General features: G+C 38.5%; 1 protein-coding gene and 1 non-coding gene across 2 annotated transcripts; one reads left to right on the plus strand and one right to left on the minus strand.

The window, feature by feature from the left end:
- Window positions 1–1,124: 1,124 nt before the first annotated feature.
- On the minus strand, window positions 1,125–105,818 carry WRN (WRN RecQ like helicase). The gene is made up of 36 exons (XM_040994217.1): window positions 105,613–105,818; window positions 96,633–96,740; window positions 95,248–95,360; window positions 90,249–90,394; window positions 89,339–89,487; window positions 88,473–88,622; window positions 87,242–87,308; window positions 82,755–82,869; window positions 80,006–80,414; window positions 78,142–78,222; window positions 75,704–75,839; window positions 74,277–74,352; window positions 70,798–70,865; window positions 70,405–70,513; window positions 69,772–69,840; window positions 67,007–67,089; window positions 63,087–63,193; window positions 51,346–51,533; window positions 49,415–49,589; window positions 43,369–43,550; window positions 36,792–36,893; window positions 36,436–36,528; window positions 32,839–32,980; window positions 29,268–29,438; window positions 29,087–29,184; window positions 28,519–28,591; window positions 27,481–27,554; window positions 25,386–25,461; window positions 25,044–25,156; window positions 21,537–21,651; window positions 18,664–18,795; window positions 16,275–16,437; window positions 7,294–7,511; window positions 4,485–4,616; window positions 2,890–3,021; window positions 1,125–2,289 (listed from the first exon to the last, which is right to left on the minus strand). The coding sequence occupies exons 2-36, from the start codon at window positions 96,726–96,728 to the stop codon at window positions 2,179–2,181; spliced, it is 4,464 nt and encodes a 1,487-aa protein (XP_040850151.1). The 5' UTR covers window positions 96,729–96,740; window positions 105,613–105,818; the 3' UTR covers window positions 1,125–2,178.
- LOC121165587 lies at window positions 67,127–67,188 on the plus strand. Its single transcript, XR_005885289.1, has one exon. It is a non-coding gene; the product is annotated as a U7 small nuclear RNA (small nuclear RNA).
- Window positions 105,819–112,404: the final 6,586 nt, after the last annotated feature.

Here is a 112,404-nt window from a genome sequence, read left to right on the forward strand (position 1 = left end):
CATCAGTGACAGTCACAACCAAGTTTTACTACAATGAGAGGCAAGGCAACTGACCCACTGGCTGGACCGACACTCCTTCGCAGAGTGTGGCCCCGAAGAGCACATTCACAGGGTTTTTATAGGGGCAGTTTACAACAGCTTCAAAGGGGCACTTTACATTAGCTTGTAAGGTGAGGGAGCAAAGGCCACACATTCCCTGCCTATTTCAGCAGGGCAGCCACTGCCTGGCTCTTCTCTGGCCCAGCAGTTAAGGTAGCTAGATTCCAGACTTGAAGCCACCTGTGAGATAACCACGCTGGCCTTGGAGTCATCTGTGGGTTAACCAGGCTTGGGCCCTGATTCATGGGGATTGAGGCCCAATGGTAGTGAAGGTCACGGAGGCCATTTGGCCTGTGAGCTTGCAGTTTCTCAGCCAAGCAAGCAAAGCAGAAGTTACAAAAACAAACAGTATTGCAGTTAGCAATGAGCCATGATTACTCCATTTTGATTTCAATTCTACAGGGTCACAAATCCTCCAAATTTTACTAGAATGTTTCAAGTTCTATCTTGGTAACAAATCTCACCAATTTTCCTTGAAGTGAGAGGCGGGCTTAGTTCTGTTTTGTGGAAATGTCTGCCAAATGTTCAAGTCTATTTATCTGCCATCTGCAGCTTTCTGTCAGTGGTTCTTTCCAGTACAAATGGTAGTCCACAAAGAAGAGCAGAGCATCCATTTTCGCCCCATAAATGTTTTCCTTTCCTGTCTTAGAGCACTTGCAGGCTTGCCTCTACATCTTACCGCACATTGATGTTTGTGTTACAATGACACACAGATAGACATGCAAACGTGGAAGACACGACTGCAGGACCACAGGCCACAGACCAAACAGGAGCTACCTGCAAGTAACAGGATGTAAACAAACAAACAAACAGAAGCACATGGAGGACTTCCAAGGATGAAGCCAAGTATGACTGAATACTTCCATCGTTATGTTGTTCATCTAACAATGAGAAAAAATATGCACACAAAGAGATCTAAGAGGAGACACAAAGGAAGCTGTTCATTGGAACTATGAGAAAATTACCTTTTTTTTTCATTTCTATAGATTTTCTAATTCTACAACAAACGTGCTTCTGCGTTTTTTTTTTTTTTACTAAAATAGTCATTTTATTTATGAAAAAAAAAAAACAGTCAAGCCTGTAAGATGTATTTACAAAACATTTGGAAAACTGCTTAAAGTTCTATAAACACAGTTTAACCAAGGGTATGACAGAGTCTGAGTTTTAGACATTTTAAGCTATTTGCATGACCTATTAGAGAATTAAATTCTGACATTTTCTACAAACAAAGACACTTCAAAAATAAGTCGCTTCTCAGCTTTTTGGCTAAGATCAAGTATAAAAATAAAATAATTCACAAAGTGAAATTTAAAATATATACATATTTATAGTATTCAGTATGAAGGACATTGTTTCATTGTTTGAAAATAATAGAAATACCTTATAAAATACAAAGTACATAATTAGGGAGTCTCAGCGTTTGTGAGAAAATGTTAATAATGTGCATTTTTCAAGATAAACTTTTTGAAGCACCCTCACAACTCAGTAGTGCAACTTGGAATCACTCTCTATTTTCTTCCCCACTTACATGGAGCCAAAGTGTTTCACTGTCATTGTTCTGGTCAGTTAATACTGTCTAACACTTCTAACACACTGTCACTTCAAAAGGCAATAAAGAAAATTTATAAAATATCTCTTATAGTTACAAGACAGAATTGTGATAAAAGTATTTTATAAGAGTAATAATCACACAACTGCTAGTCTGTTAGCTCTTGCAAACCACAGCTCATCATATCACCCATATATATATACACATATATATATACACACGCATATATATAAATATATATATATATATACACACATATATTGCAATAAGTAAAGATATTAGAAAACAGGACAATAACAGTTCCTAGAGAGCTGAAAGAAAACCTAATATTCCATGCCACACTGATCACTGTTCTCAAAAGATCCAACACAGAAAGCTGAGCCAACACTTCATGTGAATTGCTGATGTAAAATCACAGTCTTTCCATTTGGCATTAGAATACTTTCTGAACTAACCACTATCCCTCACTGTGTTAAGAAATGAAATACAGTTCTTCTCTTACGAGTAAGCTTGCTCTGGAAATTTCCAACTTAACTAAAAAGACCTTCCTTTTTCGCTTTGGCCACAGGTTTCTTGCTGGCATCAGGTGGGGATTTGGTAAACCAACCAGGTAATACTCTCTTGGAAATTTCAGATGAAGTCTATGGGAAACACAAAAAAGAAGAAATATTTGTATAAAAAATACTATTCATTGCAAAAATATAGGCTCCTGAATATATATTCAACCTTTCTTTTTCCTTCACCACACAAAACAGAATAGTGAAATCTATAGAATTTATTTCTAGATGAAAAAGTAAACAAAAGTTAGCCAAAATCATTATATCATTTCTTTAGGCAAATACTTGCCATCCAATTACCTATTCTTGGACATCCAAGTATAGTCATTTGGGAAATAAAAAAACTGCACATGGTTTCAGATCTGTGTCCTACTGTGTGTTTACTTTGGGTTGACTAAAATGGTGAAGTTAATATTCCAAGGAGGTTATCTATCTAGGGATGTATACACACACACACATGCACTCACACTCAGATAGATAATTATATCAGACATGTGAGGAAGGATATAAGAATATCACTTCTATTGCCTGTAGTGGCAGCTGGAAGACTGAGCCAATGAGCAGCAGCCCCTTGCAAGGGTACCAAGAAACTGCAGACACAATCAGAAAGCACGAGCCCAGGGCCGCTGTTGGGTCTGGTGGTGAAGACCCCGATGAAGACCCCCGAGGCCCACACTCAAGTACCTGGGTTCCATGCCCATCCCTGGCTCCTGGCTCCAGTTTCCTGCTCATGCAGTCCTTGGGTGGCAGTGGTGAAGGTTTCGGTAGCTGGGTTCCAGCCACCCACCTGGGAGGCCTGGATTGAGTTCCTGGCTCCTAAGTTCATGATTTGGGTCGGGAGGGGGGAATTGAAATAAGGCAAAAGAAGAAAACAGTCAGACATCTGAACAGTAATGATGCAGAAGGAAGAAACTCTATGCCTTATAGCCCAATATGGTTGATACAGGCAAGGGTGTAGCTAGCAGGAAGGAGCTCTGTCCCTTCCTTACCACCAGGCCTAATTTAATTTCTTCATCTCCCCCACCTTTTTTTTTTTTTTTTTTTTGGTACTGTAGGAAACTGCAGTTTTCATGAAACTGCCACCCAGACTTGGCACCAACAAAGAATAACCAACAAGTCCACCAGATGAATCCCTACAATGATCTGGGTAACTGTAATTTCACTGTAACATATTTACCATGGTTTACATTGCCACTCCCATCATGCACCTGACATCAAGGAAATGGGTGCTGTTCAAACACTACTCTAAACCTGGCCTCCAGCGAATATTAAGACATCATCCCTAATGCCTCCAGGTTATACAAAGGGATGATGCCACACCTCACTGGGCACAGCTCACTGGTAAGCAAGCTTGCATCCCCTATCCATTTATGTGGTAACAAATCCTATTCCTCTGATAACCTTAATCTACATCATGTCCTTCAATTCTTTCCTGCAGTACAGATAAGAACCTAGATCCAGGCACCCCATAACACCATGGAATATGCAAGAGCTTTAAGAGTGGACAGAACTAGCTTTTGATTCTCACTGAGCCTCTTAACTAAATGTATGACCTGATGCATGCCACTTAAGCTTCAATGTCTTCACACAGAAAACACAAACAATGGTATTCCAAATCACTGAGCCGGAGTTACTTCAGAATTAGTGAGGTTTATGCAAAATATTTTTTCTTGGCACTCACTAATTGGAAGCTAATATCAGGCTTTTGTTTTCTATACTATTTGATAGACTATGATCACTAGCACTTACACTAGAATCACCACAATCATATATTTCATTGAGAAAAAGGCTCATATTAAAGATACTGTAATTCCCAATAAGCATCTGAACTTGAATTACATGCTCTAAGTCACATAAACAATCCCTCCTCGTGTCTATTTTCTTGATCGCTAGAAGACTAAAATTCCCAGCCACACAATAAAAATTTAAGGGATGATTCATATCTTCTTGATAGTTCAAGATCTATTACCAAACTTTTATCATTAATTTGAAAATAAGGAAAACATTAAGTCTTCACTAATTATGAGTGCACCCATCTAAGGGACTTCTGAGAGTTTGTGCAAAATGTGTACCTATGTATGACTTTCAAAAATGTGCAGCAAAATGTTTTTAATTCCATATTCCCATAAACTTTTGAAGTTATCTTTATAATAAGCAAGCTGAAAAATGTGCAAGTTATAATCACATTTAATTCCATCTTAACTGAGAAAAATCTAAATATATTAATTAGCAAGCTTGATGTATGTATCATGAAGACTACTTTCTTAAATTAATTTTACCTGTATATGAGAATCTGCAAATAAATCTTCCATTTCTGAATTGTAGGATGGCTGAGTCCAAGATGTTGGTCTGACTGAATTCCTGTGGCTTTCACTTTTCAGGGACAAATTATCAGGATGTTTTTCATCAACCTTAAAAATGTTTATAAAATACAAAATACTTATACCATATGCTATTATCCCCACCTTCAAAATTGGCCAACAAAATTAAGTACTAACATAAAAGAATCCTATACATCAAAATTAGAAAACTCAAAACTGTAGTGAAAAATAGGAAAGAATTAAAAATAAAAGAAAAAACAAAAAACATTAGCAAAAACCAAGCTGTATGAGAACTAATAACAAATACAACATGTTACAATAGATTTCTATTAGTCCCAAGAGAAAAAGAAGGCAAAAAAGAAGAAAACAAGTTATTACTAAGGAGATCAAAACATAAAAAAAATTCACAGATTGTGATAAACACATAGTTGGATAAATATCAATCTTACATACTGATATAAATCCTAAAGAGGAAATGGGACAAAATACTAAAAAATCCTAGAAGCTAAAAAATCCCTGTACATTTAAACCAACTAAATAATTAATGTATAATGAATCAGAACTACCAAACCAAGACGTAATCTTCCTCCATTAAACAAAGTGTGACTGAGTTTTATATGTTGTTGGACTGTAGATTTACAGAGAGTGCAGACTAAGTGAAAGATCTTCCATTTGCTTGTTCATTCCCCAAATGGCTGCCACTGGCAAAGCTGAGCCAACCTAAAGCCAGCAAACAGGAGCTTCATCCTGGTCTCCCACGTGGGTGCAGGATCCCAAGGACTTGGGCCATACTCTCATGTCCTCCCAGGCCATACACAGGGAGATGGGTTGAAAGTGGAGCTGTTGGGACTAGAACTGGAGCCCATATGGGAATGTTGGTGCCACAGCTAAGGATTAACTTGCTCCACCTCCGTGCCAGACCCTGAGCTTCTATCTTAATAGCAAACATAATAGAAATAAACATACAATATATCAACTAATAAAAACAAACTATTCTAAAGATGTCATTCTTTCAGTAGAAGCTCACAGTTATAAGATGACACAGCCTAAGGGGCTATAAACTAAGTAAGATGAGGGTTAGCACAGAAGATTCCGAGGTTGGTATCTGACCATCAGCAGCACTCAGCACAGCTTTTTCTGCGGGCAAGCTGATGAAGAAGCCTTGGATTGCTCATTCCACTCCTGATTTACTTCCCAGCCCCTCAAACCCTTATTCTACAGCGTGGGGCACAAGGGCTAGAATATGCCTACATCTTAGACTCTAATGAGCTCCCTCCCTCCTCCCACTCCCCACAAAATATATATATATATCTTCTATTCTTGCTGGCATCTGATGTTATTTCCATAACAGAAAAGTAAAATACTAATGTCTGACAAAAATAAGATTTGACTATAATTGCTTTTCAATAGTCGAGAAAAACAACAGGTTACTAGTAGAAGTTGGATAAAATAAGATGGTGTTCGGCATTTAGCAGAGATTATGGAAATAAATGGCTGTGCATAGAAGCTAAATTTCATTAACTCCACCCAAAATACATTTCCCTCAATGTCCCTTTTATAGTAAACTACTTCGATCATAAAATATATAAACTTTTCCAAGTAATTAAACTTCATTAGGTTATTGTGGTATAACTACATAAAAACTGAAGCACAAAAGTTTTCTAAAACTCAGTTCTTCCTTATTTTTAAACTATTAAGAAGTTTAATTGTTGAAAATCTGATAAAAATTAACTTAGAACTAATAAGGAATCCCTAATTCCCTAACACTAAAATATTAACAACCATTTACTACCACAAAGAATGTATCTCCTAGGAGTTAAATTAATATTTTAGCTAAGTATTAGTTTTCAAAAGGCGTTACCGTAGAGTAATGCATTTCTATAGCTGAAAGATAATGAAGGTCACATTTTCAAATTTGTATAATCATTCAAGAGTGTCACCTTGTCAGAGTATTATTCTCTCACAGCTATTTATTTTTATCATATCACACAGAGAGTGATCTTATTGCTGTTATTTTTTAAATTTAAGAGGCAGACAGAGAGAGGGCTCCCTTCTGCTGGTTTGCCGCCCGCATGCTCGGAGCAGCGATGACCTGGTCAGGTCAAGGCTGGAAGCACACAGTGCTGGTCTCCCACGTGCATGACAGGGACAGGCCACTGGCACCTTCTGGTGTCCGCACACAGGAACAGGATCGTAGGCTACATCTACTCTGGAAGTCATTATTTATTCGATTTTAACAAAATACGCCATCTAAAATAATAGTGAGTTCACAGCTTTCTCTGGCTACACAAAAAGTGTACTGGGATACACTGAGGACTCATACCGATCCTGGCACCATACACACTCAGTGTAACAGTACCAGTGCATAGCAAACCACAGGATGATTAATACTCCCAGTTTGGGGTAGGTGGCACTTACAATAAAGTTTGCTTTCATTTCCATTGACTACCTAAACTGTCACATGCTTAGATCCATTAACCACACCTCCGAAAGAGAAGAATTTTTAGGCTATACAGTAGATATAGAGTGCAGGTAAAAATGAAGTTGACATTTTATACAATAAGTTAATTCAAGACTATGTTCCTTTTACTGTAATTTAAAAATCACTTTTGTCAGATCATTGTTATGAAAAGCAGAGAAAATACAGCACACAAATGAAAAAGCAAGCTTGCATTCCAATTGATAAACATTAAGCAACCAGCATTCCATATCAGACTCTACAAGTTGAACAGACTAACACTTTAAAAATTATACATGTAAGTAGCACCTCAGCATTAGTCAGTACATCTTCCCTGCTCCTCTTGGAATTTACACAGGTCTCTGCAGGGGAGGGGAAGCTTCTCTTTTTGTTGGAATCACCGGGAGTTTCCTGGCCTGCTGCTCTGCTGTTGTGATCATTTTCAAGGATCTCAATTGCCATGTGGATAAGGTATGTGGCAATGTCCTCAGGAACCAGCATTCTAATCAACTTCATTTTACTTGTATCTATAAAAAAGAAAAAGAAAATTTTAAATGAAGAATGTAGAACCTTTTAGAAAATCTATGAGCTGAAATGGAGAGATATTTTGTAGAATGGAAAGAGGATTGCCAAGACCGTTTTCCTCTTTCAAGTACTTTTAGCCCTACAAAATCCAGATGGAATAAAAGTAAGTGCCCCCAGCACCCCTATATCACCTCTACGATCCAGAGGCAGGCCAGTCCTGCCAACTCGGAATAAATCACACTCCAAACTCCTTCCATGGGCTGGCCAAGAGAATCCAAACCACCACCCACAGACCTGATTCTAAGGAGACCTTATCAAATGCCAAATGTCAATTCTAACTTAATGCTTCCTTAAAATATTTTACTCTCGAAAGAGAAGCTAATCGTACTGGTAAATGAGATTCTAATTGAAGGGCACTTTCAATGAATATTGTGGCATTATAAAAGACATCAGCTATTACAATGCATATTAACTAGATGAGTTTTCTGGGAGAAATGTCTTATTTCTAGGATCGAGGAATTTTCAGTTGTTGTAACTCAACAGAACTAATTCAGGCTATGTCAATCTCTTTGGATCATCTACAAATTATAGCAATTTCCTGCAAATAGGTCACTAATTATGGTTTAAGTGCTTCCTCCCAATGTCACATTTATCTGCAATGTTCAGAATAATGTAGCTGAGCAGCTTAGCACCTCCTTATCTTCACATAATTCATATAAAATGTATCAAACACTGTGATACCCATGTCAAATTATCAAAATAAAATGCAAGGGTGATTTTATATTATTATAGTTTTAAGGTTATAATTCTACTTCCCCGCAGGGGTCTTAACTTATTACTCTAAGACTTACATAAAACAATAGCTTACAAAAATAAAAAGGCAGGATGATGAGGTTTCACAGCTGACAGAAACCCTGGACAGTGATTTATCTAATAATTATGTTCACAGAGATGGAGACACAGAGAAAGAGGGATCAAGATCTCCCCTGAAATGGCTGCGGCAGCTGGGGCTGGGCCAGGCCAAAGCCAGGAGCCTGGGACTCCATCAGGGTTCCTATGCAGGTGGTAGGGACCCACATACTTGGGCCATCCTTTCCTATCTTTCTAGGCTCATTATCAGGGAGCTGGATCAGAAGAGGAGCAGCAAGGACTCAAACCAGAGTCTAGATGGGAAACTTGCATCACTGGCAATAGCTTAACCCACTGCGCCAGCTTACCCTATTGCACCAACTCCTCTGATCCATTCATCAAAGCCTGATTAAGCTAAGCAAAATGTCAGATCTAAGTTTCCTTCCTATGTAATAAATTCAACAATGCAACTGATGTATCTAGCAACTAAACTACAATTCCTTTTGTCCTTGGGTCATTATCCTGTCATAATACCACTAAACTTCCACGTTTTCTACTTCATTATTTCTTACTGGCTGAGTTTTCCACTGTGTATATGAATCAGAATTTACTTCAAGTCCCCTTTCATTCATCTTTAAATTTTCTTTGAAAAAAAAAATGTCCTGATGACCCTCACATTACACAGAGCTTTTTCTACTTACTGATTCCTCGATAGGGGTCTGCTAGCTTAAACACACAGCTGCAAAATTCTTCTTCTTCGGTTTACATAATTCCAATCAATTCACAATTACAAACCTGAATTTAATTCAGTTACTGGAAACACTTTAAGTGTGTTCAAACAACTTGGCTAGTATACTGTGTGACACTGTGAAATTATGAATGCAAAAGACACATCAAATATTTCTCACTCAATATTAGAAGATACACTGTAAGTTTAAAATATTTACCTGATTTCAAAGATTCATCACAGGAAACAAAAAAATATGCAGAACACCTCATTAACAATGAGTGTGCCTTAGAGGAGTAGTTGTTTGGCCCAGAAGCTGGGACACTAATTAAGATGCTTGTGTTCCACACTGGAGCTCCTGGGTTCTGGTCCCAGCTCTGGCTTCCAAATCCAGTTTCCTGCTGATGTAGATGCTGGGGGAACCAGGCGATGGCTCAGTTAGTTAGTTGAGTCACTGTGACCCACATGGGAGACCTAGATTCATCCCTTGCTCTGGACTCTGGCCCAGCCCTCCCCAGCTGATGTGACATTTTCAGGGATAAACCAATAGATGACAGTGTTGTTTCTCCTTGGTTGCACTCTGTGCCAAAATACTTTTAAATAAGTTTATAATGACACATATTGAAATTATACTGATTTTAATATGTTGGTTAATTAATTTCAAAAAACTATTCACATTTGTTTGCTTCTCTTTTAAAGATTTACTTACTTTGAGAATCAGAGTTATAGGGAGGGAGAGACATGGATATAGAGAGATCTTCCAATTGCTGATGACCATAATTGCCAGCACTGGGCCAGACTGAAGCCAGGACTAGGAAATTCATCCAGCTCTCCCACATGGGTGCAGGGGCCCAAACACTTGGATCATCTTCAGCTGCTCTCTCAGGCCATTAGCATAGAGCCAGATCAGAAGAGGAGCAGCAGGAATTGAACCAACACTCATACGGGATGCTGGCCCTGCAGATGGAAGCTTCACATGCTAGGCCTCAATATCAGCCCCCTTCTAAATTATTTTTAAGGCAGAGTAATAGAGGCAAAGATAGGGATCCATCTTCTATCTGTCAGCTCACCTCACAAAGCCAACAGCAGCTAGGATTGGGCTGGACCATGCCGAAGTCAAGACCCTGGAAACTCCATACTAGTCTCCCAGATGGGTGGCAGAGAATCAAACAAGTAGGCTATCATCCGATATTTTCCTGGGCACATTCGCAGGAAGCTGGATCAGAAGGACAGCAGTGTGGACTTCTACTGGCTCTCCGATATGGAGCGTCCATGACACAAGTGGCAGCTTAACATGCTGTACCACAATGGTTCCCCCAGAATCTAAACCATAGATGAGTAAGCTAGTTTTCTTAATTTCTTTGTACTATAAATGAAATATTTACAAACCAATGTTTTTTGAAAAAACCCAATCTATACACAAGCTTGAAGTCTCAGAGTATTATGGGCTAAACAAATTATTTTTTAAAAGAAACTTCTTTTATTCCAATTTGATTGAATCATTTCTCTTTTTAAAGTTTATTTAGTGTATTTAGAACATGGAATGATACTGAGAGACTGTTCATCCACTAGTTCACTCGCTAAACGCCTATTAACAGTCAAGAGCTGGGCCAGGCCAAAGATAGGGGCCAGGAACTCCATCCAGGTCTCCCATGTGGGGAGCACTGCCTCCCAGGGTGCATGTCAGCAGGAAACTGAATTGGAGGCAGAGGCAGGACTCCATTTGGTATTGAATGCAGGCATGCCCAGCAATGGCTTAACCCACTGTGAAACAGCACTAGTTCCAGAACCAATTATTTCTAAAATTTCTAAATCAGTATACTTTTTCATAAAATTATAATGTGTATAATTAGAAAATCCACATATTCTCTTACTCATTCCCATAAGTTTTCTAATCTTAAAGTCATTTTGTACTACACCTGAACTGTATCAGTTAGTAGCATCTTATTCTGCTCCAACCTTCCATGTAAAAAAGTACTGAAAATACCTACTGGAGAATTAAAAAAAAAAGTGTTGGCTACACTCCCAACATAATTTTAAGAGATCACATTACCACTAGTTTGGTGAAAGGTCCCTTGGAAGGTCTTAATTTTCCAGTTACATGCACATAAAGAATGGGAGGATGAAATTATTCTACTACCTCGGCACCTCATTAAAGGTCTTGTTTAATTTGTTATTGAGCACAGGAAGATTCACAACTCCATAAAAGATTTCTGTGAGCACAGAAAAACTAAAGGAACTATAAACATTGAGCACCCTTTAAAGAATTTTAAGAACAAAACCTATTTATCAAATGAAACAATATGAAAATGAAAGATGCATTTTCTCAGTTCACAAATACTCTTCTTTTGGTAAGAGCTACCTTATACTAAAACAGAAAAGTTTTCAGTTTAAGATTAAGCAAAATTTAATTTCAAATCTGTTCATTAAAATTATAAATTATGTAATAAATCTATAAATAAAAATTAAAAGAAAACATCTGAATTATCAATCTACCATGCATATCTTCATTTCTTGCTATCATTTCAAACTCAACAATGTTCCCTCCAGTAAATTATATTTTATTATGAAATACATAAAAAAGCAAAACCTCATATAAGTAAGTGGTACCCTATAGACTATAACCGTACTATCAAAATAAGAAAAAAAATTACAGCTTAAGGTTATGACCTAAGTTTTCTAGATTTTGGCATCAGAACTAGATTATAAAAATACATATTTCATTTTATATGCGCAAGTGACACTGACTACATGCAGATGAAATAAGTGTTGAATAATTAAATTCCAAAATGCCCTATATTATCCTTTATGATTTTAACATTTAACTCTGAACAAAAATTTATTTAATCCTACATTCTGTATATGGAGATATTACTGATCTGAATCATAAATAAGTACCTAATATTTGTCTCATTTCCTGGCATTTGTTGAATAGGGTTGTTCAATTATAAAAATTTTCCATGTTAATATATTTTGCTTGATTTTAACATTTCTTAGTATAAACAGTTATCAAGCATTAGAAATCTAAATTTTTAGACTCAGAATGTAAATATATGGTAGAGAGTATTTAACAATATTATTCATATATAAATGTTAAACTGAATATAAACCATTATTTCACTCTCAAATCAGAGGTTTTCAAACCCAAATCCTCTATCAGAATTAGAAATGCACATTTATTTCTTTTAAATTAACTGGCAGTACAGCATTAACAAAAATAAAATTTTTAAATGTTCAGTATGGAAAAAAAACCTTTCGTTTTTAACCATAGACACAATACTAAAATTCCTTCCTCTGAAATGAGGTGTGAGAAGGAATGGAAAAATTTACCAATTTTCAATTTATTTTCCAAATATAAATTTCTATAAATTTGATTATATTGTTTAGAAAACAAATTAACAGTACCTTAATTGTTTCCGATAGCAAAATATAACAGATCATATCAATATTTTTCATTTCAAAGAATGCTAAATACTCCTCTCCATTTTCCCATTACAACAACAGATTATGATTAGAACATCCACTTTGTATCCATTCAAAATTTTTTTAATACACATGTAAAGATTATAACCTGTGTTTTTAATGCTGTTTCTATAAAAATACAGACTTGACACCTTATTAATGCCCCATATTCTTAAGTAGCTATTAAAAAGGATACAATACAAAGGCAATAAAATCTAGGGGGTATATATTTTTTAGATGCCATAGATTTTATCATCAATCATTACCATTAAAATATTCACTACCCTCATTTACCAATGACTTACTATACGCTGGGGTTTTTGTATCTAAATGATTTTTCTCAATTCTATTAAGAGAAGTAAAATTACCCTTCCCTGTTTTGCAAAAGAAAAGGTAAGGCTTGGGGAGACACAGAACTTTGTCAAAAGACACACACTAAAAATGGGGGAGCCAGAATGAAACAGGCCTTCTGCTGCCCCAGATGTCGCTTTTTACCAACTGAGCAATAACAGAACTTAACAAAGGTGGACACAACCACAGTGGTTCAGCAGACAAGAAGGATGAAAGCTGTACAAACTTACAACATGGCCTGCAACTCAACACCCCATCAGAAGATGAACATTTTTCTGAGAACTGAAAGACAACCTATTTATAAGAAAAAGAGTTCCCAGAGTATGAAAATCAAGAAAGCATTTGAGCCCTTCCTAAAACACTGCCTTCTTGGAAAAAACGTGTTTATACAAGCCAGAATTCTAACCCTACAATGTGATTGCTTGTGGCCTTCTTGTCTTGCTTTGTAGCAAAATGAAAACTGGAAAGATTGGACTATGACCTGAAGACACAGGTGCATCCTCACAGGACACAAGGCTGTGTTATCCTACGTATCTGGCTGCAATCCAGGACTAGACCCTCAGGGTCTATCTAGAAGCCTAATGTTGTCTCGGCATAGACACCAAGTACACAAAATGCTGTGTGTTCACTTTCAATTATGAACTCACAGCTATCACACACTCAGATTAGCATGACCAGTGTATCCTTTCCCTGTAGACCGATCCACCTGTGAAATCAGTTGACAACCAGAGAGCCAAGAAGTGAAATTGGCATATCAACAGGCTCTGAAAACATCCAAAGTCTCATTGGCCCACTCTCCCAACCTGGTGCCCAAGATTAGCACCACCTTGCATGGGCTTCTCTTTCTCTGGGCTTCCACCAGGGGCCAAAGTGCTGGTGGAAATGTCTGTTCTTTGGACACTGAAGTCTAGAAATAGCGCTGACAATTTTTGTTATGCTCAGTCAAGTAGAGTACGGAATGTGCTTTGAGAGAGCGGCCTTATTTCCATATTCTTGGCATGAGCTGTACAGTTGCTCCTAGGTGGAAAAGAATCTGATGTAATAAAAAGTACTTGCTCATGTTGCAGCTTTGTGGTAAGGCTTTTTGTATAGCTACTGCTTGGTTCCAATGGTGCAAAAAATAATCAGTTCTGTTGAGTTGCAACACATGAAGTTTGTATAGTATACTGTGGGTGGGTGGCAGGAGGGAACTCCTCTGATGGGCAGGCAGTCAGCCAACAAGTGAAGAGGTTGCTTGAGACGACTGCATCTTGTATCAGAGTGCTAGGCTCAAAGACTGTTTCGCTCCCAATTCCATTTTCCTGCTAACGCCCACCCTGGCAAGTACCAGGTGATGGCTCAAACACCTGGACTCCTTCCACACACATGACCCAAGACTAGGTTTCTGGTTCCTGGGATCAGCCTCACCCAGCCCTGGCTATTGCAGGCATTTGGAGAGTGAATAGACTATGGTGGGGTGGGGAGGGACGGGGCGGTGAGTAAGACTCGAGCGGGAGGTATCTGTCCCTCAGCGTTTAAAATAAATATATTTTAAATTAAGGGTCCTAAAAAACAATAATAACCTAAAAATTTCTCCAGGTGGGGTCAAGCATTGTAGTGAAGCAAGTTAAGCTGCCATTTGTATCCTATAGCAAGGCACTAGTTCAAGACATGGCTGCTCCATAAGATTTATTTATTTATTTATTTATTTATTTTACTTCATTTTATTGGAAAAGCAGATATACAGAGAGGAGACACTAAGAGGAAGATCTTCCATCCAATGGTTCATTCCCCAAGTGGCCACAATGGTTGGAATTGAGCTAATCCAAAGCCAGGAGCCAGGAGCTTCTTCCCGGTCTCCCACACAGGTGCAAGGTCCCAAGGCTTTGGGCTGTCCTGGACTGCTTTCCCAGGCCACAAATAGGGAGCTGGATGGCAAGTGGGGCCGCTGGGATTAGAATCGGCGCCCATATGGGCTCCTGGTGCATTCAAGGTGAGGACTTTAGCCGTTAGGCCACCGTGCTGGGCCCAGACTTATTTATTTTTGTTGGAAAGACAGATTTACAGAGAGAAGGAAAGACAGAAAGATTTTCTATCTGCTGGCTCATTCCCCAAACGTCTGCAATGGTCAGAGCTGAGCCAATCTGAAGCCAGGAGCCAGGTGCATCTTCCAGGTCTCCCATGAAGGTACAGGTTCCCAAGGCCTTGGGCATTTCCTCTGCTTTTCCAGGCCATAAGCAGGGAGCTGGAGGGGAGCAGAGAGCTGGAAGGGAAGTGGAGCAGCAGGGACATGTGCCTACAGGAAGGTTAGCCAATGGAGCCATCACACCAGCCCCTAAAGGTTTATCTGTGGTAAAGTTGGAGTTACAGAAAGAGAGGAAGAAATAGAGTGAGGTATTCCATCTGCTGGTTTATCCCTGAAATGGCTGTGATGGCCAAAGATGGGCTGGTCCTAAGCTGGTAGCCAGGAACTTCTTCTAGGTCTCCATGCAGGTGCAGGACCCAAGGACTTGAGACAGCCTTATGCTGCTTTCCCAGGCCATAAGCTGTGAACTGGATCAGGAAGTAGAGCATCTTAGACACAAACCAGTGCTCATGTGGGATGCTGGTACTGGCAAGCAGAGAATTATCCTCTTAAGCCACCACATTGGCCCCAGCTGTTTCACTTCTGATCCAGCTCCCTGCTATTCCACTTGAAAATGCAGCAAATGAGAGCCCAAGCAGTGGGTATTTGCCACTCATATGGGAACTCACATGGAGTCCAAAGTCCCTAGTTTCAGGTCAGACTAGCCCTAGCCACAGTAGCCATTTGGGGGAGTAAATCAGCAGACGGAAGATCTGTCAATTTGCCTTTTACTTAAATGAATAAATACATCTGTGTAACATTTCCCGCAGGACAAGCATGAGGCTTGTTCTCTGAAGTGCTTTGAAGTTTCTGCAGCAGAGCATCATGTAAAGAGGGCTCACAGAATGTGGTCTGTCCCTTCCATGTCACAGTGACTCATATCCTTGACTTTGCAGATAACAAAGGCTACTCAGGTGAAGCCAATGACAAAGAATCAGAAAACTAAGGGTCCGTAAGCTCTTAAGAATCAAAGTGGAGAAAAGTGTGTTTTTCAAAGTGCTTACTGGGAAATTAGAAAGGGTAACAGCAGTTTTGGGACGGGTAGGGAAGTTGCAGTCTGTAGCTAAAAAGGTGATGTCTCAGTGTATTCTCTGAGTGATCACGGAAAAGAAGACTTTTTCTAAAGCAATAACCAGTAATACAGAAGTCAGCTTGTCACAGCAGCACGGTGTCAGGGCTTGTGGGTGGAAGCCACTGGGGAGCTGCTGGTCAACTTCACCTGTGGTCTGTGACCCCAGTCATTAGGACTGTGCGACAGCTCATGCTTCTCACCTGAGTTGACGGGAGGGTTTCGGATAACATCTGCAATAATCTTCTGAACCTCTGGGGTCAGGCCTGCCCGCTCCAGGTCCAGAGGGCAGCCAGCTCTCATGGCTTGGGACAAGTGCATGCCAACTGACGTGAGAGGCAGAAGCCTGTTCTCAGCTACGTTCTCCTAGACAAAGAACAGTGAGGAGGCCAGTGAGGTTTTGGAAGTTTCCACTGCCCTGCACGGAAAGATGATGCCCAATATCCCTGCAGGCAGTAAACGCTGAGAAATCAATCACAACTCAACCTTCATTTCCAATGTGTATCTCAACTGTTTTTTTTTTTTTTACCACCACACTCAACGGCTGACCTTCACTCAGAAACACCCAGCTTGACCTAACAATTTAGTCCTTTCCTTCTCAAATTATTCACTTTAAAAAGATGTTACAGTGACAAACAGAGGTCATTTTGTGTAAGCAGAAGCTGTCATAATCTTTTGAAAATAAACTATAATGGAATATCCCATATATTTAAAGTAACACATGGTGCTTTGGGGACACAAATTTCCAAGATAGATGTGACCGTGTTTAGCAATATCATAAGGTTCCAGATGCATTCTCTACCAAGAGACTTTGCATTTGATCTATTCATAACATGATGTATAATTTTAAAAGAGCTGTTACCATTTTCCTATCATAGAATGCAACATGACCCATGTTACTGAATTTAGGACAATGTTATTTATTTATATAGCTTCTTTATACAAATGTGGTTCCAAATACATTCAAGACATATTAGGCAAAACACTGATACTCTTCTAATACTTTTTTAAAGTCTGATTTTAGACACTATTTTGTGTGATTATTGATGCCTGCACAGGGTACAGCATTTAAAGCATTATTTTTAATCTTCAGAGGTAGGTTTTAAATTACTTTCATTAAGTATCCTTTTCTACCAGGAAATGTGCACCATGTGTGCATAATATCATGGTTATTTGATACCAGGCATCAGATTACCTGAAGCTAATTGTATGATTGCTCCTCATTAATTAGTCCTTAGGCATGTTTAATTTTGTGGTTAACTCGTAAGACCCTCTCAGACTCCTGGGAGGTACAGATAATTAACCACCACGTTATACAGTAAACTATAACCAAATAACACCAAAAGACATAAATGATGATAATCCATTCTCAAACCTTTACCCAAGAATACATAAAACTTCTTATCATGGCTGAGTTACAGAATGCACTACTTATTCAGAAAATTTGGTATGAACTTCATTTCTGCTATATATGGGTATTTAAAAATGTTCATTACAAAATAGAATTATAAGGTGCAATTTCTAACATAAAATTTTCTGAAATTCATGGTGCTTTCTAGTATGCATTTTCCACCAAATTACATACCTACGAACATATTTAACAAGCAACGTCAGTCATTGTATACCTGAAATTGAGCTTAACATTCCTACTTACCATGCATCTTACTCAAAAAAATTTGTTTCTTGGGTAATGGCCTTTGTAATTTTAATTAAGGAACATTTATTACAGGTGAGAAGTAATGGGCAGTTTAGTTTAGTTTAGTTTAGTTTACTGGACCTTAACGAGAATGAAATATGTACAGTGCAACCTAGTGGCTGGAAACCCAGAGAAAAGAAAAAACAGGTTTTGGATCTTAGAACACATTTCAAATCAGTTTAATGTTTGAGAGGACAAATTAAACTCAGGTGGAAGTTCCACCTGAGTTTATCCATTAAGAGAATTACTATTTTGTATACCAAAAAGCCCAACAGCCTTAAGAATTTCTAAGGGCATAGAAGAACCAAATATGGCAAATTTTTTTTTTACTGTAATTATTTTTTAAAAAGAGCATCAGGCATAAAACAGAACAGTGTCAGAGGATACAGAGTAAAGAACAAGTCTTTTAAGATGTATTTCCAGCCTTCTAGATAGCCTTTCAGAGACGCCGTGTGCACTTTCTATACAAGGATATGTAATATGTATATACACATATATGCTACACCAGCAAGCACATACACAGACATACACACAAGTACACTTAGTCGCTGGCTCTTTACCCCCCCTGCTTTATATCTTTCTTTTGAAAACTTAATATGTCTTGCAATGTGTGTCAAGAGTACACACACTAATAGTTCTCTAACTCATTTAAAAAAAAAAATTAAAATATTGTGGCTGCAAGGTCCCTGGGCTGTAAGTGTGTTTAACCAAACCCAACCTATACTATTGTTACTTTAACTGACAGAGGTAGAACTTAACAGAAATGAGACTTTATTCCACTTTAAAATTGAAGATAAAAGGGGACTTACTGGAAGGTTAGAAGACCTTAGTCCCAAGTCACAGCTTAAACAGTTTAATCAACAAAAAACTTCCTGTAAGATTTAAGTAACACTTACCACAGACATCTTCTTTTCCTGGAACAAGGAGTAAGTAATGGCCACAGACTGGGAAAGCGAGCATTTTTTATCTTTCACTAACAGGCTTTCCTTCTGTTCTTCCTGAGGTTTTGCATTCAGAAAGAGGTTTGTCTACAGAATTTTAAAAGCAATGCAAATGATCAACACTAACATCAATGCAGTGAGAGACAATATAAATATGCTCAGTAGCCACTAGCAGAAGAAATCAGACAAATAAAACCTCTAAGTGGTGGTCAAGCATTTCCTTTTCATAGGGAGGTCAAGAGGAAGCTTCAGGGTCAAGTGTTGTGTAGTGGGTTAAGCCATGACCTGCAATGCTGGCAACCTCTATGGCCGCTGGTTTGAGATCTGGCTGTTTTACTTGCAGCTCCCTGCTAATAGCCTTGGAAAAGCAGTGGAAGATGACCAAAATATTTGAGCCCCTCCTGGTTCATAGCTTTTGGCTTCAGCCCTGGCTAGTCTGGGTTATTGCAGTTATCTGGAGGGAAGATATGCATGTGTGTATGTATGTATGCATGTGTGTGTGTGTGTGTGTGTGCTTCCCTCTCTCCTTGCAGCTCTTTCAAATTTGAGTTTTTACATATTAATCTTAAATGGTAAAATAAAGCTAGAGAGTCTAACTTTAATAAAATATTTCTAATAATGAACACCCCCTTTTCTTCTTTTTAATCACTAAGAAATACAAATGATACAAATATCATTTGTTTCTAAATCACTCCTCTATTCCCCTGGAAGTGCATACAGAATAAGAACCACTATTCACATTTATATATCATAAGCACAAATTCTATTAACGCAACAAAAGGAAATATATCACAACATATTCACATTTATACCTACACATCCTAACCACAATTCTTAAATTGAGAGATAGATTTTATGTTTTAAATCTCTATTTATTGGAAAGAAAGTGTTACAAAAAGACAGAGATAGACAAAAAGGGATCTTCCACCCACTGGTTCATTCCCCAGATGACTGTGATGATCAGGGCCAGGCCAAAGCCTGCTACCCCATCTGGGTCTCCCACATGGATGGTATGAGCCACAGTGCTTAGGACATCTGCTGGCCTCCCTGGCTCAACAGCAGGGAGCTGTAGCAGAAGCAGAATAGGAGGGGCAACAACTGGTGTCCACTGGGATGCTGGTCAGTACAGTGCTAATCCTGACCACAGATGTTTTTAGCCACACACAAAGGGTAGTCTGAAACAGCATGTACCTATCATAATAAAACATTTAACACAGCAATTTAATAATTTAAACAGCCTAGTCTCTGGTTGGTCCATATTGGTATCATTTTCATAAAGCTGTTTATCATTGTGACTCACCTATCTCATATGATGAAAAATAGTTATGAGCTTTTCTGTGGGAAATAAATTTACTTTTGTTTCTATAGTCTATCATTTATGAATTTCAATAAAAATGGTTTCTAGTTCAATATTGGCTTATGATTAGTGAGAAACACATATCTATCTGACTGCTATATATGTGATGCCTAATTTTAGCAGTCATATTATTTGAACCAGGAATACAAAACTTGTGTTCTAAATCTTTCTTGGGATTTTATCTTTCAAATGTTGGAATCTCTGAGCGAAGCTCTCCAATCAACATAAAAGAGAATTTTCACCAAGTTCTGAGCATATCCAGTGGGGTTTTGGCGCTCTGAGCTTAGAGGTCCAAAAACAGGGTGAAGTGCTATCTGTTTCCGATTGCTGGGAAGCTTTAGCACTCTAGAGTTTGCAGGGTTTAGAAAGCAAGCCTCAAGGCAGAACAGTCTCCACACTGGCATGTGCTGTGGCAAAGCGTGGGGCTGAGTGTCCTCCCTGCAATCATAAAGGTCTGATGTAACACAACAGCTGCATTCAGGGGAGGCGATTTGCACTGTTACCTCTGTAAAATTGACTGTGTCCATATACTTTTAGTGAGGCATACAACTAAAAAGTGTCACTGGGCCCAGCTAGTGCATCCTGTCCTACGGAATTCTTTTGTGAAAAACCAATACACCTGAAAGCTTTTTAGCAAGCTTAGGCTACAGCAAAGGAACTTCTGATAGTGACTTACGCAGGCTTTATTATAGCAAAGTAAGGTTGAAACATTTTCTCTGTCAATGATTTAGAATTCAAATCCAGTTAGTCCAAGGGGCTTCCAAGTCTGAATCGTGGGTGGTTTTGTCTGCTTTTGTACCCCTTTATCTGTTTCTATAATTCAACAGTCTCTGCTCACAGTCTTTTATCTATATAGATTATTATTTGATTAGATGTCTGCTTACTACAATCATGTTCTTAAGACTATTACTTTGGAATAGACCAAGTTTTAGATGTTCCCAAACCCTTCAGTTGCACATTTACGAATGATATCATCATCCTGTCCCATAAATTCTAAAATCTTTGGGGATTTGCCAGGATAATTCAGAGAGGAGACGAGGCAGGCACATTTCAAACATGATTTTCATAAAATATATTTCTATAAAGTGATTTCCACATCTTTTTTTTACACAGCGCTATTATTAGGTTTAATACCCACCCATATTCACACAGTTGTAATTTTTTATTTATATGACTTAATTTACATTTTACATCAAAATTTTAGGTAAATAAAATGAAAGATCTAAAGAAAGTATCGAATAGAAAGACCTAGTTTAATAAAGATTGTAGTTTATTAATTTATTTCTTTAATAAATGGCTTCAACTTTAGAATCATCCAGGCATAATTCCTAGCCACAAAAATTAGCAACCATTTTCTCTACTCAGAAGGTTCCAGAAAATTTCACTTCCTGTTCTTTTGAGTATTTATCTTTTGCCTCATTGCTGATCTCCTCTTTTTTTCTCGGAGCTTCTGAAAACCACAGCATTTTACCTGAACACCATTTGCTTGGCAGAAATGTCTGATGACTTCCAGCAGAGGCACCAACATAGCCGCTTTGCCTTCAGAAACACCATCAATCCTTTTGACATTTTCAACTGTAGTTGGTCTGTCATTTAACAACAACAAAGGCTGGTAAGAAGACAGGAAAAGTAACACTCCAGCAGTACTATCTTCGGCTTCTTATTAATACTCAGTAAATGTGTATTTATGTCCAATAAGCAACAATAATTTATAGCACAGGCAGTCACACACATTATCGTTTCTTTCCATCATTTAGATTTGCTGTTCTCTAGATATGGAATCAATCTAAGCGTCCACTGATGGATGAGAGGATAAAGAAAATGTGGTATATAGACACAGTACAATATTATTTAGCCACAAACAAGCACGACTTCCTGGCATTTGCAGCAAAATGGACAGCATTGGAGGGAATTATGTTAAGTAAACAGAGGCAGAAATTGAAATCACAGGTTGTCTTTCATACATGGAGGAAGGAAAAAAGGAAGGAAGGAAGGCAAAAAAAAGTTGTTTTGAACATAAAATAGTGATTACTAGATGCTGGGAAGACTGAGAGAAGGGTAAAGAGAGGGAGGGTAGATAATGGCTACCAAGACAGTTACCAGTAGAAGTAACAGCCCCAGTCCTTCACAGTATGGTAGGCAATTAGATTTCACAACACTGTACTAAAAACTGTGCAAAGAAAGGGAAGAGAAGCACTGGTAGAAGACAAATGAAAAGTAAAAAAGTGGGCTGGCACAGTGGTGCAGCAGACTAATCCATCACCCTACGGCACCAGCATTCTGTATGGGCCCCCATTTGTGTCCCTGATGCTCCACTTCCAATGCAGTTCTATGTTTGTGGCTTGGGAAAGCAGTGAAGGACGAGTCAAGTACTTGGGACCTTACACCCATGTGGAAGATTCAGAAAAAGCTCTTGGTTCCTGGCTTTGGATAAGCACCTCTCTGGCCATTGCAGCCACTGGGGTAGTGAACCAGCGGACAGAAGCTCTCTCTGCCTCACCTCTCTCTGTAGCACTGCCATTCTATCAGGCTCTGAGAATAACTACAGAGATTGTAAGAAACTCAGAAGAAAGTCTTTCTCTCTCTCTCTCTCTCTACTAAGTTTTCACCTGTAATAGTAAACTCACCAAGTTTACTTTTGGGCTCAATATTTCTTAATGTTACTTAATCCAAGAGATTGAATGATATCCTCTTTCTAAAAACATGCCAAGCTAATGATTGTTCTTTTTTTTCCTTATGAACCTGTGGTGAATAATCAAGTGTAGTCTTAACAGTATTTATTTAACAGGGCCCGGCGGCGTGGCCTAGTGGCTAAAGTCCTCACCTTGAACGCCCCGGGATCCCATATGGGCGCTGGTTCTGATCCCGGCAGCTCCACTTCCCATCCAGCTCCCTGCTTGCGGCCTAGGAAAGCAGTCAAGGACGGCCCAAAGCCTTGGGACCCTGCACCCGTGTGGGAGACCTGGAAGAAGTTCCTGGATCCTGGCTTCAGATCAGCACAGCACCGGACGTTGCGCTCACTTGGGGAGTGAATCATCGGACGGAAGACCTCCCTTTCTGTCTCTCCTCTCTGTATATCTGACTTTCCAATAAATAAATAGATACATTTAAAAAAAACAGTATTATATAATTACTTAACAAAGTAATTATAAAATAGAAGAACTGTGCAGCATCACTGGAAAGTTCTGCATTACTTTTACCTGGCAAAATGTAATGACAAGCAATTTTTATTAGGAAAAAAAAGCATAAAAAAGTAAAATGACCAAAGAACTATTTTTGGAAATAATTCCTTCTATATATTTACTACCACCTAATGTTTATAAGGCATTTTGCTAAGTAATTTGAGACACAAGGAGATGAGGAATAAATATCCTTGATCACATAGTTTAAAATATAAAATACATGTCTAACACTAGTTACAAAGAAATAAAGTGCTGTGTGAAAAGTGCCACAGAAACATTATTAGAATCACCTAAATGTCTTTTACAAATTCAAGAGAAAGAAATCAGTTTGCTGATAAGATCATGGGAAGTTTCACTAAGAAAAGAAAACAAACCAAATCTTGACAGATTGAGTAACATGAGTTTTGAGGAATCAAAGAAATTATAAGGCAGAGATGACCTTATAAATAAATATATGGAAATTAAAAGGGAGAGTTCAAAAAACAGTAAAAAAAAATTCAGGTAAAAAAAAATCAGGTAAGATAAATCATCTCAAATTCTTGTGAATTATGCTGCTATAATCTTAGGGATACAGGTTGCTATCTCAAAAGCAGATTTCATTTTATAAAGGAAAGACTGTAATTTTTTAGTTGACCATCAGAGAGAGGGGGAATGAAAGAGATCTCTCCACTGGTCATTCCCCAGATGGACAAAACAATGTCTGGGCTGAAATCAGGGACAAGGAGGAACTCTACCCTAGCCTCCCAGATGGAGCCCCGTACTTGGGCCATCATCCACTGCCTTGCCATGCAGAGAGCTGAATTCAGACATGGGATTCCAGAGCTGCAAGCAGCAGCTTAATTTGCTATGCCACAGTACTAGCTATGGAGGATTTTGATTTCCTTTTCTCCCTCTTCTTTTCATTTTTATTAGAAAGTCAGATTTTACAGAGAGAAAGAGAGAAGAAGATCTTTCATTTGCTGATTCACTCCCTAGAGCTGAGCTGAAGCCAGGAGTCCAGAGCCTCTTCCAGGTATCCCAAGCGGGTGCAGGGTCCCAAGGCTTTGGGACACCCTAAACTGTTTTCCCAAGCCACAAGTAGGGAGTTAGATGGGAAGCAGGGCCACCGGGATATGAACCAGCATCCATATGGGATCCCAAAACATGCAAGGTAAGGACTTTAGCCACTAGGCTACCACGCCAGGCCCAGACTTTGATTTAGAAGCTAAGAAATGAAGATAGTGAAAAAGTCCTTAAGCAGAAGTGGAACATGGCAAAGGAAGACTAATTTTGCACTCAGGCAGCAGATGGGACAGAGGGACTACAGACTGAGCTGTTTAACAGGCTGTTGTTACAAGCCAAGGGTAAATAGTTTGACTTAAGGTGGTGTCTAAAACAATGAAGGCAGCCAGGACACCTATATAAGGGACAGGTAAATGGAAAGATCTCAAAATTCCTGAAGTCAGAGGAATACAGAAGCATAAAGGTTAGAGGACTGAAAACAACAATAGAGCTTTCAAAAATGAATTACTAAGAACAAAAAGATTCCATTTTGGCATTTGGATGAAATGCATGTAGGCAGAGGGAGTAGATAATGAGTGCAATTTTCTATGTTGAATCCGGCTGCTGAAAATCTAGCTTTGTTTCACGCAGAAACAAGGAACTAAATCTTTGCAGAGATTAACCTAGCCACATGGTGGGTATGGGAGTCATTCACAGATGGGCCAGCTGATATCACAGTTATACTGTCATGTAACGTATTTCACAAATCTACTTAAAAGAGAAGAATGAATCAAAACATCAAGTGGACAGTTTACCTCATTTTGGCCATATCTATTAGTATCTTATTTGTTGCCAGAATAGCTGGAGGAACATCCCTTTGATTGGCATGTTTCTGTCTTGCTTCCACCAATTTGCGATATAATACAGTCTGAAAACAAAACAAAACAACAGTTTAAAAGATGCCCCTAGAAAATCCAGGCTTTATTTTCAGACCTTCAGATACTACATTTTTTCTTATGATGAAAAAAAAAAAAAACCAACAAAAAAATGAGCTCCATCTCAGATTCTTAAAGAGCAATTTAAAGGCCACAGAATGGTAAGCACGCACAGGGCAGTGAGCATCCTCACACAAGCCAACCTTCCTGAAAAAGCCTTACCTGAGTCTCCTGCTCCTGGGCTGAAGGAACAGGTTCCGAACAACTGTAAGATTTTCCTGATGACTGCATCATGATGCTAAAATATTTAAAATACATAACAAGCATATTTACTCCTTCTTCTTGTTTACTTTTTATTTCATCATCAAAAATAGGACGCCTTTTAAAGTCAGCACGAGCATTTATTCTTTAAAATACCAGTGAGTCAGTTATGGAAGACAGCCTAGATTTCAAGTGTGTTGAATCAAATGCTACAGTCTTTACAATGGCAAGGTTAAAAGGCCACTTACGCACACAAGGTAAGTGTACTTAAGAATGACTGTTCCCCTCTTCCTTCTCACTCAAAAGCTCTGAAAGAAAATAGTCTTCAAGATATTTTCTAGCACCAATGGTGATAGAAGTTTATGATTCCTGCTGTGATGTCACAGGTTTTTGGTTGGTAGGGAGCATTGCAAGGGACTTAATGAAATTACTCAGAATTTTCTTTTTTTTTTTATTGTTAATAACATTGTATTATGTGATACAGTTTTATAGGCACTGGGATTCCCCCCACCCCTCCCAAAACCAAACAAGTATAAGGCAGAAGTAATTTAGCTTTTGACTTTTTAAAAGGGAGAGAAACATTGAGTTAGCAAATAGCCTCTCATGAATATTGCCAGATGGCAAACTACACGGAAAATCAACTCCTGTAAGAAGCATTTCTCCATGACATAAAAAGTTATGAAAACCAAATTGTGGGCCCAGCGCCATAGTCTAGCAGCTAAAGTCCTTGCCTTGCACACACTGGGATCCCGTATGAGTGCTGATTCTAATCCCAGCAGCCCTGCTTCCCAATCCAGCTCCCTGCTTGTGTCCTGGGAAAGCAGTCAAGGATGGCCCAAAGCCTTGGGACTCTGCACCCATGTGGGAGACCTGGAAGAAGTTCCAGGCTCCTGGCTTCAGATTGGCTCAGCTCCTGCTGCTGTGGCCTCTTGGGGAATGAATTAACACAGAGAAGATTTTCCTGTCTCTCCTCTTCTATGTATATCTGACTTTCCAATAAAAAATACAATAAAATCTTAAAAAAAAAGAAAACCAAACTGTATAGAATAGCTCATATAAAAGATGCCAAATTTAAACATGTTCCTGCTTTTTGAGGACAGGTGGGTAAACACATTAGGAATCAAGAAAAGTTCCTCAATCTTCCTGTTGCCAGAATTCACAATCTTGGAGGGAGCAGGCTATTCTGACTCCTATAAAACTCCCCCGCCTTTCATTTTGCTACTACTCCCTCCCCACAAGGGAATCTCCAGCCGTACCATTGAGTCCCATAGTCACAACACACCCTCTTTTCCTTCAGGTTTTTATAGGTGGGCCGCTCCTCTGCTGAGATTTCCATACAAGCCACCTCGCTAACTTGAGCTCAGCCTCCAAGGATCACTTGTGTGAAGCCCTGCTCTAGCCTCCCCAGTTCGGTGTGGCTTGTGCTCCCTTCCTCAGATGTCCTGCTAGATGACAGCCGCTGGGGGGCACCAGTGCCTACGTCTGATTCTCCACTGAATCCCAACACTACCACAGTCATCAGAACTAAGGAGCAGCCTAGTGAAAACTGACCAAATGTTGTTAACACTTGCTGGAAATGCTGTTTTGCATATTCCCCAAAACTTTTCATTTATCTAAAACATAGTAATCATTCCACCCAACCAAACAAAACTGAGTTGTGAAACTGATTTTAAGGGAGATATTTTCTCAAATCCAAAGCAATGCCCCTTTATGCGAGCAAACCATTATGAAGTGTGTAACAGTCTTAGAGCATTCTGACTTACAAGAGCTAAGTCATGGACTGCTTTAAGAACTAAAAAAGATATTACTCTGAAAGTGGTGATCATTTAACACAGAGCCTGGCAAACTTAAGATGGGTTAACTATCAAATTAATCTCAGGTTAATATCAATACTATCATTTCACAGGTCTACCGTAATAATGTTACTGGAGTCTTATGTTTTAACTTAAGCTTCCTTTCTCCAATGAAATAGCCCAATTATTTGCTAGTCTTTTGTCTTTAGGAAAGAAACAAAAAGAGCTGACAAAATGACCACAGAAAAAATTTAACACTCTACCTCTTTGGAGGAACACTGCTCCCAGAAGAGATTTTATCCGCTGCTTTGTAAGAATACTTCTTCTCCAAGTTATACTGGTTTTAAACACAGAAAGATTCATTTTTAAAAATAAGTTTCTAAAAAGACTTTCAAATATGAAGAAAATACAAAATCTTATAACAATTGTCCTCCCCAACCAAGTCCTCTAATAAATCATCTGAAAATGGCTCCGGAACAATCAATGGTAATACTCTAAAGGCAGCTAGAAGACACACTGTCAGGTCCAGTGTGGTAGCCTAGTGGCTAAAGTCCTCGCCTTGCATGCCCGGAATACCATATGGGTGCCGGTTCTAATCCAGGCAGTCCCACTTTCCATCCAGCTCCCTGCTTGTGACCTGAGAAAGCAGTCAAGGATGGCCCAAAAGCTTGGGACCCTGCACCACTTGGGTGACCCCAGAAGAGGCTCCATGCTCCTGGTTTTGGATTGGCTCAGCTCCAGCCATTGTAGCCGCTTGGGCATCAATCAAAGGATGGATCTTCTCTCTGTCTCTCCTCTGTATATGTGACTTTCCATTATAAAAAAAAAAAGAAAGAAAATATACTCTCAGCATTCCACTTTTCCCAAAACTACAGAAAAGTCAATGATCAGAAGAATGTTCTAAAACACAGTAACGGTTATCTAATGTAAGACAAGAAGTGGTGACCGTGTGCACATGTGCGCATGTGTGTGTCAGAGACAGAATATATGCATGAATAAATCAGGCTGTTTCCTGTCAACTGCAGAAATTATAATATATAAAAATTCCAAGCCAAATGAATTATAAAACAGGCATAAGAGATCTAAAATCAGCTACCTTCTCGCAAATAGTTCTAATTCTTCCATTACCTTCCCCTCCCAGAAATCATGTATTGTATAGTTTAGTCTGCTTATGACTAAATGCCATTAATCTTATACATGTTATTTTTCTTAACTGAAATGGAATTGGAATATAAAATATTAAAACAGGAGGCATATCAATAAAGAATAAGATAAGTAAAAACCACCTCTTTAAAACAAACCTTCTCTGTTGTCTGCTCAGTTGGCACTCGATCAGAGGAATGCTGTTCATGGCCTGAAGACATAGTTTTAGAACTGGAAAACAGTGAAATTAAATTATCTCAAATATTAAGATGCTCTTATCCAATTCATGAAACATTTCTCAGACACACAAAGGCGATCCCATTACCCTTTTAGAACTGATAACTTTTTATGCTGATTTTTTTTCCCGGAAAAGGAAGAAGTGTGAAATACTTAAACATCATCAATAACATGCAAAGAGCCTATAAGGAGGACAACATATGTACACACAAGAAGGAAATACAATTCTTGAGCTGTGATCTCAGTGCTATGTCTGCCCATCAGTGGGAAGGACTGGTCAGGTACTCTCTGCTAACCAGGAGAGCGTTCAGGGATCTTATTCCCACAGCCCCTGGTCTCCAAGCTGACTAAAGTTAAGAACGCAGGGACAAACAGGTAACTCTTTTTACCTATGTGATGCTTGCAAATCAGCATAATGGAAACCATTTATATAGCAACACGACTCCAGAAGTTAAAAAAACAAAACAAACAAAACACTGAGAAAAGAACCTTGGCAGGTGACACGTCCTGGGACACAGCTTTTCAGGGACAGGAAGGACTAGCCTCTGAGGAGATTCTGCCTTGGCATGATCAAGCCAGACTCTGCCCTGTGGGAAGCAAGAAGAACCTGTTCAGATACACTGAGAGGAGTTCAGTCCAAAGCACAGACTTACCTTTTCACATGGCTTACCTTTTCTGTGAGGGTGCAAATATTGATAAATTTGCTGGAGCCAGGAACTTCTACCAAGAATCCCTCATTGATAAGCTGATGGGAAAAAGCCTTCCACCAACTCTCTGTCTGATCCTTGCCAATGCCAAAGAAACGGTGACTGCGGTATTTATCTGCCACACGCTGAGAACTCTGAAATTAGGAATAAAATCAATGTGTAAAGATGCTTAAACAGACCAAGCAAAAACACAAATTTATCTATTGATTCTCTGGATCAATACATTTTAGCTTCAAACATTTGCAAAAGTTTTACGTACATCCTGCTTAGGCTGAACAGTCAACTCATAAATCAATGTCACTAAAACATGGTTTCTTCTCTGTTGTGAACAACTGTGTATTACAAAATTCAGATGCACTTCCCAATGTTTATGGTTGCATATGTGCTTGGAATTCTTAACCTTTATTACTTAGACCTTGGATTAACATATTCAAATGGCATTTGAAAACAGTAACCATCACCATCAGTACAAGACTGGAGCCAGGAGTATTAAAGGCAATGCAACTCAATGGCTAATCACTGGTGAGCCCCATAAAGCCATGCAACCACTAATGGCTTCCAGTGCTGGGCTACTTTTACTATGCTTTTGTTTATCATTCACTGTAACATATATTTAACCATTTATGAGTCATCTGCTTTACTAAGAAATACCAGGGAAAACAAGTGCATGCTAACTAGCTGGTGGTTTTGAAGTAGATTTTTTTATAGTAAAGAAAAAATTCCTCTGGTAGACTCTTTCTCGCCAAAGGTTCTGGGAATCTAATGTACAAGACCCTCCCGAACCTTCATTCACTATACCTTCCCATTCGGTTTGCACTCTCACCCACCGCTTGCATGTGTACAGTAGTAGTAGGGCTCTGTAGCTCATTTTCCTGTTCAAGGTATTCACAGTGAATATAGCATACCGTAATTCAAGGATCATTCTAATCTATATCTACTATAGCTTCTTTTTCTGCAGAATCTGGGAAGTCACAAACACTACTCCCAAACTCACCCTCGCCCAGGATTCTAAATGCAATTTAAGCTCTGCTAATCAGATGAATATTTGTACAACATGCACAGCATGGAGTGACCAAAGGCTACTCCATGACTACTGTCTGCTTGGATAAGCAAGGGTCAGCAGACAGCCCAGCACATATCTACCAGCTGTGTAGGCATCAAAAAACACTCATTTATTGATAGCGATTACAGCAGGCAAGAGGCCTCAGCACAAGCACTGAGGGTGAAACAGCTAAGGGATACATTCCCCTTCCTCTTTTAACCTCTGCCTTCAAACCAATAAATGTCTTAAAAAACAAAAATAACATTGGCTTTCAATGTTTGTAGTTAACAACCCTTTATTAAATCTTAAAAGTGAAAACAGCACCCATGTGGAAGACCCAGAAGAAGCTCCTGGCTCCTGGCTTCAGATCGGCTCAGCTCCAGCCACTGTGGCCACCTGGGGAGTGAAATCAGTGGACAGAAGTTCTTCCTCTCTGTTTCTCCTTCTCTCTGAATGTCTGACTTTCCAATTAAAAAAATCTTTTAAAAAAAGTTTTATTAAAAAGTGTTCCCTGGTTCTAGAGCCATGATAATGTTTCACACGTCAGTAACATGACCAGGAAAAATGTTCCACTTATTTTCCTGGGAGAGCAAATTCATGACTGTGGTTTTGTCTTGTACTCTATAAAATTAGGGTCACTGAATATCTTATCACATATTCACATGAGGCATTTCAGGACTTTAGATGTTCGCACTACTTAAATAGCCACAAACCTCGGTGGCACTTCTGCTACTTAACTTCCAAACAGATGTGCTTTGCAAACTTTTTAACCCACTTACAAACTTCTGGATAGGCTGCATATTAGTTTTATACTAGTTTTTAACTCCTTATATGAGAGGTAAGAATTGTGTGCTACTGAAGTTTTATTTGTTGTACTCACTATCTCTTCAACTAAGACTCCAACAGTTTTCAATTTGTTACACATCATTTTGCCAATCAAAATTGTCTACAAAGGTGCTAAATTTTCCTAAAGTGGTTAAAGGGAACAATTCATTAAATCCTCAAAGGAATTAGAATTACACATTTTACAGTAACATCCCAACAGATCCAAGGTCACTGGGAAGCAAGGGAACACTTGTCTTAGGTTCAGTGAGGTTAGTGTCTGTAAGTTTTCATTAACTGGTACTTTTTAAAAAGTTTCACACTTTCATCTAGCAAGGGTAGTATAAAATTTCACACAGGATCAACTTCTTAATTTGGGGACTCCCAGAAGAGATTGCTGGTATACGCAGTCGGACTTGGTTTTCAAATAATAGCTGAAATCTGATCCCTCTTGTGACCAGTTCAAGTTTGTCTAGGAGCCCACTTAATACCTATTTGTTGATACTGGATATGCTTGGGCTAGACTAAACTAAAAACAGGTAATTTTTATAAACCACATAGTCAAAAACCCAAGTTTCAAAGCTGATAAAAGAAATCTTTAAACATATCATTTAGAGCCTAACCTGTCTTTTGAACTTACATTTGTTTTTTAACAAAAAAATATGGCATAAGGTGTAGCAGCTGAAACCAAGTTCTTTAGGCAACACTTCTATTGAACTGCTAGTCAAGCTGCAATTGAAAAGCAAAATTGGAACCCCATTCAAATCCTAAAGACATCAGCACCTGAAAAGTTAGCCTAGGTGTTACACGCTTCACTGAAAATATTTCACAACTAGTATGATATACTCCTCCCTAAACAAATTAAAAACTTGGAAAAATAAGCATTCATATTAAGCATGTGAGTATTTAACATATTTGTTAAATTACTTGTTAAATTCTGCATAAAAAGGAGATTTCTAATCTCTATTTTACATATTTTTATGAATGTACGCATTCACATAGTAGCCTCTATCTCCATTCTTGATTTACTCAACCCACAGACTAAGTTTCATTTTATGGACTTCTAAATCAAGAATAACACAAACAAAAGGAATACAGAAAAAGCCTGATGATTACAAGGGGCACGTCTTTTTCATATTTGCACCTATAGTTGTTAGCATAATGCTGGTGCACAGAATATTTTTTAAAAAGAGAGCGTTAAATTGAACTATTAATTCACTGGTAAAGCAAAACAATAATAATTTTCTTAGAAGTCCAGGATCCTGAGATAGGAAACAGAAATCAAGGGAAGAGATAATACACTGCCAAGTCATATTACTTAACTTAGACATTTACAAATGAAAACTGAAGTTTTTCTAAGGAATTTAACACTTTCCAAGACACCAAAATATCTAATTTTGTCCAGCAGTCCCTTGACACAGTGAGAGTTAACTTTCCTTAATTATTCTAAGACAGCCCGGCCTAGGGAGTCACCCAAGGGCAATGTGATAACCCACTAGGGTGCCTCCAGACTGAGCTGCCAGAGTGGAGGTGACACACACAGGCTGGTTCTAAGCAATGTTTGCAGTGTTCAACATAAATTTAATATGACTCTGAATTATAATAGCTGCAGTCGGAACAGAGTAAACTTCTGAAAGAAAGTGTAGTATGAGTCACAAGGATATACTCACAGATCCTCGGAGAAATAAAATTGGGACTCCAATTCCAAATCTTTGCCCTAGGATGGACACAGCAGATAACAGCTGGAATGCTTGTGGACCAAAGTCCTGTGAGGTATCATCCGAGTCATCAACAGAATGACAACCTCCCAATCTAAGTACAAACAATGATATAATAAGGACATTTAGATGGCACATGTGCCATTAGAAATAAAAAGACATAGCATAATAATTAGCCAAGTAACAACATCCTGTAACTACTTCAGAAACTACAAATAAAATTCATTAGCACCAAAAGCATGTGGAGACTGTCATACAGGAAAATTAAGCCATGAGGCATATGACATTATGTTGATGATGATTTTTTTTAAGACTTATTTATTTTATTGGAAAGGCAGATGTACAGAGAGGAGGAGAGACAGAGAGGAAGATCTTCCGTCCAATGATTCACTTCCCAAGCAGCTGCAACAGCCAATGCTGTGCAGATCTAAAGCCAGGAGTCAGGAACTTCTTCCGGGTATCCCATGTGAGTGCAGGGTCCCAAGGCTTTGGGCCATCCTCGACTGCTTTCCCAGGCCACAGCCAGGGATCTGGATGGGAAGTGGAGCTACCAGGATTAGAACTGGCGCCCATATGGGATCCTGGCACATTCAAGGCGAGGACCTGAACCATGATGAGGTCATGTTGATGATTCTTAATCCTAGCCACGCTTCATAGGAGCATGTTGGAAGAAGAGGAAAAGCATCAAGCAAGCCAACTCGGAGGATTACAGCTTGGAAGGTACCGCTGAATGGATTCTACAAATGCCAAACTTCCACACTAGTTTATGTTTGGAAAAACAAATTGGTCCCAAAACACTTTAACTTAAAAACAGAAAATTTCCTGTGCAATAAATTGACAATTTAAACTCCAATGGCCATAAAACATAATCAAAGATTGTAAATTTTTCAATTATAGAGACTAGGAAGGCAAATTCTCTAAGTTATCCATTTAGGGACACTTGAAATTATCTGACACAAATGAGAATATTTTAAATACGCTGAGATCAAAAGGATTCCTTAAAGAAAAATCAGGCAATGCAGTTCAGCCACTTAATTGCTTCCCTTAATTATACCCATATTTGGATTAACATAAGAATACATTCACTATCCCAGATATATTAACATGTTGAGGGAAACAGAAATTGCTTAAGGTTATTCTTGTGATCCCATCAATAGTTTGCTTAGCTGATTGGTATTTTTTTAAAGATTTATTTATTTTTATTGGAAAGTCAGATATACAGAGAGGAGGAGAGATAGAGAGGTAGGTCCTCCATCTGATGGTTCACTCCCCAAGTGGTTGCAATGGCCGGAGCTGAGTCAATCCGGAGACAGGAGCCAGGAGCTTCCTCTGGGTCTCCCACGTGGGTGCAGGGACCCAAAGCTTTGGGATTTGCTTTCTCAGGCTACTAGCAGAGAGCTGGATGGGAAGTGGAGCAGCCAGGATACAAACCGGAGCCAAAATGGGATCCTGGCACATGCAAGGCAAGCACTTTAGCTATTAGGCTACTGAGCTGGGCCCCAATGTGAGTTTTGTTAGGATGATGTTATCAAAGATTTGTTCCATTTCATCTAACTTATTGAATTTACATCCACTGAATTGTTCAAAGCGTTCCCTCGTGTCCCTTTCGATGTCTGCGGTCTGTGGTGAATTCTCCCTTCCTTCCTGATACTGTAATCAGCATTTCCGTTCTGTCAGTCTTGCTGGAAGTTTATATCAATTTTATTGACCTTTACATTAAGTGGGTTGCAATATTTTTGTATTTCTCTGTTGTCTCTTTATTGATTATGCTCTTTATTATTTCCTTCTTCCTGTTAGCTCTTGGTTTCTTTTGTCTTTACTTGCTTGTTTCTTACACTCAATGTTTAATTACTGATTTGAAATCTTTCTTCTTTTATAAGTATTTAATGCTATAATCTTCCTTCCATTAATGCATTAGTTCCATCCCATACATAATGTATTTTCATTTCATTCAATTCAAAATATTTCCTGTTTTGCCTTGAGACTTCCTCTACAACCACAGATTATTCAGAAGTATGTTATCTAATTTCCAAGGTTTGGAGGCCTTCATGTTACCTTTCTGCTATTGCTTTCTAATTTTAATTATGTTACATTAAAAAAAATACTTTGTACAAATCTTTAAAATATATAAGGTTATTTGAGCCAGAATATGATCCCTGTTTGTGACTGTTTGATCTACATTAGAAAATAATGTGCACTCTGTTGCTGATGAGGGAGTGTTCAATGAAAGTCATTTGGATGCGAGACGCTGAAAGTCCTGCTCACTCTTTGTACCAATTTACTAATTATTGTCTACCAACTCTATTGACTACTAAATGACAACCACAGTTGCAGATTTCTCCACTTCTCCATTCAGTTCTGTTGGTCTATTTGTAAAGTATGTGCACTATTTACTAAGTATGTACATATAGGATAGTGTCTTCTCAGTTGTGTTGTTAATTTCATATGTCAAGTTGACTAGGCTATGGTGCTCAACAGTTTTGCTAAACACTGACTAGGTATTAGTGCAAAAAAATATCTAGTGAAAGGGCCCAGTATGATAGCCCAGTGGCTAAATCCTCAGTTTGCAAGTGCTGGGATCTCCTATGACTGCTAGTTTGTGTGCTAGCTGCTCCACGTCCCATCCAGTTCCCTGCTTGTGACCTGGGAAAGCAGTGGAGGACGGCCCAAAGCCTTGGGACCCTGCACCCACGTGGGTGACCCAGAAGAAGCTCCTGGCTCCTGGCTTTAGATCAGCTCAGCTCTTACTCTTGTGACCACCTGAGGAGTGAACCAGATGTTTCTCTATACCTTCTCCTGTCTGTATATCTGCCTTTCCATAAAAATAAACAAACCTTTAAAAAAATATGTCGAGTGTATGTGATCAACATTTACAGTCAGTTGATCATAAGTAAAGAGACTCAACAAATAAAACATCAACTTCTACCCAAGTATCCAGCCTGTCAACCTGAGGATTTCGGACTTGCCAGCTCCCATCATTCTGTTAGCCCACTCATTAAAATTAGTCCCCAACTCTTCTTTCCCTTGCTCCATTTTCAGCCCCATTTTATATCATCAGCGGTCCTGTTTGTCTGCAGAACCCAGATGGATACACTGATGAACTGCCTCTTTGGCATCATGTAACATCCTTATTTATCCATGGTAATAGTCTATGCTCTGAGGTCTCTATAGCCTCATCTTAAAATAACAGATCCAACTTGCTTTTGGTCAGGGTTTTTATGATATACGGAACATTTCATTTTTTAAAAATCTACCTATATAATTATACTTGTAGAGAATTTCTTAAAGTCAGCATGTAGGATAGGGTCACTTTTTTATGAGGTCATTTACATGTAATATAAACATCAATAACTTTAGATTTATGTCTACCATTTTATTACTTTATAAATGAAAACATTCTGATATAGTTTGCCTTGTCTTGCACTAAAACAAATGAATTACTTTAAAACACTAGAGTACATCTCATTCAACAAAGATTCAATTAAACATTAAATGAAAATAAATAAATACACACTTCTAGAATGTACACCTGTAAGAACAAACCTTTACCTGGATCTGCAGTTATCACAGCACTTTTCACTTCCCATTATACCAAACGATGCTCTTCGCAGTTGCTTGTCCTCAAAATGAGACAAGATAATCCTATTCGAGAAAAGAACAGAACATGTACACGTTAAATTCACTGCCAGAAATAATGAGGTAAAATCATCATCGATTGATTCACCTGGAACTACATTATTTGACTTCTGTTTACTAGACATAAAGAAGCTTTGCCTTTAAACTCAGTTTACACATAACATAAATTAAATAGTTTCTAAAATATGATAAATTACTTAGCAAAACATTTATCTTAAAAGGGTATCATCCATAAATCCATGTTATTAATGATATAAAATAATACATACTGACGCCTACATCTGCTGGAATGAAGGTATTTTTCCATCTTCGCCAACATCTGTAATTTGTATAATCTAAACTTCTCATCACGTATCTCCATAAGCAGGTGCCTGTCAATTAAAAATATCCATAGGACTATGTAAAGCTGATTTAGCAACTTTGCTACTATTTATTGTCATTCCAAAAACACAGAGGAAATGTTTCAGGGCATTGGTCTAGGCAAAGATATTATAAAAGTGACCCCCCATTCTATGAAGCCAACATCACCTTAATCCCAAAACCGGACAGAGAACCATCAGAGAAGGAAAACTACAGACCTATTTCTCTGATGAACATTGATGCTAAAATTCTCAACAAAATCCTAGCCAATAGAATTCAAAAAATCATCAGACAGATCATTCATCCGGATCAAGTAGGATTCATCCCTGGAATGCAGGGATGGTTCAATATTCGGAAATCCATAAATGTTATAAACCATATCCAAAAACTGCAAAACAAGAACCACATAATAGTTTCAATAGATGCAGAAAAAGCCTTCGACAAAATCCAACACCTCTTCATGCTAAAAACTCTAGCCAAAGTAGGCATAGACGGGAAAATCCACAACATAATCAAAGCAATTTATGAAAAACCCAACGCCAGTATCATACTGAATGGAGAAAAGCTAGAACCCTTCCCACTGCGATCTGGAACAAGACAAGGGTGCCCGCTATCACCACTGCTATTCAACATAGTCCTAGAGGTACTTGCAGAGGCCATAAGACAAGAAAAAGAAATCAAAGGCATACGTATAGGAAACGAAGAAGTCAAGCTTTCACTATATGCAGATGACATAATCCTATACATAGAAAAACCAGGAGACTCAATACAGAAGCTGCTAGAACTTATACGAGAGTTTGGCAGAGTGGCGGGGTACAAAATTAACGAACGAAAATCAACAGCCATAGTGTACGCAAATAACACCAAGATGGAAGAAAATCTAACCAACAGGATACCATTCAAAATAGCTGAGAGAAGTATGAAGTATTTGGGAATAAATCTAACCAAAAGCGTAGGAGACCTATTCGAAGAAAACTACAAACTATTTAAAAAGGAAATTGAACAAAACCTCAAAAGATGGAACAACATCCCGTGCTCCTGGATAGGCAAAATCAATATCATTAAAATGTCTATACTGCCACAAGCAATATACATTTTCAATGCAATTCCAATCAAATTGCCCAAAACATTCTTCACGGAACTGGATACAATGATTCAAAAGTTCATCTGGAAACACAAAAAACCACGAATAGCTAGAACCATCCTGAAAAATAAGAAGTTAGCAGGGGGAATCACAATCCCGGACCTCTGGACATACTATAGAGCAGTGGTTATCAAAACAGCCTGGTACTGGCACAAAGACAGAAAGGAAGATCAATGGAATAGAATAGAAGCTCCAAAAGGGAACCCACACAAATACAACCAATTAATCTTTGACAAAAAGACCAATGACAACTCAAGCAAGTGGGAAGGCCTCTTTAGTAAATGTTGTTGGGACAACTGGCTGATAGCCTGTAGAAACAAAAAGATAGACCCACATCTATCACCATACACCAAGATCCAATCTACATGGATAAAAGACCTAAACCTACATCCAGAAACCTTCAAACTCTTGCAAGAAAATGTAGGAAATACCCTGCAACACCTAGGAGTAGGTCCCAACTTTCTAAGAAGGACACCAAAAGCAATAGCAGTTGAGAACAGAATAAACAAATGGGACCTCATCAAACTAAGAAGCTTCTGTACAGCAAGGGAAACAATCAACAAAGTAAAAAAGCAACCCACAGAGTGGGAGAAGATCTTTGCACACGATATAGGCGATAGGGGGCTAATTTCCAGGATATACAAAGAACTTCAAAACAACCAAAAAACCAAAACGAACAAGCCACTCAAGAAATGGGCACGGGAAATGGGCAAACATTTCACAAAGGAACAAATCCAAATGGCAAACAAACATATGAAAAAATGTTCCAGCTCCCTAGCAATAAGGGAAATCCAAATTAAAACATCGATGAGGTACCACCTAACACCAGCAAGATTGGCCCACATAAACAAGAACACCAACAACGCCTGCTGGCGAGGATGCGGGGAAAAGGGAACCCTACTCCACTGCTGGTGGAGCTGCAAATTGGTACAGCCTCTATGGAAATCAGTCTGGAGAACACTCAAACAACTCAAAATCTGCATACCATATGACCCAGCAATAGCACTCCTAGGAATATATCCAAAACACCTGTTTTACGACAAACCAACATGCATCCCTATGTTCATTGCAGCACAATCAGTAATTGCAAAAACATGGAAGCAACCAAAATGCCCATCAGCAGAAGATTGGATAAGAAAGCTTTGGTTCATCTACTCCATGGAATACTACTCAGCTATTAAAAAAAACAAAATGCAGTTCTTTGTGGCTAAATGGGCACAACTGGAAACTATAATGCTAAGGGAAATGAGTGAATCCCAAAAGATTAGATACCACATGTTTGCCTTGATTTAATGTGTAATTTTTGTTTGGTTGTTTGTTATTTTTTGAACCTGTCATTGATACTGTCTCAACCCAGATGTCTCGAAGAATGGAACTTGCATTATTTTTAACATATTGTTTACCCAATACTATGTCAATTAATTCCATAATGTTGTATAATGATACTGAGGCCTTGTTGGGGCTTTTAACTGACCGGATCTTTACTCTGTTAGACCTATCTTCAGACCATAGAAGGTCTCCCCAAGAGGCCACTGAACTTATCTGGACAATAGGACACGGAACTTTATGCTAGGCATGTGTTTGCAAGCAATGAATCTCAACTGAACTTGATCTATGGTTATGCAACAAGGTGGAGGAATCCACCATGGGGGGAGGGGTGTGGGAGGGGTGGGGGGAATCCCCAGCGCCTATGGAGCTGTACTACATAATACAATGTAAGCAACAATAATAATATAAAAAAAAAAGTGACCCCCAAAACAAATAACAAAAGCAAAAATTGACAAACAATATTATATCAAACTAAAAATTCAATATTAGCAAAGATAACAATTGATTTTACAGACAACCTACAGAATGGAAAAAAAGTCTGAAACCATGTACCCAATAAGGAATTAAAAACCAGAGAACATAAGAACTCAAACAACTCAATAGTTGTTTTTTTTTTAAGTCTGGTTTTCAAGTGAGCAAATTAGGCTGACATGGCATAGTGAACTAGGCTATCATCTTTAATGTTGGCTTCCCATATCAGAGCACCAGTTAGAAGCACAGCTGCTACGCTTTTGATAAAGTTCCAGCTAATGCATCTAGGAAGGCACTGGAGAATGGCATAAGTACTTAGGCCCCTGTCACCACTATGAGAGACCTGAATGAAGCTCCAGGATCCTAGATGACTCCCAGCCATCGTGGCCATTTCAGAAGTGAGCTAACAAACAGATCAATCTCTCTCTACATGCCCTGCAGGCCCCACCCCATGTCACTCTCTCCTTCAAATAAATAAATAAATAAGATTTAATAAATAGTAAGATGGACAAATGACATGAACAGATATTTCTTAAAAGGGGATATGCAAATGTCAACAAGTACATGAAAAACATTCAGCATCACTAATCATCAGGGAAGTGCAAATCCAAAGCAGAATGAGAGATACCATCTCACTCCAGTTAGGACAATTACTATCAAAAAGAGGAACAGTATCAAATGGAAATGAAGATGTGGAGAAATAAGAATTCTCATACACTATTGGTGAAGATGTAAACCAGTTCAAATGTTGCAGGAGACAGTGCAGACGTTCCTTTAAAGCACTACTATACAGTGACCCGCAATCCCACTGTTGAGTACGTATCCGAAAGAACCAAAGTATGTCAGACACATCTTCTCTCGTGTATTTATTGAAGCACTATTCACAAGAGCCAAGGAATGGAATCAATCTAGATTTCTATCAATGGTTAGGATAAAAAAATGTGTTATACATATAAAATAGAACATTACACGGCTACAAAAAGAAATTCTGTCACTTGCGGCATTATGAGTGAAACCACAGGACATATGTTGAGTGAAGTGAGTTAGAAAAAGAAAAAGATCTCATTTTTATGTGGAAGCTAAAATGTTGATCCCAAAGACGAGAATGAGATCATGGTCATCAGAGGTTGGAAAAGAACAAAGGAAGGAAAGATGGACCAAAATGGTTATTGACAGGTTAAAGCGAGCTGAATAACTGTGACTGTCAGCAATTAACTGCATGCTTCCAAACAGGTAATAGAGACCATTCGGCACAAGGAGATGATAGATGTTTGAGGTGATTCACAAGTTATTCTGATGGGATCATGACACACTGTATGTAACTATTAAATGTCATACTGTATCATAAGATACGTACAATTATTGTATTTCAACTTAAGATAATATGCTTTAAAAAACTAAATTTAAAAAAGTTACTTCTGTCACTCAGACACATCTCTCATATTCCTTGTGAATCAATGTTACCCACAAGAGATAAGGAAATTTTTTTTGTTTTGAAAATTACTTTTGAAAGAATCCTACTTATGCTCAGAAATCAGTTCTTTAACTGCCTTTAAAAAGTTATGATGAACCCTAAAGTTCTCAAAAATGTTGATTTATGACATAAAACTGAATTGATCAAACTGTTAAATAAAACTAAAAATGTTTATTCATTTTTTAAGAAGTCAATGCTGTTATAACTCATCCTGACTCTGTTCATTTCCCATCTTCTGTGAAGAAATCCCATGAATACCAAATACCAGATGATGACAATCTCCTAAATGGCCTTGTACCTTTCAAGAATAAGTAAAAGTCTAGACTGAATAGGTGTCAGGTATTTCAAAAGCACACAATGATTTACTGGTAATATCCAAGTGATAATACTTATCCTCAGCAAGATGGACCTCGCCCACTAACACACTGACTATCTAGCTTTCTGACTGAGCAAAATAAATCTGTACAACTCTGAAGTTCTGGAAAAGCAAAGTGCACAAATGATCAGTTACTTTAAAAGCTTTCTTGTATTTTGATACCACCAATCACCAGGCTTTTCCAGATCATCACCTGACTCCAACCACCGTCTGGTTCTACTGCTGACTCTAGTTCCTAGATCAAGTATAATCACAGTAGGGGCCCACATAACTGGCTAATCCTCCGCCTTGCAGTGCCAGCATCACATATGGGCATGGAACTACATTTAATCCCATCCATGTCAATAACAAATTTGAGAAAATAAAATAGTAAATCTCTAATAGCAAATCAAATTAATACTTATTCTTCTTGTGGGACTATAAAAATAATTAAAATGCACTATTCCACAGCATATATACAATTCAAAAGCTTCTTGAAATGTCTGAAAACAATGTCTTTAACAGGACTCAGTTGGAGCCAGTGAAAGATTTATGGAGGTAATACTGTTTTGTAAATTATTCCATTGAAAGAAAATATTTGAAGAGTTATTTGGTTGGGCATGTAAGACAATACAACAAGTAAGTATAGGCATTGGGACATTGCTTATGACATGGCTTCACCAATAACAAATACTTACATAATTACTGCATGATGATTGGACAGTCTCTGAGTCTCAAAATTGGAACTGAAATTTTGAATTACAGTGATCTTCAAAGCTGAGACCTAGAGATTCTCACTTATTCTTGGCCGTTTCGTTGAGGTTTTTTTTTTTTTTTGGTTTGTTTGTTTGTTTTTCCCTAGATGAGATGTTACTACAATCACACAAATCCATCCTCAATCCTTACTCAGTTTATTTTTCACTGAATGATTGAAGTCTAATTTCCCTTAGGACAGGTCAGAGCAATCTGATACTATTTGATTGCTAATTACTAGTATTTCCTATTAAATCTAAATGATATAACTATTTAAAATATCTTTTAAGACCCAGATAAATAGAAACTATATTGATGAGCCCAAAAAAACACAATATAAAATATAAGCTGCTGATGTCCTTAGTACCTTTTACAACTGTGAATTAAATCATAACTGGGATGAATCAACTTATGTTTGATGTATTCCAATTTTAACAGTAGATACGCAACTGTATTCTATCCAATCAGTTTAAATTGATATTAACATTGGTGTCAAAAGAAAAAAGAGGATTATTCTGCACAAGGGGATGATTTCATTTTGTCTATATTACAAAAGCTACTTCTACTTCAACAAGGAAGAGTTCAAAAATACATATCAAATGTTTTTGCCAATTATATAAATCTCCCTTTTTTTTTTTTGCCAATTTCAACTTAACTCTCACTTCCTTAAAAAGGTATTACCAGACCATATATACTCAGTAAACACAACATATCATTACACACTCTCACTACTGAATGAGACAATACAACAAGTATTGTTGTATTGTATCTTCATAGAAGTTAACACAATTGTAATTTCTTTCACAGCAGTAAAATTCAAACATATCTACAGGATCTTCTTAGAGTCCTCTGTTTGTTTCTTACTTTAAATGCACTCACAAATCACTTGAAATTTTGGACACTGACTTGAACACCTTCTTAGAAGGGAATATGTAAGTTGGAAGCAATAAACGTTTTTACCTATTCAAGTTCATGTCTCCCGCGGCCCACAGTAGGTGACAAGAACTCTGAAGTCCATCCCGGCCAGCTCTACCAATTTCCTGGTAATAGGATTCCATTTCCTTGGGAGTACCGTAATGAATGACTTTGCGAATATCAGCTTTATTAATGCCCATTCCAAAAGCAATGGTAGCTATGACACACTGAAAATGAAAAGCACCAATTTGGGATACATATTTAGTGGAACCAAAACCTTATATTAATACCCCCTAGCAAGAACACCTTGGTCATTAACTAGTTAAAGTAAATTGGATTGAACATAATTTCCATCAATTGCAGGTTAAAAAAAATTACCATCCAATTTACAGATTTAGGATTGTTGATCACAAACTGGGACTTACGTTCTCTTTGTACAAAAATTTTAAAAGTAGCAAATATGTGCTGGCACAATGGCACAGCACATTAATCTTCCACTTGCAGTCCTGCCATCCCATATGGGCACTGGTTCAAGTCCTGGTTGTTTCCACTACTGATCTAGCTTTGGGCTGATGTGCTTAGAAAAGTAGTGGAGAAAGCAGAGCAGAAACAAAATGGCAGAATGAGGTAAGGACATGTTTAAACAGACAGAGAATCATTAGCCAAAGTGAAGCAGAGGTTGTGGTCCTAGGAAATAGGAGAGGATAGGCCAACAGCAGAGGAACACCTGGAGAACCATGGATATGAGGAAGCAGCAGAGCTGTGTTGCAGTGACCAGATACCTCTTTGGTGGTTGGCGGTCAGCTACCGGAGCTCCAGGTAAAAAGGCAAGTTGAACAGGAGCTCAGGAAGTGAATCCAGGCTTAGACCTGCCCATCCCACTGATTTGCCTGACTTGACCATGAGAAGCAGAGTGGCAGAGCCCAAGCAGGCAGGTGCAGGAGCAGGGTGAGCTTCACAGCTCAGACCCCTCACCAGTGCCACATGGGACACCATTTTATGTACTGAGCAAAACTGTGGGGCTGGAGGGACAACAGAGAGCTGTATATGCCCTGAGCCAAGAGCAAGCTCATTTTTGGCTCAATGCATTCACTGTACTGGTCCCATGGGGAAAACAGTAATACAGGCTCCACTCAAAATAGGTCCAGGTGGCCTCCACACCTAATGGACAGTATGCCCAGACTTCCACCAGTGCCACATCAGGCATCATTCTATGTACTATGGAAAAGCCTGTGAGGCTGAAAGAACAACAACAAGTAGCACAGGTGCTGAACTGAGAGAAAACACATTTCCAGCTCAACACAGTACACTGGTCTCACAGTGAAAACAGTACAGGATCCACCCAAAATGGGCCCAGGTGGCTCTCAGATCCAACAATCAGCAGATTCCAGCAAGTAAAATACCATTGGCAAATCAGCGATTTAGGACAGCTGGCACATCCCTAATGCTGGGCACTGCTCAAGTTGGGAGTGGAGAAAGGCTATGCAGGCAAAAGTACAGTCACAGCAAAGGAACATAGGTGGTACAAAGCGGTGAGACTAGAGCCGGGGCTGTGGAGACCACAGTGAAAATCTAGCACAAGAGCCCAGGACTAAACTCACTGGAGGGAGTGTAGCACACAAGTGACTGCAAATGAAGAACTGGGTACCAAATGCAATCAATAAAATCGACCTGTAGATCAGCTTAGAAACTGGCCTTAAGGAGAGGAATCTGCTAACCAGAATAGCAACGACCAAAAGCAAAAGAAGAGACAGAGGCACAATGAATATTACTGATGCCTCCCCAACAAAGAAACAAAAGCATTTGTGAACCTCAGAGTCAAAGAAATGGTGGATAAAGAATTTTTAAAATGTGGTACAAAGCTTTGTAACAACACGAAGCACACACAGGAGTTAAATGAATTTAAGGAATATAACAACACAGGAGATAACAACTCAAACAAAATCAAGCCAAATTATTAGAAATGAAAGATATAATGCAGCAAATGAAAAATTCAGTGAAAAGCTTCAATAATAGAATGAGCAAGGCAGAAGAATCTCAGAATTGGAAGACATTTCTTTCAACAATGCAGAAAAATTAAAAAATCTGGAAGAGAAACTCAGTCAAGCTAAGAAAAGTATACAAGAATCAAGGGACACTGTTAAAAAGCTGAATGTAAGAGTTATGGGAGCTCCAGAAGGCACAGAAAGAGAAGTTGGGTTTAAAATGTATTCAATGAAATGATAAAGAAAAAGTTCCCCAATTTGAAGAATTAGGGAATAGAATACAGGAAGGGCACAGAACTCACAACAGAGTTGACCAAAAGAGATATTTGCCACAATGACATGATAATCAAGCTCTCTTCAACTGAACAAAGGGAAATATCCTTAAATATGCACATGAAAAAAATCAATTAACATATAGAGGAACCCCAATTAGACTCACTGCTGACTTCTCACAGGAAAGTCTACAGACCAGAAGAAAATGGAGCGATATATTCCAGATTCTAACAGCAAAAAACTGTCATCCAAAAATTACTTAGAATCAAAGCTTTCCTTTGTCTTTGAAAATGAAATGAAATTCTTCCACAGCAAAATAAAGCTCAAAAAAATTGCCTCTTCCAGACCTACCGTATAAATGAGAATTAAAAGATGTTCTCTTGACGGAGAAAAGGAACAGCACTCACCAAAACCAAAGGAGAACGTGGAGAACATCCAAATAAAACAACAGAAGAAGACTAAATTAAACAGTGAACAACCCATTGCTAAAATGACAGGACTAAATTACTACCTATCAATATTAACCCTCAATGTAAATGGATTAAACTCATCAACCAAACGTCATACATTAGCACACTGGATCCAAACACAAAACCCATCTATCTGTTGCCTACAGGAGACACATCTCACCAACAAAGATATGCAGAAACTGAAAGTGAAAGGATGGAAAAAGATATTCCAGGCTAATGGAAAACAAAAATGAGCTGGTGTAGCCATTAAAAATTAAATATTAAAAGAGATGAACAAGAACACCACATAATGATCAAAGGATTCCACTCAGCAGGAGATCCCCTTACTAGTTTCATTTCTAATTTTACTTGGTTTTCCTCTCTTCCTTTTGTTTGCTAGTCTAGCTAAAAACTTGTTCTGTTCATCTTAACAAATTGCTCGTTACAATTTGTAGTTTTTTAGTTTCAATTCCATTTATTTTTGCTGTGATTTTTATCTTTTCTTGCTTTCTTTTCATCTTTTTAAATAAGTCCTTGAGATACATTATTAGATCTTTTTTTTTTAGATATTTTGATGCTAAGCCCCTGATGTTATAAATGCCCCTGAAAAATAACCTGGCTTTGGATTGGCTCAGCTCCAGCTATTGCAGCCACTTTAGGAGTGAACTACAGACAGAAAATCTTTCTCTCCTACTCTCTGTAAATCTGTCTTTCCAATAAAAATAAATGAATATTAAAGAAAAAAGAAGCTCCTTGCTCTAAGTTTCAGATCAGATCAGCTCCAGCTACTGTGGCTGTTTGAGAAGTGAACTAGAGAATGGAAGTTTCTCTCTGTCTCACTCTCTTTCTCTGTAGCTCTGACTTCCCAAGCAAAATAAATAAATCTTAAACGAAAAAAAGTGCATAGAGTGGTTCCTACAAATACTTACAGATGACTTATCAAAGTGGCTCTTCTAATACATTAAATAAAACTTACATATAATTATGAGGCTTCCAGTATCCTTATCTAATGGCATCTCAGCATTTTCTAAGACTATTCTTCCTGTATCTATTATGTATGAATATAATGAGATAAGTTACATGACTTAAATAAGTGTGGAGGGAAAAATTGGTGGTAAGCATATAGAAAACAAAAAAAAAAAATGGAAAAAAGCAAAAAGTCTTGCTAATGAGATCAGAAAGAAAAATAACTATGATATACCACACTGACTAGAGATAAAAAGTACTTACAAAGTAATAAGCATATAAATTCTATATATTGATCTAACCAATATGCTATCTAACTGCGATATGGGGAGGAAAGGAAGTAAAGAAACCATATAGAGAAAAGAAAAGTAACACTTGTACTTTCATCTTCCTAACTGGAGAGTCCACAGACAAATCCTAAAACTAACAAACAGACAAAAGATCAAGTAAGAGAGCATAAGCAAATTATGGCAAAGTATGATGGTAAGCAACAGATGACTTAGCTACAAGAACCACGCTTGGGAAACAGGTGGGGAAGGCACAGAGGGCTGAAGCCTTTTATTGTAAACAACAGAATGGTTTTTAAGTTTACCTGATAAAAATTGAAGTGCCCACTTATGAAGCAAAACAAGAAGGTATGTGCTAAAAAGGATCAGAATGTACAAAGTAAGAAAGGAGAAGGAAGAGGGGGAAAGGTAGGAGGAAAAGCAATTAATATTTTCCAATAGAATAATTCAAGCAAATTTTGTAAATTCTCACTTCCCCTTTCTCCCTCTCCAGCCTCCCGCTCCCACTCTATTTTCTTCCATATTATTATAGTAGTGTAGGACAGACACTAATTCTAATATTTTTATATTCCATACTGCTGCTAGTTACAGGGTTACAACTTAAGATCCTGGGCCCCTGTCACCAGTTTCAGATTCCTGTTCCAGCCCTAGCTTTTATGCGCACTGAAGAGAGAACCCAAAGAAACATCTCTATCAATCTCTCTCTGTGCCTCTCTCTGACTTCCAAATATAAATTGTTACTGATGTAATGTTGGGGCTTTCAATTGATAGGGATGATACTCTTTCGGCTGTACCTTCAGACCAGAAACTGTCTCCCCATGAAACTGATGAACTTATCTGCACAATAAGATGCTGGACTCTATGTTTTGTAGATGCTTGCAAGGAAAAAAAATCTCAACTGAATTTGATCTGTGGTGATGAAACAAGATGGAAGAATCCACCATGGGGGGGGTGGAGCGGGCTTTGGGGAGGGGAGGGGGGAATCCAAGTGCCTGTAAAACTGTGTCTCATGATGCAATGTAATAAAAAAAAAAGTAAAAAAAAATTTACTATGTTTTCAGACAGTTGTACACTACAGCATGACTATACACAGGTGAATATTACAGGCAGTACACACAAACCACACTGATCGGAACAACATGGACTTATGCTTGGTAACACCTATGTAGCACAGGGAGGGCTGGACAGTGAGGAATACGCCAGAGCCCAAGTTAAATTCATCTTACTGTGACAGGAGGACTACTGCACAGGCTTACCATGACAGAGTGAATACATGTCAACAATACTCATATAACCCAGTTTAAATCGTTCCAGACACTCTAGGACACCTGCTGAACCAGGCCATCCTTCACAGGATTCTGAGCTGAACTTACACATCAACTTCCCTTCTTCACTTTTTCTCCTTCAGAGCAACCCTCCTTGGTGTGCCATCTAACATTCCTAACATACCCTTTAACTTGCTCAAAGACTCGGAATAGTCTATCCCAGCACTTTCCAGACTGTTCCATAGCCTGGATTATTTTAGAGATTGAAAAGCTCTCAGATTCCCTTTATACTCATGTCAACTAAAACTACAATTACTCTACTTATATTTTTTCTAATATATACAATTTCATTAAAATTAAAAATGTTCAGGCTAGAGTCAGGCATCTTGGCAAGCAGGTGCATTTCCTGGCGCTGGCTCCTAGATGCAGCTTCTTGCAGACCTGGGAAACAGCAGTGACGGCTCAAGCAACTGGACTCCACCCACCCACGCGGAAGACCTCAATCGTGTTCCCGCATCCCAGCTTTGCCCAGGTCCAGATCCAGCTGCTGCAGACATTCAGAGAGTGAACCAGAGAATGGGAATTTTTTCTTTCTTCTGGTCTTACAAATAACAATAATTAAAAAAAAATTCCAAGGCTAAAGTAATCATATGGGACAATGATTGCATCTAATTGCATCTTCCTGGACAAGGGCTACCATTTATACTAGTCTGGGACAGTTGATTTACATACATCTCTCTCGCACTACACACTACACACTTTGTACTTGACACAAAGACATTACTCAATAAAGACTTGGCAAATAAATATTTAAGAAAGGTATTTCTACCATGGGGGAAGGCAGTAACGATGATCAAGCCTCACACCTGAATTTCGTCTCTCATGAAACTATGGTGAACTTCTTTCCTCTTTTTATTGCTCATGCCTGCATGGTATGTTTCACAGGCTATATTCAGTTTCTGAAGCTCAGTTGTGACTTGTTCTGTCATTTTCCTGGAAGGACAGTAGATGATGGTTGGACCTTCAAATTCCCAGTCACAACTACAGAAAAAAAAAAAAAAGAATGAAATTACACACACATGTATTAGACATACACTTCAGATCAGTTTATTAAATTTACCCTTTTTACTCTCTAATGGTAAGACTAAAAGGGGAAAGTGTGTGTGCATATATATTTATACCCATATCAGGTTTAAGCTCTGGCTGTGCTCCAGATTCCAGCTTACAGCTTCCTGGGAATGCAGAACCCGGGAGGCAACCTGGGCCTGTGGGTCTCTGCCATTCACGTGGCAGACCCAGACAGAGGTCCAGCCTGCTGACTTCAGCTTGGTGCAGCCCCTGCTGCCACAGGCATTTGGCAAATGAATCAAGGGATGAAGACTCAATCTGAGCATCCCTGTCATTTGGCTTTTCAAATAAGTAAAACTACATAACTAAGCCTTTTAACACATATATCCTAAGATGTAGTAATAGACATTTTTTCTGATTGTATTCCCTAAAACAAGAATTGATTTTGTCAATAATTCCATAATTCTGTTAACTGTTATGTTCAATACTATGTACTGTCTTTGTCTTAAAAATCTGCAGCTGACGTTTTTCAGTTTAAGACTGAGAATTTGCGTGATTTAGCATCTACTGATGGTAAATTATTATTATGAGAACACTTACTAAAACTAAGTTTTGTTGGAAAAAAAGACAAGATCTATTGTGTAGTTCTGAGAGAGCTTCAGGTATGGCATCTAGATAAACTGAACTGTGCTCTTTATTCATAGAAATCTGAGACAATAAATCGATAAATGTAGTTAAAAAAAAAAAAGAATTAATGTTTGTCTTCAAAAACAGACCTCTTCAGGTCTGGCGCTGTAGCCTACCAGCTAAAGCCCTTGTCTTGCACACACCAGGATCCCATATGGGCGTCAGCTCTAATCCCAGCAGCTCCACTTCCCATCCAGCTGCCTGTTTGTGGCCCAGAAAAGCAGTCGGGAAAGCTTTGGGACCCTGCACCCACGTGGGAGACCTGGAAGAGGCTCCAGGCTCCTTACTTTGGATCAGCTTAGCTCTGGCTGTTGAGGCCGCCTGGGGAGTGAATCATCAGACGGAAGATATTCCTCTCTGTTTCTCCTCTTCTCTGTTTATCTGACATTCCAATAAAGCTTAAAAAAAAAAAACTTAAAAAGCATAGACCTTTTTGGGTCCAGTGGCGTGGCCTAGCAGCTAAAGTCCTCGCATTGAATGCGCTGGGATCCCATATGGGTGCCAGTTCTAATCCTGGCAGCTTCACTTCCCATCCAGCTCCCTGCTTGTGGCCTGGGAAAGCAGTTGAAGTCAGCCCAAAGCTTTGGGACCCTGCACCCATGTGGGATACCCAGAAGAAGTTCCTGGTTCCCAGCTTCGGATCGGTATAGCATCGGCCATTGCACTCACTTGGGGAGTGAATCAACAGATGGAAGACCTTCCTCTCTGTCTCTCCTCCTCTCTGTATATCTGACTTTCTGACTTTCCAATAAATAAAGAAATCTTTAAAAAAAAAAAATAGACCTTTTTCTCAGTCATCAAATTGATTACACTGACATCACATCTGACTTGAACCACAGCTGGACACAATTTGAAATATGCTCACAAGCACTAGAAGGAAATAGTAAAAAAAAAAAAAAAGTGTTTTATATATGTGTGTGTGTGTGTGTGTGTGTGTGTGTGTGTGTGTGTGTGAGAGAGAGAGAGAGAGAGAGAGAGAATAATTAAAATACCTTTCCTAAAAAGAAGACAGTTTCAAATTCTTCAATCTTTAAATCCTTACCTGGTCTTTTGCACAAGAAACTGCTTTAGGTCCTGAAGGATATTCCCTGTTTTTTGCCCAACTTCTAAATACAGGTTTGGTCGATCAAAACTCGTACAGGTAATCTGAGGATTGTTCAGTCTTAAGCAACGTACAATGTCTTCCCGGACTGAAGAACTTGCAGTAGCAGTAAGTGCAACAATTGGAACCTAAATGTAGTAACAATGATTTTGTCAAAAGGAGAGGGCTCATTAATCCCCAACACTGCTAAGACAATTACAAGAGGTAATGCCAAAAAATCCAACTTTAAAATCATCCTTTTTAAAGGAAGGAAAAAAACCTTCCTACTTACTTGTTTCTCAGTCTTCTGAATAACATGTTTACCTTCTAAAGATAATGAAGACCATAAATCATTTAGATAAAACACTAACTGCACAGGGTTTCCAAATCCAATTTATGTTGTTATTGAATTAGTCTATTTGTTGACTATTTACCTCTCTGATTATTACTTTTAGCATTCATTACCTTTGCAATTGATATAAGTGGGGGTACACTATGCTTTATTTCTGATTAATAAAAATTTGCAAATTATGAATCTGCTTATGCACTAAAATTCCAACTACATAAAGCAATGTGTCTTTAAGTCTCCTTTTTGGAACATATTAGTTTGAAGCTTCGCAGATCTAAAAGCAAAGCCCCCCAGTTAGCTAGGTAACTAACTGCTCATCTTACTAGGTTAATCAGTGGTATACTATATATAAGAAATATATGTATAATTGAAAATGAATTATTAATTTATTCCATGAGTAACCAAAGCATGTTCTATTTCTGGTCTCTGAAGGAATTCCAAACTGGATTAACAAACAAAGCAAGAGGCACAGCAGGTACCAGGAAAAACATGAATATGCAATTTTTGGAAATTTCAAGGCAGCTGACAATTTAACTCCCATAAAACTAGATTTAATATTTTTTTTACCTTTTTAAATAGGGAGCTATGCTCAATTATACCATTATTTCATAACCAAGAGGAAAAAGGGACTATCCCACAGTCCTTAAATTATCAGATGTTCTATGTCCAGTAACATGATTTTCCCTTTTCTTAATAAATTCATTTTGTTGTTGATGATGCTTACATAGTTGAGAGGGATGCATGCCCATGTGGACCACCAATTAGGGTGGGGAGGGTACAGAAATGGGGAAAAGTAGATGAGACAACTGCCTTCAATCTACTTTTTTCTTCTGATATCTGGGGAAAGTGGAAAGAGAAAAGGAGAGGGCTGCTCCCAGCAACCCAACTGCATTAGTACCCAGGAATGAGGGACGGCCATCCGTTGTCATCCCCGGGTCCCCGATGTGGAGCATGTTCCAAGGATCCTGCATAAGTGGCTCTGATAGTTCTGAGATGCTGGTGGTTTTGCTGCTCCAAGGTTAAGGAAATCCTTTCAAAGTCTATTTACCTACATAGTGTACTTTAGAGTTTCCCTTTGCTCAGATACTTGTTCAGGAGGGCTGTCTAATTTGTTCTGCACTCCATGGTACTAGACATCCTTTGCAGGCCTCAATGAACTGATTGTCATGTCCCCCTTGAGCATCTGGGCATGCCATCCACTACACAGGCCTCAGCAACCGTAGAGACCCAGTTCTGACATATGCATTTCACAGTTAGCCCACAGGTCCTCCACTGGATTTTCACCTCCAGTGATCCAGTTTGGGGCTAGAGTGTAGGGGAGGAAATTTTGCCATAGGTGAACCCAGAACTGGCTCTGTATGTGCCAACCAGTGTGGAGTTCAGGTTAGCCCATCACACAAATCAACTTACACACACACTAGTAGTTGCAGTTACCAGGTCAGTTTTGTCCCCAGCTCCATCTCATATACACACCAGTGCATGATGCAGCTCATACTAACCCTGCCCACCACACACTCTGCCCTCATATAAACCAGCAGCAACTGCAGTCTAGCCAGAGTGACCCCTGATAGCCTCCACCAAGCCCACCACTAGCCCTGGATCCTATACATGGTGGTATGTGTACAGCAGACTGGTCCAGTCTGTCCTACATCCCATTCAGCTCTAGTACACACCAATGAGAACTGGAGACTAGCTCAACCCAAATGACTCAACCATTCAGCCAGGCCTGCCCCCAGCCCTGGCTCTCATGCTCACCAGTGGGAGTTGCAACCCATCAGAGAGGTACCCACAGTTTTCCTACTGGGCCTACTCCCAGCCCCAAAGCTTGCACTTTCCAGGTGGTTCTATGAACTAGTCTGACAGGACTTTCTCCCAGTCCTAGAACTTGTCAGTTGATGCTGTGGCAAAGCCCAACCAACCTGCATTTACTCTGGATCATGGATGCACCACTGAATAGGGTCACTTAGCCCAGTCTGGCTCTTCTCCTAATCCAGTTCACATGCAGGCCAAGCCGGGGTGGGCCTGGTCCAAGTTCTCATTCTCACCAGCAGGAGCAATGGCCCACCAAGGGCCCTGCTGTGCTTGCCCCTGATCATGGGTCTTTCATGTGCTGATGGAAGCTGTAGCCCAGACTGTCATGGCTTGCCTCCCCTCGGAATCCAGCTGTGGATGCTGCAGCCTGGCTCATCCTGGCCTGCCCTCAGTTTCAGCTCATGCTGGCAGGCCCAGGGTCCAGCTACGCCCCAAGTCTGGTCCTAATGTGAATTCGTTAGTGTTGCGGTCCCATCCAGCTCATTCTGCACCCTGTCCTAATTCTCAGATCTGCCAGTGTTGCTATGAGCTGATCCAGTCTGGCCCACCCCCATACCTGACCCACATATGTGTCGGCTGCTACTGTAACCTGACTTGGTTACAGTTGCTCCCAATCTTGGCTCTTGAGCTCACCTGGAGAAACTGCATCCTGACATAGGAGTTCCCCAAAACTCCTCTATCAGGTCATGTCCCAGTCACAGATTTTGCACACACCAGTGGCTTCTTGGCCTAGCCTGACCTGACTCACCTCCCATTCTAGCAGGAACAGTGCCCTTGCCCAACCGGACCACACCTAGTTCGGCTCTTACTGTTGGATGCTATAGCCCAGCCACACCTGGTACTCACCCAGACATAGTTCTTGCATGAGCTAGTGCAGAGAACTAGCTCAGCTGTCCTATACCTACCCTGGCTCTTGTGAGTACCTGTGGGTCCTAGTACCTAGCTCCATCTGGCACACCCCAGATGCAGTCCAAATTCATGTCAAGGGATGCTGAAATAATCTCCAGCTCAGTTTGCCATCCCCATTCCAGTTCTTGCATTCACCAGAGGGAACCGCAGCCAAACTGGGACATCCCCGTAGCTCGCCAACCAAGCTCACACCCAACCACATCTCACACAAGCCAGTGGCTCCTCCAACGCAGCACAGCATTACCCATCATCCAGCCTAGCCTGACTTGGCCCGTCGCAACTCTTCACTGGTGGGTGCTGCAGCCTAGCCCTGCCCAGCCTGCCCCCTCCCTGACTCTCATGCAAACCAGTAAGTATGATAGCCTAGCCTACCTTGGCATCGCCCACACCCACTTCTGGCTCCCATACATGCCAGTGTGCTGTGGTTTGGTCTGGCCCTGCCCATTCCATCCCCTACATAGCTAACTCACACACCTGCCAACAAGTGAAGCAGCCCTTCCCGACCTCACCAACACCCAGGCCTGATTCATGTGCTCACCAGAGACAGAATACCAGAGGGATTCTCCAAGTTCCCTGACCAGGCCCACTCCCAGACCCAGAAGCCACATGTGTCAGCGAGTGCTAGGTCTTACATGGCACAGTTTGCCCCAGTGTCAGCCTTTGTGTGTGCTGGCAGATGTTGCAGTCTCACCTGCCCTACACCCTATTATTGGGTGCACCTGTGGGTACTGCAGACTGGACCAGTCAGGCCTGTTCCCAACCCTAGTACAAATGAGTATTGATGAGTTCCATGGTCATTAAGGCTTACCCCACCACCATCCCAACTCTCAAGCTAACCAACTGGTATGGCAGTCCTACAAAGTTGAGCCCACAAATCCCCAAGAGAAACTGCTCTTAGACCTAGTTCTCTCATGAGCTGGTTAGTATCATGGCCTAGACTTACATGGTCCACACCATGCCCCATCACTCACTAGCAGTTACTGTGATCAAGCCCTACCAGGCAGGCTCCCCCAGCCATGGTTTTTATATGCACTGGTAGATGGTGGTTGATATCAACAAACCCAGCTCAGGTTTCCCATTTGGGCAAGTGTATTGATTCAGCCGTAAAAGATTCATTAGTTTCCCTTCTCTAAACTATGCAGTTTCAGACCCCTCATTTACCCACACACAGGTTGTCAGAATGCTCCAGAAGTCACCCCTCACTTGTCATGTTCTCCCTCAGCAGTGCTCCCTCCCATGTATCTCCAGACCTGCTTCCCTGAGCAATCCTCAGCTTCCCAAGCATGCAGAACCCCAGGCTCAGTCTTCCAGCACTGTGCCATGCCAGGCTGGGGTCCTGCCTGCTTACCCAGAACCCATACACACTCACACACAGGTCCGCAGGCCCTTGTCTGCTGGCATGCTAGCATCTGCCCCTCACATATCTTTTGAAAAAAAAAAAAAAAGGAGAATAGGCAACCATGCTGACACACTGATATAGTTAACACAAATCTGGCATTAACCAGGCCCAGAATGCCCACCAACTATTGGCTGCTTTTCTCACAGCAGTATAACACTTGCTTATATACAAAGCAACCTAAGCCACTGCCTATTTCTGGGGAGCATAATTTTCTTAAAAATATTATTTTGGGGGCCGGCGCGGTGGCGCAGTGGTTTAAGGTCCTCGCCTTGCATGCCCGGGATCCCATATGGGTGCCGGTTCTATCCCAGAGGCCCCGCTTCCCTTCTAGCTCCCTGCCTGTGGCCCAGGAAGGCAGTCGAGGACGGCCCAAAGCTTTGGGACCCTGCACCCACGTGGGAGACCCGGAAGAGGCCCCTGGCTTCACATTGGCATAGTATCGGTTGTTGCGCTCACTTGGGGAGTGAATCATGGGACGGAGGATCTTCCTCTCTGTCTCTCCTCTCTGTATATCTGCCTTTCCAATAAAAAAATAATAATAAAAATAAATCTTTTAAAAAAACATTGCTTTGATCCATTACAGATACAAGAAACAACATCCTTATTAAACAGCTCTTCAGAGATACTTACACTGACCTCACAAAGTAGCTTAAGCAGTTATGTTGTATGTGAGTCAAAACTTACAATTTGTTAATTTTCAAATACATACAGATTTTTACTCAAAATTAAAATAAGATGCAATTCAATAAAAATATCAACTACTTTAACAATATTACTTTACTAAATCAAAAATTATCTCAAAATTCATAAAAAATCATTTAAATTTGGAAGAAATTTTTCAGATGAAAACAGATTAAAACCAATGGGACAAGGTAATTGATATAACTTTTGTATTCTATATCATATTACGTAACTATTTAACAGGTAATTCCAAAATGAATTCTATTGATTTTTGGGTTATAGACTGTTCTCTAAATATAGAATGTCAGAAAACAACTTCTCTGCTCAAATCTAAATATAGATATAAGGGCATTTCAAAGTTTGTGGAAAGTTGAATTAAAATGTTTACTTTGATTCTGAAAATGTTGAAATACGTGTACAGTTTTTTCATTTTTAAATAATATGTGTTTTAATCAACTATGTAAGGATTATCAAAATTAAAAATAATACGTATTTTCCATGAACTTTTCGATTACTTCTCATGTCTGTGAAAATATCTGCAGGTCTATAGGACAATATAGAGCTGAGACTTACGCCAGTTTAAGAATGAGAAATTCTTTGGGGTTGCTATTGTGGCACAACAGGTTGGTTCCTGCTGCATCCCACATTAGCACTGCTTCAAGTCCCAGCTGCTCTGCTTCCAATCTGGTTCCTTGCTAATATACCTAGGGAAGCAGCAAAAGATAACCCAAGTACTTGGGCCCCTGCCACACACTTGGGAGATCTTGATGGAATTCTGGGTTCTTGGCTCCAGTCCACCCCAGCCCCTTATAGTCATTTGGGAAATAAAATGGTGGACAGAAAACCTCTCTCCGCCTCTCCATCTACACTGTAACTCTGCCTTTCAAAAAATAAGATTTTTTCTAAAAACTAAGAAATTATATGCATATTTTTCATCCTCAAAACAAAACATTTGCATCATGAAATAATCAAGTAACTTACACACACACAAATAAAATACATGTTTAACTGTATTTTCAGGTAAAGATGGACATTTTCAGGTTTAAACTGAAAAAAAAAGAGGGATGGGTTTGTTTCTAAGCAATAATATATGAATGAACAGGTAATGTATTTCTGAAAATAAGGAACTATTTGTGAAGCATGGTACATCTTCAAGTTAACAGAAAAAACATGCAAAATACCAATAGTCACTTAAAAATAAACACTGACTTGGAATTAGATGTCTTAAGTTCAAACCCTATCTTTGCCACATATCGCATGCAAACTATGAGTTGTTTAACTCTGTATGCTTCACTTTCATCATCCTTAAAAAGTCCATGGTATCAGCACAATTTTCACCACAATTTTCACAACAAATGAGAGAAAACATATGAAGTGCCAAATATAATGCATGTAAGACATATGGTAAGGACTGAAAAAGTTTCAACTGTTGCAAACACTGTTCTAACAGCTAAGGAGAATTCCTATTCTGGAGAACTCCAGAAACACGGGTATTCCTCCTGGATTCGCCATTGACCTTGGAATGGGCTCACATTTGTTCACGAGAGAGAGAGAGAGAGACAGATTGAGAGAGAGAGAGATGGCGAGGTTTATCTGATCTGTTAGATACTTCCAATATAAAAATACTCATTTTGCTACCAGAAATTTGCTTTATCTGTAGCCTGCTCACAGACAAAATGACTAGAAAGTCAGGCCTAAGCTTTCAACATTTTATAGTCAGTTAAGTATGCTACCCTACAAGTAGAAAACAGAAGTACCAGAAATTTGTTAAAATTAACAAAGCATTAAACTGTCTATCACTTCAGAAATAACTAGAACATTTTGCCTTAGAAGTTTGTGGTACTTTTCATCTTAAATTTTTGTAAGCAAGTTGTACCTTAAAAATAAATCACCACACACACACACACACACAATTAAAACAGTTAGATAACGAGAAGGGTAATCATACATCCTTCCCAGCTTATACTTGTATTCACAGCATAATTACTAACCATCTGAACCCTTAACTCTCAAAGGCAAACTGATTTGGATGACAAACTATACTCCCACCTAGTTATATCAAGCTCTGAATGTATGAAAAGTATTTGTGAAGTTGACAAGTCTTGCTGTTTTAGAGGCATTCCATTTTGCTAAAACAAGAAACAAAACAGATTCGCTTCTGACTTTAAAAATTTAGAAGATTCTACTCACTCATTTCAACAGCCTAACACCCACACCTAGAGAGAACTAGAACTATTCCATCTGCCTCGAATTTGGGTCATGATGCTAATTGTAACTGCACTACACCACAGCCCACACACGTTTCATTCCTTCCTTTCACTCACTACAAGCAGCTACTAGTGCACTATGCATTGAGGGTCATGACAGGCATCGCGGAGATAGTAAACGGAAAGAACCGAGTCTCACAGATATTGCAGGGACTCTTGTTTGAATTTTTTTTTTTGGAATTTTAAGACTGGTTTGGAGGCTTCTGTTGAGCTGGTCTTTCTCAAGACTAAATCTGACTACTCCCTTCCAAATGAGGATCTTGGCACCAATGGTCCAGGGACTTCTTTGCTGATTTTCAACTTACTACAAACAACATGGTGTGAAGCACTGCAGGTTTGCATGAGTTGCCTGAGTGCAACAAGCAGATGAAAAAAACACACCCAAAGCAGTGAGGAAAATGAAATGCTGCTGCCACCAGGTGGCATCTCTCACCACCCAGCTTTAATAAAGAGGGTCCTAGAAACCACAGGAGCCACTGCTTCCCCAACAGCCTGCCTGGGGACTCAACGGAAGGAATATGCTTTATCTAATCATCCCCAAGAAATGAAAATGATCCAACGACATCTACTGTCAGATATAATAAAAAATTTAGTTCAACCTGAAAATTGTTTAAGAGCTGCATAAAATATTTAAAACTCCTTTAACACAATCCTTTTAGAATCAAAGGCCTAGGAAAGGATTACAAAAAATAATCTCCCCAGTCACCAAAAGCTGATTTCAGACAATTGTACATGAATGGAATCAGGCTTCCAATTGACTGTGTCAGGCAGCTTTCCATAGCAACCCCTGGTCTCTTTACCATGTGTGCTGTTGATAGTATTCTTTCTACATTGTTTGTGCCACCACAAAGGTAATATATTATCTGGTGCTTTGACTTGCTTTTACAGATATCGATTAAACAATCCTAATCTGAAAATTCAAAATCTTTCAAAATTCCAAGTTTTGGGACACCAAATACAATGCTACAAGTGGGGATTTCCATATCGCATGAAAAATGTTTCATGAATTAAACTGTTAAAAGTATGCACTACCTTCACATGATATGTGTAAAATGTATATGAAACAAATGAATTCCATGCTTAGTCTTGGGTTCAATGCTCAAGATACCCCAACTATGTATTCTCAAATATTCTAAAACCCAATGAGTACTGGCAAGGATGAAAAGGAACCAGATTGTTCATACATCGCTGGTAGGAATACTAATTGGTATAGCCACTCTAGAAGACAGCTTGGCAGTTCCATAAAAAACTAAATATGCATTTATCATAAGACCCAGCACCTGCATTCATGGGCATTTATTCTTAAAAAGATCTGAAAAAAAATTAAATTTGAAATACTTCTGATCTGAAGCATTTCAAATAAGGGAAATTTAAGCAGCATGAGTCTGAACTCCTCTACAGGAATATAAACTACTGGAGGCAAAAACTCTGTTTTTATCCCTTTTTGGAATAAACGCTTTGCCTATTTGGCATTTGTCTGTTGGAGACTGTCATACCAAATTTCACCTGTTCAAAACTGACTTCTTTTGTTTTTCAGAGATTTTATTTTTATTGGAAAGGCAGATTTAGAGACAAGAGAGACTGAGAGAAAGATCCTTTGTCGAACGGCTCACTCCCCAAATGGTCACAACAGCAGGAGCTGAGTCAATCTAAAGACAGAAACCAGGAGCTTTTCCTAGGTCTCCCACAAAGGTGCAGGGTCCCAAGGCTTTGGGCTGTCCTCTGCTGTTCTTTCACTCTACAAGTAGGGAGCTGGATGGGAAGTGGGGCAGCCAGGACACAAACCGGCACCAAATGGGATTCTGGCACTTGCAAGGTGAGGATTTAACCACTGAGCCATGGCACAGGCCCTGAAACTGACTTCTTGACAGTTCTCCCCTAGACTTGCTCAGTCTCTGCTGTCTTGTTTTGACAACTCCACCCTTCTGATCACTAGTCCTCGATTTTCTTGATCTCTTCTTTTTTTCTCATATCCTTCACTACACATGGAAACAGTAAGGAGATATCATAAAGGTTTTGTAACACAGAATCTAATCATTTCTTCCTTGCTCCCTGCCACCAGGGATCCCAGTCATCTAGACTGCTACAGCACCTTGTTGCCTGCATGCTTCTCCTTCATTACTCTATCTCAACACAGCATCCATAATGACACTAACAGAAAAAAAAATCCCATAGGTTTTCACCATTTCATTCTTAACATCCACAAATCAACATTACCATATCTTCTAAGCTTCCTGAGATTTGGTGTTACATTTCCTCATTGCCTTCTGCCTGCACTCTTTTTCTTTTTTTTTAAAGATTTATTTTTATTGGAAAGTCAGATATTCACAGAGGAGGAGAGTCAGAGGGGAAGATCCTCCATCCGCTGATTCACTCTCCAAGTGGCCGCAATGGCCGAAGCTGCACCAATGAAGCCAGGAGCCAGGAGCCTCTTCCAGGTCTCCCACATGGGTGCAGAGTCCCAAGGCTTTGGGCCAGCCTTGACTGCTTTCCCAGGCCACAAGCAGAGAGCTGGATGGGAAGTAGAGCCACAGGGATATGCACTGGTGCCATATAGGATCCTAGCACATGCAAAGCGAGGACTTTTAGCCACTAGGCTACCTCACTGGGCCCCTGCCTCCACTCTTTGCCTCCTTAATCCCCAGGTCTCAGCAACCCTGCCCTCCCTGGCATCCCGCTGCCTCAAGGCTCTGCTTCTACCATTCCATGTACCTAACACTTTTCTCTAGGACAACTCATACGATTTGTTCCCTTACATCTGTTAGATCTCTGCTGAAATATTCCTTTCTCATTTAGTGCTTTGAGATATTAATCATTCCTCCACAACACTTATGCCTTTGTAGCTTTTTCTAATACCATGGTATTACTATTTAACTTACTACATTTTGTCTATTGTTTGTGAGTTCCCACTAGATTATTCCCTGTGGGGAGGATTTTTTGACTGTCTGTTTTATCAATCTAGAATAGTAACTGGTTCACAATACATGCAAATCAATAATTGGTAAATGAATAAACAAACTTGGATGACAAAGCTGGAAATCAGAGAACTGGTAGAGCTAGGTCATTAAATACCTACATTGTGCCACATTTAGGTCGGTTTGGGGATTACGTTGGATTTCGGAATATTTGCATACACACAGTGTTATTTCTTGTAGGTGGGACTCTAGCCTAAACAAAAATTTATTTAGGTAGGGGTCCAGCACAGTAGCCGAGTGGCTAAAGTTCTCCCATTGCATGTACAGGGATACCATATGGGTACCGCTTCATGTCCTGGCAGCCTCACTTCCCACCCAGCTCCCTGCTTGTGGCCTGGGAAAGCAGTTGAGGACTGCTCAAAGCCTTGGGACCCTGCAGTCACATGGGAGACCCAGAGGAAGTTCCTGGCTCCTGGTTTTGGATCAGCTCAGCTCCGGCCATTGCAGGAATGGGGTGTGAATCAACAGACAAAATATCTTCCTATCTATCTCTCCTCCTCTGTATATCTGCCTTTCTTTTTTTTTTTTTTTTTTTTAAGATTTATTTATTTTTATTGGAAAAGTAGATATACCGAGAGGAGAAAAGACAGAGTGGAAGATCTTCCATCCGACGACTCACTTCCCAAGTGGCCACAACAGCTGGTGCTATGCTGATCTGAAGCCAGAAGCCAGGAGCTCTTCTTCCAGGTCTCCCACACGGGTGCAGGGTTCCAAGGCTTTGAGCCGTCCTCAACTGCTTTCCCAGGCCACAAGCAGGGAGGTGGATGGGAAACAGGGCCACCAGGATTAGAACCGGCGACCATATGGGATCCTGGCACATGCAAGGCGAGGACTTTAACCACTATGCTATCGTGCCAGGCCCTATATCTGCCTTTCTAATAAATAAATCTTTTTTAAAAATTCATTTATGTATTATATATATCTTATACACAAAGCTTGGAGATAATTTTATATTTTGAACAACTTTAGGAATGAAACAAATTAAAAACATGGACTACATAGAATTTGGTATTATTTGCAGTTTCCCACATCTAGTATGGAATACACTCAAGGATCACGGGTACTGCTATATTTATTACCTGGTCCTCTCAAAAAAAAAAGGTAGGCCAAGCTTTGTGCTATAGTATTCCTCAATAAAGTATATACCAATTTTAGAAGGAAGCCATGCTTAACAATTTGTTTTAAAAAAAATCTTTCCCCTGCTTTGCCATCCAACTCCTCCAAGTCTTCAGTTTTCTGGCCCTTCCCCAAACCTGGATGCTCCCCTTGGTAGAAAAACCATTTCAAACATCAGACTTGGCAACACTTACCAGCGGGAGTGCTCCCTTTAGGGAGCCCAAGCTCCGGAAGGAACTTCTAAAATCATGCCCCCACTCAGAAATACAGTGGGCCTCATCCACAGCAATGAGCGTGATGCCTCAAGAGAAAACATGCCAACACAAAGGTAAAATACAAAAGGAAAAACCTTACCTAAACAATTTCCCATTTAGCATAGATAAGTATTAGAAAAAGAATAAATTCAACTCATATATAGCCAATGTTAAATATAGTTGGTTGATATAAAAATGTAAACATAAATAATATCATTCAACAACAAAAACTATTATTGATAACAAAGACAGGCAAATGACATGGATAAATATGTAAACCTTAAAAGAGGAATATTTACATATTAATTACAGCAACATGCTGATTGCATTTTCACTTTCATCTTTGTTCCTCAGAGAAATGAACTGCTTAATATTACTTTATCCTTAGAACTCTAACTCGTGAATAATCTGTAACAACAATGTTGTATTAAAAGGAATTGTTCCCTATCTCCTTGCTAATGCCTTCAATTTCATCCACCAGCTTAACTATTAAAGGAGTCAGAAAGAGCCAGTACATTTAGCCTGAGGTTTAAGTTCAGGCACATGATTGACCACATTGCTCAGTCCACAGGATGACACCCACATTTTCTAATGTGAAACAGGATGGGAGGAACTCAATCTCATTAGCTACACAGTAGGAAAGGAGCCTAGTTTGTCCTCTCTTCCCCTTTGCAACAAATACACACACTGACACAGGATCGAGAATGTGTAGTAACACATTTCAGAGAAGTGTTTGATTGAATACCATCCATTAAACCACTATTACCTTCCATTAAAACGTCTTAAAACATTCGAAAGTAATGATAGCAATACTTGTACCTCAATTACCACATTAATACTTAAGACCAATTTTTTTTCCCTTCAATCAGGATGACCATTACTTGATACTTATCTGAGAATTAATGCTTTGCCACTAGTGGGTACGATGAAAAACTCCAAATATGCTTGGAGTTCTGCGTGCAAACAGAATCTGGCTCTTACTGCGCAATTTACCTTGGGCAAGTTACTTAATGCTTTCTGAGTCTCAGTCATCCAAACTGTAATGTGTATAATATTAGTACCTAACAATTCTAACTGACTAAGTATTACATCACATCATTTACATAATGATAAGATAGGGCCTGGCAACAACAACAAAAAGCACTCAAAAAAAAACCGCTCAATTAAAAAAATACATCATTATGGTTATGGCTATTAAATGCCAACCACAACCCAAACACTTGTCTAGGAATAAAAATAGTTAATCAAATAAAATCCACAACCTTGAGGAGTTTACAATTCTCAACAAAGAGGAGACAGACAAGCAAGCAATTACAACTCATCGAGCTTAGTAGCTGGGAGAGTCTTAAGAAAGCACAGAGCAGGAAGAAAGGAAAAAAACCTACCTCGTAGGAGCAAAGTAAGCTGACAGAAGCAAAATTCCCTTGGTTACCAACTAGGGCCTGGGGCAAAGTTAGTGTTACTACTGGACTCATTTTGCTTAAGAACTAAAGGATTCTGATTTTAAACTAAACTGGTAAAGACCAAGATGATGGTCCTCCTGTGTTTTAAAACTTTCCTTATTATTATTATTACAAGTCTTAGTTACAGATTTGACAACCTGCCTCAACAACAACAACAAAAAAAGTCTATTTTGTTTGAAAGCCAGTGTTAGAGAAGGAAAGAGAGATCTTCCATCCACTGGTTCACTCCCTAAACAACCACAAGGGCTGAAACTGAGCTGACAGGAAGCTGGGAGCCAGGGGCCTCCTCTAGGTCTCCCAGGTGGGTGCAGGAGCAGAAGTCAAGCCATTCTCCACTGCTTCCCCAGGCCCTAATTAGGGAGTTGTATCAGAGGCAGAGCAGCCAGGACACCAACTGGCACCCATAGGGAATGCCAGCACTACAGGTGGATGCTTACCCTACTACTCCATGGCGCTTACACAATCTGTCTTTTAAAGGAGCAGAACCTGGGCCATCATGAATAGTTTCAGCAAACTTTTGCAAATGCCAACGTTCATTTTAAATGTGCAAGCTCCAATGTCTTCCCAGGCCCTATATGTATTTCATTTTGGCATACTTGTGATTCAGCTCTGATTCCTTAGTCTCCACACAAAATTATGTTTGCTGTTTCTGTTACAAATCCAGACTACTTAAACAATTTAACATTTACCTAAAACCAATAAATCTGATTAACTAAATGTCAGACTATTGAGCAAATACAACTCTGTGTATATTCATTTTTGCAAGCACTTTATAATTTCCTGCAAACAAAAGGCAAAGGAAAATACTTCAACACTAAGTTTCATTTAATTTACTCCTCTTTACTCAAACACAGAAACCAACTGAAACCACTTTCATCCAGCACAGGCACAGGAGCCCCACTGTAATGACTGCAGTGTTCACAATTAATGCATGACAAAAACAAAAGGAGAAAGTTGTAGCTACCTGGAGGAAGTACAAAACGCATAAACACTTAAGCTAGTTATTCATTTAACACCGTTACATAAACAAAGTAGTCATAACTAACATGGAACAAAACAAAAAAGAAAAACAAGTTTTTAACTACCAAAAAAGGTGGCATCAGCTTTTGACTAACTCTTCTATTTATAGTTTCTAGAAAATAAGGCTCTCATGGAAATAGCATAGGCTTTTTTTTTTCTTTGTTTTTTTTTCTTTGTTTTTTTTTTTTTTTTACTTGAAAGGCAATTACAGAGAGACACCTTCCACCTGCTGGGTCACCACCAAGACGGCTGCCAGGACTGGGCCAAGCCAAAGCCTCAAGCCAGGAGCTGCATCAGGGTCTCCTACATACACACACAGCCCCAAATATGCGAGTCGTCTTCAGTGAGCTGCCTTTCCAGGTCTTTTCGAGCAGGGAGGCAGAGTGGAAGTGAACAGCCTGAACTCAAACTGGTGCCCATATAGGATGCTGGTGCTGCAGGCAGTGGTTTAAAGTGTTGCACCACAATTGTGGCCCTGGGGTTTTTAATTTATTTGTAATCAATTATATTTACTAATGGTAACTAAGCAAAGGCATGGCTTTCCAAACCTGGGTACACATCAGAATCCTCGTGAAAGACTATAAATGCCAAGCCCTACTCCTGTTAAATCAGGTTTCAAGGTCCGAGGCTGGCTTCCTACATCAAATACAGATTTAATTTATACTTAGGAGATGAAGGAAGCTAAGTTTTAATTTCACAGAATTTAGATTCACTATGTATTCAACAATGTTTGGTACCTTAGTTAAAACACTGTTTGGGATGCCTGCATTTCATATCAAATACCTGTATTCTGTATCAAGTACCCTTTTGAGTCTTGACTCATCCACTTTTGATTCCGCTTTCTGCAAATGTGCACCCTGGAAGGCAACAGGTGGGATGGCTCAAGTATTTGGTTTCCTGCACCACACAGTCTATGATTCCAGGCTTCATATTTCAAGTGGGAGCAGCCCTATCTGTGCAGATGTATGGGGAGGGAACCAGCACATTCTAGATCTCTCTCTGTCCTATCTGTCTACTGTTCAAGTAAAATGAAAATAAGTAAAAATTAAAGGAAAATATTCTGTAAGTGCCTTATTATGTACCAGTCATCTAATTAAAAACACGAAAATAAGAACAGTATTTTTTCTTGAAAAGTTTATATTCTAACAATAAAAGCAGAGACATAGACACATAATTATAATCCAAGGGCCTAATTTTTCTATTGCAGAAGGAATTATAGCATACTATGAAACAAGATGAGAGAAACACCAGATTAGAGAACCAGAGATCTCCTAGCGGAGACAATGTTTGAAATAAACTTCAATTGAAGTAATATCCACCACCCTCTCACTTCAAAGGATAACTCAGTATTTACAAACATTCCACTCTGTCACTTACCAATGCTTGCATCAAGTTTTTGTAGTAGGTCCAAGTTACCCGCACAAAATTCTGGAGTCATATATACAATACGGTATTTGCCTCTGTAAAAACAAACAGGAAATGAAATTTATTACACCACAATGTTACAGCTCTTTTTGATTTTATCTAGCAGGCTTTCCAGTTTGTACTGGAAAGCACCTCATTAAAAAAGAAGAAGAAATATATTACAATAAAGAAAACAAACATTTCAATGGATTACAACTGAATACAGCTCATAAATCTTTAAACAATATACTATGCTGGGCCCGGCGTGACAGAGTAGTGCTTAAAGTCCTTGGTTTGAACACACCAGAATCCCATATGGGAGCCAGTTCTAATCCTGATAGCTCCACTTCCCATCAAGCTCCCTGCCTGTGGCCTGGGAAAGCAGTCGAGGACGGCCCAAAGCCTTGGGACCCTGCACCCCAAGTGGGAGACCTGGAAGTGGCTCCTGGCTTCGGATTGGCTCAGCTCCAGCTGTGCAGCTGCTTGGGAAGTGAACCATCAGACAGAAGATCTTTTTGTCTGTTTCTCCTCCTCTCTGTATATCTGCCTTTCCAATAAAAATAAATAAATCTTTAAAAATATATATATTATGCCCCTTGTAAAAATCTAATGAATAATGAAGCCTCATACATGTGTACATACTTTCAAATATATTGGTTTCTACAGCATATTATAGAGTATTTAGAATAAGATGACATGAGAAGCCAGTTCCTGATTTCTGGCAATCTAGTCTCTAAAGGGCCTGAGTTAAATATCTGAACTTCTAATAAACCTCGCATGATATTAGCACTCACCCACAAAACACCCTACTCTGAGAACTGCAACATACTCATCTCACTGTCCCATGATTAAATCCTCAACATCCTGCATTATTCTCTGGAGCCCATTCCTGCAGGCTGGCATAAATGTATTGGCCCAGGAATAGACATTGTGTGAAAGTCAAGCTAACTAGTCTCTGTCTAGAACCTTTGATCAAAAGACCTCCAGTCAGTCTCTGAAAGTGGAAAAATCTGAAAAAATGTACAAAATGGAGCTGCACAGTAGCCCTCCACTATTCTGTAACTAGGAAAACAAACAATGCCTACTTCTCTAGAGAGAATGCCAAGACTGAGACTCCACATAAAAACAAAGTTCTATTGTATTTTTCATGCCCAATTATAAGCAGTCAAGGACGGCCCAAAGCCTTGGGACCTTGCACCCATGTGGGAGAGCTGGAAGAGGCTCCAGGCTACTGGCTTCGGCTCGGCTCGAATAGGCTCGGGCCGTTATAGCCACTTGGGGAGTGAATCAGCAGACATATGATCTTCCTCTCTGTCTCTCCTCCTCTCTGTACAACTGAATTTCCAATACAAATAAAAATTAAATCTTAAAAAAACAAGTGTGTCTCATATATGAACAGTCACAGCAGCTCTACTGCTAACCGTCCCCAGATGGAAACAATCTAAATGTGTGTCAACAAATGAACAGACTGCAGAATATCTATATAACAGGGTCTGCACAACAGTAAAAGACATGAACTATTAATAAATGTAAACACATGGACAAATCTCAAAATCATTACGTGGAATCATTTAAATCAGACCAAGAAAACAGCTCATCAGGTAGGGGTGGTGCCACTGACACACAATTTAGAAAATGAAAACTAATCTACATTGACAGAAAGCAGATCAGCATTAACTTGACAGGTAGGGTGGGGAAGGCAGTGAAATGGGCAGGTATGCATCTAAAGAGACCTCTGTAAACCTAGGGAGTGACAGATGTGGTCATTATATGAAATGTGATGAGGGTTTTATAGGTGCATCCACACCTATAAAAAAGGAAACACATCTTCGCAAGATGACTTTTACAGGAATGTTTATAGCAACTTGATTTAATTATACCCAAACGTAAAATACTTTAGGCAGTCCAGAAATCTAGCTGGGGAGACCCCCTAGAGACCTTGCCTAGAATGACCTGAGACTTGTACGTGCATCGGCCAGTGCAGGGTCAGGTTAGGCCTGTCACCTGCACCAGGCAACGCATATACCACATACCAGTGGACACAGCTGCCTCATCAGTTTTGCCCCAGCTCCATGTTTCACGAGAACCAACGGGTGCTGTGGGTTAATCCAGCTTAGTCAGCTCACCACAAACCCGGTTCTCGCACACTGCAAGTGGCACTGGAGCCTAGTTGGGGCAACTCCAAATATGGGTTAAATGTTTTCATAAATTTATCAAAACTCAGTAGATATATACATTATGTGTATATGTTTAAATATCCATATCCATATATACACACACACTTTTCATATGTTTGAGATGTTATTCTTGGGAATTATTTCATGATAGAACTGGGGGGCAAGAAACCTAGAAACCAGTTTCTGCTAAGCCAAAACTGTATTGACTTTGTGTAAATAACTTGTCTCTGGTCTTCAGTTTTCTCATCTTCAGCCTCATCATCATGTTTCATTCATTCTGTTTCATCATCATGAGACAAATCAAGGAACTCTCCAAGCTCTCTTCTGAAACCCAGATTTTCAAATTCCATAATCCCAATGTTAACCTTATTGTACAAGAACTGAGAATAATAATTAAAGTTTTAAAAATTTAAAAGTTAATAGTTCTGCAATGTACTATAAAAATAAAGTATATTAAGTAATGGACATGTTGTTCATTCATTAAGTTTCTTTTTTGGTACAAAATTCTCTCACATTTCAAAGCCACTTTGCCAGATGATCAAAATCATACAAATTACTCACAATTTAATATCTTCTAGAACGTTTTTTGACTGTGCTGATCCAAGGAAACAAGCTGAAATGTTGGACACTCTGTAAGAAGAAAGACAAACACTGGAGCCACGCACAGTCTGTAATATCAGCTTCACCGTACAGAAGGAAGGAACAAGGAAATAATGTATACTCTTTTTTGCAGTTCTCTCTTTTCATAACTCATTCATTTCACAAATTCCTTCAGGGACCATATCAGAGGCAGATATTTAAGGGTGACCTTTCAAAAAACAGTGCAAGCTGCTTGGAATGAAGAAGTTGAACAGCTTTTAACAGATATTAAAAATATTTCCATTTACACACTACGTATGAGGCAAAGATAACAGAATACAAAAACTATACACACATACATATCTATTTAGATTTTCTATATAAACAGGTACAAAGTAATAATATTTTAAAAAGTATTGAGGCCACTTAGTAAGCCCTGATTTATACAGCACTCAAGAAAGAAATTTTGATGTTAACGTATGATATATGAATAGTAAGGATAAAGCAACACTTGCAAACACGTGTTACTGAGAACATACCCAATAGACCAGATGTTCCATTCAGAGGAGACAGAAAGAGAGCCAGGCAGGGTGTGGCCACGGAAACAGTACTCACTCAAGCTGCAGCACTTGGTCTTCCATCAAAGAAATGAGAGGACAGATGACGATGCCAATCTTGCCTACATAAACAGGTGGATACTGGAAACATAAACTCTTTCCATACCCTTGAGATAGAAACAACATACTCATTAAAAACAAAAAAGTAAACCTGGATACTTCAGCAGCTTCTTAAAAGTGCTTGTGTGGCTGAATGGTTGACACTGACATGCTGTCTTCTGAAAAACTAGGTAATGCATGTATTTGAGTCTTTTTTTTTCCTCTGCTCACTTTCTTATATATGTTATACCACTTGCATTTGTACTTTGAGAGTATAATGAAAGATTAAGCACTTTAAACAACTTAAATTCTATTTTTTAAAGGATTCGGTTATTTGCTTAAGTAAACTCACCAGTTGCCATGACAACAACATTATCGCGTCTTTCTTCCAAAACAGAATGAATCACTTTCCACTGTACTCTTAAAAGTTAAAAAAAAATTTGTTTTATTAATCAGAAACACAAGGGACAAGTCAAAACTCATTTAATCTTTTCGCTTTAATAAAATTTCTTTTAAAGTTTCATATACAATTGTGTACAAACAGTGGAACTTTATAAAACTAAAAAAAAAATTATTCAGGCTGACTGAACAACTAGGAGCATACATTTGGCCTATGCATATACTACATACAGCTAAGGTATATAGTACATGTCCAAAAGAACCAATGCTTTAAAATAAATAAGAAAAATGTTCCAGGATTACCCTTTGTATAACGGCAGTAATATTCTATATATATGATGATCTCATTTATTTGGAAAGCAGAGAAATCAGAGAGGAAGAGTCAGAGAGAGAGCTCTCCCACCAGTGGCTTCACTTCCCAAATGCGTGTACAGCAGCCTAGGACTAGGCCAAGTCAAAGCCAGAATACAGAAACTCCAGCTCCCCAACTGGGTGGCAGGGACTCAATACTAAGGTCATCATCTTCTGTCTTCCCAGCCCAGCAGAGAAAAGCTGGGCTGCAAGAAGGTGTGCAGCTCGATCCAGGCAGCTGATGTGGGTAACCCAAAAACAATGTTCACCCCAGTATCTTATAACTTAATAAAGATTTAGGTCATAAAGGCTGGCGTATACACTTACGTGTAAAAATGCACTTAAAATTTATACATTTCCTTGCATGTTAAATTAAATATTTCACTCTGGTTAATGACTTATATGTTAGAATACTTAGTGAGAAATATGATATCCACAACTGTCCTTGAGAGTATAGTTATAGAAAGAAAAACAAGAGGAATCTATTATCCATCTGCAGTGACTGCCAGGAGGTTCTTTCAAGTCTGCCTCTTGGGTGCAGGGGTCTAACACTTTGGGCCATTGGATGTTTTACTAGGCTGTAAGCAAGGAGCTGGTTCAGAAGTTGAGCAACTGAGACTCAAACTGGCACCTATATGAGATTCTTGCATCACAGGTGGTTAATTAGCTCGTGCCAGCATTTTTTTAAACGTCAATGGACTTACAGACAAATAGATGAATAAATGAATATGTGATAAAAAAAGATACAATAAAATGCAAACAGTAAAATCCAGGTAGCAAATACATAGGCACTAGCACAAATTTTTTTTCAACTTTGCAAAAGCTTAAATTTGTTTTCTTTTTTTTTAAGATTTTTTTTTTTTGAAATTGGAAAAGTAGATCAGATTTACAGAAAAGAGAGACAAAGAGATCCTTCATCCACTGGTTCATTGACCAAATGGCTCCAACAGCTGCAGTAGAGCCAGAAGGCAGGAGCTTTATCCAGGTCTCTCACACGGGTGCAGGGTCCCGAGGCTTTGGGTCATCCTCCACTGCTTTCCTGGGCCACAAATAGGAGTTGTATCACAAAATGGCTCAATGGAAAAGCCATATCCTGTAGTACCAGCATCCCATTTGGACACCATTTAGAGTCCAAACTGTTCTATTCTAATGCTGCTAATTAACCCGGAAAAGCAGTGGCACCCAAGTGCTTGAACCCTTGCACCCACACAGGAGACTGGCAGCCACTGCAGCTATTTGGAAAGCGAACTTGTGGGTGGAAGGATTCTGTCTCTCCCGCTCTCTCTTCAAGTGAACCAATAGGTAGAAGACCTCCCTCTGACTCTGTGACTCTACCTTTCAAAAATTACTAAATTAGAGATGGACTCCCAATGAAAACATTATATATATCTCTTTTTTTATTGGAAAATCAGATACATAGAGGAGGACAGACAAAGAGGAAGATCTTCCATTTGATGATTCACTCCCTAAGTGACTGCAACAGTTGAGCTGAGTCAATCTAAAGCAAGTAGCCCAGAGTCTCTTCCAGGTCTCCCATGCACGTGCAGGATCCCAAGGCTTTGGGCCGTCCTCGATTGCTTTCCCAGGCCACAAACAGAGAGCTGGATGAGAAGCAGGGCCACCAGGCTTAGAACCGGTGTCCATATGGGATCCCAGAGAGTGCAAAGCAAGGACTTTAGCTGCTAAGCTACTGTGCCAGGCTCAGAAAATGTTAAATATATCTTGAGACTTGGATGCTGGACATTCTGCCACCGTCCATACCTATAATGTCAGGATACACTAAAATAGCCAAATGAAGAACTGTTTATGAAGGACAATTTTATTATAATGATATAGGGGAAATCAGAGAGGGGCAGAAGGAGGGATCTGGGGAGAAAGATGGAAAGGGAAATCCTAGAGCCTATGGAACATTATTATCAAACAATAAAATAATAAATTTAAAAAATTAACTGTAGACATGGGATACACTTCTGTTGTTAGGTCTTTTATTTCTTTGAACAAGATACAGTTTTCAGTTTGTCTTTCTTGCATTTGTTTTGCTAAATTTATTTCCAAGGGTTCTTTTTGTTATTGTTGTATATGGGATTTTTTTTCCTAAATTCATTTTCAGAATGCTCATTGCTAGTATATAATAATCTAACTGACTTTTCTATTTGATCCTATATTTTGTGCCTTTCCTAAACTAATTAGCATATATATAAATATATATATATGTGTGTGTATATATATGTATACGTGTGTGTGTGACTTTGTTGTGGATTCTTGAAAGTTTCCAATATATAAGATGATGTCATCTATGCATAAAGATAGTTTCAATATTTTCTATGTAATCTGGAAAACCTTTCCTTTATCTTACCTTGTAAAGAACTTTCAGAATGGCATTGAAGCAGCAAAATCAGACATCTTGCCTTATTTCTGATCTTAAGGGATTGGCACTCAATCTTTTTTTTTGGCATTCTGTCTTTTACCTTGATGTATGATGTTAATTATAGAATTTTTCATAATTGCTCTTTGTCAAGAACCTCTAGTCTTAGTTTGTGGAGAATTTTTATCAATAAAGGTTTTTCGATCATATCAATCAATCAATGAAGTGTAATCATAGGAAAAGTCAGTCTAGATTTTCAAATTGTTAGATTTACTCAGATTTACTCTTCCCTCAATTCATTTTTGCTCATCTTATTTTTATACACATAAGTGTGCCTCTAGAATGAAAATACATGTTGAGAATGTTAAAAAATCAATGATTATCACAATTCTTCAAACTACAGTCTTATGCAAACCTATTGTTTTAGCATGCTTTGGACATCACACACAAAACAAGCCCATTTAAAATGAAAAACATGTCAGCAGTGAAATCCACTTGTTAATGCCTTCAAACTAGTTTCTACATAGAACTAATCCATCAATGAAAAACCAGTTTTCCTTACTAACAACAATTTGTATTTCAAAAAATATATAACTACTATGCAGCTGTGCAGCTATTGCTAAATGGATGATGCATTTTCCTTCTTTCCTTTGTGAATAAAATAGAATTGAATACTTGTTTAAATATATGATTTAATTTACTGAGATTATACTCACGGTTTGAAACTGAAATGGCCAAAGTATGTCTTGAGGCAAATAACTTGCTCTGCACTGGGCTCTGGTAACAAATGTTCTTAAAATGGAATAAAATTAGTATTAATGTTCAAGTGAAAAACATACTAGATCAGTCAGGGGGGGGGGGAATGTATTTGGTTGATTTCTTTTAAGTACATTTATAGGTATTACCATTTTTGCTTTCTGTCCCTTAATTTCAATACAATCTGGTCCTCTGAGTATCAGTCATGACTCCTTAATGATGATTAAGCATTGAAGTATGCCTGTGGCACGCACTTGGCTAGCACTGACGGGCTGGACTCAGTTATCCCAGTGTAATGCTTAAAACAAACCACAGGGTCCCTGAAGGACAGGGTACCTGCTGACAAACAGGAAAAGATGTGCACACCTTTTGAAGTCACACAAATCTGCTGCATTGATTGTGGTGTAAATGAAGAGGAAAAATGGTTTATGTTTCCTTCAGCACTCCCTATATCTAATTCAGTTAAGTACTCCTAGTTACCTAAACACCTGACCAAACTCTAATTGCACAGCACAATACAGTTACATTAGTTCTACCCAACTTTTACAATTCAATCTTGGGCTGAAGAAATCACAACTGACCAAGAAGAGTAAATGAAGGTCAAGATAATTTATCCATAAGCACATCGAAGTTCATTATTTTGTTCTGACAGTCCTAAATAGGAAATTAATTTGGAGAAAGCATGTGTTTAGGATAAGAAAACAAAGCAGATAATATTATCAACATGTTTGTATACACATTTAAAATTTTCCACATTATTGATGAAGTGCAGCTCTAATGAGAATCTTACTTTTCAAGAGCCCCATAATTCTAATATGATTCTGTACACTTAAAATAACACAAGTTTCACTTAACACATTCTCTACAACAGTTAACATGGTGTGAAAATCAGTCTACACTGCTATTTGATACCACGCTACTTGATTTAAACAATACACTCAGAATGAGCAGATGCTATGTGCTCATGCTATAATGATGCTTAACATTCCAAAAGAAATTAATCATTTTTATGACTTTCATTAAGACACAAGCAAAAACGTAAAATTCAGATGAGATTTCACATAACCACATTCACCTAACACTTCTACTCTTAATAGATAAAAAGAATGTACTTTATGGAGACAAAAAATGCCATCGATTTTTTTTTTTTAAATTTCAGACACACAGACACAGAAAGGGAAAAGAGAGAGATCCCATCTGATGGTTTATTCCCCCAAGGCCACAACAGCCAACCATGTGGGGCCAAAACCTGGAACCAGGAACTCAATCCAGGTCTCACATGAGTAGCAAGAACTCAATTATCTTAGCCATCAACACTGCCTCCCAGCTTCTGTATCAACAGAAAACTGGAGCCAGGATCCAGAAACAAGAATCAAAGAGTGTTTACCCTCATCATCTTCTTCCTCTTCAAGAGCTTCTTTTTCACCTTCATCTTCTTCAATGGAAAGATCGAGGCTTCTTTTCATTTCTAAGTCTTTAGAATAGATTGGTTCTATGTCACCACTATTTAAGCTTTCTAAGGACTGAAAGTTTAGAAGAAATTTTAATGGCAAAATCACGGGCATATTGTTATCTTTTTCACCAGACACAAAAGGACTGTAACTAACAGAGACTGCCGTTTTGTTCAAAGCTGGCAAATATGCAAGGAACACCACAAAAGAACATGTGTGCTCCAGTTTAAACGTGCACAAAAACGATCGCGAAGGCAGAAGGCCAAAGATGGAAAACGTCCAGTGTAAACACAGTTCATTAACAGAATACAATGAAATGACCCTGCAGCAACTCATCATAAATTCTGAATTCAGATAATTTAGAATATTTTTCTTTTTTTTACTGTACTTTAAGTTTTTTAGATACCAAATAGTAAATCTGGGCATTTCTGTCACTGATCTATGAGTTCCTCATTACCATGTGTTAATCTCTATTTTTTGAGTACAGATAAATTTAAACTATAAGCAAACAATGTGTTTTTGAAAATTTTTAAAAAGATATAATCTCATAAAAAATAGTACAAATGTAAAATAAAGTTATTTGTTATTTTGACTTGACAATAAAATCTTCCATTCTCCTAAGGAAACATGAACTATTTTAAGGATGTTAGCTTATTTCAAAATTACTTCATGTATAACATCTTATGCGAAGAAGTGACAGGATGATCTTATTAAACAACATTTCTCATTTGTTTTCTCTTTTACTAAACCTTGTGTTATTTTACAGTTTTTTTAAAAGGGTATTTTGCACTTAGAATAAAAAAAAGAGTGATTCCATTTCTGAATTTTTTGGTTCAGGTCCACAAACATCTTTGGAAATTATTTTAAAAGCAGTTTTCTCCCATGAGTATCTAGCTACTTCTTAGGGGACATAACATATATGTTTACAGAGTCTACAAGCACTCTATAAATGCATATTTTTTTAAAAGATTTCATTGTTTACTTCTTTGAAAGGCACAGTAATAGAGAGGAGAGGCAGAGAGAGAATTTTTTATCCTCCAGTTTACTCTCCAATGGTCACAAAGGCTAGGGCCCTTCCAGATGAGAGCCAGAAGCCCATAGCTTCCTCCAGGTCTCCAAATCACATCAGTGTAGGTCCCTCAACTCCCTCCCAGCCTCACCCCACAGCATTTGGGCCACTCTCGGCTGCTTCTCGGTTGTATTCACAGGGAGCTAAATCTGAAGTGGTCCAGCAACCTCTCAAAACAGTGTTCATATGGGATGCCTGCATCACAGCCAGCAGCTTCAATAATTACCTCATGGGGACAGACCCTAAACGTACACCTTAATACACACACACACACTTATATACATAAAATCAGTATCATGAATAGAAAAATCTTATCGACCTAAAGATAAGGAATAAAAACTATATATATATATATATATATATATATATATACACACATACATACATATATATACACACACATACACATATATATATATATATATACATATATATACACACACTTTTGTGTTTTTCTTCATTTTGCTCTAATGTGGCTGAACTGACTTTTCTTTCTTATTCGCCATCTTTCACAACTCTTGACAAAGAAAATAGAGGCTGGGGTCTGCAATCTACACAGTGGGTTAAGCCATTGCCTTCAAGACCAAATGAGTACTATTTGAGTCCTGGTTGCTCCACTTAGGATCTAGCTCCCTGCTAATGCACCAGGAAAAGCACTGGACGATGGCCAGAGGGCTTGGACCCCTGCTACCACATGAGAAACCTGGATGGAGTTCCAGGCTCCAGCAATGCAAATATTTGGGGAGCGAACCAGTACATGAAAAGTCATTCTGTCTCTGCCTCTCCTATCTATAACTTTTTCAAAACAACAAATAAATCTTAAAAGGTTAAGTGAAGGGATAGAAAATATATGCATTATAAAGTACTAATTTCAATTTGTTAAATGTTAGAAAACTGTGTACAACAAAAATAAAGCACAGCAGGCAATGTCAAAGAAAGCAAAATAGCTTACTGAGTATATAAAAACAGGATTTGCAAATAATGGGAGAGACACATGGATGGAAGAAAAGGAAACCAACCTTAATAATGAAGAACCTAATCACTATCCATAATCCAGGAAAATACAAAAATAAAGTGACTTTAGGAGGAGCACAGAGAATACACTGATTGGTTTACTCTTTCTAAAACCCAAGTCATATAGTATATAAAATATATAAATATGCATTACAAAACATTAAATCTTATGCCAAACAACTGGCAGCAGTATCACTATGGTAGGACCTAGTATGGGACTAGACAATGCTTCACTCAATTAAAAGTCCTTTGCAAAGAACTTAAAGTAACTTTTAAAAATTTTTAACATACCTTAAGCATCTCCATTTCTAAGTCTTCATCACTTTCAATCACATAAGATGAATCATTTTCATTGTCTTTAGGAGATAAAAGCTTAAAAAAAAAAAAGGATTTCAAACATTAAGCTCCACTATAACTGATTCCATACCATTTTCCACAATGAAGTTCCTATACACTAGGAGAACTTCTTATCTCATAGATAAATATGCAACAGTACTTATATATCTGTATGGCACATAGGAAAAAATGGAGGGTAGAAAGAATGAACACAGAAACAAAGCAAGAAATACAGCTAGAAAGACCAGTTAAATATGCTTGAAGTAAAATCACCACTCTAAATGTGAGTACAATGTAACAAGCTAAATTACGGTTCAACAATGTCAAACTGTACCTCCCAAGCCTTTTGAGTACCATGTCTCCACAATGCTGAACATTTTGTGTAGCAAGAACAGTTGTTCTTTTATACCCACTTATTCTTAAAGATTGCAAAAACTATAATTGTAATAACGATATAAATCCATATATTACAAAGAGCATCCATAGATATTAGAAAATAGTGCCAGGTGTTTTATTTATTAAACACATTGCTGAAGTTTGATATGAAGAAGCTTTATAATAATTTGTCAAAATCTATGAAGTGAGAGTTCAGTGGCATGGAAGAAACAAAGAAAACAAATCTAGAAAAATTAATACTTAATAAATTGCCAAAAATACTAATACTTAAACTGGGAGTAGAAAAAGGAAGTATAACTTTAATTAATTTGTATATTTTAAGTTAAAATATACTTTTAAATCAGTTTTTTTACTTAGAAAGAAAAGTTGTTTTACTTTTTTTGTAAGTGGGGTCTATAATGAGTAAAGGAAACAATGCTAATATTAATACACAATAAAAATAACAATAATGAAAAATCATAAAATCATGCCAAATCATAAAATCTTGATGATAATTCCATAATGCTATATTAAGCAAATTTTAAAGTACATGTCAAATAGGAAATTTCTAGAAAATTCAAGGGCAATGTAGATGTTAGCAAAAGATGATCCCCAATAAAGGAAATTACAAACGGTTGGTGTGAGAACAATTTGAAAACAGTTTTAAAATAAAATAATTATGCATTGATAGAAGCAAATGCTGACACTATTACCAATAATACATCAAGAGCTTCTCAGGCAATCAGAAATTTGTTTCCATTAGGCAAATAAGAGGAATAATTTATTACTTTTTTAAAAATGTTTTAAAGTACTTGTAGCAAAAAGATATTCAAAAATTAATAGAGTATAGACATCATAAGTAATTTTTAAATAAATGAAATATGAATGAGAAATTAAGCACTCAATTAAGAAATGAAAAGCTGAGTTACTGACTTTTCAGATGACAATTAAGTAGTGTGAGGCAAAAACAATAAGGGTTTATTAAAAAGTCTCACATATTAGCAAGTAAAAAAAAATCCTCTATTAAGACATAAGACTCCCCATAATCATCTCTGGAAGACATATGAAAGAGATCCACCAAAAAAAGGAGGTATCTATTATTGAAAAAGCATATGAAATTATAAAGTAGCAAATGTAAGAAATATCTACTGACACTATAAAATCTTGCCACTATACAATGCTATTTATTACACTATGTCAGAGGCAACAGAGTAGTGTGTAAGCCAGTGATGCCCCACTATTTGTCTTTGTAGTTTTATTAAAACACAAGCATGTTGTTTTTTACAATGGTTAGTAGCTGCTTTTACAACTGCAGAGCTGAGTAGCTGAGACAGACTTCATCTCCTCTAACAGCTAAAATATCTGTTCTCGGCTCCTTTTTGGAGAAACACGCCAGCTGATCCCTGTCAGTGCATTTAGACAGTGTTTCCTCCCTGTTCAGTACCTCAGCAGATGTGTTGGTAACATCACTAAAGGTTTCCTCCAGAGCCTGCTGCTCCAGCATTTGGAGTTCCTGTTCTGTGATATCTAATGACATCAAACAAAATCTGTCCATATTCTCTTTGGACTTTTCTTTTATTCCATCTTCAAATCTATCTTCTTGCTTCATTTTATTTCCAAATACACCTTCTCCATCACATCTAATCAGATTACCATGTGCTGCATCCCCTGTCTCATTGTTACAAGTTTTATGTTCTCTAATTTGCTTGTCTACACCAGTAGTTGAGTCATCCAACAGTGGTAAGTTGAAAGTATCACTGGGGCCCAGTCCTGCGTTCGTGTCAGTTGAAGCGAGTATCACCTTCTTCAGTGAACATATGTTTTCTGAAATATCCTTCAACAGTACAGAAATCCTAAAAAGAAAAGTAAATTCAACTTTAATAGTGTTAACTTGAAGGACAATTTTGAAAGATTTTTAAACAATGAAAGCTTTCTAAATTGAACTTCCTGCAAAGATCCTTCGGAACACAAGTACTCAGGGGTTTTGTGGGTCTTTGTTTTTCTTCTACTTTTTTTCTTTTTTGCTTTTTAAAGATTTATTTATTTTATTTGAAAGTGTTACAGAGAGTGAGAGAAAGACAGACATCTTCTATCCAGTGGTATACACGCCAAACGGCAACAATGGCCAAAGCAGGACCAGTCCAAGCTGGGAGCCAGGAGCTTCTTCTAGGTCTTTCATATGGGTGCAAGAACCCCAGGAAGCTGAATCAAAAGTGGAGTAGCCAGGACGTGAACTGGCCTCCAAATGTGATACCAGTGCTGCAAGCAAAGGATTAGCATGCTATGCCATGACACCAGCCCCACCCAAGTGTTCTTGTTTCAGTAATGCTCATATATGACTTTGGCTGACAGGATACTCTTGAGCCAAGTTTAGCATTTTAACATTCCATGGGACTTGTAGCCTTACTAAAAACTGAATTGAGTTCCTGATCCGAAGCATTTGGGAAGTGGATCAGCAGATGGGACCTCTCTCTGTCCCTGCCCCTTCTCTGTGTCCCCACTGTTTCTCTCAAATAAACAAACACTTTTTTAAAGATTTATTAATTTTTATAGAAGGAGAGGCAGACAGAGATCTTCCATCCACTGGTTCACTCCTCAATATCCTAACTGAGCTGATCTGAAACTTAGATCCAGCTTCTTTCGGGTTTCCTACAGGGGTACAGGGTCCTAAGAACTTGAATCATCCTCCACTGCTTTCCTAGGCCATAAGCAGGGAGCTAGAATGGAAGTGGAGCAGTGGGGACACAAAGTGGCGCCCATATGGGATGCCAGTGCCTAGAGGTGGAGGGTTAATCCCCACCACCACCATGCCAATCCCCCCCAAACTCATTTTATACTTAGTTTCACATCCAGCTCACATACATGAACAAATAATTTAATTGTAATAGCTATGCGATTCAGGTTATTTGCTAAATGCACAGGGAAAGCTGTATCATATATACATAGCAACTGTGGCACAGACCAAGTAATGAGACTATAAGGGCCTATTTACTCTGCATAAAAAACAGCTAATGATACATTTCACATAAAGTTGTGAATAAACCCTAACAAATACCAAGGCCATACATGCCTTCTTCACTAGCGAACCTTTCCTTCCTTTCATGGACTCGTGTCGTGTTTATGACTGCTGTGCAGACAGCCTCGGTCCTCAGCAGGCCAACATGTCCTTGACAGCTACACACAAATGTAAAAGACCGGATTTAAGCCAGTGACTCAGCTATACTATTGCAGCCACTTAGGGAGTGAATAAACAGACGGAGGATATTTCTCTCTCCCCTTCTCTCTTTAAACCTGCATTACCAATAAAAATAAATAAATCTTTTTTAAAAAAATGCAGAACCCAGCTGAAGGGGGAAGAAGGACAGAAACAGTGAAAAAGAGCTGAATCTCTAAACCAACTTTCTAAATCTCTCAACCAAAATCATAAAAATCACCCCAAAAAAGAAAAAAAGCAAACCAGCAAACACTGCAGTTTTTCAGTCAGAATTTCCTCTGTTCCTTTGATGGCCTCACATTCCTAAAAAGTTATATTTTGCCTCAAACATTGTATTAACACTTTGTAATTATTCACTGTTCAAGTGCAGTTCTGCTTTAGAGATCCTGTAAGCAGTCATGGCCTGGGTGAAGTCAGCTTCCAATATGAGCTTCCCACACAGCACCGTAGTTCTAAGTCTACTAACGTGTATAGAATATTCGACTCAAATACCTGAAGTTATCTGGTGCTATAGCTATAAAACAATCTTTAAAATCTGAATGCCTTTTGTTCAGTCTGCTGAAGAAGTTTCCAAAGACAAAGGTTACTTTTATTTACAGATTTCATGTTATCATCTTACCAAACGTAATTAAGTAGATAATTCAGAAACAGTATCCTGCATCTTAAACAATTTACTCAATGTGTACATGCTCTTTTTTGCTTTGACAAAAATATAAATGTGATTCCACAAAAGTCTAATATAAATTCAGCTTACATTAAGCTTCTTTATTTCATAAAGCATCCCATAAAGCAAACAGAAAAGCTGTAAGCCACTGGATGCACTCCCTAACAAGTGGAAAGATCTTTCTCAGATTTTTACATCAATCGGTGCTTATGTATTCAAACGAATTTGTATGAGTCCACCACCAAGGACGTAATTCTCAACACAGAGGAAAAAGCAGCAAGAACAAATGGAAATGATAAAAATGAAATAGGGAACCTCTGTGGATTCTCCAGTTTTCTCAAGCTGTTGGGGAGCCTCTTAGCCAGATCCATCACCTCCTCCGAGACCGAAGCCAACTGTTTCTTCACATCACCAGGTAGAATTTCCTCCCCTAGGAAGACAATACCAGTATCAACTTCTACATCACAAAACAGAGATATTTATTTAGTCACTTCAATAAATAGTATTAAGATTCAGACTTTCACTTTATTTCCTTAGATGATTTCCAACAAAACCGCATCCTTCTCTAATCCCTAAATCACCTCACTTTACTACTCTTCCCAATGATCTGTATTTACACTGTGTACATACCAGGCCATGAGCACAGAAATTAAAATATCAACCCATCTGCAGTATTTCAAAATCAGAAATCAATGTACTGCTTAATTATGAAGTTTGATAAACATAACTTATCCAACACCGATTCCCCAACTGCCTACACGATCAGTCATCACCAAAATAAGACGTAAGCCCTTCTCGACACGGTGATCATCTTCCTGATCCCTGGCTTTGTCTTGTGTGCTGCAGCATTCTCCATCAACAGCACAAAACCTGCCCTCCTCTGCCAAACCCTTCTCTTTCGTGAATTGCTTTATCACTGCCATTCTTGTCCTTCAAAAAGCCCAGCTCCCACCACAGCGTTGCCAGCATCCCTAATGGATGCCGGTCCTAGCCCCAGCTGCTCCACTTTTGACCCAGCTCCCTGCTAACGTACCTGGCAAAGCAGTAAAATATTGCCCAAATCCTTGGGCCACTGCACCCACATGGGAGACCTGGAGAAGGCTTCTTGCTTCAGACCAGCCTGACTCAGGCCATTGCAATCATTTGCGAAGTGAATCAGCAGATGAAAGATGAAAGAAAACAAGAAGCCCTGCTCCTCTGATGCCTGTGACATGACACCACTATACAACCTCCTGTTTCTGAGTGCTGTAGTTACCCTGTGATTGCAAAACCGTCTCTTTTCATATCCTGTCACCACCTGGCTCACTGTCTTTCCCACAACTGTTCTTATGATCATCCCTCATAATTTCAACATCCACGAAGAAGCTCTGACAGTGTGGTCTTCTCAGCGCCGGGACCTCTGTATCTCTAACCCATCTTTTCCTTGGCTGACCTCAGACACACATTCCAGAGTCATGCTCCTCACCTCCTAACTGCCAAGAAAATCACCACTCCCTGCCTTCCTTCATTAGCCCAACCCAGCCGGCCTTTTCGTTCCTACTAACTTCCTACTCCTGCTTCCGTCATGTCTTGTCTTCGCTGCACAGCAGCAATCATTCCTTTGTATTCTTGAGCACAGATTTGTCCTTTCCTTTCCCTCCACCCACAGGTAGCAAACAAAAAACTGAAAAAAAAAGAATCCTTAATAGATGGAAAGAAAAACCTGTTCTAAAGACTTTATTTTTGGCATACTTGATGCTTACATTACAGAAGCTGGTTGTAGCTAAAACAAAAAGACAACTCTGATTACTAATTTGACTTTAAATTCATGATATAGATCTGAAATAAACCCTTAGTTCTGACTGCTAATTCTTCTACATTTCCCACTTTCCCTCTCTCAGGATAACTACTTCACACCTGTTCTCTTTCTCTTTGAGCTGTTGACACCTGCTCATCTCTCTTCTGCTAAAGGAACATCAACACTTCTTATTTCGCTAGGAAAACAGGAACAATTAGATGAGAAAGAGAACAACCTCATATTTCCACTCCCCAGTCTGCTAATTAGGCTGTATTATTTTCTCTTTCTCACATTTATAGCACCATTCCTTGAGGAGTTGTCCACATTCACACTGAGCTTTTCTGCTCCCATTTCCAAATGATCTTTTGCCTCCAGCAGCACAGCAAAAACCACAGTTGGAAGAAGGTGCTTGGCTTCCAGAATATTAAAGTGTAACTGTTCATTCTAGATCCTTACTTCATGCAAATCTTCAGAGAGATTTAAAATGCTTCATAACCTTCCCCTCCTCAACCTTTTCTCAAGTGGGATCTGAATGTAACTTCTGCACCTGCTCTGTCCTTAGTGCCCCTTCCCAGTCTACTCTGCTACTTTCTCTTCATCTTCCCAATCTCAGATGAGGGTGCACCCTCAATGTCAACCCTCCCCTCTTCTTAATTTCATTCCTTCCCCATTCCAGTTGGCTCAATTTCACTGCTTTAACTATTATTCCCAAGATGATCTCACCAACTTCAACTTTTCCCCTGAATTTCAGAATTACACTGTCAGTTAAGTATCTTCTCGGATATCAACACACATTTAAAATGAAGCATGTCCAACACAAAATTACATAGCTTTCAACCAATTCTCTTCTAATAATTCTCCATTATAACTGACCCTTTCAATCATCAGTTTATCTGCTCCAAATATTCCATTCTTTTAACCATCTCTATTTCTCACCCCTTAAAGAACTGATAAGCAGTTCCTTCACAATGTACTATTAATTCCTAATATTTAAAGGACCCACTTCTCACCATTGTCTTCTGCCACTGGCCTAATCCAATTATCCTCTCTTGTCTGGGCTACAACAATAGCTTTGCAACTCCTTGCCTAAACCTGTGCTCTCTCACAGTTGCCAGAAAAACCCTTTTAAAACAAAATTCTAATCTTCCCATTCTTCTGCTCCAAAACCTCCAAGGATTTCTCACCAGCACCATCATATTTCTTTTTCATTAATAAACCATGAAATCAGATTCACAGTCAACAACACCCTAAACGCTCAGGCTACTTTCCCAGCTTCATTTCCTAATATTCTTACCCTTACTCATTTTGCTCTAGTTATACTCACTGTTGCTTAAGCAAGGCAAGCTTCACCCTCAGAGCTCTTGCACTTTCCTTCAGTGCACCTCCTTCAGCTATCTGCATGGCTGGTGCCCCTCACTTCAGTTAAATAAAAAGAAATGAAGGGGCTTGGTCTCTTTGGTTCAGTGAATTTTCCGTAATAACTCTAACAGTGCCTGACACATAGCAGGCCTTCAACGCACATGTTGTATGAATCAATATCTTTGTGCTCTTCAACCAAGCTTCTAAAAGAAGGTGGCTCACATGTGCTTTGGAACACATTCCTCAATGACTTACCCCTCTGTTAACACCATCTCTACTCCCCAACCCACTCCTTCACTCTCACTATGGTTACAATGCCTTTGTGTTACTGAAGCCTACAGACTCTTCTGTTCCACTAATATATGTACCAAATGACTACTTCCTCTTTGAAGCACTCTTTTGTCACCCAATACACTAAAACTGCTATTGCAAAAGTTTGCAAATTATTGATAAATTCCAAAATCAAATGATTAATTCTAGGTCTAGCAGTTTTCACTCAGCTCAATTTAATACATTTCACAAGGGCTTCTTAAACAAACTCTTCATTTGGTTTCATGTACACCATCCTGTTAACCCTTCTATGCCTGTTGCAACTCACACATCAAACATCATGACTTCTTAGTCATAGTTCTTTAGCTCAAACTATGCAGTTACAGTCTGCACTTGAAAATCTTGGCACCTATGCTTCCACTTTGAATCTTACAGGCTTCTTTTCTCCAGCATGCTTATAAATCAACCATAGGATTTCTCTTCCAAATCTTGCTCTTCCACGTCAATTTTCTTTTCAATCCATGTTTTTCATGCCAGCAGAATAGTTATTGTTGGCAAATGCTTTTCTTTGTTCCTATAAATACTATTGGTTCTGCTGATCTATCAAATGTATTTTGACTCTATTTCCATCCTCAGATCAGTAACCAATTCAAATTTCAAGCTAGTACTACCTCCCACTTAATTATAGTCATAGCCATGACAAAAGGTCTTCCCACTATGGCATTTTTTCTATTACAATCCATTCTTCAATGCTCAAATTATTCTTGTCTAATGTAACTCATGGCACTTCTATTTTTAAAACCCTCCCAAGGTCTACACTGGCAGGAAGCTGGAGTCAGAAGCCAGAAATAGGAATCAAACTCAGGCACTCTGCTTTGAGACACAGGCATATTAACTACAAAGCTAAGTGCACAATCCCAAGTTCTAATGCTTTCTTACGTTCTGAAGATTTATTTATTTGAAAAGCAGAGAGATCATCCACCCCTTGTTTCACTCCTCAAATTGGCACAACTGATTGGTTTGAGCTAGGCTAAGGTCAGGTGTCTCAAATACCTTCAGATCAGTCACATGGGTGCTAGAAGCCAAAGCATTTGGGTCAGCCTCCCAGGTGCATTTGCAGGAAGCTAAACTGGAAATGAGACAGCCAAGACAGGTGCTCCGATGTGGGAAATCAGTGTGAAAAGCAACAGCCTCTCAAAAGCAGCAGCATCACCTGCTGCAGCACAACACCAGCTTCCTCGAATTCCACTCTGACAGAGCCTGGAGAGAGCTCACCTTAGTGTCCACGCTATTGAGACATTCAAGATTGTCACAATAAACACTTTGCAGGTATGCAAATAAACCTCATAGATCAGCAAATGCACATTTTCTCTTTTATTTCCAGTCCTTTACATACCATTATTTATACCAAACGTCATAGAATCCCCCAAGATTTCCAGTTTTTGATAAAGGATGAGACCAGCCTACAGGAAAACAGAAAAAGTAATAATTCATGTTCATGGTAACCAAAGTAAAACTACAAGTCTCATAGTTAGAAAAATCCAGTGAACAAACTGAACTCACCTTATTTTGTTAGAGACCTGTGTGTCCTGCTTTAAACCAACATACCAACTGTGAGAATAGAAACTAAGGCGCCTAAGCCTTAAAATAAAAGCTGAGGTCTTACTTATCAATACTACATATTACAAGTAGGTATGTAAACCAAATAACTTGTAAACAGAACCTGACAAAACTCAGTCTAAGGAGAAATACGTTTTGACTATACTTCTCCACCTCCTTAGCTTCGTTAGATCAGCAGAGGACGTCAGTGTGGGGACAGTCCTCACCCAAGTGCTGTTAGCAGGAACAGCCAAGTCAGACTGATTCTTCAGAATAAAACTGCTGTCGAACCATGCTAGTTCTCAACAGTTTGTGATTTTGTAAAGGGAATGCATCATTCTATTTTCCTGACAATTTTTTTTCTGCTTATGAATCAAAAGAGTTTCCATTCCTTAAAAAAAGATGCTTTAGGGAAACAAACCACTCATTTGTGAATATAAGTATGAATTGGTGGTGAGGGGAATTCACAATGAAATAAAATATGCTTCTTAAATTAAATAGTAACTATGGTAATTTTCTATATATATAGTAAGACTTCAATATGACTTACTCTACTATGAAAAATATCTAGCAGCCAAATTTAGAAGCATTTTTTCTAAATTTACCCAAAATTTTAATATAAATATAAGACATAAGGCACTTTCAATATAGAAAAGACCTTATAATTAATTTTCCTCTGGAGCTACCTGCATACCAAATGCTTCATCAATTCCATTTGTGCCTGCTCAGTCTCAGCTTATTAGCCTTCCATGTTTTTAGACGGTTCATTTTTTTTTTTAAGGTACAAACAGGACATTACTTTGGCCGCATGACAACAGCAGTAACTAGCAGTGAACAGTCTGTTGATTGGTACTTGCTAATTAACATCGAGAATTCACAGTACCACTAAATGTCTTCCTAAGCATTTTTAATGCCAAATTGACACTAGATATTTCAGTTGAGTTTGTGCCAGTTTCACAACGCAATTTTCCTAAGGTACTTTAGGAGAAAGTTTAAAGATACGCCACAATATACAGATCTTTACATACGTAAGCGTCAGTAGCCGCGTAGAGCTTCTGGTCCTCAGTGAGAGGAAAATCACTCCAGTTGCTGCAGCGGATAGACTTGTCTTTCAGAAGCTGTTTACCTAAGAGGTGTTTAACCAGACCATTGAGGCTCCAGGTCTCTGTGCTTTTCAGCTGCAAGTCATGAAAAATCGGAATAGAAAAAGGTATTTCCTTCTGTTATCTGATATTCTTAAATACTACCCAATGGCCATGTCACAAATAAAATTAGAAATCCTACACCAAAAAGCAACCAAGTGATAGTCATCAATAAATCTTCAGACAAAAAAACAAAACTCAACTTCACAGTCTTTATTAACAAAACTTAATTCTGGGATTCTCCAATGTAAGTACTAGAATTCCTTGAGTGTAAAAAAAAAAGTTGAATGTGCTACTTTGCTTTCTGTTTCCAAGCCATACAAATACTTTGTAAAATATGGGAACTTAATGATGCCTTTAATAAAATAAGTAAGATATGAATAGTAGAAATGGTGGTCAAATTTCTACCAACAGTATGACACCACAAGAGCTGCATTACAGTCTTTGAAAAGAAAATTGTCATAACTGCATTAGAAATATAATCTTTAAGATACAGTATTTAAATCTATACATATTTAGACAAAGTAAAATAATATTAAGAATGGGGTGGGGGTGGGGAAAGAGGGTAGAATTCTTGCTTAAAGAAATTACTTGCCGAGACAGTGGCTCAGAAGGAAAGTTGTCATTATGGAACATTGCAATGCAACTTTTTTACTGCTTAACTACATTTTTAAACATCTAATATTTGGATATAAGCCACATTCTGAGGTGCACAAAATCACCTTGTTTATAAATATTTGTATTATTTCTACCTTTTCATTGGCAACATCTGTCAACTCCACAAAACTCTTCAACTTGATGTCAAAGTCACGCAGGAGTTTCCACTGATCTCCTTCAATTCCTACACCTGCTTTTTTAATTGCTTCATTTTCAAGCAGCATTTTTAATCCCTGTGGAAAGACTGTAACATTTTATTGTTAGCTCCATAAATTTTCTCAAGGATGATGCATTTATTTTCTACTACTTACATATTCCATGCTTATTTTTAAATTTGTGCTTATGTTAAGCTTAAATTCAGAAACACATTTACCTTCTGCTACCTATAACAAAACATCCTGACTCATGAATAATGACAAGGATCAAGAACCACGGACATACTTCCTTGTACTGAACTCCATTTTACCACACTTCGCAGACACCGAGCAGTTCCCAAATCAACAGCTGTGGCTGTCCTGTGTGAAGCAAGTGTACAGTGCCATCTTTTCAAGGGTTAACAGATGACTGTTAGCATTAACGAATTTTAATAAGGAATATTCATTGGTTTTTTTTAACATAATGCTGTGACATGCTTAACACAATGCTGCATGACTTTTATGTACACTTGAAATCAAAAATTCTCAGTGATTTACTTAATGTGCTGGTCTGGAACCAAACCCAAGTATTTGTGAGGTTTGCTTACACTTCAAATAACACCTTTCCTAGTACCAGCAGCATGCAAATTCCTGGTAACTGAGCCACTGTAAACAAGGAAAATACGAAACCTACAGGGTGTTAAGAAAGTTAACAAAAGAGGATTGACTGAATCATACAAAACGTTAAATAAATATAAAATAGGAAGAAATAAATGCTTTTAGCTAAAAGAGCTTAATTTGACAGATTAAAAAGTTAATGTAGCATAATTATCAGCCATATAGAAATCAAAGAAAGGAGGTAGGTACCAACCTGACATAGAAGAAATGTGAAACAAGTAACATTTGCTCTCTGACACACACAACTGAATTACTGCAACTCTACTTAGCTTCCCTTTAGTATATACTGGTGGCCATTCCATGTCAAATCCTACCACGTCACCATCAGACAGACTCATGCTAAAGGGGGAAAAACAGTGCAAAGTGACTACATTAAAACACATCATTGAAATGTTAACAGACAAACCACACTGGGGTGAGTTTTGTGGTACAGCACTTTATGCTGCCACTTGAAATACCCACAACCTATAACTGAACTGCCTCGGTTTAAGACCCAATTGGGAGGGCCCAGAAACGTGGCCTAGCAGCTAAAGTCCTCGTCTTGAACGCACCAGAATCCTATATAGGCGCCAGTTCTAGTCCCGGCTACTCCACTTCCAAATCCAGCTCCCTGTCTATGGCCTGGGAAAGCAGTCGAGGACAGCCCAAAGCCTTGGGACCCTGCACCCACGTGGGAGACCTGGAAGAAGTTCCTGGATCCTGACTTCAATCAGCATAGCACCGGCCATTGCAGTCACTTGGGGAGTGAATCATCGGATGGAAGATCTTTCTCTCTCTGTCTCTCCTCTACTCTATATATCTGACTTTCCAATAAAAATAAAATAAAATACATCTTTAAAAAAAGACCCAATTGGGAGTCCAAACCAGCTTTCTGCTACTGGGCACAGAAGGTAGCAAATGATGACTCATGTATTTGAAATACATGAGTTCCTGCCACCCATGTAGGAAACTTAGATGGAGTTCCTGGCTACCTGCTTTTGCCTAAAGCAGCCCTAGCTGGTTGGGAACAGCAGATGGAAGATCTCTGTTGCTCCCTCTCCCTTTCTTTTTTTCTCTCTGCCTTTCAAATAATCAAATAAATATTTAAAAAAAAAAAAAGACAAATCACAGCTAGCTTGCCTATGATACATACAAACTGATCATAAAAAGCCAGCAAATATAAAAAATGCTCTGAAAAATATGTAGTAAAAGACAAAGAATTCAGAAGAAAACACGGAGAAAAATAAACACAAGAAAATCTAAATAGCCAATGAAGTCCAATATGCAATGCAACTAATTCTCACTAGAAACCAGAGAAACACAAATTGAATTCTGCCTGCCTGACAGACAAAAGAATGAAAGCCTCAGAATATCGAGTGGCGGGAAGTATGTCAGTGGTGGGATTGCTCATTACAGGTGAGCACAGACGTTGGCAAAATCCTCTAGGGAAAAACGTGGACAATAGCTACTAGAAAATTTATGAACACTGCGACCTGACAAGTTTTTCTTCATAAATACATAAAACTCATGTCTTCACGGAGAGACACAAACACTTTAAACAACGTTCACTGCAGCAGTGCTCCTGCTGGCACAAAACTGGAAGCAAGTTAACATTTCCACCAAGAGGGTGGACAAAATATGACAGGCTGGTTTGAAAGTAGGAAATCATGTACAAGTTAAAATGCAACCATATGTATGGAACAACTAGAAACATTCCCAAACTCTTGTAGAGAAAAGGATAGGCTGCAGGGTATACACATGGCTTAACAGCACTTTTTTGCAGCGTTCAAATAGGCAACTGAATTTATGTAATATTCAGGGATATAAAATTGCAAAGTACTACTAGAAAGCCACATGAGGGAACATTAAATGCCTAACTCATGAGCCATCTCAGGGAGATGTGACGCTGGGCGCAGGGGGAGGCATCAAAAAGGACACAGGAGTGGCATCAGACATACTTTACATTCACATTTCTTAAAGGTTTGAAGATGTGATACTGTTGGTGGCATCTATGTTCATTACAGTATTACTGTTTATATCTCATTATTTAATCACTTTAAAAATTTAAAAATTTAAAAAAAAATAGAAATAACTGCTGTAGCAGACCAAGATGGATTAGCAAGGACTAGACTCATATTCCCAACATAAATAGATTGAAATTTGGACAAAATATTTACAACAGCTGCTTCCACACAGTAGACAACAGGCAGCAGAGGGCTGCTATCTGCTGTATGGCTGTCCTGAGGGAGGGGAGACAGAGGGTGAGCCTTCAGTGCCCCAGCATTCTGCCTGGAACACGCTCCAGACCACAGACAGAGAGGCGAATACCAAGATACCTCTGAGGTGAGGAGGCTGAGATGAGCCAGGGAGGTGAGACAGAAGTTGTGGAGTGGAAGTTCTCAAGAGGAGAGACCTGAGCAGGAAAAAAGGCCTCCAGACCTTGTCACAGGAGTCTCCCTGAGTCCCCCTTGACTACAAGGATATGTGTGCACAGCCCGAACCTAGGAGGCCACGCAAAGAATAGCCACAGATTTATTCCTGAAGGAGGAGCTAGTGTCTTCTGAAACATGCTGGTGGCCAGCATTTGGCCTGGCATGTCCGCCACTGGCTGGTACACCCACATCCCGTATCAGAGTCTCATATATACTAGAGTCTTGGCTCTGACTCTTAACTCCAGTTTTCTGTTGATATGTAAGACATCATTGACAGGTAAGGTTGTTGGGCTTCTGCCACCTATGCAGGAGATTGAGTTTGACTTCCTGTCTCCTAGCAGTGGCTGTGGATGCTCCGCCCAGCTCGGCCCAGCTCCGCCCAGCTCGGCCCAGCTCCGCCCAGCTCGGCCCAGCTCCACCCAGCTCCGCCCAGCTCCAGCCTCTGCAGACATTTGAGGAATGAACAGATGGAAGGCATTTACACTATCTCTTTCTCTTCTATCTCACAAGTAAATAAACAACTTTTTCCAAATCATATAACAGATAACTATTGATCAGTTGGGCAGTCAGCAAAGCCTCTAAAGGGGGTCACAACTTAAGAGAGCTAACTTAACTTTTACTCCAAGGGTAAAGTTAGCCAACCCTTGGAGTAAAGGAGTCATAAGACTTGCCCCAGCAAAGGTTAATATCAGGCTCCAAAATACAAAGCTACCTTTCTTTAAAACAAACAAAGCTCCTTTCTGTGAAAGCAGACAAAAAAGCTAACACTTAGTAAGGTAAATTCACACTAATGAAAAAAAAAAAATTGACAGCCATGGTAAGAAACAGGAAAGCATGGAGACAAATCACTGAATAATAGGGAAAAAAATAGAACAATGTAACTGACAGAAAAGTACATTAAAACAATTATTTTATACACACACACACACACACACACAGAACATGGTCAAGGATTTAAAACATGAATATGATGACAGCCAAAATGGAGCACATCTGTAATTATTTAAATGAACCAAATTGGATTTCTAGAGACTAAAAATAAAAAAAAAAAAAAACAATATCTAAAGCTTAAATGTTGACACAGATATCTGATGTAGTAGTTAAGATGTTATTTGGGAAGCCTGCGCCCATATCAGAGTGCATAGCTTCAAGTCCTGGCTCTGCTCCCCATTCCAGCTCACTGTCAATGTACACCCTAGGAGACAGCTGTGACGGCTCATCTTAGATCCCTGACAATCATGTCACAAACTCAAATGGAGTTCCGGGCTCCTTGTTTCGGCCTCGCTGAGCCTTAACTGTTGTGGGCGGATCAAACTCTCTCCCAAATAAAATATAAATATATACTTTGGAATTTAAAATTCATAAGACAGGATAAGCTTCAGATCAGATACTATAGGAGAAAAATGAGTGAACTTGAAAACGTTGTAAAAGAAATTATTCAAATTGGAGCAGTAGAGGAAAAAAAGAGCAAAAGGGAAAACAGAAAGAAGGAAAAGAAATTTCATTCCCTGTGACATGGTATCACACAACAGAACGTAGGTATATTCAAAGTTTAGAAGGAAACAAAGGCTAGCAAGTGAATAAAATATTTGCAGAAATTCTTTGAATTTTGTGAAAATGATAAACTCAATGAATGCCAGGCAGAATAAGTAAGATATACTACACAAATGCACATCATTATCAACTTGTTGAAAACTTGTGGCAGCAAAAGCTTTAAAGTGGCTAGAGAACAGGGAAAATCAAAATAATAGAAAATTTGCCCATATCTTATCATATAATTCAATAAAACTACAGTTTTCCAATTACTTAATGCTCAGTGCCTGCAGACATACTTCAGCAGTGTGAACAGGAAACTGGTAGAGTTGCTACAATCATAAATAATGGATTTTACCTTCTCTTTGAAACGCATTTAGTGCAACACAATGAGACCCACAAGTGCTCAGCTAACTATATTTCTAGACTCCGTGTATCATCAAGAGATCATTCACAAATAGCTAAACTTTTGCTTTTTTAAAGTTGAAGTATAACAGTCTAATAAACTAAAAAGGAACAGACCTAACAACTTTAAGGAAAATCTGAATGAATACCTTACTATTTCTGTTTATAAAATATTTCAGTTGCTTTACTATTTTTGCTTATGAAACATTGCAGAGTCCTAGTTTAGCAAAGAAACTTGAAAGTACTAATAGTCATTTCTAATGTTCTTTTCACTTTTAAAAAAAGATTCATTTACTTAAAAGTCAGGTTAACTAAAAAACAGGGAAAGACAAAGAGATCTTTCAACTGCTGGTTCACTTCCTAAACAGCTGCAGAGGCCAGAGGTGAACCAGGCTGAAGCCAAGAGCCAGGAGTTTCCTCTGGGCCTCCCACAAGGGTGCAGGGGCTCAAACACTTGGACCATCGTCTGCTGCTTTTTCCAGGTCATTAGCAGGGAGCTAAATCAGAAGTGGAGCAGTGAAGACACTTAGAGGTTAGAGGTCTACTTAAAGATTAAATAATTCCTGCATTTTTCCCCCAAAATTGGCAAAATAAATACAGTATGTTCAGTAGTTCTATGTATAACTTTTTAAGTTAAAAAATCAATAAAAAAGTATTCATCAAGCAGCAAATTACAAATTTAATTCTGTTACTTTTTTACCAAAAAAGTAGAATAAAACTTAGTGATACTGTTATCTATTGAACACACCTTATGTATAAAACACAGTGTATTTATAGATATTACCATTATAGTTACTATTTCTTAATGACCCAACTTTACATGAGAAAATTCAAATCTCTTACCTAATATCTTCTGATAAGAAAGAGCAGTCACTAGCATCATAACTATATACAATGGATCCAGGGAATTCTAAGAAAGGGAGATCATCTTCAAAAACACTCTTTTGAGTAGATGTCTTGAGCTAAATAAAATCCAAAATAAGCATTAAAAAGTCCACATTATTTACCAGAAGAATAACATTCACCAAAGCATTCAACCCAAAGTTCTAAGATTTATCAATAAGTGTTTATACACTAATGAAGTCAGAAGAATTAATTTACAATGATGTCATCTCAGTATATAATTACTTTTTTTTAAGATTTATTTTTATTATTTTTTCATTGGAAAGGCAGATATACAGAGAGGAGAGACAGAGAGGAAGATCTTCCATCCAATGATTCACTCCCCAAGTGAGCGCAACAACCGATACTATGCCGATCCGAAGCCAGGAGCCTCTTCCGGGTCTCCCACGTGGGTGCAGGTTCCCAAAGCTTTGGGCCGTCCTCGACTGCTTTCCCGGGCCACAGGCAGGGAGCTGGAAGGGAAGTGGGGCTGCCAGGATTAGAACCGGCGCCCATATGGGATCCTGGGTGTGCAAGGCGAGGACCTTAACCACTTGCGCCACCATGCCGGGCCCCGTATAATTACTTTTAAGTTTATATTCAGCCTTTAACCTTATTTTAATAAAAAATTTATTATACAGTGTTTTGTTCCTCATAATGAGAACTTTTTTTTATATTTTAGATGCAACAATGTTGCCTTAAGAGAAGATTGGTTGACAGATCTCAAGTTTATAAGGGCTTAAACCAGCTTAACCAAAAAAATTCAACAAATTTAATGTTGTCTAAATTGCCCCTTGAATTGGGAAAAAAAAAAAAAATACTAGTGGGGGCAATCATGTACAACAACTATAAAAAGGAAAAGTATGCATTAAGAATCTTATTTTGAGGTCCAGCATTGGGGCACAGTGAGTAAAGCCACTACCTGCAGTGCCAGCATTCCATATGAAAACTGATTTGAGTGCTGACTGCTCTCCTTTTGATCCAGCCCCCTGCTAATATATCTGGGAAAGCAGTGGAGAATGGCCCAAGCTCCTGGCTCCCAGTTTTAAGCCGGCCCCACCCTGGCCAGTATAGCTATTCAGGGAATGGTCAGAGGCTTGAAGATTCTCTAGCTCTCTATATATCTTTCAAATAAATACATAAATCTTCAATTTCAAAAAAAACTTATTTTGTAAACCCAATTCAAATTTATTCCCATTCATCCACTCAGCAGCTAGGTCGTGGCTGATGGAAACAGGAACTCCAACTACATAATGACCTGAAGGTCTGAAGTCAGAGCTGCCCTGCTGCACAGGCCCGCGGAAACAAAATTCCCCAGCTGTAGGAACAACCAGGGAACACCATACCTTTGTTTCTTCTGAGGCACATCTTACACTCTGCACAGACATCCATTCAGGAATCTTTCGCTGCTGTGGAGTCTTTTCCAGTCTTTTGAAATTCATTTTGAGAATGCCCTAGTTGTACAAAATAAATGAATAAATAAATACATACATACATACATACATACATACATACTCTATGGGAAAATAAAGCACAATCTTTAAAGGAAAATCCAGATAGCCTTTTCCATATGACTAAACATCAAATACACATTTCTTGTTGTTTTGTTTTGTTTTGTTTTGTTTTGTTTTGCTTTGTTTTTTCAAGAGAAAAAGAAACAGAAAGAGATCCTATTCACTGGTTTTGTTCCTCAAAGATTCACAATGGCCACAGCCGGACTGGCATTAGCCAGGAGTCACTCAATCCAGGTCATCCACACGGGCAGCAGGGATCCAGTTATTTGAGCCATAACTGCTGCCCCCCAGGGTCTGCATTAGCAGGGAACTGAAATCAGGAACAGGGCCAAGTGTGGAACCCAGGAACCAGACACTTCAACAGGAAACACAGGCATCTTAACCAGTCTTAACCAACAGGCCCAACACCCACACTTAAACACATATGGAAATCACGTTACGACATGGAAGCCCAAGCATATCTTTTAAGAGCTATAAATGAAGTTGATAATTACGCTACATCTAATGACTCTATATATTTAATAATTCTTCCATTTAAAATAATCCAGAGGTCAGCACTGTAGAATAGCATATTAATCCTCTGCCTGCAAATGGGATGCCAGCATCAGAGGGTAGAGGATTAGCCCACTGAGCCATGGTTCTGGCCTCTACAAATATATAAAGCTTTAAAAAAAAAAAAAAGCCAGCCATTTTGAGTTCTAAGGTTCTAACAGTTTCAAAATTCTATCAAGAATACCCTTTATCTCATTAACAGTCTTGGCTGTAGGCATCATCAATTTAGTTTATTTTATGATTATCATCTGTGCTAAGATATAAGCATAAATTCAGCAAAACAGATTTGTTTACAAGTCTATTTGAAGGATTAGTTTTGAAGGCAGATAATAGCACTTCTTCTATTAGAGACTTTGTAATGCTTTTGGCTGATCAAGTGAACAAATTTCCCAAAGAATAAGAATTTCTTAGAGAATTTTTTTTAACCTGTTAGTTTTGAGGGATCCCAAGCTGAAGTATGGTTAAAGAAAACAGTAAATAAGAGAATCATGACAAATTCTTTTTTGTTAATGGTAAATGGATCCACACTGTGGAGTGACTTATGCTATGCTGAAGTAACCCTATATGCCCTGTAAATTCCTAAACCCTCAACCTTAGTTCTCATTATCTTAAATTTCTAATAGCAGTACATAAAGCACACTTGAATGACAGACCCCTGAAGGTTCCAGTAAGAAACATGATGTTCATGTTAAACAATCATAGCAACTGTTTTAAGATTTAGGAATACCCTGTTACACTTGATATATAATTCAGCAGTACAAACCCTGAAGGAATTAAGCAATATCCAAAAGTATCCACTTGAACTAGTTATTTTCCCAAGCAAGAGCCCAAAACTAAGAATATTGATGATTTATAGAGCAATAGTTTTAAACAACTTCTTTACCAAACTTAAATTTCTATTATAGAACTCCACTGCTCTTGCACATTGAGAAGGAAAGTGTTAACAATAGGTTTATAACTCACTTTTTCCCTGCTGGGGAAGAGAGAAAATGAAAGACCTCAAGCAAGGTTCCTAGTAAACGTGCCAGAACTTCCAACCAGAGGGTTGCCTTGTAAAACCTATTACGAGTGTTTACCAGAAGAAAAACACCAAAGAATCCCACCCAGAAAATATGGTTGGCAAGACAGAGCTGAGCTATTTAGATTATTATAAATAATCCTCAAATTATAGATTTTTAATATCTGGCAGGAAGATTGAGGTGTCAGATAAGCTATTCAGGAAGAGACTATGCAACAGGAGTCCCCACACCAACAAAGCTTCCTTTGTATGCTGATTTTGGACACATTGCCAAAACTAGTCTATTGGTCCAAAGGCATAATGTGTCCTAATGCTAGAGAGACATTTATACTTATGCAATCTGTTTCTCACCAGATGGGACTCCTTCAAAAAAAAATCTCCACCTACATTTGGTGCTATCCTGTAGTCTGAACCATTCACAAAGTTGGGGTTGGGTAACATCTAAGATACACAGAATAGGAACTGGTAACTCAACTCTTGGTCTTATACCACATGCATTATTATCAAGTAATACAGCTATCAGGTAATATATATATAATACAGCATATGCATATATATGCTTTATTATCTGTGAAGCATTTTATAAATGTTAGTGGTTATTGCATCCATATTTGCCACAAAGTCTGAAACCTTGAAACATATTTTACACATCTGCAAAAAGGGTTTTCTAAACTCAGACTAGGTCATTAACAGAAATTTGAAGTTTCTGTAAATAACACAAACTATATAAAAACAACTGTAGAATCATGGAATTCATTCACATTGTCACAATAGAAATAAACTTCAATAACTCTTCCCTGCAGTTACCTGTAACACCAAAATCATTTTAATTTGAAATAGCTACCTTTTGATGTAAACAGTCTCTTTTATGCACAAAATTCTATCTAGCTGCTTCCAGGCAAACAAATTTGAAAATAAAATGGTGTTTAAACCTAACATGTTTGTCAAATTTGCTCAGATCTTGGGAGCAGATGAAAAAGCATACAGAAAAGTGAAGTTGTGGAATATTTTGCAATAAGAGCAATCTTCTAACACACATGTGGGTTTTAGTTCTCGATAAGATGAGAATCCAGAAAGGATCAAAATCAAAACATAAAAGAATTTTTTATTTACATATTCACTTGCTGTGCTGTTTGAGTATGAGCAACCTCAACACATCTTTTCCAAAAAACACGTCTTTTATCATCTCATAGCATTTCATGTAAAACTGCTTTGAAACAAACATCGCACAGGTTTTCTGACTTTCTCGAGATGGACATTCCTGAAATCATCTCACCTGTCTACCATTACGTACAATTTTCCAACATTTATCACTATAGCAAAGGTTGTTGGGACTTGTGTTGCTATCTATCGTTCTGCTTTTTAATTTGAACATGTCTGACTTCTGAAGTCACAGGTAGCATGAAAACGTGAGCTTTCCCTTCCACCTGTGATTAATATTTCATCTTGTTTTCTCCAGATTCTTCTCTTTGTCCATTTTTTCTGACTTGGTGAAACTACCATGCAATCCCTTTTTTTTCCCACTAATGCCAAAGTACAGGTTTTATGCTGCACTCTAAAATGGACAAGCACTTTTTAATAATACTGTCTTCAAATTCTATACAGCAATCATGGTAAGCTTTGTTAGCACACTGGTGGCAAATTACAAAAGCAGAGCCTTTATTCCAATGCACAGAATACTTTTGTTTTCACTTTTAATCAGATTCTAACAATTCAATCTCTTTAAATGTGAGCGCATGAAAATCCTTCAAATCGAATAGTTTTTCAGTCTGTTAAATATTTTTGCTGATATAATAAACACTCAATGCAACTGAACCTTTATATCACGTTATCTCAATACTAACACTTTCAGACACACAGTGACTTTGCTCTATTAGTACTATGGATTCTTCCTTAGTATTCAATTAAAAACTCGCTTTCTTTAGGAGCAGAGAAACAGAGAGACAACGGCAGGAAACACATCTCATGTGAAGGTTCACTCCCCAGATCTCTGAAACAGCTGGAGTTGGGCTGGGCTGAAGCCAGGAGCTCAATCTAGTTCTCCCACATGGGTAGCAGGAATCCAATTACTTGGGCCAGGCTGCTGCCCCTCAGGAACTGCATCTGCAACAAGCTGGAGGCAGGAGCCAGAATCACGTCCTTAATCCCGTTATGACATTGTACACTGGCATCTTTTTGCTGGGCCAAATGCCCAGCCCAAAATCATTTCCACTATTACCAAACTGAATTTTGGCTCTGAATCCATGAATCTTTGGAAGTAGTACGTGTTAGAATGTCTCCCACATGATCATTGCATTTTTGACTGAATTATTCCAAATGCTCAGATGTGGTTTCAGATGTCATTTGGGGGAGTAATTTAATGTTTTCCTTTTAGCTCATAAATCTTCTATTGGGCTGTCAATATGAAATAGCTAATTGCACTTCAACCCCTAAAGATGAAAGAAATTGCTGTAGGAAGTAGAACATTTCATTAGTCTCACCATTTTTATGACATTGTTTAGAGCTAAACTGCAGTTAAGATTTAACAGACAAACACCTCTCCATGAATAAGGTAGCATATTGCTTGAAATATATTTTTAGACTCCATCTAATGTCATAATCAGTCTTAAACTTCCATTCTGTTTCATACTATCTTGCGTGTTTCAAAGTATTTATCACTTTGAGTATTTTACTCCCAGTTGGCTTTAGAACTTTTTTACCAAACAGTAAGTTCTCTTCAACATGTTTTTCTTCAAGGATGCTATATACTCTTCTGAGAACCTTTGTGAATTCACATTGAAGTGCATCCTTTTTGCCCTGGGATTAGTGTCATTCCAAGTTTTTTTGATAAATCTTCAGCATCCACTCCCCCTAACAACTGACAACAGCAACTTCTTCATGTCTTGTTCCTCACGGGTCACACAGGCAGGGGTAAGAAGGGGCAGCAAGCCAGCAGGCCATCTTGGCTTTTATTAACTATGCAACCCCACTAATGATCCCTTGAGAGCTCAATCTGAGAACCATTTTCATCAGCTCATAAAAATAAATTATGGTAAATGATGGTGCATCCACAAAGCAACACACCACAGTCACATAAATGGTACTCTTAAAAATTACCAAGTGGGAAAAAGAAAGTGTCTGTGTAGGCTGTGTGATACCTGAAGGCCTGGAAGAACATAGACCAACACATCAACCATACTCTTCTTTTTTTTTTAATAACACTTTTTTTTAAAGATTTATTTCATTTTTATTGGAAAGGCGGATATACAGAGAAGAGAAGAGAGACAGAGAGGAAGATCTTCCGTCCAATGATTCACTCCCCAAGTGAGCACAATGGCCAATGCTATGCCGAGCCGAAGCCAGGAGCCTCTTCCAGGTCTCCCACGCGGGTGCAGGGTCTCAAAGCCTTGGGCCATCCTCGACTGCTTTCCCAAGCCACAGGCAGGGAGCTGGATGGGAAGCGGGGCTGCTGGGATTAGAACCGGCGCCCATATGGGATCCTGGGCATGCAACGTGAGGACCTTAACCACTGCGCCACCGTGCCGGGCCCAACCATACTCTTCTTCACTCTGACAGAACAGAAATTCATCTCCACAGCGATTCCTCATTTTTCCCACTTAGAAGAATGTCATCTCCGAACAACAGAAAGACTGAAAACCAGTCTCAGCAGAAAGCTGAGTTTCAGTGGAAAAGTTCAGAAATTTCTTCGTTACTAAAACCTCTAAGGCGAGGAAATTAATACCTACTGTTACCATGGTAACTTGCTTCCCTAAATGCTAGAGGCCTAAACCGAATAAAGCATCCCAGTCTGTTTGAAAAACAAAAAAACAAAAGCTACAGTTAAGTTACACGGGACATACGAATAAACATTTCAAGTTCCAGGAAAAATATTAATTTAATGGTTAACTCTTAACATACTGCTCAGTTTGGACACATTTTCACTTAATGCCCCAAATTATTCAATTCTATTTTGCTCTATATAAAGGCAGATCTGATTGAAGATATTGTCTTATGAATAATCATTTAATGAAAATGTAAGAATGTTTACAGCTGCTCTGAATTTGCTAACAAAGTGTCATAATTGAATAGTGGCCAATGCGTAAGCTATAATCTCATTTTTCACTTTGGACAGTCACATAAATTTTACAAATATCCACTGAGTTCCACAATGTTTCTCTGATGAATAAAGCTGTATTAGCCATCACTGTGCACAAAGGAAAACTAATAACAAAGACTAGCTGACTCTGCAAAAGTTAACAGAATGCTCTAATATTGAAAATTACACCATGAGGAGTTAGAAGAAGCCAGAGAGGAAATAAATCTGGATTTAGAGTCAGAAAACTTAAGTTCCAATGTTGCATTGTGTAGACAAAAATCATCCAAAACTTAGAACAAAAGAGGATGGTATATCTTTTGTTGTCAAGATAGTTTCATTAGGGAATACACCTTTATTAGACCAGCTACTTACTAAGGATTTTAAAATACAGATCCCACGTTTTACCTGCTAACTTAGAAATGTCTGTCTAGCAAAGATAAAACTGGACTGTCTAGCAGAAATTGCTTTCTCAGGCTACAGGATTTACTGCCCAATGTGATAGCTTTGTATCTAACCCAACAGTCTTAAACTTCCCTGTTTAATATCTATTTATTTTTTTTTCCTCCTGAACCAACTTTATCATCCTGCTGCTACCCTAGTAAACTGAATACCCATGAAATGTTCATTCTGTATTTGCATAATTATCTGTCTGTGCACTTTCTGGAAGGTCCAAGTTTGACACTTGATCCCCAATTATTTATATGACCTTGGTCATGTTACTTTGTCTCTCCAAATTTTCATTTCCTCATTTGTAAATTATACATGTATATTAACTATGTATATTAATCTGCCTTATGATATTATTGCATTTCTTGTTTTATTGATGATCACTGGGTTAATGTGAAGATTAGCAGTGATAAATATGGTGTCACATCTTAACCATAGTTATACATGGGTTGGGATACTGATAGTAGTAGTAATTACCTTTCACTGCTATTTACTTTAGTTCCTATAATATCCTGGGGTCCCTTCAGGAAGATCAAGAATGTACAGTATTAAAAAAAGAATGTGCAGTATAAATTAGTTAATATATATAGGGGTGTACATGTATCAACAACTAATTAGCACTAAGGTACCTCATGGATAGAATTTTCTTTTAAATGATAAATTAGAACAGAGAAAAGTCAGTGGACTCATTTATCCAGTGTAATTTAGCATTCTTACTCATTGTACCTGATCCAAGGAGTACTGACTTTCAACATGCATATATTTTAACTATACCACACAAACTGTATATGGTAGATTGCCAAGTATAATATAAATGAGACCAATATCTCTGATATTCCTATACTCATCTAGTTTGTCATATGTATATAAACAGAGAAAGATTTCATTGACAAGCTACAAGCTACTTCCAAACAATCTAACACAGAAAGCTTATGAAATTAAAGCAATGAATGATTCAGCAATTCAGTTTCATTATTACTGCCATGACTTCGGTTAAACAGTTTAGATTTTACCAGCATAAAATATTACTTTTATTGACAGGCAGCCTCCAATCAAAAAGCTTTTCTGAGTTAATCAACAGCACAGTCATATTTTCAATGTCGGGCTTAATTTCTTTTGAATTACTATATTACAGTTTTTCTGAAAATATGATCTTCTACACTGAGTTTATCTAAATTTACCAGCAAATAGCTTACATACACATACACTCACAGAAGAAGACTTCACAAAGTCCATGCAAAATGTGTTTATCCTTTTTCATTATCCTTTCAGGAACTTTTTAAATCCCACTTGTATAGACACACGCCACCTATAATTTATTATAGGAGATATTACTTACAAAACATTCTCCTGAGTTTCCTTCCACTTTCCTATGAACTAAGAGGAAAATGGAGTAAAAGAAAACAAAAAGGAACCAAAGAATCCATAAAAGAGCAATCACTAAATTCCCTAATTAAAAGAGGCTTTCAACACTTTTATTAATCTATTAACAGATTTATGCTAAAATTCATTTCCCTCCAAGTTCACCCAAGCAAACAAACCAGAAAACATAAATAAAATCATATATCAGCATTTGGCTCAACTATACCCAAGTCCATACAATTTTTTAAAGTATTAGGTTTTTGCTTTATTTATTTATTTATTTATTTATTCTTCAGAGAGACCTGTTACTTTAATATTTATAACTGAAAAATATATAGGCTTCAGCTTTACATTAACAAAGTCAACTGGAAAAGTATAAATGAAACCAATTAAACACCATAAAAACACTATTTAAAATGCTAGCAAATGGAGTAGCAAGATTGGCAGCAATTTATAACTGGTAAAATAACAAAACCACTTGGGCAAGAACCTGGGAGCATACCCTACATGCGGGACCTGGGGACGGTGGGAAATTGGGTGGGCCTTCTCCCTTAATACCCACCTTTAAACATGAAGGAAACAATATGGAAATAATAGTCTTACCCACTTTCCTATAGCCCTTGAACCTTTTTACCCCAATTAAGATTGTCAAAAATATAATAAAAAAATAATAAATAATAAAAATAAATAAAATAAAATAATAAAAATAATTTTTAAAAAAGCTAGCAATATGGGAAAAGCCTCTCTCTGCTGTGTCACTATGAGAAGCCACAGTGTCCACAAATCATGAACAAGACTTGACCTGGACTCAAGCTGCAGCACACTGAAGTGCTTTGTAACTGAATTTCACTATCCACCTGAATAATTCATTATTTTTAATGAATTTCCTCTGTTCCGTAAGTAGCTATAGCCAGTCAGCTGAAAACAACCATTATAAAACAGGAAACTGCAGAGAAAGTTTTCAAGAGTCCACCTAAAACTTGCTTAAGCTGTTTACTTTCCCTTTCATATTTATTACTGCTTCTTCATAAGGCCCGAGATGAAATCTTACAGGGTTTGTAATTAACTGGACATTGTGTGTTACCTTGACCAGCACCAATTCCACCCTAGACCCCTTTTTACAATACTGTTTCACCTATCAACCAGTTACCCACGAAGCCAACATGTGCTTTAGGGAAAATGCCCCACTCTCAGCTACTTGGTAGGTGGGATGCTGGCATCACAAGCCACAACACAATGCCAGTCCCAAAAGCTATGATTTAATTCAGGCCAATGAGACACAACAATGGTTTTGAGGATGATTTATTCTTAGAATAACACCATCTTGCTCTTACAAGAAAATTACCAGAAAAATATACCTCCTATCTGAGAACACGATGCCCAGCTCAGAAACAGCCTTCTTGCCACCATGATGAAAGCCAGCTTGAGGACAAAGCAACAAAGAAAACAGAAATGAAAATCACACAGTGGCCAGTGAATGAAACCAGCCTCAACTCAGCCTATTCTGGCCTTCAAGTTGTACATCATGACAAATTTCCTGGGGTTTGTTTGTTTGTTTTGTTTTAGGCCTGCTTGAATCAAATTTTCTGCACCTCCACTCAGACACACAAATAAAACCACAAAATACAGAGAGAGAGAGAATTGTAAAATCAAACCCTTTATTTTTTATTTTCAATAAAAATAATTTGGATTTTTTAAATAGCCAGTCCCAAGTATACAGAACCAAAAGTTTCCTAACCTCATAGATAGAAAGTGGTAAACTTTTTAAGAACAGAATAAGAATCAAAAATAACTTTACGTTGGCCCATGCGGTATAGCACAGTAAGCCATCACCTGCAGTGTCTGCATCGCACACATGTGCTGATTCATGTCCCAGATGCTCCACTTCCAGTCAATCATGTAATGGCCTGGGAAAGTCGTGGAGGATGGCCCAAGTGTTTGGGCTCCTGCCACCCTCATTGGAGACCCAGAAGAAGTTCTGGGCTCCTGGCTTCAGCCTGGTAGAGCCCCAGTCATTGTGGCCACTTGGAGAGTGACCCAGTGAATGCTAGGTCAGGATCTCAATTCTCTCTCCCTCTCACTATCCCCTACTCTCTCTATAACTCTGCCTTTCAAACACATAAATGTCTAAAATAATAGCAATACTTTTCTACCAGTAACTAAATTGCAACTTATCTAAATAGCAGCAATATTTAAAACTCTGCATTGGGTGTGCATAAGGTTTATAACAAAACCAACTTAAATGTGAGCAGAAGAGAGAAAGACAAAAACAGAGACTGGGTAGAAAAGACAGTAGAAAATTCATTCACAATTCAGTTTGCAATCCTGTAGGCCACCATAAATGCGAATTTTTTACAAGAATATCAAACACAAATCGTCTAAGATGGGGTAAGATTATAATTATTTATTTAATATGACTAAGAAGGAAAAATCAGCAACTTTATTACTGTACCTTCTGAAAGGAAAAATGTTATCTTCCAGGCCAATTATCTTTCCACTGTACTTTTTAGGGATGCGCAGGGAGCACATAAGATACCCATAGGTAATGTCTCAGACTTCACATCAAATTCACTCAAGTGTTTGCCAAACTTTGACAAGTTTTCTTCTGCTTGCTCCTGTCTTTCCTACCACCAACTAAAGAGAGCCCATGCTTCCAGCTTGCGGAATTCCAGGGGAGCTGCAGAAAACATCAATCTCTCACCCCTAGGAGAAACTGGGCTCCAAGACCAAGAGCAGGAGGACCATGGAAGGATGAAACAGAACACTGGAGTTGCCTGCAATACGTTCAGGAAGGAAGGAACTTATTCACAAAACTTTTTTTTTTAAGAACATGAAATTCCCCATAATTGTTCTTCCCCATGAACAAACTGTCAAAACCATCTTCTTCATCCATCCTCATATCAAGCATTTCTCAAGAAACAAAAGAAACACTGATTATCATGAATTTCCACCATTTACAAGATACAAGATTAACACTGATGGGCCCAGCGCAGTAACCTCATGGTTAAGGTCCTCACCTTGCACACACCAAGATCCCACATGGGCATCATTTCTAATCCCGGCAGCCCTGCTTCCCATCCGCCTTCCTGCTTGTGGCCTGGGACAGCAGTGGAGGACAGACCAAAGCCTTGGGATCCTGCACCCATGTGGGAGACCTGGAAGAGCTCTGGCTCCTGGCTTTGGATCAGTGTAGCACCAGCCACTGGGGTCACTTGGGGAGTGAATCATAAGATGGAAGATCTTCCTTCTCTGTCTCTACTCCTCTGTACATCTGATTTTCAAATAAATTTTTTTTAAAAAGGATTAACACTGATCAAATTCTAAGGAATCCAAAACTAAATAATTTATTTCCTAGCAGCTCCTTGAGGGCAAGTAACCTTATCTTTTTGTTCAGTGGGAGCCAAGACACCTTGAGATGACCAGATTCAGATAACTAAACCCAAATTAAGCACTCTTCTCAACAGGAGCAAAAGTCAAATACAATTACATCCAAATGTTACAACTACATCCAGATAACTTTAACAGCAAAAATGAGTCTGCACCAGAATAAACCAAACATAAGAATACAGGATCCATTTTAAAGACAGCTAGAAAATGTTACCAGGACGTGAAAACAAGGGCCAGGTAAGACACACTGTATTCCTGGACAGCTAGATTCAGAACCTTTAATATATTGACTAAATCAATACACTCTAGAAACAATACCAAAGGAAAATGTCAGCAGATTTTTCATCAAAACACATACATTTATATTAGAGTTCACCAGGAAAAGAAAATGCTCAAGACCAGCACTTCAAAAAATAACTAAGGAGGGCCCGGCATGGTGGCACAAGTGGTTAAAGGTCCTCGCCTTGCACGCCCGGGATCCCATATGGGCGCCGGTTCTAATCCTGGCAGCCCTGCTTTCCTTCCAGCTCCCTGCCTGTGGCTTGGGAAAGCAGTCGAGGACGGCCCAAAGCTTTGGGAACCTGCACCCGTGTGGGAGACCCGCAAGAGGCTCCTGGCTTCGGCTCGGCATAGCATCGGCCCGTTGCGCTCACTTGGGGAGTGAATCATTGGACAGAAGATCTTCCTCTCTGTCTCTCCTCTCTGTATATCCGCCTTTCCAATGAAAAAATAATAAAAATAAATCTTTAAAAAAAAATAACTAAGGAAAAACACCTTACTAAATATGAAGCCGTAGAAAACTACAGTAAATCAAATAGTGTGGAATTACTGTAAGAATAGGAAAATAACCGATGGAACAAGCATGTCCAATCCTATATGTAGGAAACCCTAGAGATACCACTAAACAAACGACCGTTAGAATAACAAACTCAGTAAAGCACAACACAAAACAAACGCAAAAATAAGCTCCATTTCTTTTCCTCAACAACTTTCTACCCCTAAAAAGAAACCAAGAGAGCAATCTCATCAATGAACAAAACAATGAACTATTAAGATAAATTTACTACAGAAAATGAAAAATCCATACAGAAAACAACTAGTAATAATACAGAAAAAGAATTGGTAAATGACAGTAATACTTTTTAAAAATCTCACATGAATGAAATACAGTATTCTTACAATGTCCACACTACACAAAGCAATATACAGACTTAACAGAATTACTACCAAGCAAACAAACAAACAAACAAAAAGAAACAGACAATAAAACAGGGGAAGTTTGAAAAATGGGGGACAGTAGGTCAAAGGACATAAACTTGCAGTTTCCATGATAGGCAAAGCTCTTTGAAATCTAACATACAATAAGACGATGATAATTTCACTCTTAGACATCTAACACACAACAAGAGGGTGATAATACCGCTCAGATATCTAACATGCAACAAGAGGATAATACCATATAATGTACTGGAAAGTACAAGTGGAGATTTTTTTAGGTACTCTGATTTTTACTTGTAACAGAAAGCATTCTTCTGATAGGCTGGGATATCTAAATCTAATACTACCTTTTGATCTGAAATTTTTAAATTGCATAGAATTCTATCTTCTTTATCACAATTCCATACTGATAACACTTAGGCTTACCCTTAATCCATGCTTAACTATCAACCTTTTTGTGTATATGAATATCTATACATTCTTATTATTTTTAAAGGATAGATTTCTGTACATGAAATTGCTAAGTCAGAGCATACTCTTCTCTGATTACATCCTCAACAATAAGTTATGCACAATAATCTGGAAATCCTAGAGGGTTAAAGTAAGCCAAAGCAGCAGCCTTCCCAGAAAGTCAAGCAAAACTTCTACAATTCCTTGGTTTAAAAAAAAAAACAAAAAACAAACAAAAAAAAACACCCCTCAGTGAAAGATGTCAAACTTACAACAAAGCAAAGATGGCTAACAGTCTACTGATCCTATCAGAACACTTTAATCAAAGAACAGAAGTTCAGGAAGGGCATTTGGGGTGACTATGAGTTGCAGTATGATCACATGTAAATCGTTACCTAATTTTTCAGTGTTAGCAATCAAAGTAATGGCATTTCATTTGGATGTAAATGGATCATCAGTATCCCCATAACTGTCACCATCATTATAGCCATTTGCATCTATATCCTACTTTGTCCTCACTCATTTTGACTAATGGGTCACAACCATCAGCGCATCATGTCTGAAAGAGAATATGCCTTTCCTTGTTTCCTGAGCTCTCTGCCAGAACCTTGCCTGCACACTGCTCCATTCCTTGTCTGACAGACACCTTGTCACTACCACTAACAGAATCCTTCCATTATCTCAATCCCATTTATTTATCTCTCTCTAACCAACACCTCCTACTTTTCAAACTCATTCTGTACAGAAACTCAATGCCGCTAATCTTTGACCAGACTAGGACCTTATAATCTAATATTCTATTAGATTATTTTCCCATTACTCCCCGATTTCTCTCCTTGATCAGTTTAAAGTCTAAGGTTATAACCACTGCCTTTAAGTTTACTGCATCGCTCTGACTTCACTACTACAGCATCAGCAGATAGAACTCCTGCCAGATCTTAGACTCTCTCAGCCTCCATAATTATGCAGCACAATCCCTTATAACAAATCTCTTGACATAAACAAATACGAATGTAAACCCCTCTGGAGAACCCTGAATAACATAACTGGCTTCTCTCCAGTAAATATGGCTGACTCCAAAGTCCATGAGTGTAACAGATCCCATATCTCTCATCCCCTTGAGGCCATTCTTGCCTCTATCTTGCCTTTATCTTGAATTGTAATTTTTTTTCTACTTCTCCAACAAAAAAGTCCCATCATTACATAAGAATACTGCAATTTCTCCCAAATTTTAAAGAAAAAAAAAAGAGCCTTAACTTGGTGAACTGCTCATTCCCCTTCTCCTTTTTATAGAGAAAAAAAAAATCAAAGAATCACTATACCAGCACTTCCATTACGACTCATCCAACTGTCTCTTGAACCTGTTGTAATCCCTCCATTTCACATAAAGGTCTCATGTAAAAGTGACCAAAGACCTGCATGTTGACAAATCCTATACCAACTCTCAATTCTCTTCAGGGTCAATGCACCTGCTGCAAATGACATAATGAGTCACATCTATCTTCTTGAAACATGCTTATTGTGCTTCTGGGATAAATCTTGATTCTCCATGTGCATCAGTAAGAGTTCCTTCCCAGTACATTTTGTCAGTCCTTCCTCACTTCCCCAATCTCTCAACATCACAGCATTCCAGGATTCAGCTCCACAGATCCGTTTCTGTCTGCCTCTACCCTCTTCCTTGAAAATCACACCTAGTTTGGTGGCTTTTAAGTCAGCTCAAGTATGCTGATGGCTTTCAAACTTGTGCAATTAGCTTAGACCATTCCTTTGAACTTCAAACTTGGATACCTATTTATTTACTAGATTCCTAAATGTCCAACTGGTTTATTATACTCAATAGGTAGTCATGAAACTACTTCTAATATCCTCATTTCCATAAGGACACTTCCATCTTATCAACTGTTCAGGTCCAAAACAATGCAGTTGGGGCTGGTGTGGTGACTCAACAGGTTAATCCTCTACATGTAAGCACGGGAACCCACCTGGGTGCCAGTTCATGTCCCAGCCACTCTACTTTCCAATCACCTCCTTACTTGTGGCCTGGGAAAGCAGAACAGGATGGCCCAGGTCCTTGGGCTCCTTCACCCATGTTGGAGACCAGGAGGAAGCTCCTGAATCCTGGCTTGGGATCCCCTCAGTCATTTGGCGAATGAACCAGTAGATGGAAGATCCTTCTTTCTTTCTCCCTTCTTTCTGTCTTCCCCTTCTCTCTATAAATCTTTCAAATAAAAACAAATAAATCCTTTTTTTAAATGCAGTCATCCTCACTCCTTTCCCATGTTCATTTCCTGTATGTGACGTATCAGCAAATACCACTGGCTCTATCTTCACAATACAGTCGTAATCCTACCTCCCTTGACCACCTCCACTGCTATAACTCCAATTGAAATCATAGTCCCTCAAAATCTGCCTTTGATTATACTCTACATCTCATGACAGTAGTCAGAAGTGCTATTCACAGTAACTCAATTTAAAGTATAGTATACCATGATAAAGTTAAATGTATTCCAAGAATGCAAGGGTGTTTCAACATTAGAAAATAAATCAATGTAATATAAAACATTAATAGAATGAAGAAAAAACACACGATCGATGTAATTTATTCAGAAATGGCATTTCACAAAATCTAATACCCTTTCATGATAAAAAAAAAACACTCAAAAAATCAGGAATGTAAATAAATTTCTCCAATCTGATAAAGAATGCTGTGAAAAACTCTCAGCTATTACACTTACTGGTCAAAGATTAGGATGAGGAGTAGGACAGGAACACCCACTTTCACCACTGCTACTCAACAGTCTATTCAAAGTCCTAGCCAACTAGATTGGACATGAATGAAAAAATAAAAACCACTCAATTTGGAAAGGAAGAAGTAATACTATTCAGAGGACATGATCCTACACAGGAAAATCTCAAAGAATCCAAAAGAGAACTAATGAGTTTAAAAATTCCAACAAAGATACACAATCAACACAGAAAAATTTGCTTGTCTTTCTAAAGGTTTATATTTTTTTCAAGATTTATTTGAAAGGCAAAGTTAGAGAGAGAAAGAGACAGAAAAAGATCTTACGTCTGCGGGTTCGCTTGCCTAAGCG

The sequence above is a fragment of the Ochotona curzoniae genome, unplaced genomic scaffold (genome assembly GCF_017591425.1).
Source record: "Ochotona curzoniae isolate NIBS_2020 unplaced genomic scaffold, NIBS_Ocur_1.0 contig_899, whole genome shotgun sequence".
In the NCBI taxonomy this organism is placed as follows: domain Eukaryota; kingdom Metazoa; phylum Chordata; class Mammalia; order Lagomorpha; family Ochotonidae; genus Ochotona; species Ochotona curzoniae.

What these genes read in the sequence shown, in the direction of transcription:
- WRN (XM_040994217.1), bottom strand. Translation starts at nt 96,728, where the DNA reads ATGAATTTCAAAAGACTGGAAAAGACTCCACAGCAGCGAAAGATTCCT. An exon ending in TCATGAGAGACGAAATTCAG is followed by an intron (nt 43,551 to 49,414) that starts GTGTGAGGCTTG and finishes TTTCATTTTCAG; the next exon opens with TGTGTCATAGCTACCATTGC. An exon ending in ATGTACTGACTAATGCTGAG is followed by an intron (nt 4,617 to 7,293) that starts GTGCTACTTACA and finishes AACATTTTTAAG; the next exon opens with GTTGATGAAAAACATCCTGA.